Source organism: Erpetoichthys calabaricus, chromosome 3 (genome assembly GCF_900747795.2).
Source record: "Erpetoichthys calabaricus chromosome 3, fErpCal1.3, whole genome shotgun sequence".
NCBI classification, from domain to species: Eukaryota; Metazoa; Chordata; class Cladistia; order Polypteriformes; family Polypteridae; genus Erpetoichthys; species Erpetoichthys calabaricus.
This window is the reverse complement of record NC_041396.2, coordinates 308666916-308811094: the sequence shown is the minus strand read 5'-3', so window position 1 is coordinate 308811094 and position 144179 is coordinate 308666916. Positions and strand designations below refer to the sequence as shown.

The 144179-nt window shown below is 41.4% G+C and overlaps 1 protein-coding gene across 2 annotated transcripts; it reads left to right on the top strand.

Annotated features, from left to right (window-relative positions):
• The first annotated feature begins 33713 nt into the window (after window positions 1-33713).
• On the top strand, window positions 33714-115794 carry LOC127527309 (trace amine-associated receptor 13c-like). 2 transcript variants are annotated; one of them, XM_051925646.1, is made up of 2 exons: window positions 33714-34248; window positions 115087-115794. In XM_051925646.1, exons 1-2 carry the CDS (start codon window positions 33931-33933, stop codon window positions 115759-115761), a joined length of 993 nt encoding a protein of 330 aa, XP_051781606.1. In that variant the 5' UTR covers window positions 33714-33930; the 3' UTR covers window positions 115762-115794. The 2 variants fall into 2 exon arrangements, with proteins under 2 accessions (XP_051781606.1, XP_051781605.1); XM_051925645.1 differs by lacking the exon at window positions 33714-34248 and adding an exon at window positions 42021-42286 and having other exon boundaries at window positions 115004-115794.
• Window positions 115795-144179: the final 28385 nt, after the last annotated feature.

The following is a 144179-nucleotide window of genomic DNA, read 5'->3' as shown; positions in this document are numbered from 1 at the left end:
TTCATACTAACCTGGTTTATGGCTTATGGCTCCAGGGCGATCACGCCTGAAATTACCAAGAGTTACTGTTTATGGCTGTGTATTGGAACATCCAAATCCTGCTTCCTCCTCCTGCTGTGCTTTCTGCTGCTTGCTATCACCGCTCACCTACGCTACCACACCCGCCTGTCCTACCGGCTGCGTTGTGCTGTGCTGCTTCTACACTGCTATCAGCTAAGTATCACTCACTATTTTAGCGCTTTGAGTACTGAGAAAAGCACTATATAAATGTAATGAATTATTATTATTTATTATTAAACACTAAAGTACAAAAACGAAGTAGAAAGTAACACTAAACCGCAACACCGCCGGGAACACCGGCACACCGCGTCTACTAAACACTAAGAAACACTAAGTAGAAACACTAAAAGAAAAATACTATTCAGTAAGTACCGCGTCTACTAAACAGTAAATCAGTAAAGGAGAAAGGACGGCAAGACCGCGTCAGCTGCGGAGCTCAGCTCGGAGCGAAATGAAGTGAAGGAAATCAGGTGAATGGGAGGGGAGATGATCACGTGACTCCAACACCCGCCTTAACTCTCCGTCCCTCCACAAACACACAAACACAGCCACACGGATCCCAACTCTCCTTTATATATATAGATATAGATTATTTAAATGATGTTAACATTTTATCTGTATAATATAATAAACATATTTTGCTGCATTTCATCTTAAAAAAGATATCGTCATCATATGTAAATACGCGCTTTATAAAGTGGCTCAGGTTGTGCAACATTATAACTGTATCGCAAGTTTACAGTGAGGTAATTGTACTATAAGTACAAACAGTTCTACAAGGAGTACTTGATGGACTGATTGAGTGCGTTTACAGTTCTTGGGATGAAACTGTTTGTGAACTGCGAGGTCTGGCCAGGAAAGGCTCTGAAGCATTTGTCGTATGGGAGCAGTTCATTAGACAGCATGGCTGAGGCAGTGTGTGCTTGATGCTGTACCAATAATTCTGTTTCCAATCAGTTGCTGTAAAGCTGTGATTCCACACTCAGATACAGTGGGATAAATACTCTGAGTGTTGCAGTGAGAGTAATATGGAAAAAGATGATCCGCTGTGGCAACCCCTAACGGGAGCAGCTGAAAGAAGAACAAGAAAAAGGTGCAGTGAGAGTAACAACGCTAAAGCAGCTATGGTATTTGTAATAGTTTGGCCATTCCATGGACCATTATATTGTTACAGGTTAATTACAGTCAGATGCCTTAAACTAGTAAACAATTTGTGGTTAATTTCAGTGTATATGATAAAGCTGAAACCACAATGGAACAAAAGCACTGCTTTGTTGCTGGGTGCCACCAATTTGCAAAACCGAGCGGAGAACTTGCATATACCAGGGTTTTAGCTAGCGTGAAAATGTGCAAGGCTTTACGCCAAGTTTAGGTTTTATACATTGCGATTTGAGCATGGAAACAGGCGTACGCAACATTTTTGTGCGTGTGCACTGTTTATACATGAGGCCCCAGGTGGTTTCTTAACCTACACCCTTACAAGTTTTTGCTTTTTCATCAACTAAGATCCCTACACAACAGCGCTGATTCTCTTTCTCGGGTTCAGAACCTCTCAGTCAGGAACGCCCAATTGAGGGGGAGGGCCTTGTCACACACGTGCATATAGGATGCAGCTAAAGGGTACAAATGAGGGCAATTCCACTCCAGACCATGAAGTGGAGGAGTGCACTAATCCTTTCTCTCTTTCCTCTGCAGACCAGTTACGGGAAATTCCACCTGACACCGATGACATCACTTCTGGTCCCGACCCCAATGATGTCACTTCCTCTGCCTTGCCATTAAACCACCATCTTTACCTCCTTCAAATCAGTTCTGTTTTGGACTTGGACTGAATATGTACACCATTGTGCAAAACATTTTTAGTATTTTGCAGCCAGGTGTCAAGTATATGGGAGGCTGCCCTAAACCCTTTTGGACTCTTGTCTATTCATTTGATAATAAAAAGTCATATGAAAAAGTTTGGGAAACCCTCTTAATTCTTTGTATTTTTGTTTCTCATTGGCTGACCTTTCAAAGTAGCGACTTCCTTTTAATATATGACATGCCTTATGGAAACAGTAGTATTTCAGCAGTGACATTAAGTTTATTGGATTAATAGAAAAAAAGCAATATGCATCATAACAAAATTAGACAGGTGCATAAATGTGGGCACCCCAACAGAGATATGACATCAATACTTAGTTGAGCCTCCTTTTGCAAATCTAACAGCCCTAGACGCTGTCCTCCTATAGCCTTTGATGAGTGTCTGGATTCTGGATGGAGGTATTGTTGACCATTCTTCCATACAAAATCACTCCAGTTCAGTTCAATTTGATGGCTGCCCAGTATGGACAGCCTGCTTCAAATCATCCCATAGATTTTCGATGATATTCATGTCAGGGGACTGTGACGGCCATTCCAGAACATTGTATTTCTCCCTCTGCATGAATGCTTTTGTACATTTCGAATTGTGTTTTGGGTCATTGTCTTGTTGGAATATCCAACCCCTGCGTAACTTCAACTGTGTGACTGATGCTTGAACATTATCCTGAAGAATTTGTTGATATTGGGTTGAATTAATCGGACCCTCGACTTTAACAAGGGCCCCAGTCCCTGAACTAGCCACACAGCCCCACAGCATGATGGAACCTCCACCAAATTTGACAGTAGGTAGCAGGTGTTTTTCTTGGAATGCGGTGTTCTTCTTCCGCCATGCAAAGCGCTTTTTGTTATGACCAAGTAACTCCATTTTTGTCTCATCAGTCTAGAGCACTTTGTTCCAAAATTAATCTGGCTTGTCTAAATGAGCATATGCATATAACAAGCGACTCTGTTTGTGGCGTGAGTGCAGAAAGGGCTTCATTCTCATCACCCTGCCATACAGATGTTCTTTGTGCAAATTGCGCTGAATTGTAGAACGATGTACAGATACACCATTTGCAGCAAGATGTTCTTGCAGGTCTTTGAAGGTGATCTGTGGGTTGTCTGTAATGATTTTCACAATCCTGCGCATATGACGCTCCTGTATTTTTCTTGGCCTGCCAAACCTGCTGGGTTTAACAGCAACTGTGCCTGTGACCTTCTATTTCCTGATTCCATTCCTTCCAGTTGAAACTGACAGTTTAACACTAGAATTACCAGAGCCTACGAAAAAACTTGTAGATCCGTCCCACCTTAAATCGCTTCTTAAATCCGTTCACACCTCTCCGCCATCGTCTTTTGTTCTCTAAACGTGCAGATAAAGACAAGCTGCAAACAGCCGACTATTCCATCCCCCCATCGACTTAGAACGTGCACGAACTTCTCCCAGCTCATGCCTTGATTGATTATCTGGGAGTGAAGTGGAGTTTTAGAGTGGAAATAATAGATCTTTATTGGGAACACACGCATTTCATGTGTGTTCCGTTTTCTACAGTAATCTGTGTAAACACATTTTTAAAACAGAAACGTTTTTCATATTCTAGTAGTAAATGACAAAATGTAGGCATAAACTATATAATGTGTGAAACCTGAAGTCCAAATATCAAAGAAACACTTTCACAAAAGGTACAAATATAACAGAACAAGTGCGCTTTTATTCAAAAATATAACTGCAGAAAAAAAAAAAACGCCGCCTTAGTGTGCAACATTGACACACATTTACTATGACTGCTGTCGTGGCGCAACAGTATCACTTGCTGACTGGGAATCAACTGCTCTTATTTTTACTATTTTAAAATAAAAAGATGCATTTGATTTCAGTCTGTAACAGCCGGTGTAATTTATGATATTTGTAAAGGTTAGCTTTGTTTTTGGGTTTTTTTATTCATTTTCCATTCTCTACGTCGCGTTCAGGATCCTTCCCTACCCCATCTGACACTGCTGTTTTCACATAAAGACATCATGATACATACGACCGCGTGTTTTTTTCCCCCCAATATTGCCAGTCCCCACATGTTGCTGTATGCTGTTTCTTTTGTACTCCAGGACATGCAGAGGAAAGCATAGTAAAGAGCAGTAACTTCAGCGCTATATGCAATCATCAGACACTCCCCATCTGACACTGCTGTTTTCACATAAAGACGCGCTATAGCTCACCCAAGGAGCGCCCTTACTACATTTACGACATGTGTACTTGTTGCAGTGTACACACCTCTCTGTGCTAGGGTTCCTATTACACTGAACAAGCACCTGTAATTTGCAGCTCTATTCATTATCTCAAAACAAATATACCCTGTATGTGATGTTTTGAACAAATCATTTTATGACGCGAATAGTACCAATCAGAAAACATCATCGAAGTAATGCAATATTATTTGAAAATGAACAGCGTCAGATTGAGTGTGATTTATACTGGCGCTGTTACTTAGAGTCAGATCAGAAGCTGAATAAGCTGAATAAGCTCCTGTTCTGACTCTAAGTAAAAAAGCATGAATTAATCAACAGAAATAACCGCGATCGCCATTTTAAACTTAACGATTTACAGTGCATACCAATTTATAAATTTTATGCCCGTTTCAGGCTACAAAGAAAAAAAAAAAATTTCCTCCCCGGTGGGGAATCGAACTCGGTTGCCATGCTCTGAGTCAGCAAATCTCAGCGTTACTCCACAGAAGGTGTTGTGACATACTTGAACCTTTTGTGAAAGTGTTCATTTGATGATTGGCCGTTAGGCTTCACACATTCTACAGTTTATGCCTACATTTTGTAACATTTATTACTAAAATATGAAAAAGTTTCTATTTTAACAATGTGTTTACACAGATTACTGTAGAAACGGAACATGCATGAAATGTGTGTGTTCCAAATAATGATCTATTATTTCCACTCTAAAACTCCAGTTCAGTCACTCCCAGATAATCAAACAAGGCATGAGCTGGGAAAACTTAGTGAATGTTCTGCGATGGTGGGGGATGGAATAGCCGGCTTTTTGCTGCTCATCTTAATCGGCACATTTAGAAGACAAAAGAGAGCTGAGAACAGTTTTAAGGTGGGCCGGATCTATGAGTTTTTTCGTAGACTCTGGTAATTCTAGTGTTAAACTAGAGATAGCTTTTTGTAGCCTTCCCCTAAACCATGAGACTGAACCATCTTTGTTTTCAGATCTTTTGAGAGTTGCTTTGAGGATCCCATGCTGTCACTCTTCAGTGGAGAGTCAAAGGGAAGCACAACTTGCAATTGACCACCTTGAATACCTTTATATCTGATGATGGGACACACCTGTCTATGAAGTTCAATGCTTACCGAGCTAATCCAACCAATTTGGTGTTGCAAGTAATCAGTACTGAGCAGTGACAGGCATTCAAATCAACACAATGACAAGGGGATCCACATTTGTGCACAGCCAGTTTTTCACATTTGATTTAATTTCATACAACTAAATACTGCTTCACTAAAAATCTTTCTTCTGAAAACACCGCAGTACTCAGATGTTCATGGAAATGAAAGACATACCACTGTTATCTTTTTTGTTGAAAGGAGAGTCAATTATTACGTAGGCTGAGAGAGGTTCCCAAACTTTTTCATATGACTGTTTGTATATATATATATATATATATATATATATATATATATATATATATATATATATATATATATATATATATATATAATATATATATATATATAATATACTCACATATAATTCAGGTCTTGAAACCCGAAAAATCGATCATAAAATTAGACCCTGACTTATATGCCCATTCAAAAATACAACACTTAATTTATTTTTTTTACATCTTCTTGCTTCCTCCAATCTCACAGCACTTTCTCAGACACATTGTCTTTTGTTGCAGTAGTGCAGTTACCAATTTCTTTCATCACATATTTTCTTCTGATTGGACACTCCATTATAGATAAGGGATACTTTTACGATAAAGGTGTATGAGGGTGTGAGATACAAAAAACACAAAACAGTGCAAACGTTACTTCGGAATAGTTCAGGTATTACTGTGTGGTCACGTAGGCACAATACTTAGAAAAAAAAGGACAGTGTGCTCTGTGGTTACTCCCTGAGGTCAGCGTTAGCATATCGTAATCTCTTGGACCAATAGCATCAATTTTCCGCATTTGACTTATACGACCGATTATAAAATACCTGAAATTATACGGTAAAAGCAAACCCTGACTTATCTGCGGGAGAACTTAAACGCGAGTATATATGGTAGTTGTGTATTTTAGTGGCGTGTGAAACTGTCTGAGCCTAACATTAAATTTCAAACAGTATTCCCTGCTTTGCTCTCTGTGAAGCTGAGATTGTGGTGATTGTCTGAATTAACGAAACTTTTTTTTTTTTATCAATCATCAAAAACATAACATGCGTTTCATTTAGGCATTGGCAGGTTCACTCTCAGAATTCAAATGCAGCAGCGCTAACCGATGCTTTTCAAATAAGATGAGATTTGCTGTATAACAACAACGACAACAATATTTGTGCTTTACACAATATAAAAGAAGAATTACAAGAGAAAAATAAAACAGCAAGTTAGAAATGGATAGTTATATGTACAGTAACTGAATAACTAATACAGTGCATCTGGAAAGTATTCCCAGCACATCACTGTTTCCACATTTTGTTATGTTACAGCCTTATTCCAAAATGGATTAAATTAATTTTTTTCCTCAGAATTCTACACACAACACCCCATAATGACAACGTGAAAAAAGTTTACTTGAGGTTTTTGCAAATTTATTAAAAATAAAAAAATTGAGAAAGCACATGTACATAAGTAGTCACAGCCTTTGCCATGAAGCTCCAAATTGAGCTCAGGTGCATCCTGTTTCCCCTGATCATCCTTGAGATGTTTCTGCAGCTTCATTGGAGTCCACCTGTGGTAAATTCAGTTGACTGGACATGATTTGGAAAGGCACACACCTGTCTATATAAGGTCCCACAGTTGACAGTTCATGTCAGAGCACAAACCAAGCATGAAGTCAAAGGAATTGTCTGTAGACCTCCGAGACAGGATTGTCTCAAGGCACACATCTGGGGAAGGTTACAGAAAAATTTCTGTTGCTTTGAAGGTCCCAATGAGCACAGTGGCCTCCATCATCCGTAAGTGGAAGAAATTCGAAACCACCAGGACTCTTCCTAGAGCTGGCCGGACATCTAAACTGAGCGATCGGGGGAGAAGGGCCTTAGTTAGGGAGGTGACCAAGAACCTGATGGTCACTCTGTCAGAGCTCCAGAGGTCCTCTGTGGAGAGAGGAGAAGCTTCCAGAAGGACAACCATCTCTGCAGCAATCCACCAATCAGGCCTGTATGGTAGAGTGGCCAGACGGGAGCCACTCCTTAGTAAAAGGCACATGGCAGCCCGCCTGGAGTTTGCCAAAAGGCACCTGAAGGACTCTCAGACCATGAGAAAGAAAATTCTCTGGTCTGATGAGACAAATATTGAACTCTTTGGTGTGAATGTCAGGCGTCACGTTTGGAGGAAACCAGGCACCGCTCATCACCAGGCCAATACCATCCCTACAGTGAAGCATGGTGGTGGCAGCATCATGCTGTGGGGAACTGGGAGACTAGTCAGGATAAAGGGAAAGATGACTGCAGCAATGTACAGAGACATCCTGGATGAAAACCTGCTCCAGAGCGCTCTTGACCTCAGACTGGGGCGACGGTTCATCTTTCAGCAGGACAACGACCCTAAGCACACAGCCAAGATATCAAAGGAGTGGCTTCAGGACAACTCTGTGAATGTCCTTGAGTGGCCCAGCCAGAGCCCAGACTTGAATCCGATTGAACATCTCTGGAGAGATCTTAAAATGGCTGTGCACCGACACTTCCCATCCAACCTGATGGAGCTTGAGAGGTGCTGCAAAGAGGAATGGGCGAAACTGGCCAAGGATAGGTGTGCCAAGCTTGTGGCATCAAATTCAAAAAGACTTGAGGCTGGAATTGCTGCCAAAGGGGCATCAACAAAGTATTGAGCAAAGGCTGTGAATACTTATGGACATGGGATTTCTCAGTTTTTTTATTTTTAATAAATTTGCAAAAACCTCAAGTAAACTTTTTTCACGTTGTCATTATGGAGTGTTGTGTGTAGAATTCTGAGGAAAAAAATGAATTGAATCCATTTTGGAATAAGGCTGTAACATAACAAAATGTGGAAAAAGTGATGTGCTGGGAATACTTTCTGGATGCACTGTATGTAAAAATGAATTGATAAAGAATCAAATGTGCTTATATAACACAGATATACAAGCAGTAGAATCCTAAGTTGAAGTTTATTTAAGTCTGATCCTATGATGACCGATGACCTGGGAGGATTGAAAAATATCAAACCAAAAAAAAATTCCAGGCAAGAAATGCTGAAAGAAAAAAAGAAGAAAAAAATCGGCAGGGGTTCAAGTGGGGGTGGGCAGAAGACCACCCATCTCCAGCTGGGCATTCTACTTAACATAAAGTGCCTCTTATTTTTCTTTATCTTCATATTACTCAATCTGATGATGGTGGGCAGTTCGAGTCTCTACTTTTATGTCATCATCACAAGCTGCTGCACAGGACTTTGATCAGGTGGTGGTGGTGACATAAAATGGCACCACAGTGAAACCGGATAGGAAAACACACAGAAAGAGTAGGGATGAATAATAATAGCACATCCATGAAGTGTATGATATTGCAATGCATATGTAATCTATTAATTTTAGAACAGAAATGATATTAAGAAAAGGACAAATTGAAACAGTAGGTTTTTAATCATTTTTTACATTCATCAATGGTATTAGCCTGGCATATCTCTTTCATTAAAGTATTTCAGATTTTTGGTGTATAACAGCAAAAGGGCACCTCACCAGTTCTTTTATACTTAGCTCTCGGTATAACAAGCAAACCAGTTTTAGACGATCTGAAGTCACAACTAGGAATGTAAGGGGACAGTCACTCCAAACTTAATCCTAAGATTATATACCAGTATTTTAAAATTGATGTAATGACACTAAGACTGGTATGATGTGCTCAGATTTTCTTTTGCTGGTTAAGATTCTCGCTGCTGCATTTTAAACTCATTTCAACTGGTTGATGTCTTTCTTAGGTAGTCCTGTTAGGAGTGCATTACAGCAATCTAGTCTGCTAAAACAAAAGCGTGAATGAATTTTTCGAACTCTTGCAGTGTTACAAGAAGTCCTAGTGATTTAGTTAATGTACAATTTAAAGTTTAGATTAGTTCTATCAAGTATGGCACGTTTATTCAAGTAATTATTTAACTGGTTAAAAACTGCTTTTTCTAGAATTTTACATAAAAAGGCAGGTTAGAAATGGGTTTAAAATTGTCATTTTTCCTGAGCAGGGGGTTTAACTACCACTGTCTTGAGGAGTTCACTATGTCAAGTACAATATCAATGAGCACATCAGAAAAAGTGTGTTGAGTCTGGTCAAGGGACAAGTGGAAGGTTTTAACTGAGTAATTATTCGATGAAGTTCAGGTAAATCTATTTTAGTGAAGGAGTTTAGTTCACTATTGTGAGCTCATAAGGTTCTTTGAGGGTCTTATTTTATCACATCCAAAATCTTTTATTTTGTGATTAAAGAATACGGCAAAAGCTTTGCATGTTTTGCTTGAATATTTAGGTGTCAATTCACTGATTTAGTTGTGTTTAGTAGATGATCGATATTAGAAAATATTTTTTTGCCCTGGATAAACGAGGAGGTTCGTCATTTTTGCGGCTCATGTCCCAAGTGCCAGTTATGGGAAATTCCTAAAAAGGACCAAGCTCCTCTCGTACCTGTGCTTTTAATACACATACCTTTTGAGCAGATAAGTATAGATGTCATATATCCACTCAAACACTCTGCATGAGTACATAAATACATTCTGGTCCTCATGGATTCCATTATACAATATCCTGAGGCTATCCTTTTGGAGACACAGCAATTCACAAATCATCACCCAGGTGTTTGTGGGGTATTCGCACATGTCCGCCTCCCTAAAAAAGTCATTACCAACTAAGGGATGCCTTTCACCTTTGACATGTTCAGGAAAGTTACCAAATTACTGCACATAAAACACCTAACGTATACTATCCTGAAACTGATGGTCTGGTAGAGCAATTTAATAAGACACTCAAACAAATGTTATGCAAGGTAGTCAGCAAGGATGGGAGGAATTTGCTTATTGGGAGATCCCACAATCCTCCTTGGAGTTCTCACCATTTGAACAACTATATGGAAAACTTCTGGGTTGTTGTCTCCTGCCTCCACCCCGTCCAGTATGACTTCTTCTTAAGAGCCAGAGCTGCCATCTTTGTCAGTCATCATTCTGACTCCACTCTGAAAAGACCATAAAACCCTTTTTGCTCTTTCTTTTGTTTTGACCTGCAAATATACGGGGTTCATCTTCGAGGTGCCCCAACACATTTCTAACTGTTCACCACACTGTTTATTAGGCAAAACAATGCCTATGTAAAATGCCTGTGGAGAGAAGCAAATGTCTTCTCCAATGAAAGCCATACTCACAAAGCTTGACATAGTTTTCACTAAAAAATAGAGGCATAGCCGCATACATGATAAGAACATACAAATAAATAAGAGTCTCGTCTGACACAGTAGCAGGAAAATCAGAAAACACTGAGCTTGCAGATGACCAAAAAATATAAACTTTAAAATTCTAAAAACGAAAACTGAACCATCATGAATTTTTTCTTGATGTAACTTTGAGGTCTTTCTGTTTGCAGTTCCATTCCGTTTGCGTCTGTGTGAAACCTGTTACAAGTCACACATAAAATCATAAATGACTTCACTGTTTCCGCCCCCAGATCCTGAACTGGATTTAGCAGGTCTAAGCATGGATAAAAGGAAAGGACCTTTTGAATTGTCTACAGCCCTCTGAACGTTTCTAGTGTTCTGTGCCAGACATTGTAATAAGTTTACATTTATAGATTAATTTCTCTGCAACGTTCTTTATTACAAAATACGCCATGAAGGGCATTTTGAGAACAAAATTAAACCAATTTAAATGTGTACCCACCTCTAGAAACCTGCTGTATAACAGTAGGCCAATGGGACAGCACCTATATATTTTGCATTTTTCACTTATTGTAAAATGTTATTCGTTAAAAGGTTTTGTAAAACAGACCGTGATGTTAACATTTATAAATCAACACTAGTACATCTAAAAAGAACATGAGAGGAAATCAATTAAAGCCTAAGGAAAAAGAATTTTCAGTTTAAATATAGAATTATATTTTGGGCAATGTTATAAAAATAACATCGTTAACCCTCACCCTCAGCTAACGACACTTAATTCACTTCATTTCTTAACTTTTGTTAAAATTGATAAAACCAAAATATGTGAGGACATTGAACACAATGGCCAAATAGTTCTTTATCCAATGTCTTCCATAAACAGTAAAGAGGAATATTTCTACTGTAATTATACTTCATATGTCTTTACCCTGTCTTTACTCAGATTTCCAACAAATCATTAGTGCTGCGTGAGGTTGAGCAGCTGGCCCTTTGGTGTAGTCAGAACAATCTGGAGCTAAACACTATCAGAACGGTGGAGATGACAGTGGGCTTTAGGAGAGGTCCCACAATATTATTCCCCCTCTCCATGTTTCATACTGATACAATACAATTTATTTTTGTATAGCCCAAAATCACACAAGACGTGCCACAATGGGCTTTAACAGGGCCTGCCTCTTCACAGCCCCTCAGCCTTAACTCTCTAAGAAGACAAGGAATAACTCCTAAAAAAAACCTTGTTGGGAAAAAATGGAAGAAACCTCCGGAAAGGCAGTTCAAAGAGAGACCCCTTTCCAGGTAGGTGGGGCGTGCAGTGGGTGTCAAAAAGAAGGGGGTCAATACAATACAATACACAGAACAGAACACAAGTAACCCTCAATACAGTATAAAAATAAAAATATTACAAGTATGGATCAGAATTTAACAATAGATATCACAAAATATGATTTGGATTTGTTTAGAGTCCTGGAAACCTCAGCCATCAGGCTGGCTACCCCTATTGGCCATTCCACAGGTGAGTCAGCACTGGGCCAGCTAATCCAATGAAAGGACCCCTCTACCCAACGATTCCTGCGATCCTCCATCAGGGATGACTTTACCTTAGGCAAGCAAAACAACTTAGCAGGTGGGCCGTGGCACCAAGTAGCACATTTGAGTATCGAGAAGAGAAACAGAATAGGTGAGGGTTAGTAACAAATTCTAACTATCATGTTATTTATGTTTTAGTGCTAATGACTAATAACAGAGATGCAGTCTGTACAGTTAATCAGCAGCTCTAGTCAGGGTGTGCTAAACTGAAGTAGTGAGTCTTCAGCTGGGATTTGAAAGTTGAGACCGAAGGGGCATCTCTTATAGTAGCAGGCAGACCATTCCACAGTTTAGGGGGTCCTGTAACTAAAAGCTCGACCTCCCACTGTTATTTTATTAATTCTTGGAATCATAAGCAGACTGGCACCTTGAAAGTACGTTCTGGTTTGTAAGTCATGATAAGTTCAGATAAGTAAGCCAGACCTCGGTCATTTAAGGCTTTATATGTTAAAAGGAGGGTTTTGAAATCTGCCCTAAACTTAACTGGGAGCCAGTGTAAGGATTTAAGAACTGGAGTTATGTGTTCGTATTTTCTTGTTCTTATAATAATTCTTGCAGCCGCATTTTGGATTAACTGGAGGCTGTATAGAGAACAGTTTGAACATCCAGTGAACACTGCATTGCAGTAGTCAATTTTAATAGAAATAAATGCATGAATTAATTTCTCAGAATCCTGTTTATTTAGAAAACGCCTTAATTTCCAAGCATTTTTAAGATGGAAGAAACATGATTTGGACAACTTTGTAATGTACACTTTAAATGACATGCTAAAGAGAACTCCTAGATTGTGGGCTGATTCAGTAAAATTAATTGGGATTCCAACGGAGTTAAATGATGACAGAATATTGTTATGATCAGCGTCATTCCCTCCAATAATTAACATCTCTGTTTTATCTGTGTTTAAAGACAGGTGAGAGGGACCTACCAGGTAACGCATGTAATAAGGGCAAAACATGTGTCGCATACTCTTTGCAGTATTTGACAGTAAACTATGTAACATTCTATGATCTGCTTCTCACAGCTGAGAAGGGTGTGGCGAATGTTTGCCGACTTGTAGACCAACCACATGCATTACCTGGTAGGTAATCACCCATACAATCAGATTTTGTTTCAGACTACGAATGCTATGAATGTAATTAGTCTGATCTCCAGGCTGTCAAATAAACGAACCACACACCGTGGCGCAACGTAAAGGGGCTTCGCTGCTAACGTCCGAGGTTCGATCCCCGCAAGGGGAGCAGTGGAGTGTGAACGCCTGATGAACCCAAATAAGGGTGAAACACGTGTCATGTACTCTTTGCATTATTTGACAGTAAACTATGTTATAGATAGATAGATAGATAGATAGATAGATAGATAGATAGATAGATAGATAGATAGATAGATAGATAGATAGATAGATAGATAGATAGATAGATAGATAGATAGATAGATAGATAGAAACACACAATGTGCGGGACATTACCTGTGTATCTTCTAAACCAACTTTATCCTGAACAGGGTTCTGGGTGATCTAGAGACAGTCCTATAAAGCATGGGCTAAAAGGCAGGAATAAACTCTGAACAGAGCATCAATCCATTGCAGGGTGAACTTGCACACACATACACACACACGCACACACACACACGCAAGTATGTATACTATATACTGTATATGTGCATAGTATTGTGCTAAAGTCAAAGAATTTTTGAAACAAAATATGAACAGTTTCTGTAAGTATGTTGCAAATTCCCATATTTTATATCTGTATATGCATAAATACTATTCAAAATGTACACATATATGTATATACAGAGGGTCCTCGGGTTACGATACATTTCCGTTCCTACAACAGTGATATATCCCAAATTTTGGTGTAAGTCGAAACACACCCTAGCCTAAGTCACTTACCTATCCTAACACATTTGCAAAATCATAATCTAGAACATAAAAACACAACTAAGCCACAGAAAAAGGAAAAGGACCTAAATATACTGTACTGTACACTGTACTGTAGTAACAGAAAAAAACGACAAAAAATGAGTAAAAAAAATCCTTGCCTTTATCCCTTCTGATCTCTTCACAATGTCTAATTTTACTTATATCGTGATGGCTTTCCACTTCTTCGAAGCACTACCATCTGAAGACTCTGACTTTCGTTTAAGAGCCATGATAAGGGCCAAAAAAGTAGCCAAACAAAGCAACACAAACAGAACACTTCTTTCTCACACAACCAAACTAGTTCGCCAACTCCCTGACTCATATGCCGCGTTACTGTGTATTCTTCCACTGCACGCAACCAAACTAGTTTGCCCACATTGTCTGTAAGTACGACACTAACGATGTAAGCTGAAACACTCGTGTCTCAATTTTTTAAAGTTTTTATGAGAGTGAGCGCTGTAAACTCGAAACGTTGTATGTCGAAACGTTGTAACCCGAGGACCTCCTGTATACACAATATGCATATTAATAGACACACACACAAAAACATATTAAGAACCGCTATTCGGCTGCTCCTGTTAGGGGCTGCCACAGCAGATCATCTTCTTCCATTTCTTTCTGTCCTCTGCATCTTGTTTTGTTACACCCATCACCTGCATGTCCTCTCTCACCACATCCATAAACCTTTGCTTAGGCCTTCCTCTTTTCCTCTTCCCTGGCAGCTCCATTCTTAGCATCCTTCTCCCAATATACACCTCATCTCTCCTCTGCACATGTCCAAACCAACACAATCTCACCTTTCTGACTTTGTCTCCCATCTGTCCAAGTTGAGCTGACCCTCTAATGTACTCATTTCTACATTAGGTCTCACTACTGTCCCATAGACCTTCCCTTTCACTTTTGCTGATACCCATCTGTCACAAATCACCCCTGACACTCTTCTCTACCCATTTCACCCTGCCTGCACTCTCTTTTTCACTTCTCTTCCACAATCCCCATTACTCTATTCTGTTGATCCCAAGTATTTAAACTCCTCCACCTTCACCAACTCTACTCCCTTCATCCTCACCATTCCACTGACCTCCCTCTCATTTACACACATGTATTCTGTCTTGTTCCTACTGACCTTCATTCCTATCCTCTCTAAAACATATCTCCACCTCTCCAGGGTCTCCTCAACCTGCTCCCTACTATTGCTACAGATCACAATGTCATCAGCAAACACCACAGTCCATGGGGACTCCTGTCTAATCTTGCCTGTCAACCTGTCCATCACCATTGCAAATAATAAAAGGGCTCAGAGCTGATCCGTGATGTAATCTCACCTCTGTCATTCATACCGCAGACCTCACCACAGTCACACTTCCCCCGTACATATCCTGTACAACTCTTCCGTACTTCTCTGCCACTCCCGACTTCCTCATACAATACCACAGCTCCTCTCGAGGCACCCTGTCATATGCTATCTCCAGGTTCACAAAGACGCAATGCAACTCCTTCTGGCCTTCTCTTTACTTCTCCATCAACACCCTCACAGCAAACATTACATCTGTGGTGCTCTTTCTTGGCATGAAACCACACTGCTGCTGACTAATCAAGTATCTATCTATCTATCTATCTATCTATCTATCTATCTATCTATCTATCTATCTATCTATCTATCTATCTATCTATCTATCTATCTATCTATCTAATCATCACCTCACTTCTTAACTGAGCTTCCACTGCTCTTTCCTATAACTTCATGCTGTGGCTCATCAATTTTATCCCCCTGTAGTTACTGCAGTCCTGCAAATCCCCCTTATTCTTAAATATCGGCACCAGTACACTTCTTCTCCACTCCTCAGGCATCCTCTCACTTTCTAAGATTCCATTAAACAATCTGATTAAAAACTCCACTGCCATTTCTCCTAAACACCTCCATGCGTCCACAGGTACAGTATGTCATCTGGACCAATGGCCTTTCCATTCTTCATCCCTTCATCCTCTTCATCGCTGTCCCTACTTCCTCCTTGCTAATCCGTTGCACTTCCTGATTCACTATCTCCACATCATCCAACCTCTTCTCTCTCTCATTCTCTTCATTCATCAGCCTCTCAAAGTACTCTTTTCATCTGCTCAACACACTCTCCTTTTAAGAACTGCTATTAACCTCATGCAAAACAAAATTTGAACTCCATGCAAACTCTGAACCTTGAAAAGCGAACCTTGAACAGGTTCCAAACTAAATAAACTTAAGCAACCTGAAAAGTATCGACCATCTCCCAATCCATAAGGATTGGCTGAATCAAGAAAGAACATTTGCCTGTCTTTAGGCTTCATGACCTGTGAAACACAGTTTGAATGTAGAAATAAGCACTTCAGAGGGGAATAAACATTAATCTCCAGAAACTTAATTACACAATACATGAAGAAGTTAATGCATACACATATCATCCAATGACCAGGCTTCCAAGCAAGAAAAAGCAGATAATCCTTGAGCACAATATTATTCATGAAGTCATTTAAAACATGAAATTAATGATCTTGACAAGTTATTTGCTCATGCTTTATTGTTAATTGATGCAGAATGTTTTGTTAACTTACTGGAAATGATAAAAGAGGATCTTGATTAAGTGGTGGTAGCCATGTAACAATATTACCCAACATGGCCCGTCCATGGACATTCATCGCTATTTCAGGCCCAAAAGTCTTCTTTAGCCTGTTTAAAATCTTGTTGTCCCTGTTTTGATTGTAGTGATGAATTATGTTCCTCATTTGAAAGAGATGGGTTGATGACATTGTCATATTCAAGAAGTAGTTGTTTTTCCTCATCTTAGCAAACAGTTGTTCAGCAACCTGACTATTCACTCTCCCAGCTAGCTGTGGTACCACGGTGAGTTTCCTCAGGATATCCCTACGGTCTTTGGTATTGCTCTCATGAAATCTATCATACAGTGCATAATGATCAGAAGAACCTGTTGTGGGATGACCATCTGGATCTGCTATTACCTTTTTAGCATTCAGCCAAGGTAGGAACACTTTCAGCTTTCTGCGTGTGGCCAGTGCTACGCTGCTTTCAGTAGGTTCAGCTAAACGTCCTTCAAATGGAGAGAAGGGCAGCTTTTCTGGTACCCTGAGATTAGTATGTGTGGCAAGACCCCTGGCAAAGTCATAAATAATAATAATAATAATAATTCATTACATTTATTACCACATTCGGCATGTGTTTCCATGACAGCAGCAAATCAGCAAAATCACGAGGGCTCTCAGCTCACAGGTTACATTTAAGGCTGTAAACAATCCCACATGGACACATGATTACTGCCCATGCACCTAACAGAATGAAGTCATTTAGATTGTGTGATGGACGGCCGGTGATCCTGCCCGGAAGGGACGCCCTTTATAATCCTCATCAAGTCCTTCCATGAGAACCCTGAATACCATGAGGACTGATTGAGGTCATTTATGTTAGGCAGAATGCCTAGAGTGGGCTGGTCAGGCGGTCTCATGGCCTGGAACCCCTGCAGATTTTATTTTTTCTCCAGCCATCTGGAGTTTTTTTTTTTTTTTTTTTCCTGTCCTCCCTGGCCATCGGACCTTAGTTTTATTCTATGTTAATTATTAGTGTTCTCTTATTTTAATTCTTACTTTGTCTTTTTTCTCTTTCTTCATCAAGTAAAGCACTTTGAGCTACATTATTTGTATGAAAATGTGCTATAGAAATAAATGTTGTTGTTGTTGTATAAGAGAAGACCGGGGGAATGGGCGTACTACCAGGAGTACCTCCCCTGGGACATGAGAGAGTAGCCCCCTTGGTTTACATCAGGGCCATGGATTCGGAACTCAGAAGCTCAACCCACTGGGGGTCCGTGGCCATCACCAGGGGGCACCTGGATAGCTCCAGAGTCTGGGCATGCAATCAAGAGACACCTGGAGCACTTCCGGGTGCACTATAAAGGAGGCCACCTCACTCCATTCAGGAGCCAGAGTCGGGTGGAGGAGGACAAGGTTGCAAGTGAGGAGTGGAGGTGGCAGAAGAACGGACAGAGTATTGTGTTAATTGGAGCACTGTGTTGTGTGCGGGACATTTGTAAGAATAAAACGTGTGTTATTTTGGACATTTTGAATCTGTGTCTGTCTGTGTCCGGGCTGATCTTCTACAATTGTTACATTTTCAAATACTCAATAATAAAATATACTACAGTACACATTAACTTAGCTAAAGTTATTTTAAAGTAATTTATTTTGTTGAAATACATAAAAGACCACACTAGGTGTAATACTTACCAGCGACTGCAAAAAGGTTCTGAAATATTTTGTCATACATTTGCCTAGACTTCATTTCATTAGATAGTCTAAGTCAGGGGTCCTCAATCACGGTCCTAAAGGGCCGCAGTGGCTGCAGGTTTTTGCTCCAATCCAATTGCTTAATAAGAAGCACTTACTGCTCAAGTATCACTCCTGCTTCAATTTAGTTGTCTCACTTGTTAAGATTTTGAACTCTTATTGCTTATTTTAGTCTTAAACAACTCTATTCTTGATTTTTAATTGCTCCTAATTAGCAATAACATGCAAATGACAAAATAGACCAGCATTTCTCCATTTAGCTTGTTACCATTTACACCAGTGGGTGTTTATCATGCACTCTTGGGTTAAATTAAATACTTGGAAGGAAATTGAAGAGAGAAAAGTGAAGGACTGAGAATTACTCCTCCATTTTAGCCTTCAAATCATTTGGATGATATCCTTAGACAGGGGAAGAAACTCTAGGATATGAGAATGAGCTGACATAACAGAGTTAAAGCACAAACAAGCCATGAAATTAAATTATTGGCAAGAATTGCTTTCTAATTAAGCAACCGGGTTAGAACAAAAACCTGCAGCCACTGCGGCCCTCCAGGACTGTGATTGAGGACCCCTGGTCTAAGTAGTAGGTCACTACGTAATCCACTGGAATCCAGTCCACACTCTTTAAACAATTTTCTTATCACTTCAACCTATCACAGACAGTTTATTAGTGTGTAACCTGTGAGATTAAAACTTGGAATTTTTTTTTTCAGTGCTCAAAAAAAAAAACACCTTCTGCTTGAAAAGTTCATCTATAAGCCTGCCTTCTAAAACCAAAATTTCAGCAGCTTTGGAGGATGAATCTTTTCAAATTCAGTGTTCACCACCTATTCAAGGAGCCCAAAAGTGAAAACTTGGATGTACTACAAAGGGATTACATCTTCCACCTAAATCAAAAGTATTACAGATATCCAACAGGTAGGATAGCAAACAGGTGCCATGTGTAGTCTAGTATTTGTAATGAAATGGCTATGACAGCATACTTACTTACAACAAATCCACGACAAATCATCTCCTTAGACAATGCCTCCCAAAAAGTTTCCAAATCAACCTCTCCCCTGAAATTATCTATCTATCTATCTATCTATCTATCTATCTATCTATCTATCTATCTATCTATCTATCTATCTATCTATCTATCTATCTATCTATCTATGGTGAGTTCTGCCATTTCATTCAGTTTTACAAAATTAGCAAATGGGCACATTACTTGGGCCTTCATTCCTCTTTACTGTGCTACACTTACTTGCTTAAGTATTCATCATTATCAAACCAGACTCGCTTATTACCTTTTACAATCACGTGTTTTGGTCTCCTCTTCTGACGCTGCTTTTGAACTCTGCTGTCCTTTTTTGTTTTTGCTGGTTGGCTGACCAAATGATGGATGTCTGTGCTCAAAGTTTTTGATCTTCTTATGCATCTCTGTTTCACAAACCATAAAGCAACAAACACAGCCTCGGGCTTCAAAGCCCTTTCCTGGGGCCTCATGCACAACGCCGTGCGTAGAATTCACACTAAAACATGGCGTACAGACAAAAGCGGAAATGTTCGTACGCACAAAAAAATCCAGATGCATAAATCTGTGCAAACGCCAACTTCCACGTTCTTCCGCTCCATAAACCCCGGTCAGCGTGAGAAGTAACACACATGCATGCGACTGCTGCTCCTGCCAGACTCCTCCCAGAATTACGCCTCTTTGAATATGAAAATCAATATAAATAGCCCATAAGCTCAGCGTTCTGTGAAAAATGGAATGGCAAAAGTACGAGGGAAAATAGAAGAATTTCAATGAAAACCAAGTGGAAGCAAGGAAAAATGTACTATTTGTTGGTTTAAACAGCGATATAAGCAACAAAAGGAAGTTGATCGAGTGACATAGAATGTTGGAGAAACTTGAAAGCTCAAGTTCACAGAGTCGCACAGTGCCCGAAATAAAAAAGAAGTTATGAGTGTCATATGAAAGCTTATTAGGGTACAGAGAAAAGAAAATAGGCACGGAGTCGGATAAAAGCTCAAAATGTCAACTTTAATCTCAAAATTTCCACTTTAATCACATAGTTTATTTTGTCATTAAAGTACAACATCATAAACGTCATCTTAAAATCTTTTAATTTACTAGTTTCTGAAATCCCATTGTAACTACAGTAGCACGTTAAATGCTTTGTTTTTTATGTGTTCTTCTATGTGCTCTATGTGTGTGAATCACTATGTGCTTCTTAAATGGGCTTTCTCTTCCTCTGACAGGACACAGAATACATTACATTCGTGATATTACAGTTCTCTGAATAATTTAAATACTGAGATGTATACTTGATATCATATTCATATCATATCAATTAAAGCATGTATTAAACTTGGGAACACGGTGGCGCAGTGATAGTGTCGAGCTGGCACATGCTTGCTGCGCTGTGTGCGACCTTCGATGAAATACTTTATTGCAGCAGTACTGTCTCTTTCAAACGTACTAACCCCCAATTCCTGTCCTTCCTTTTCTTTCGCCAAATACACAATCACCACACAATCAGCTCTGTAACAGACGTAAAGCCATCTGTAAGCTGAGAACACCAGTTCTTCAAAACTTTTAAGGAACACTGAAATATCTTTGTAGTACATGTTTAATTATTCTAACCATCTATCCTTCCTGGAAGAAAATCACCGCTTTGACACTGGGTGCCGCCAGTTTGCAAAACAGAACGGAGAACTTGCGTACGCCAGGGTTTGAGCTACCGTGAACGTGTACGCGGCTTTACGCCAAGTTTAGGTTTTATACATCGCGATTTGAGTGTGGAAACGGAAATGCAACATTTTTGTACATACACACCATTTATACATGAGGCCCCTGGTCTTTTGCTTCATTTAAAAAGATGTTTTCAGGATATACTGTATATTACTAGTACAATTCAGGATGAGAAGATGCTTTTTTCCCATTTTATTAAATTTATTTAAAGCAAGTAACACTCCATACAAGCAAGTCAAACTTGAGAAAAATAAATTAATTTCAACTCTGACCCATGAGAAAGAAAGGAAGGCCAACAGCCCAAGTAAAACTTTAAGAGTAGAAAAAAGGGGGAGAGAGTCCTTTTCCCAAGTATAGATGCTTATTCTAAAATGTTATTCATTAGATCCTGCCAGGTTTTTAAAAAGTTCTGCAAAGGTCCTTTAAGTGATAATTTGATTTTTTCCAATTTCAAATAGTATACAACATCAGTTACCCACTGACTTAATATAGGTGGACTAGGATTCTTCCCGTTGAGCAAGATAAGTCTGTGTGCCAATAGTGAAGTAAAGGCAATCACAGTTTGCAGCATATGGAGCTCGAGTAAATTTGGTTCATGGCTACCTTCCACTCCTTTTCTGAAATGTTGAATAAGAAATCCTTTTCCCACTGTACTCTGGGATCTTTGAGAGGAAGACCTTTAAAATGTGTTTATATATTATAGAAATGCTATTTGAGTCCTCAAGACTGATCAATATTTCTTCCGGAATAGAAGTAGATGGGAGGTGAGAGAAATTGGACAGATATTGTTCAGCAAAATTTCTAATTTGGAAATAATGGAAAAATTGTGTTGATGGGAGTGTAATTGTTTGTAGGATGCAAAGGTATTATCCATCCATCTATCCATTATCCAACCCGCTATATCCTAACTACAGGGTCACGGGGGTCTGCTGGAGCCAATCCCAGCCAACACTGGGCGCAAGGCAAAAAACAAACCCCGGGCAGGGTGCCAGCCCACTGCAGACAAAGGCGTTATCTATGTACAAATTTCTAAGTGATTCAACTTTTTTAGGGCGGATGTCGCCTTTTGTCAACAGGAGGGGTTGAGGGCGACAATCAGCTGTTTAATAGTGACAAAACTCACTGTTACGTCAGAGGCATTCCCTCTCTGCTTGGAGGAATGTTAGACTCTTTGACTCGCCATCTAATCCTTGTGTGTGCGTGAGTTACGAAATGTAAACAAAGGCAAGATGGCATTGGCATCTCATGAGGGAGCGAAGCGAGTGCAGAAAAGAAAATAATCAGCAGACGATGTCAGACTCTGATTTTCAGAATCTGATTTTGTTGACAGTGATCAGGAGATCGGGCAAGAGAGTGAGAAACTGGCATCAACTGATCGGATACCAGCCGATGCCACGCCAGCTGATCAGCTGCCAGCTGAGCGCATTCGAGCAGCCAATGCACCTACGGCTAGGTTTGTGTGGGAGGAATACCCAAATATTGATCCGTGGGAGCCAAACTACCTACCGGACTTCACAAGACAGCATGGCTTGCTGTTTGACACGACAGATCACCAGCCGCTGGACTACTTCAGGCTGTTCTTTCCTGATGCTGATTTTCAGCTACTGTCAGACAAGACAGGCAGGTATGAAGAGCAATTTTTTGAATCGCGGGCTGCGCTTGCACCGCATTCTCATTTTTCAAAGTGGAAGTTCACAACAAAAGATGAGATGAAGGGCTTTGTGGCATTACAAATAGACATGGAACTAGATTTATAAATAACAATGCTAGTAATCCCAGAATCTTATTCTCTACGATTGATCATCTGCTAAACCAGGTAACTCAAAGGAATGCCTCCAAAATACTTCCAGTGAAACTTGTGAGGCTATTACTGTATTTTTCAATCAAAAAATTAATATTAGAAATAATATAGTATATCTCCCCAACACTGCGGATCCTCCTAAGCCCCAGTACTCCATTATGAACAAATTAAATTATTTCACTAGGATAGATTTACCTGATTTATATAAAATAATTTCTCAACTGAGACCCTCCACCTGTGTCCTTGACTCAATACCAACAAGTTTTTTCAAAGAAGTATTGGGCGTGCTAATTGATTGCTAATATTATTGGCATAGTAAACTCATCATTAGATACTTGGGTCTTCCCAGACTGTCTTAAGACTGCTGTAGTTAAACCCCTACTCAAGAAAAATAATCTCGACCCCTCTGCTTTTGAAAATTTTAGACCCATTTTTAACCTGCCTTTCTTAAGTAAAATCCTAGAGAAGGCCGTCATTATGGAGCTCAATGACCACCTCAATAAACCTGCTATTCTTGATAAGTTTCAGTCAGGTTTTAGAACAAATCACAGCACAGAAACTGCACTCATTAAAGTAGTAAATGATTTGTGGGTAAATGCAGACAGAGGCCATTTATCTGTTCTCATCCTCCTAGATCTGAGTGCCGTATTTGACACCATTGATCATAATATTCTTAGAAATCGCCTTAGTCAATGGGTGGGCCTCTCTGGCAGGGTCTTAAATTGGTTTGAATCCTACCTGGCAGGGAGAAAATTCTTTGTTAGTCGTGGTAATTACAACTCAAAGACACCTGATATCCTATATGGTGTTCCACAAGGCTCTATCCTGAGTCCGCTGCTCTTCTCAATCTACATGCTTCCATTAGGTCAGATAATCTCAGGACATAACGTGAGCTACCACAGCTATGCTGATGACACACAGCTGTATTTATCAATAGCACCGGATGACCCCGATTCTCTTGATTCACGAACACAATGTCTGACTTGTATTTCTGAATGGATGAATAGTAATTTTCTTAAGCTAAATAAAGAGAAAACAGAAATTTTTGTGATTGGCAATAATGGATATAATGATAATAATATTATTAGAAATAAACTTGATGCATTAGGATTAAAAGTCAAGACGGAGGTAAAGAATTTAGGGGTAACTGTTGACTGTAACCTGAATTTTAAATCACATATTAATCAGATCACTACGACAGCATTTTTTCACTTAAGAAACATAGCAAAAGTTAGACCTCTTATATCATTGAAGATGCTGAGAAATTAGTTCACACTTTTGTTTTCAGTCGGCTAGATTACTGTAATGCACTCCTCTCAGGACTAGCCAAAAAAGAAATAAATCGATTACAACGAGTGCAGAATGAAGCTGCTAGAATCCTTACCAGGAAAAGAAAATCCGAGCACATCTCTCCAGTTTTGATGTCACTACACTGGTTACCTGTGTCATTCAGAATTGACTTTAAAATACTGCTTATGGTTTATAAAGCCTTAAATAATCTCGCTCCATCTTATATATCGGAATGTCTGACACCTTATATTCCAAATCGTAACCTCAGATCCTCAACTGAGTGTCTGCTTAGAATTCCAACAGCAAAACTTAAAAGAAGTGGTGAGGCGGGTGGCCTTCTGCTGTTATGCACCTAAAATCTGGAATAGCCTGCCAATAGGAATTCGCCAGGCTAATACAGTGGAGCACTTTAAAACTCATTACTTTAACATGGCTTTCTCATAACTTCATTTTAGTTTAATCCTGATGCTCTGTATATTCAATTAATTATCATAACTATTCATGTTGGCTCTAAAATCCGTACTAATCCTCTTCTGTTTCTTTTTCTGGTTTTCTGTGGCGCTGACCTGCGCCACCACCACCTAATCAAAGCAACATGATGTTCCTACATTGATGGATTAAACGCCAGTCTACATGTCCATCATCATCAAGTCCTTACATGAAAACCCTAAATACAAAGAGGACTGTTCATTTATGTTAGGTAGAATGCCCAGAGGGGGCTGGGTGGTCTCGTGGTCTGGACCCCCTGCAGATTTTATTTTTCCTCTCCAGCCGTCTGGAGTTTTTTTTGTTTTTTCTGTCCTCCCTGACCATCGGACCTTACTCTTACTCTATGTTAATTAGTGTTGTCTTATTTTAATTCTTACTTTGTCTTTTTTCTCTTTTCTTCATCATGTAAAGCACTTTGAGCTACTTTATTTATATGAAAATGTGCTATAGAAATAAATGTTGTTGTTGTTGTTGTTGTAGACTGGTGATATAACTTCAGGGAGCACTGAATGTGCTTTGTGCCCTGGTGGCTTTGGACAGGTTATGCCACGTGATGATAGGTACGTGATGCTACAAAGTTTTATTCACTTCTGTGATAACCAGAAGCAAATCCCAAGGGGTGAGCCAGACTGTAACCCCATGTATAAAGTTCAGCCCCTGCTTGACATTGTGGAACCAACATAGAAACAATTTGATCAGCCTGGCTGTGATTTGTCTGTGCATGAATCTATGATAAAATAAAAGGGACACCTTTTTTTCTGCCAATATATGCCAGACAAGCCCACAAAGTATGGCATAAAGGATTTTGTACTGGCAGAAGCAAACACTGCTTTCTTCCTGAAAGTTATCACATATACAGGAAAGTATTTCTTTCAAAGAGAGAACTGTCTCTTGACAAGTCAGGTTGTGCTGGAGCTGCTTCAGGGCTATGAACATTTGGGTCATGTTGTGTACATTTGGACAATTTTTATACATGCCCAGAATTGTTCATGGAGCTACAGAGCAGGGGAATTGGAGCTTGTGGCACAGTGAGGGTGAACAGGAGACACAGGCCTTCACAGGCTGAAGATGAAAAGATGTGACAATACGGTTTTCATGTGGGCGGAAAACTTGGTGGCAGTGGCATGGCATGATGTCAAACGGGTGACTTGTCTCTCTACAGTACACACTAACAATATACGTGAGAAAGTGCAGCAACAGACAATTGAAAAGGAGGCACCAGTGCAACACGTATTGTAAGGAGTGCAATGTGGCAATGACTGAAATTGGCTGCTTTGAGCGAGATCAGACTTTACAGGACTTTGCTGTGTAACCTGTTTGTGATATGTATGTGAAATCATAGAGTATGCAGGCTCATACAACATTCAAGACAGTAACATTTGTCAAAAGTAAATATTTTTTGCTGATTTGATATGTTAAACCATTGCTTTGTGTTCTTTTTCAAAAAAAGTTTTCCAAACATTAAAAACTGCATACATTTGAGAGGGTGAAAAAAGGTGGTTCTCGGGCTGAGGTGCCACAAATAACACTTCTCTGTCTTGAAGTACTTTCTACATTGGTTCCATATTCTGAGTAAGTGAAGCACAATTGAGTTGTTAGTATATTGGTGATGACTTGTACTTATTGGGGTACAAGGCAAGGAATATAAAGAAGTACTTTAGAATTTTATTCTTAATGCAGAAAAAGTCTGTGTTTGTTCATCTATTTATGGCAATGGCCAGGTTTTTATAGCTTGTATATTTGCCGCCCAATTGAATTGAAAGTTTGGTAGAGCCATGGGTAGGTCACCCTTTGGATGCATGGATGTTTTGAATTCCAAATAAATAAGGTGTCACGCACGCGCGATTAGGGAGTTGCGGAACGACCTAAACTGTTGCGCGAAAGCATATACCAGACGGGAATGGCGGAGTACTAACCTTTCTCTCTTTATCTCCAACAGAAAGAAAGACACAACACCGCCATGAACCTGCTGAACATGGATTTTCAACACGCCACTTCCGCCTTCCCTCTGTCGCACCCCAATGACGTCAGCAGTCCCATCATCCATCTCGGTTCCTTCCCAGCAGCGCTTCATCCATTTCCGGTCCCTCCCTCATAAATGTTCCCCCCGTCCGCCATGATGGCGAACGGTGTTATGACAGTTGTATTGTTTAATTCGCTTGATTCCACTTTTCCCACAGTATATGGGGCCAGAAAACCCCAAACCTTTTTCTGACTTATTGTGTCTTTTTTACAGTGGCGTAGTCGGCAGGATAGAAAGATTGTCCGAACATGTCAGAAGGACAAGACCTAAACGAAGTGCTGTCCGGGATGGCTGCCCAAATCCAGAATCTCCGGATTGCACATGCAGAAACAACGCGGGAGCTTGAAGCAACCAAGGCAAGGCTGACAACAGCAGAAGCGGTAAGACCGGAGCCCTCCCGACCTCCGCCTCCTCCGATGGTACTGTTGTCCGAAGCAGACGATATAGAATCGTACCTCGGCATATTTGAGAGGACCGCCTCTCGCAACAAGTGGCCGCGGGCGGAGTGGGCGTCCATTTTGGCTCCGTACCTGAAGGGTGCTGCGCAGCGGGCCTATTACGATCTCCCCGAGGAGGAGGCCGCAGATTACGACCTCCTAAAGCCAGAGATCCTCAGTCGCTACGGCATCACTACGGACCAGCAGGCGAGTGAATGGCGAACCTGGCAATTCAACCCCGACCACCCTGCCCGAGCCCAGGCTTTCGAGTTCTGGAGCAAGATGGGGCGTTGGTTAAGACCAGAAGGTCCCCAGGCACGTAAAGTAGTAGAGCAGGTGGCTTGTGAGGGCTTAGTGAACGCTATGCCGGGATATCTCGCCCAGCAGGTCCGTAGACACCCCTACAAGGACATGAAAGGACTCTTGGAGGTCCTGGAGCGTCAACTTGCGGTACACCGAACCGGGGGATCGGAAAAGTCGGCTCGTGGCACCCGACAGGGACGGTCCAGTCACTCCGAGCCCACACGTCGGGCGGCGGAAGCGCCGCCAAAAGCCAAGGACAGACCCGGCCCACCTCGCTGTTTCAAGTGCGGGGACCTCGGTCACCTGTTGTCTGCCTGTCCTCTGTATCAGCCACTCCAGGAGCCAATGGACTGTACTTGGGCCACCACAGAAAGGTACTGTGCTCTGTCAAACCCTCTGGCTATTCCAAATACGGGAGTGGTTTTAGTTAATGGTCATTCTGTGCTTGCATTGTTTGATTCCGGCAGTAACATTACCATTGTTGCTCGCCGTTATGTTTTACCGCGACAATGGCGATACCAGTATGTCAGTGTAACTTGTGTACATGGGGAGACCAAGTCTTATAAGTCCGCAAAGTGTTTTTTATCATGGAATGGTGGCTTGTCTCGATTAACGGTCGCAGTTTTAACCGAGCCACCTTTTCCTGTCATTTTGGGACACGACTGGTCCGATAGCAACAGCGGGAAACAAATAACCACTCCTAGGGCTAAGTTGGGTCTTGTTATGGGTACACGAAGCACCACCCCCGCAGCTCCCAGGACGTGCACACGGGCGAATGCCGTAGACAACAGTGACCGGGGGGGAGAGTCTCTGGCGTCGGACCCCGACCCGGAAGAAGATCCGGGCGAGGGCACTAGCCAAGGAGTCTGCAGAGCTCCCGTACATGCGGACCCGATAGACTCTATGATCAATCAGTTCCGGTCTACTCCCGCGTCATTTAAAAGGGAACAGTGGAATGATGATTCCCTAAAAAACGCCCGGAATGCAATTGTTTCAGTAAATGACCATTTGTCCGACAGTTCCTTGCCACCGGAGCCCTACTTTGTATTAGAACATGATCTGTTGTATCGAGTCGCGAATCATGAAGGTGGAGCGCGGAAGTTATTGTTAGTGCCGCGAACCTTCCGGCGGGAGGTTTGCGAACTGGCACACTCCCACCTCCTAGGTGCCCATTTGGGAACCAAAAAACGCTGGAGAGAATTAAACAGCGGTTTTATTGGCCAGGAATAAATGAGGAGGTCCGACGTTTCTGTCAGTCCTGCCCGGAGTGTCAGATCCGTCAGATTCCTAGGAGGGACCGCGCTCCTTTAGTTCCTATTCCCCTTATTGATGTTCCCTTTGAGAGGATCGGTATTGATCTTGTAGGTCCCCTAGAACCTTCGACCCGTGGCCAAAAGTACATATTGATCATGGTAGATTACGCAACTTGATACCCAGAAGCGGTGCCCTTACGGTCCGCTACTTCTAAGAATATCGCATGGGAATTAGTCAGGTTCTTTGCCCGAGTGGGAATACCTAAAGAAGTCCTCACGGATCAAGGTACTCCCTTTACTTCGGATACGTTCAGGGAGGTTGCTAAGTTACTTAAAATCAAACATCTGAGGACGTCTGTTTATCACCCGCAAACTGATGGTTTAGTGGAGCGCTTCAATCAGACGCTTAAACAGATGTTACGTAAGGTAGTCAGCGCGGACAGTTGGAACTGGGACGAGCTTTTGCCCTTCGTGCTCTTTGCTTAACGGGAAGTCCCACAGGCCTCCACGGGTTTTTCCCCCTTTGAACTCTTATATGGACGTCAGCCCCGGGGGCTTTTAGATATATTAAAAGAAGGCTGGGAAGAGGAGGCTCTACCTGGCAGTAATGTTTTGGAGTACATCGCGCAAATACGCGATAGAATGAACAAAATCCGACCCATCCTAAAAGATCACATGACCCGTGCTCAAGCAACGCAAGCCCGGTCCTATAATAAAAATGCTGTCCTCAGGGAATTTCACCCCGGAGACCGCGTAATGGTGCTTGTACCCACATCCCACTCTAAATTACTGGCCCATTGGCAGGGTCCTTATGAGGTTAAGGAGCGGAAAGGGCTGGTGGATTATTTGGTGAAACAACCAAATCGTAGACCTGCCGAGAGAGTGTACCACGTGAACTTGTTAAAGCCGTGGAGAGATAGGGACGAGGCTCCACCCTCCGGTACCGCCCTCTCCTTTTGCGCAAGTAAACTCACACTTAACCTCGGACCGGACTTAACCCCATCACAACGGCTGGAGCTGGAACATGCTATCCATGCCGTCCCCGAAGTGGTTAGCGAGTTACCTGGCCGTACTTCGTTGATTGAGCACGATATTGTTACTGACCCAGGGGTGGTAGTCAGGGAGAGACCCTATCGCCTCCCGGAAGCAAAGAGGACGGAAGTGGAATTGGAGATCCAAAGGATGCTGGACATGAATATTATTGAGGAAAGCTATAGTCCCTGGTCCAGTCCTATCGTCCTCATCTCTAAGCCAGACGGGTCCTGGAGGTTCTGCAATGACTTCAGGCGTCTGAACCAAGTCTCTAAGTTCGATGCCTACCCTATGCCCCGAGTGGACGATCTGTTGGAGCGCCTAGGGAGGGCACAATACTTGACTACCTTGGACATGACAAAAGGGTACTGGCAAATTCCCTTAACGGCATCCACCAGGGAGAAAACAGCATTCAGTACCTCTAGTGGACATTGGCAGTATAAGGTTCTCCCATTCGGGTTGCACGGGGCACCTGCAACGTTCCAGCGTCTGGTGGACAGAGTGTTACGGCCCCATCAATCCTATTGTGCCGCCTACTTGGATGACGTAGTCATTTATTCCGGCACCTGGGAGGAACACATACTGCAGGTATATGCTGTTCTTGCCACACTAGCGAAGGCCGGCCTCCGCATTAATCCACGTAAGTGTTACTTTGGCTTAAGGGAGGCCAAATATTTAGGCTACCCAGTGGGGCGGGGACAGGTGAAACCCCAATGCTCCAAAATAAAAGACATCTTGGAATGGCCCCGTCCGATAACCAAGAAACAGGTGCAGGCTTTCTTAGGGTTAGCGGGGTATTACCGCCGGTTTGTTCCCTGTTTCTCTGAAAAGGCAGCACCCTTGACTGATCTGACAAAGAAAGGGTCTCCTGTCTATGTGGTATGGAACCAGAAAGCGGAACTGGCATTCAGTGACTTAAAAAAGGCCCTAACGTCGGCACCTATATTACACACCCCTAACTTCTCTTTACCTTTTCTTCTCCAGACCGACGCTTCGGACACAGGCCTGGGTGCAGTGTTGAGCCAAAGCGTCGACGGTGCCGAACACCCCGTGTTTTACCTGAGCCGGAAATTGTTGGACCGAGAGACCCGGTACACGGCGGTTGAGAGGGAGGCCTTGGCCATTAAGTGGGCGGTGACTCATCTGCGGTACTACCTGCTGGGTCGTGAGTTCACTCTGGTAACGGACCATGCCGCCCTACAGTGGATGGCCCTGCACAAGGAATCGAACCCTCGTGTCACCAGGTGGTTTTTGGACCTGCAGCCATACAAGTTTACCGTTACTTATCGCCGGGATCCCCTTCAGGCCAATGCAGATGCCCTCTCCCGGGTTCACGACCTCTCGGTTCGGTCCGCCCGACCCGATGGTTCTGGGCTGAGGGAGGGGTCATGTCACGCACGCGTGATTAGGGAGCCGCGGAACGACCTAAACTGTTGCGCGAAAGCATATACCAGACGGGAATGGCGGAGTACTAACCTTTCTCTTTTTATCTCCAACAGAACAGAAAGACACAACATCGCCATGAACCTGCTGAACATGGATTTTCAACACGCCACTTCCGCCTTCCCTCTGTCGCACCCCAATGACGTCAGCAGTCCCATCATCCATCTCGGTTCCTTCCCAGCAGCACTTCATCCATTTCCAGTCCCTCCCTCATAAATGTTCCCCCCGTCCGCCATGATGGCAAACGGTGTTATGACAGTTGTATTGTTTAATTCGCTTGATCGCACTTTTCCCACAGTATATGGGGCCGGAAAACCCCAAACCTTTTTCTGACTTATTGTGTCTTTTTTACAAAGGTTATGATTGAAGCTAATAACAAAAATAGATTTGTTAATGTATATGGGGATGCTTTGAAATAGAAAAATAAGCTTAGGAAGCACATTTATCTTGATAGTGTTAATTCTTCCAGCTAAAGTCAGATGGAGGGTACACGATCTTGCTTAAGTTTTTTCCATATAGACAGAAAAATTTTGTTGATATAGAGCTTTATCTTTCCTTATGATGTTTACCCCTCAGTATTTTAACTGATCTGCGATGATAAAAGGGAAGGTGTCTAACCTAATATTGTGTGCTAGAGAGTTCACTGGAAAGAAGACACTTACAACCCCAAATCAGAAAAAGTTGGGACAGTGTGGAAAATGTGAATAAAAAAAGAAAAAAGCAAGTTATAAATTCTCCTCAAATTTTATTTCATTGCAGACAGTATGAACACAAAATAATTCATGTTTTTTTTTTGTCAACATCATTTGATTTGTAAATAAATATCCATTCTTGCCATTCAGGCTTGCAACACATTTCAAAAAAAGTTGGGACAGTACAGCATTTACCACTTTGTACAGTTCCCCTGTCTTTTAACAACACTTAAAAGACGTTTAGGCATTGAAGAAATCAAGTGACTAAGTGTTGCAGGTGTTAGTTTGTCCCATTCTTCCTGCAAGCAACGTTTTAGGTGCGCAACAGTACGGGGTCTTCGTTGACGCATTTTTCGTTTCAAAATGCGCCACACATTCTCTATAGGAGACAAATCAGGGCTGCAGGCAGGCCAGTCAAGCATCCGCACCCTCTTCTTACGCAGCCATGCCTTTGTTATGCGCGCAGTATGTGGTTTGGCATTGTCTTGCTGAAATAAGCATGGGCGTCCCTGGAAAAGACGTCGTCTTGAAGGCAGCATTTGTTCCTCCAAAACTGAGATATACTTCTCAGCATTGATGGTGCCATCGCAGAAGTGCAAGTTACCTTTGCCGAAGGCCATACCATGACAGACCCTGACTTTTGGACTTGTATCTGGTAACAGTCTGGATGGTCCTTTTCCTCTTTGGTCCGCAGCACACGGCGTCCATTTCTTCCAAAAAAGATGTGAAAAACCGATTCGTCTGACCACAATACACGTTTCCACTGCACAATGGACCTTCCCAGATGCCTCCGAGCCCAGAGAAGTTGACGGCGCTTCTGGACACTATTTATGTAGGGCTTCCTTTTGGCACAGTACAGTTTTAGCTGGCATTTCCTAATGTAACTACGTACTGTAGTGCTTGAGAGTGACTTCCTGAGGTAGTCCTGAGCCCATGCAGTTGTATCATTTATTGATGAATGACGGTTTTTAATGCAGTGCCGTCTGAGGGCTCGGAGATCACGGCCATTCATTTTAGGCTTGCGCCCTTGGCCTTTGCGCACGATAATTTATACATATATATATATATTAAGATTAACTTTATTTTATATTGTGATGATTTACTTGTTGTGATGGATATGCTTTTAATTGAGTGGAATCCACAACAATGGCCAAACTAGATACAACAATACAGGATATTCTTTTATTCAGGGATCTGTTTTTTGAACACAGTGGTTACAATGGGTGGAAACTTCAGCATTGTGCTTACCAGCTTCAGAAATCATTTTTGACCATTAAAAACAAATTGCCTAAGAGACAAGCAGAGACTGGATAAAACAACCAACTGTTTATCTGTTTGGAATCCCTAAGTAAGTTTTAAAAATTACAGATGAAGTATTGCAATACTGAGTAATATGGAACAAAACTTTTAAGTCTTTACCCCTGCAGGTTCTTCCCAGCATGTTGTTTCTGACAGCACTTGAATCTGAACCTGGAGACTGAGCTGTGCTAAAGGTCTGCTGACAAACGAATCATCAGACTTCATGGAGAAGCAAGTCATACCAGAGAGGGGATCACGCTGTGGACCAGGCCATCGACCAACTAACTACTGGACAACATACTCAAAATTCCAGTCCAGGGGATCATGGATTCCTGCTGCTAACAACTCAGCTATGCAGCTGACCATTGATGTCAAAAGATCATCGTGGGTCCAGAATCATATGGGGCAGCCTGTATAGCATCCAGACCAGAACCTCATTCATTAGATCAGGAGATCCAGATATTGATATCCTATCTTTGTTATGTTGAAAAAAAAATCAGGCAAAAAAAAAACTGCAGACAGCTACTAGCTGGACCAGGGTTCAAATCCAAGTGTCTGGAGCTGTGAGGTGTGACCACCGCAGCCCTGAGCGGCTCCTGATAAACAAATATAATGAAGACATCTGTGATTTGATGAACTCATTAGTGAGTAAGAACTGAAATGAACAAACAAACATCCTGAGAGAATTTGTGAAGCACACACAGCAGAGAGACGCCTCATGTGAATTACGTCAGCAGAGAGAATATGGCAGTCGCAGGGCCTCAGTGTATAAACATCTCAGTGTGCAGGCAGGACGGCTCAGTCAGGGACAGACATGGAGTTGAATGCACTGAAAATTGGCCATTGCTTTCCTCAAAGTAATACATCTTGCTATAAACTGATTTATGAAACACAAGTCTATGGACCGTTTTATGTTTTTGCAGTTCTGTTACTTTTATCGACAGTCTTTGGAAATCTACTTGTCGTCATTTCTATTTCTCATTTTGTTCAGCTGCACACGCCGACTAATTTCCTGATCCTTTCACTTGCAGTGGCCGATTTCTTAACAGGTTTCTTTGTGATACCAATGACTTTAGTTCTCCTGATTGAAACTTGCTGGTACTTTGGAGTTATTTATTGTTATGTCTATGTTGTACTTGCAAATTATTTTAGCTTAGTTGTTGTATATAATGTGGTTTTAATATCCATTGATCGCTACATTGCTGTCTGCCATCCTTTCTTTTACAGCTCAAAAATCACTTTGACTGTCGCAAAGGTCAGCATTGCTGGAGTGTGGCTGTTTGCACTTTTCATTACACTCATACTTTTATGTCTTAGTGATATTGATGTAGAGCGATGTGTACACTTTTGTGCAGTATACACTCTTCATGAAATGGACATTTTTATGTTATTCATTGTTTTTTTTATCCCTTATTCACTGATGATTGGTTTTTATATCAGAATATTTGTAGTTGCAAGAAGCCATTCAAGAGCCATCAACTGTATGATAGAAAAGAGACAAACTGTGGAGGTGAGTGACAGTAAAATATCAAAACCGTCTGAACGAAAAGCCGCAAAAACATTAGGAGTAGTCGTGGGGGCTTTTATTATCTGCTGGATGCCTTTTTATGTCTTCAATCTGAGTGCTAATTATTATAATACTATCATATTTATCCTGCGCAATGTCTTTGTGTTGCTAAGTGAAGTGAGCTTTGGTGTTAATCCAATTCTTTACGCTTTTTTTTATTCCTGGTTCCGAAAAGCACTTAAAATAATCCTGACGTGTAAAATATTTAGCCCAGCTTCTTCTTTGGTCAATTTACTGTAAATGCTAAAACCTCAAATAAACAACATAAAAGTAATTTCCTCTGTTTACTTATTTTGATGTTTTTGTGCATTCTGCCTTTCTTCACTTTTCACGTTAGCAGTACAATTCCTGATTTCATTTATTAACAAAAAACTCTGTTTCTACTCTCTGTATTGCTGTTGATGTTTGGTTTTGTCAAAATTGTACTGGATTCAGGTAAAGTGTACATATTGCTTATTTCACCACAATTATTTTCTTACAATTTCACTTTATTACAGTATTAAATAAAGAGCACTGTAAATGTAGGAGACTCCTGGCAAACTGATTTCTATACTTCAGGGTTTCTTGGTGATGTTATATCTTTTTATGTAGTATATGATTACTATAGTTTTTCATTACTTTGGGACACAATCCACTATCTGTTTATAAATTGTTAAGTAATGTCTTGAATTTTACCCAAAATCAACAAATGTAAAGATCTTTTAATATCTGTAGTTACAGTTTGTGCCCAGCAGAGCTCAGACGATGGTAGAAATTCTATTCAGCTTTGGTTAGGCTGGTGGGGATTTGTTTAAGAATTAAATCCTATAAGATGCTTGTTCCTTTATTATTTAGTTTTGTCTCATGTTTAACTTTTCATTTTATTGTGAAGCCGATGTTTCCTCTTTCTGCACTTTAATCCGCACTCCTCCTCACTAAGGCAGCAGATGACAGACGAGTGCAGACGGAGCAGTCACTCCTCACACTGCTGGCTCACTAAATGACACAGGTGACTGAAGTGGATGACTGAGAAGGTCAAATGAAGTTTGATGTCTCAAGTTTAAGACATTAATAAAGGGAACACATTTTAATCTGAAAAACATGGTGTTTTAAAATATATATATTTTTAATTGTTCAAATGTTTTTCCATATTTTTAAAAGCACCCTTGAATGATTTTGAATGATCTTTATAATCCCCACTGCGGCCCCATCTAATAGGTTTGATGCAGTAAAGTGTTTTTGTACAAATGTAGCACACAATATACTGGGAGACATTATTTTTTTTGTGAATTTCATTTAGCTTGGCTCAGTTTGTCTCTTAAGCATTTTGTAAGAGAATGTCTTAGAGGTCCCACATTTCAGGACTGTGTAATGGGTGTGTGTGTAAAATTCACTGTTATTACATTCTCATTACATGCAAATAAAAAATGTTTACAAAAAAATTAGTTTGTTCATTTATGTTTGCATTTCAGGTTTCAGGTTTTAGTTCACCAGTAAACCTGACCCATAAATTGAGTTTTAAGGTATTCTGGTCTGCACTGTATAAGCCGATTCCTGATGGACCGTCAGCTCCTTTATTTCTGCTCTGCTCAGCTGATGCTTTACTTGTTCCACTTTAAGAGTTGCCCCCTCATTTCAGACCCCCTTGTGTGTTTATTCAGGAGGTATTATGATGTGGTGGTCCGCACTTCTGCCCTTTTGATTTAGTGTTCTTGTTCCAGTCCTTCGCCCGGTCACTGCTGGTGTTGAATCTCCATGTTCTCTCTTTGCATGTGTGGCTTTTACTCTTCAGGACAGCAGAAGACTTTTATTATCTCAGAGGGAAATTTGTGAGCAGCAGGAATGTGTGACACATAGGACATTGTTAAATAGGGACAAGAAAATAATAAAAGAGACCACACATGACAGCCATTGTGGTAATCAGCACACACACCATAAGACTTCTACAAATCAGAATAACGATTCATGAACAATAATAACGAAGAGCACACAATAATAATACTGTAAGCTACTATAATTCAGAAGGCTGATAGCTCTGAGATAAAAGAGGACTTCAGTCTGGGGGTCCTCACTCTTGAGACCCTAAATCAGCAGCACAAGTGACACTTTGGAGACAGAGGATGGCTGCTGTGTGACAGAATCAAATTGGCCTTCTTCACCACTTGTTTGTGATGGCGGTCAGTGAGAGGAAGCTGCTGCAGACCCCCACTTTCACTGCACATGTTGTTAGTCACACAGTTTTTGTTGTTTATACTGAGATTCATGAGACAACACTCGTTCATCCATCTTCTTAATCCAGTTATCCAGAGCAGGGTGACAGGGTAGTCAGTGTCAAATCCCAGCAAGCATTGGGCACAAGGCAGGAACAATCACTGGAGAACATGCCACTCCATCACAGGGTGAACACACACACCCACACACACACGCACGCACACACACACACACACACACACACACACACACTAATTTAGCATTACCAATCCTCTGCTGCACTCTTCCATATTTTTCAAAGAAGGGTAAAAAGTGTGAAATTGTATTGCTGACGTCTTCCAATATTCACACGAATGAACTGAAATGAAGCAAGGAATAGTAAATTATTATAAACATTTTAATTTCTGTTTTGTTCTGCATTCTGTGACTGAATAATTAATTTGCAGTCACACCAGAAATTGCATCATAGTTACAAAAGAAGGACACGCTCCTCAGGAGGCTGCAGACTGGCCAAGGGGCCGGGAATACCTGGAGAAGCCGGCATTAACAAGAGCTCCAGGAGTGAGTCGGGGTGTTGACTTGTGCAGCAGACAGAAATCGATATATGAAGGCAAACAGGAAACTTCAGGGAGATTCTGGAGCCACGTGGTGTCACCCACTGAATGGTTTCACTACAAACAGAGCAGGGTGCACATCCTCTCCATCCATCCAGCTGTCTGTGTCTGAGTTCAAATGGGCATTTAGCAAACAATTCAGATTGACCTCCCAGCTGTGATGCAAGGCACTGGTACATTGATGCCCAGGTCTTGGTTGGGTCATGGAGCAGGGAATAGTGTTGTATATGGGGTCACCTCTGACCCCAGTTAATGGAGTGAAGTGAAGCCGGGCAGCTGAAGTGAGCAGAAAGAGGTGTGTTGAGGTTTAGATGAAGGATCAATATTATTGGATTTAGAACTACTGACTATTAAAAAGTGTTGCTTGACATCTTTTTAAGTGGCGTACACAGTCACTATTATTTTACAGGCCACTCACTGCTTTTGTTTTCAATGTGGCCTGTTTGCTTGCTTTTCATTTGCCTTGTTTTTAAGGTCAAAGGACGCTGTGTTTTTGAGGGAACTGTAAGCATGGAAGGGGGTGCCTGGATCTTTAAAAGGGTCCTATTTGACAGCACTTCCGCCACACCCAGACGTGCTGCCGAGAGATGCTCTTTGGGCACCTTGAGCAATCTCCAAAACCTGTACAGTGGACACAGGTTAGTTATCTCAGCCGGTAGTGGGTAAGGGTTCCTGCCATCCGCCACACCCCGCAAACTTAAAGGAAACTTGCATGCTAGTGCATAAACACTTTAAACATATAAATATTTTAGCATTTAAATTTATATATTAAGGCTTATGAACATTTCAGATGATCAGGTTAAAAACAAACTGTATTGTGTTAGTTAGGATGAATTATAAAGAAGTTTTAAGAATTGATTATCAAGGTTTGCCCCTGTATTGGTAAGTCAGACCGTATATGGCTGCGTATCACTGGCTGATGACGCAACACATTTGTTCTCAGGCTGTAACACTGGCCTGTATACATACATTCTAGATGGCATTTAAGTTCTTATGTCAATGCTTCCTCATGAATCAATATCTTAATTAATTATGGTAAAACAACACAAATTATATCAGCTAGCTTTGAGCAATATAAAAATGTAAGGGTTCATTAATAAAGGCTTTAGCACTGTGCTTGCAGACTCAAGGCCACTTGCCTGCTTCCAGCTCCAGCAGCTTAGCCCTTATCAGTAAACCTACGTTGCGCTCACCAGAACAGCTGCCTGTGATTTTAGTCTTACAGGATGTTGGTGCAACAAGCAAGTATTCATTGAACAGTTCAGTTTTTCATATGTGTGTCATCCTGGTTCCAACTTAATGATGAGGGCTGATCAATTAAAAGACCTCCAATTTTTATGAGCTCAAGATTAGGAACGTGAGGAATGTAAAACATGATCAGATGATGATCATCTCCGGCCAGGTGGCAAGTACGACCTTCGAGTCCTAATGATTGTTATGAAAAGATTAATTATTATTAGGAGAAAGGAGTTTACAAGGTGAGGAAATTGTTATGAAAACAGGCACAGCACAAGGTCATTATTACGAAGATAACATCTAAAGTGGATGATGAGAAATATGTACAAAATAGGGATGTTTTGTGATTAGAACTGAAATAAAAACGCACTGCACCCAACCCACTGGGCTCACTTCATGAACTGAGATGGCTTTATGTGCTCTGCTATGCTGTGCAGTAAAGTCTACATTCTGACTGCTTTTCTGAAGACTCTGCTCATTTTTTACTGAAAATTTCTCCACCACCGGTGCAAAGCAGCTGAGAGTGTGTGCCACCGCACATCATCTGAACAACATGGCAGAAGCAGCTTTGAAATGCCAATGGTCCTTTGAAGGGTCTCTCTCCACCAATTGACTTTGATTGTTAGCTAGTATGCAAGTCCTAGGCAAGGCAAATAGTTACAAACACTGCAAGGAGCGAGTGTCTTGAACTTTTGTCCTTATTGTGCACTCTGTTTGTGCACCTGTCTGAACATCACCATCCACAGAATGGCTGGAGCTGTCCACCAACAGCTCTGAGTCAGCATTCGGCAATGGCATGCCTCAGAGATCTGCGCAAGGAGCAGCAATGAGAGATCATATGAGATTTCTCGTCCACTTCTCCATCTCCAAGGTAAACACATAGCAGGACTGAACTGAGAACAAAGCTGGACCTTAACATTAGGAGCTCCTAAAACAGACAAGTCATATTTGCTCAGTCTAGAAGCTATCAAGTGCCGAGTTGCTGCTGTAGTCAGGAGAGTAGCCATTGCATACACAACTAAGAATGTGACATGATGTCCCAGCAGCAAAGACTGTGCAGCATCTCAGGCCAGATGAGCTGCAGCTATGGCCCTAAGGCATGCTGGGAGGGCAGTTTCCACTGATCTAACGCTTTTGAAAAATAAGCAATCGGATGATACCTGGAGTTGTGTTCCCTTGGGCAGACCGGTGCGGAGGGCCATTTGAGACAGGGCCAGGGGAGCTGCCCAGATGAGCACCTGCTCCCTCTTCCTTTTTCGCACCAAACAGTTACAATACAATACAATACATTTTATTTTTGTATACTGTAGCCCAAAATCACACAAGAAGTGCCGCAATGGGCTAAACTCCAGTTATAGGAAGCCCGGTACTAAATCATTCGAAGACAACCTGATTTTGGGTCATACACAGCAGAGCAGCTGCCTCGCTGCGATCTATTGAACGTCAACCCTCGAACCAAGCTTTTGTCCCCCCCCCCCCCCCCAACCCCCAAGCCTCTTCAGGCTTCCTAACCCCAAAACCTTTCCCTCGCCATCTCTATCTTCTCTCACATGCCCAGAAGATGGTTGGGGACTTTCTGCATGTGTCCGGCCTCAGCAGGGTACATGACCAGATGTCTTTTTGCCACTGACCCGGGGATGTGAGGTCTCTGAACTCTGAATTATAGATGGTGTGTCAGTTTAATACTGAAAAAGACAGATGGTCTTCCAAAAAATATAAGAGACAGATCAGGTTCATAGGATGGGTACATGACCAGATGTCCATTTGCCCCTGGCCCGTGGCTGTGAGGACTCTGAATTCTGATTTAAAGGTGGTGATGTTTGGGGTTGCGGGGAGGAATAATATTGAAAAGGATGGAGGGGCATGTAACTTAAAAGAGGCAGGATTGGTATGGGCCTTAACAGAGTAGCAGAAGTCCGGTAGTTGGGGCAGGCATTAGGTCATGCTGGCTGGGAGGCAGAGGGTCATGTAGTTTACAAAGGGACTGGAAAAATGTCTAAGTCCCTTCAGGAGCAGAGGGTCATGCCAGCTCAGAGGCAGGGGATCATGTAGGATGTGAGGCAGATGTTAACCTACTTTTACCCACCTGTCCCAGCTACATGACCCTCTTCCTCTGAGTTCACCTTACCCTGTATGGGTCGGCAAAAGTAGGTTTACAGTTGTTTGTAAAGAAAAAGACATGCAAGGGTATGATTATTCCAGCAAACTCATTACTGTAACCCTTCTTTTGCACACCCCTGGATATCAAAATATTTCCTTTAAAGCACTGTATGCAATGGCGTGATGCACTAGCTGCCACAAGAGCATTTTTAAATAAAAAATAGATTTTAAATTATGAGGCATTTGATAGTGAGAGATGTTGATTTCTTTTCCCATCACTCCTTGTTCACAAATGATTTGAAAATCAGAAATGTGAAGTAGAATTTTGTTGTTTGAATGACTACATAGCTGATAGAAGGGTTAGCTTTATTTTCTATAATTTGGCAAGAGGCAAGCAGAGCTCAGATAAAATGAAAGCAGGCCGAACACCTCATGAGACACTATTTTGGGATCCATGAGTAACTTTTAAAAATTACAGATGAAGTATTGCAATGCTGACTAATGTGGAACAAAGCTTTGAAGTCTTTACACCTGCAGGCTCTTCCCAGAACGTTGTTTCTGACAGCACTTGAATCTGAACCTGAAGATTGAACTGTGCTAAAGGTCTGCAGACAAACGAATCATCTGACTTCAAGGAGAAGCAAGCCATACCAGAGAGTGGATCAAGCCGTGGACCAGGCCATCGACCAACTGATTACTGGACAACGTCCCCATTCCACTTCAAGAGATCACGGGTTCTTGCTGCTAACTATTCAACTGTGCTGGTGAACGTTGATGTCAAAAGATCTGGAATCGGAGCGGACGGCCTGCATGGCATTAAGACCACAGCCTCATTCATGAGATCAGGAGTTCCAGATATTGATATCCTATCTTTGTTATGTTAAAAAAAAATCAGGAGGTAGAGGGAGAAAAAGGCAAACTGCAGAGAGCCAGCAGCTGGACCACTGTGGAGCTGTGAGGAGAGACCACCGCAGCCCTGAACGGCTCCGGACAAACAAATATAATGAAGACATCTGAGATTTGATGAACTCATTAGTGAATAGCAACTGAAATCAACAAACAAACATCCTGAGAGAATTTGTGAAGCACACACAGCAGAGAGACGCCTCATGTGAATTACGTCAGCAGAGAGAATATGGCAGTCGCAGGGCCTCAGTGTATAAACATCTCGCTGTTTGTGTGCAGGCAGGACGGCTCCTCTTAGGATGGCATCACTGCAGTGACAGACATGGACATGAATGGACTGAAAATTGGCCTTTGCTTTCCTCACAGTAATGCATCTTGTTATAAACTGATATTTGAAACCCAAGTCTATGCACCGTTTTATGCTTTTGCATTTCTGTTGCTTTTATCAACAATCTTTGGAAATCTTCTTGTCATCATTTCTATTTCTCATTTTGTTCAGCTGCACACGCCGACTAATCTTCTGATCCTTTCACTTGCAGCGGCCGATTTCTTAACAGGTTTCTTTGTGTTGCCCATCAGTTTCATTGTTATGATAGAAACTTGCTGGTACTTTGGAGTTATTTATTGTTATGTCTATCTTGTACTTGTAAATTATTTTAGCTTAGTTGTTGTATATAATGTGGTTTTAATATCCATTGATCGCTACATTGCTGTCTGCCATCCTTTCTTTTACAGCTCAAAAATAACTTTGACTGTCGCAAAGATCAGCATTGCTGGAGTGTGGCTGTTTGCACTTCTAATTACAGTCATACTTTTATGTTTTAGTGATATTGATGTAAAGATATGTGAACAATTTTGTGGAGTATACACTCGTCATGAAATGAACATTTTTATGTTACTCATTGTGTTTATTATTCCTTATTCACTGATGATTGGTTTTTATATCAGAATATTTGTAGTTGCAAGAAGCCATTCAAGAGCCATCAACTGTATGATAGAAAAGAGGGAAACTGTGGAGTTGAGTGACAGAAAAATATCAAAACCATCTGAAAGAAAAGCCGCAAAAACATTAGGAGTAGTCGTGGGGGCTTTTATTATGTGCTGGATGCCTTTTTATGTCTTCAATCTGAGTGCTAATTATTATAATGCTATCATATTTATCCTGCGCAATGTCTTAGTGCTGATAAGTGAAGTGAACTTTGGAGTTAATCCGATTCTTTATGCCTTTTTTTATTCCTGGTTCCGAAAAGCACTTAAAATAATCCTGACATTGAAAATATTTAGCCCAGCTTCTTCTTTGGTCAATTTACTGTAAATGCTAAAACCTCAAATAAACAACATAAAAGTAATTTCCTCTGTTTACTTATTTTGATGTTTTTATGCATTCTGCCTTCCTCATTTTTCACATTAGCAGTACAATTCCTGATCTCATTTATTAACAATAACATCTGTTTCTACTCGCTGTGTTGCTGGTATTATTTGGTTTTGTCAAAATTGTACTGGATTCAGGTAAAGTGCACATATTGTTTAATTCACCACAGTTGTTTTCATAACACTTCTCTTTATTACAGTATTAAGTAAAGAGAACAGCAAATGTAGGAGACTCCTGGCAACTGATTTCTATACTTCAGGGTTTCTTGGTGATGCTATTTTTTTTTAAGTAGTATATGATTATTATATTTTTCATTACTTTGGGACACAATCATTATCTGTTTATAAATTGTTAAGTAATTTGTTGAATTTTACCCAAAATCTAGAAATGTAAAAATCTTTTAATATCTGCAGTTACAGTTTGTGCACAGCAGAGCTCAGTGACAGCCGAAATTCTGTTCAGCGACAAAGCTTTGGTCAGGCAGGTGGGGATTATACAAAGAATCAAATCACACAGCGTACTTCTTCCTTTCTTATTTTACTTTTGTGTCAATATTAACATTTAATTTTAATCTTAAAGCGGATGTTTCCTATTCCTGCACTTTAATCTGCACTCCTCCTCACTAAGGCAGCAGATGACAGACGAGTGCAGACGGAGCAGTCGGCCTTCACTCCTCACACTGCTGGCTCACTAAATGACACTGAGGTGACTGTGAGGAACTGAAATGGATGACTGAGAAGGTCAAATGAGGTTTGATGTCCACAATTAAACGTAGGATTTGCTCCTTTAGACTGACATTTGTTAATATTACGGTTTAAAAATATTTTATATAACTGTTAAAAAGCTTCACTTGTTTTTAATACCACCCTTGACATATTTTGAATTATTTTTATAATCCTCACTGCTATGCCATCTAGTAGGGCTGCTGCAGTATAGTATTTGTGTACAATTTTAACACACAGTAAACATGGAGACTTTTTTTCTGTATTATATTGACATTTTGTCATTGTCAGTAAATAATAAAAACTATTATGAGATATAACAATACAAGCGGAGGGCAACCAGTGCTTTGGTGGAGGTTTTGGGCTCTGGACTGTCCACTCCATGTCTGCTTCATCCCTTTATGTTGGACCAGAGGAGACAAAGTAGTCCTCCGGGGTGATGTGAACAGCAAGAAAGTGAAATATTTGTGAAATAACACAGTATGTTTTGTAAAATAAAACAACCATTCAATGAAGACATTAGTTTATTTCTTTATTTTAGTAAACATGACCCATAAATTGAGTTTTAAGGTATTATGGTCTGCACTGTTTAAGACAATTCCTGACGGACTCTTAGCTCATTTCTGCTCTGCTCAGCTGATGCTTTACTTGTTCCACTTTAAGAGTTGCCCCCTCATTTCAGACCCCCTTGTGTGTTTATTCAGGAGGTATTATGATGTGGTGGTCCGCACTTCTGCCCTTTTGATTTAGAGTTCTTGTTCCAGTCCTTCGCCCGGTCACTGCCGGTGTGGAATCTCCACGTTCTCTCTTTGCATGTGTGGCTTTTACTCTTCAGGACGGCAGAAGACTTTTATTATCACAGAGGGAAATTTGTGAGCAGCAGTAATGTGTGACACGTAGGACATTGTTAAATAGGGACAAGAAAATAATAAAAGAGACCACATATGACATTGTGTTAATCAGCACACACACCATAAGACTTGTACAAATCAGAATAGATAGATAGATAGATAGATAGATAGATAGATAGATAGATAGATAGATAGATAGATAGATAGATAGATAGATAGATAGATAGATAGATAGATAGATAGATAGATAGATAGATAGATACTTTATTAATCCCAATGAGAAATTCACATTAATGAATAACGATTCTTGATCAATAATAATGAAGAGCACACAATAATAATTCAGAACTCCGCAGGACTCCTGCAGCTATTAGAATTCAGAAGGCTGATAGCTCTGAGATAAAAGAGGACTTCAGTCTGGGGGTCTTCACCCTTGAAACCCTAAATCAGCAGCTTGATGGACACAAGTGACACTTTGGAGACAGAGGATGGCTGCTGTGTGACAGAATCAAGTTGGCCTTCTTTACTACCTGTTTGTGATGGTGGTCATTTAGAGAAGGCTGTTGCGGATCCCCACTTTCACTGCTCATGTTGTTAGTCACACAGTTTTTGTTCTTTATACTAAGATTCATGAAACAACATTCATCATCCATCTTCTTAATTCACTTATATAGAGCAGGGTGACAAGGTAGCTGGCATCAAATCGCTGAAAACATCGGAAACAAAGATGGAACAATCCCTGGACAGGGCGCCACTCCATCACAGGGTGAACACACACACACACACACACACACACACACACACACACACACACACACAAACACACACACACACACACTCAGAGACCAATTTAGCTTTGCCAATCCTTGGCTGCACTTTTCCATATTTTTCAATGAAGGGTAAAAAGTGTGACATTCTGTTGCTGAAATCTTCTAATATTCACATGAATGAAACAAGGAATGGTAAATTATTATAAACATTTGAACTTCTGGTTTGTTCTACATTCTGTGACTGAATACTTAATTTGCAATCCCACCAGACTGGCCGAGGGGCCGGGAATACCTGGAAAAGCCGGCATTAACAGCAGCTCCAGGAGTGAGTCGGGGTGTTGACTTGTGCGGCAGGCAGAAATCGATATGTGAAGGCAAACAGAAACATTCAGGGAGATTCTGGAGCCACGCAGTGTCACCCACTGAACGGTTTCACTACAAACAGAGCAGGGCGCACATCCTCTCCATCCATCCATCCAGCTGTCTGCACTCGAGTTCAAGCAGGCATTTAGCAAACAACTCAGATTGACCTCCCTGCTGTGATGCGTGGCACTGCTGCCCTGATGCCCAGGTCTTGGGTCAGATCACAGAGAGCAGAATAGTGTTGTATATGGGGTCACCAGTGACCCCCAGTTAATTGAATGAGCAGACAAAGTTGCAAAGTGGCTTGGAGCAGCTGAGAGTGTGTGCCACCGCACATCATCTGAATGGCACGACAGAAGCAGCTTTGAAATGCCAATGGTCCTTTGAAGGGTCTCTCTCCACCAATTGACATTTGATCTTTAGGTACTATCCAATTCTTAGGCAAGTCTAGAAGTTTAGTCTTTATTGTGCACTCTGTCCGTGCACATGATGCCTAACTTGTCTGAATATCACCATCCACAGAATGGCTGGAGGAGCCGTCCACAAACAGCTCTAAGTCAGCATTCGGCAATGGTGTGTCTCAGAGATCTGCACGAGGAGCAGCAATGAGATCAATCACTTGGTCACTATCATGAGATTTCTCGTCCTCTTCTCCATCAAGTGATGAAGGTAAACACATAGCAGGACTGAACTGAGAACAACGCTGAGCCTTAACATCAGGAGCTCCTGAAACAGACAAGTCACATTTGTTCAGTCTACATGCTGCCAAGTACTGAGTTGTTGCTGTAGTCAGGAGAGTAGCCATTGCATTGAAAACTAAGAGTGTGACGTGAGGTCCTAGCAGGAAAGGCCATGCAGCCTCTCAGGCCAGGTGAGCTGCAGCTATGGTGTGGTAAGAAGCACTTCTGGGGAGCTTTTCTGCCCATTGCTATCAGGCAATTCAGTGCTTCCGGAGCAGTCAAGTTCATTTTGAAGTACAATTTTGAAATATCTGCATAATAAAAATTTATTTATTTATTCTTATCGATTGATAGATTAATAGAGTGGCTATATTTTTTGTCCTGTAAGTCTGTGTCCTTGGTTTTATGTTTCTGCTGCTGTGTGCATCTAAATTTCCCCATGGGATTATTAAAATGTATCCAATCTAATCTAATCTAATAATCCACACTTCCATCCTGTATGTCATCGACTGACTCCACGCTAAATATTCCCTACACTCCCCTTCGACCAAGGCCAGCACCTGCTCATTCATAACACTCACATCGGTATGTTTTGGGCATAGAATTCTTCTATCTGAGAAACCGGCCACATCTTCTACAGCAAGATGCTCAACAAATATCTCCTGAACTAATCCCATTGAGGATAACATAGTCTTCGGTATATCAATAACCCGATCCTGTCCATCCTCCATTGAACCTACTGTTATCCCACTGCTACCCAATTATAACAGCCACTGACAAGCAGTACCACTTTTTCCCTAAATGGATATTCATTACCCATCACTTCTTTCAGAAGCTTATCAACAACAATCAATGTCTGTCCAGGCACCACAGTGTCTTCGTTCAACATAATCAACTTGGCATGGCGAAGCATGTCGTCTTCAGGTGATGTCATACAAAACTGTAAATGGTAGCTTCTTCCAACTTCCATCACATTGTTCGCTATTCCAGTTAAACCCACAGGTGAGACGACCACTTCATCACTCCTAATTGTGCTCAAAAGTGCTTTGTGCCGGTAAGTCTTCCCCAATCCACCAAGCCCAGCTAAGAAATAACATTTTGATGTACAATCTTATATCATGCACAGCTGCCATAATCTCCTCATATACATCCCACTGAAGAGTATTCATAACCAATACAATTGCTGGGTCGTGTTCATGAACTGCATTATAATTGTCTTCAGGATTTGTATATCCCATGACAATATCCCATGTGTCAATCTGCACTCAGTTTTTACACAATTTCAGCCATCTGCATGCCCTTGATACGGACGTGCAACCATCTCGCACAACCTTCTCTTATATTTCACAAGCAATTCTTCTGAGTTAATTGGTGTAGCAAAAACACAAATGAAGGCAAAGAGTTTAAGCAGCTGTGGCAGCATACTAAATAGTACAGACTCCTCCAACGACCTGTCCTGTGAATAGGACCCTCGCTCTTGCAGCCTCTGTGAATATCCGTAGATCACACTTTTGATTGATCTAAGGTCCTCAAGTCCCTTTAAAATGCAGTAAAAGCAGCCTTAGACAATATTGTTATCTGTATTATCGTAGTCTTTCCCTCTACTTACCCTTTACCTGTTTTCCCTCAAGGGTAAGTGTTTTCGTCAAGTTCGTTATCAGGTTGGTCTACTGTTGCACTTTAAGATGAACACACACATACATAGCTATACGCATACACACAGACCCTCACCACAACAGTGCCCCATGAATGACACACAACACACACACTGAGTAACCTCTAGCACTTTAAACCACACAAGTGCTTTAGGCATAACACAGCCTGTCACTCAGCACTTCAGGAGACTTACTTATTATTGGCACGAACAACATACAATGTTTTAATGATATCTCAGACCTAAATATTACTTTTGGTCTACAAGAATACATTTAAATATACAAAGACTCAGCACTCTTGACTATCGGCCATTAATCAGCCAAGAATACCCTCTTTAGGTCCTGTTCCTACTATTGAGTGGAGCTCTCACCCTCAGCCTTAATAAACCTCGCAGCACAGAGAGTAAAGGCAATCCTCCGGCTGCACCAGGTGCTCAAAGAAATCTAACTTATTATTTCAATCACTCTATAGACATTAAGACAAAGCATAGAAAGTTAAAAGCAGCATGGTATTTATTACAAGAATAATAATAATACCACTGGAACAAAGAATAATAGAAAATAGGACTGATAGAAAAGTATGGATATATATAGTCTTTAGAAAAAGATTATGAAAAAGTTACATATGACAAGGATGAATGTTCCGGGCGGCATTTGATTTAGCAATCGATGTTCATGAAAACGCTGTTAACTGATGATCGGATGAAAACTGGTCATACATGTCTTTGTTTCTTCTCTGACATCGCTCTTCTGTCATCGCTGTTTCTCTTCTTCTTCTGACATTGTTTTCAAGTGAGGCATATTTATTATAAAGTTTCATGCCATAGTTTCACAACACATGAATGTTGCATGCACCTGATTGGCTGGCTGTCAATATGATGGATGAATTATGCTAGAACTCTTTAATTTATCTTTTCCCAGACTGTAAACCAAATTGTTGTCCCAGAAGTCCATCCATAAATTAATCAATATCCTGAGGCATCGGCTCAGTCTTCCTTTCCAAGGCTGTAAAACCATTTTAGCACCATGCTGTGAACAACTGTTATAAAAGTGAGGTGTAAGGGAAGAGGATATGCCTTTTTATTATAATAAAATTCATCTTGTTGGGATTGAGCAAAATATAATAATAAAAATATAGAGAATAATTTGTAGATTTTATACACCATAATAGTATCTTCATCTGCCTTCTCACTTGTATCGTCAGACTGGTAATGTTCAGGCAATTCCCAGTAAAAAATAATCCCTCACTCCAGGTATGTCCATGTTCAAATTAAACCAGACTGTTAGGGTGGTATCTCTTTCCCTACCCCTATTCAATGTGCATCCTTCATTTCTTTCTCTAAAAACAATTCTATGCTCCCCGGGCAAATCAACCGCTAACCACACAAATGTCCGTGAAAGCTCACAGACATCAGATCAAAATGAACACCACACTTGATGTCTTGATGTCCAAAATAGGTATCGGAGAAAGGGGAGCCCTAAGTGGTCTATGAGTAGAAACAACTTGACAGTTGGGGGAAGACTGGCAAAACTATGCTCCACATTTTCACCCATATTTAGCCAATAAAAACTTTTCGAAATGCTATCTCTCGTCTTCTCCTCACTGAGATAACCCTTCAAGACATGGGTGTGAGCAATTTTCAAAACTGTCTCTCAGTCACCACTTGGGACCACCATCCATCCTCTTCCGCTTATCCGAGGTCGGGTCGTGGGGGCAGCAGCTTGAGCAGAGATGCCCAGACATCCCTCTCCCTGGTCACTTCTTCTAGCTCTTCCGGGGGAATCCCAAGGCATTCCCAGGGTAGCTGAGAGACACCCTCCTGCGTGTCCTGGGTCTTCCCTGTGGCCTCCTCACGGTTAGACATGCCCGGAACACCCCACCAGGGAGGTGTCCAGAAGGCATCCTGATCAGATGTCCGAGCCACCTCATCTGACTCCTCTCGATGCGGAGGAGCAGCGGCCCTACTCTGAGCCCCTCCCGGATGACTGAGCTTCTCACCCTATCTTTAAGGGAGAGCCCAGACACCCTGCGGAGGAAACTCATTTCAGCCGCTTGTATTCGCGATCCCATTCTTTCGGTCAATGCACACAGCTCATGACCATAGGTGAGGGTAGGAACGTAGATTGACTGGTAAATTGAGAGCTTTGCCTTACGGCTCAGCTCCTTTTTCACCACGACAGACCGATGCAGAGCCCCTATCACTGCGGATGCTGCACCGATCCGCCTGTCGATCTCACGCGCCATTCTTCCCTCACTCGTGAACAAGAGCCTGAGATACTTGAACTCCTCCACTTGGGGCAGGATCTCGCTCCCAACTCTGAGAGGGCACTCCACCCTTTTCCAGCTGAGGACCATGGTCTCGGATTTGGAGGTGCTGATTCCCATCCCAGCCGCTTAACACTCAGCTGCAAACCGATCCAGAGAGAACTGAAGATCACAGCCTGATGAAGCAAACAGGACAACATCATCTGCAAAAAGTAGTAACCAAATCCTGAGCCCACCAAACCGGACCATCTCAACGCCCTGGCTGCGCCTAGAAATTCTGTCCATAAAAGTTATGAACAGAATCGGTGACAAAGGGCAACCCTGGCGGTGTCCCACTCTCACTGGAAATGAGTTCGACTTACTGCCGGCAATTCAGGCAAAGCTCTGACACTGGTTGTACAGGGACCAAACAGTCCTTATCAGGGGGTCCGGTACCCCATACTCTCAGAGCACCCACCACAGGATTCCCCGAGGGACACGGTCGAAGGCCTTTTCCAAGTCCACAAAACACATGTAGACTGGTTGGGCCAACTCCCATGCACCCTCCAGGACCCTGCCAAGGCTGTAGAGCTGGTCCACTGTTCCGCAACCAGGACGAAAACCACACTGTTCCTCCTGAATCCGAGGTTTGAGTATCTGATGGACCCTCCTCTCCAGGACCCCCGAATAGACTTTTCCAGGGAGACTGAGGAGTGTGATCCCTCTGTAGTTGGAACACACCCTCCGGTTCCCCTTCTTAAAGAGTGGGACCACCACACCGGTCTGCCAATCCAGAGGCACTGTCCCTGATGTCCATGCGATTTTGCAGAGGCGTGTCAACCAAGACAGTCCTACAACATCCAGAGCCTTGAGGAACTCCGGGCGTATCTCATCCTCCCCCTCAGTCCCAGAGATGGGGGAGCCCACCTCCAAGTCCCCAGGCTCTGCTTCCTCATTGGAAGGCATGTTAGTGGGATTGAGGAGGTCTTCGAAGTACTCCCCCACAGACCCACAACGTCCCGAGTCGAGGTCAGTAGCGCACCATCCCCACTATATACAGTGTTGACACTGCCCTGCTTCCCCATCCTGAGACGCCAGATGGTGGACCAGAATCTCCTCAAAGCCGTCCGAAAGTCGTTCTCCATGGCCTCCCCAAACTCCTCCCACACCCAAGTTTTTGCTTCAGCAACCACCGAAGCCACATTCCACTTGGCCTGCCGGTACCTATTAGCTGCCTCCAGAGTCCCACAGGACAAAAGGGTCCTGTAGGACTCTTTCTTCTGCTTGATGGCATCCCTCACCCCCGGTGTCCACCAACAGGTTCGGAGATTGCCACCATGACAGGCACCGACCACCTTATGGCCAGAGCTCCGGTAAGCCGCCTCAACAACAGAGGCACGGAACATGGTCCATCCGGACTCAATATCCCCCACCTCCCTCGGGACGTGACCGAAGTTCTAACGGAGGTGAGGTTTGAAGCTACTTCTGACAGGGGACTCTGCCAGACGTTCATAGCAGACCCTCACAACATGTTTGGGCCTACCAGGTCTAACCAGCATTCTCCCCCACCATCGAAGCCAACCCACCACCAGGTGGTGATCAGTTGACAGCTCCACCCCTCTCTTCATCCTAATGTCCAAGCAGTTGGGACCACCAACTGCTCAATTAGTTTGTCCTCAATGTGGTCGGAAATCACCCGATACAAGAAGTCATTCTTAATTTGAACCTAGGGTCCTCCCGCTCCTCATAGTAACAATTATCTGCAACATGTGCTTGTTCAATACAAAATCTAAATGGAGGTTACAAACATAGAAACTCCATCTGTGGGACCACCCCTGCATCCTCAGAGCCCGACGCACCAGCACCCAAAGAGTGCCATATTTGCATTCTCTGCCTCTGCCCTAAAGTAGAGCACTCCAGAGATGGACCCCTTCTGGGTGCTCAAACAAGACAGCTACCTCATTTGTCCTTGCAGTTGTAAGACGCTAGAGGTCACTGTTACCTCTTTCAATCCAGCAGACAGACACACTGAACACAGGGTAAAATCACCAAGTTTAAGTATTGTTTAATACTTTTCTTCTTGTAATAGTGCCCTGAAGCACCTCCACCACCATAAACAGGCAACACAATAACAACAACACTAACAATAATAATACAAACAAATTTCTTCTCCACACCTCCCAGCAAGCTCTGTCCACTACCTCCCAACTCCGGCTCACTTGCTGGGTCTCCACCAGTCTTTCTTCTAGTCCTTGACCTGGGTCAGATGGAGAATTGCATTTTTCTTCAGCCCGGAAGTACTTCTGTGTTTCCATCCCCGTGACTTGGGAGTATTTCCTGGCTTTTCGGAAAATGAAGATTTTCAGGTCTCCCTGCAGCATCTCCTGGCGGCACCCATGGTACCCAGCAGGGCTGTGAAGCCAAACTCCAAATCCCATGGTGCCCTGCGGGAATCTGGGATACCGCTATGCTGCAGGGACATGTCCATCTGTGATCCCTCAGAAGTTTCTTTCCCCCATCTTTCTCCTCTATGGGCATCCCGGCCTGGTTGAGCAGCTGGCCAGCGGCCACACAGCATTATCTCTCTGTGGTTCACTATTCCCCTGCTGGAGTATGTGAATTTCTCATTGGGATTAATAAAGTATCTATCTATCTATCTATCTATCTATCTATCTATCTATCTATCTATCTATCTATCTATCTATCTATCTATCTATCTATCTATCTATCTATCTATCTATCTATCTATCTAGTGCAATTGCCATTGTAACAGTAGTCGGTCGAGCACCAGTTCCTCTATGTATTCCTGTACAAATTCAAACATTATTCAACACACTCGTGTGAAACGATTAATTTCACTCATCCATCAACTTAACTAAGTCATCAGTGTGGGACAGCACCTTGAATTTTCCTTACAACTCATTCTTCTGTTGGCAGCCTTGGATCGAGTATATACAGTTGAGTGTTTTGCCTCTTCTCATTATTTTCTGGGTGTAACACACACTCCTTATAATAATAATAATAATTTATTACATTTCTATAGCGCTTTTCTCAGTACTCAAAGCGCTATCCACACAGGAAGTGAACCCACAATCTTCCACAGTCTCCTTACTGCAAAGCTGCAGCACTACCACTGCGCCACCTGTGAGGTAACTGTAATCATTTATCTGGAAACAATAGAGCCTTCTACCAAGTGAAGGGATAATATTCACAGAAAGAGCAATTAGGATACCTGCTGTTTTCCATGGAATTCACAGAATCTACTCCTTGACCTGTCATTACCTCTCTTAGCATATCTGGACCTGGAACCAAAGACAAGTCACTCTTCACCTTGTGCACTCGCATATCTCTTTGCTAGTTTGCTTCTCCTCAATAAATCTTTAACTATAATATTTGCACTGACTGCCCAATCTACTGCTATAATGCGCCCCTACAATCCCTGCTTCATAATTTAAGGCACTCTTGTCATTTGTAGTAAGAGTTGGGGTTCCCCTGTTAAATAATAACAGTAATAATAATGCATTTTATTTATATAGCATCTTTCCCATACTCAAGGCTCTTAAAACTAAATGATACAAATAGTTTCTGCATAGAACAATAAACAAATACTGCGGTGGGCTGGCGCCCTGCCCGGGATTTGTTCCTGCCTTGTGCCCTGTGCTGGCTGGGATTGGCCCCAGCAGACCCCTGTGTTAGGATACAGTGGGTTAGAAAATGACTGACTGACTGACAATAAACAAATAAACACAGGATATGCAAAAGCATTAAATAAAATAAAAGACAGAATAAACCAGAGTATAATACTAAATCCAATACTAAAAGAAATGCCTGAACAAATCCCATAATTTATGATATAACACACACACACATTATCCTGATCATCTGGACAGAGAGGTAAAGTGAAAGAAGGGACAGAGAGTTAGGTGAAGGTAAAAACCTTCCTGAACAGATGAGTTTGAAGTTGTGAAGTCAGCTGATCTCATTAATGTCAGGAGGTCATTCCCAAGTCTATGTGCTCTACAACTGAAGGCCCTGCTGTCACCCACAGAGTGCAGGTTAGTGTGGGGCACAACAAGATGGCCAGACTCAGAGGACATTAGTGGGCGAACAGGAGCAGAGTGACGGAGAAGGTCACTGCTGTAGCCTGGTGTGCGGCCATTTAAAGCTTTGTAGGTCATTAATAGAATTTGATATTCAATCCTGTAAGACACTGGGAACCAGTGAAGGAGAAGCAGGATGGGTGTGAGTTGCTTGCTGTTGCTGGTTTGTGTCAGGACTCTTGCAGAAGAGTTTTGAATCCACTGGAGCTGTGATATAAGATTAGAAGGTACCAGTAAAAAATTACAATAATCGATGTGGGATGTGATAAAAACAGAACCATTAGAAAAGGAGAGGGATGAGCGAACACGGGATATGTTGTAGAAGTGAAAGTAAGAAAGTTTCTTAATGTGGCTTATGTGGGCGGAATAAGAAAGGGAGGAATCAAAAATGCCTTCCTGTACCTTCACACTCTCCGACATTGAACATCACACTTTAGTCTGCCTCTTCTGTTAGCCTTCTTAAAGTCTTCTGAACACTTTCAGCAAATCAGTAGTGATGACTCCATTATAACACCCACGTCTTTCTAACAAGCACTACTTTCAACTTTCAGACCTCTCATTGTGTATTCAAACCTAACATTTTTACTTCATGTGAAGATATGCAAGTGTCCGACATTGGGTGGGCTACCTCTACAGAGTTGGTTTACAACCTAAAGCCTGCTGACCTGCTGTCACCCAAAATGCATTGCACTATGTGGACTAATGACATGGATATGTGAGTAGTGACGATATAAGGAGAGACCATGAAGTTTGCATAAACAGACCACCTGTGTATCACGTATGAACTCTTGTGTGGTGAAGAACACTTCAATGCCTGTGTCGTTTAGGAGGGAAATGACAACGACATGACGCATACAAACTCCTGCAAAGCCGTACGTCTGCCATCATTGAGCAGCTGCTGTTAATGGTTTACCCAAAATTGTACATTGGATATGGCAGTCCTCTCATGTTTTTTTTTGTACGATTCAGAGTTTGTGTAAAAACATCACTCGCTGTTACTGTAAAAAAGTATGAATTTAATACAATTGTAATAACCCAGTAGACATGGAAATGGGACTTGTCATCGCTATTGGGAAAATGGAGGATGATTGGCTGGATTGCGACAATTGTAGGGGGATACCACTGCTGTCGGTGACAGATAGGATCCTTGCTAGGGTTTTCCACAATAGGATCTGTGATCACTTGCTCACCTACCAGTGGCCAGAGCAGTCTGTGTTTTTAATACCTTAGAAGTCTACCATCGACCACATCCTGGCACTAAAGGTTCTCATCGAACGCAAATGCAAATATCAGCAGGGCTTCTTTTTAGCCTTTGTCACTTTTCATAAAGCGTTCAACACAGTTGATTGAGTTACCCTGTGGGACATCATGAAAGTTCCTGGATATCAGAGTGGAGGCAGAACCTCTGAGTTTTTTCCCAGTTGATTCTCGTCAGCAGTGTATTCTGCTCCTATTCTGTTCAATGCATGCATGGACTAGTTGTTGGGCAAGGTCGTGGGGTCCAGCAGCTGTGGGGCATCTGTTGGTGAAGAAAGATTTACTGATCTTGACTCTGTTGACGATGCTGCGATCTTTGCACAGTCAATGGAGGGTCTGATGGGGGCTTTTAACTGACTGAGTGAGGAGTCTGAGTGTCTGGGCTTGCGATTGTCCTGAAAAAAAACAAGATTAGGCCTATAATGACCTCTTGGGCAAAGCCATCAGCAGTGTGTCTGTCTGCGGAGAGAGTGTTGACCTCATCTAGAGGTTTACTTACCTTGGGGGTGACATTCATGTCTCTGGTGACTCTTCCTATGAAGTCAGTAGACAGATTGGGAGAGCACTGGGGCAGATAGAGGCTCATTTCTGGAGGGCTGGGCTGGACCGCATGTCTGCCTGGAGGTTTGCCAACTGGGATCCCGAGCTGTTTCATCGTGTGGTGGGATGCAGCAACATGCTGTACCAGTGCAAGCTCCCTAACCTGACCTGTAATATTATAGAATAGTGAATCTAAGAATTAAAATATAATCAGAAGTTCTGGAGATATTCTGACATCATTTCAATCTTGTTGAGACAATCAGCACAAAGTCAGACTGACAGAGAGCAATGGGGGGAATACTGTATGGAATTTAATGTGAGGGTACCCAGCAAAAAATCAGCCAAATATGGCATAGTATAAAAAATTATCAATAAATAATGTGTGGCCTTTGTTCAAGTGTGGCTGCAAAAGAGTGATGGGAATTTTTTTCTGTTGCTAGAAAATCTGGCAGAGCACTTTACTTGAATTTCCATGATAAGTCATGAAATCTAAAAGGATGCCACTGTTCGTATAAAGTTGATAAATTTTAATCTAAACCTAGCACTGTTTGTTTGAATAAACTGATGGAAATGCAAGCGACCCTTGAATAACACCAGAGATTCATCGACACAAAAGTCGGCGGAAGGAGAGTAGACTTCATGACATCTCTGCTTCACAAAAATCAACAATCGGTCGAATCTTATGTAATCGGTCATGAGCAGGATCTGACACATCACAAGCTGATTTGTCAGCAAAATGCAAAAAAACGCACCAAAATCAAAAATCAATCCCGTGGCATAACAGAAGAAAACAGTGGTGTTTGGAGTAATTCGCCTGTTGACCAGTGCATGATAAGTCGTGGCTCATAAATCAGACCCGTATGCAACATTAGTCTCAGTAAAAAGGCAATCTCGTCTCTGTTGGTAGCTTTCCACTTATGAACTAGTGAGTGTTGTTTCAGGGAGCCTATGTTATTGGTTATGTACTGAGCTCCATAACTGTTTCTAAAACAATTATATCAAGTAATTTATCAGTAATATACAGTTTGAAAAAGTCATATTGACAAGGATTTGTTCTTTCTTCATGTCAGTGAGCTGCCGAGGTTGAATCCGTTCCTTTTAACGCCTCTTCCACATCCAACTGCAGTCAAATTGAGGCGCTTTCATCTGCAGCTGACCAGCATTTATGTTATTATCACTGCGTTCACCATCATCGGGCTGCTGTCAACATCTGTATTGTCTGGTTCAACATCAGATATGTGGTCTTCATGGGCGTCAACAGTTACTGTGTCTTCATCACCTTCATCATCTCCAACGGCAACGTAGGAATCATCGATATCAGAGTCTTGAAAAATATGTTCTAACACCTCCAATTCAGTCATATGTTGACTCCTTTTAGTCATATTTCAAAAATTTTGTGTTCTATTTCAAAGTCTCTTTTCACAAAAACAACATAAACTTGAGCATCAGTCAACAAATGTGAACTGCGTTTGCCGGTCACGTACTGTAGGTTCCTTCCTGTAATATCCACAACAGTCTGGTGCTGCCGCCTACCAACTACAAATGAATAAAATAACAAGGGACCATCAAGCAGTACTAGTAGATACGTCTCCCATATACTGGGCTGCCATACGGTTCCCTGCTATGTAACCCTCTGGGCCGAAGGGTTACGTACTGCAGCATGGTTGCAGAACACTTTGGCCAGAACGGTCATATTGTGAAAGGGTTAAGAGCTTTGCTTTTACGCAATTGGAAAGTGCAGAAAATGACAACTCGAACTTTGACCTTCTAATCCTTCTAAAGGTGTCTGTCTCTCAGTGTCAAATGGCCCTCTGTCTGTAGTAGCACATCCTCCTTCTATGTGTAGACAAGCTGCTCCATGGAAAGCATGCTTACAGTTAAAGCATACAGCAAAAATAATGTAAAAAATAAAATTGTCTGTAATCCTTTGAACAATTTAAAGAACATAGTATAAAACATAATAAAATTGCTTTAAAATGTATCATACTTGATCTTTTCATTTCTTGTGCTCTCCTTGTATGTTCCATTAATTCTACAAAGACAAACTCCCAGTCAACATTACTGCACCCGGTCAATAAAGAGAATTCTGGGAAGGTTGGCACTTTCAATAACTTCATAAGTAGAACGGATTGTGTAACCTGCAACTCGTCAGCCTGTGGTTTGGGGAAAGGAAGAGATGTCAAGGGAATAAATTAAATTAAGCTCAGTGCAAACTGGAGAAACCCGAGACGAGAAAACCTGACACCAGAGAGCAAAGTCAAGGAATTTAACCACAAAATGACTTCAGTTGTGTGTATTCATATAACGGCATTTCACTTGAACAGACATCACAATCAGGACATACTATGCACTGAATCAAATTTAGGATCTGCGTGGACAGTCACAGCATTGTTTGGGATTATTGACATGACTTGACACAAAGAATTTTCACAACTTTGAAATCAACATGCTGAAGTTTATCTAAACACACAGATATCAAGCATCAGGTCTTTGTTAATGATCTTCATGGAAGTCAGCTCCAAGGTGGAAGGTTCCTGCCTATTACTGTCGACAGGCATTTTGACACATTGTGAATCATTAAGTCCTAGGAGAACTGCTATCAGTGACCTTCTCATGGAAGTCTTAAAGAGTTGAGTGGGAACTCCTTATGCCAGGTGGCAAACTCAAGAACCTGAGCAAATCCCAGGACACCCTAAGGACCCATCTCATGGAACAAGTTCTTAGAGGGTTGATTGGGAAGAATTATTATGTCTAAATCAACAATAAAATGATCTTTTTCACATCACTAGAGCAACACCTCTGGGACCTAAATTAGATTTTCCTTCAACTAAAACAGGCGTGGCTGACCCTAAACATCATAAACCACAACTTACCTTCCTCAGATATGTAGTGTTAGTAAAAGGGAACAGTGTAGATCCTGAGAAGATCACCTGAATAACATTCTGTTTTCTGGATTTGTGGACTGGGACTTTGTTTGCCTTTTAGGCAACTCCTTTGCCAGTTTTTGCTCTTTTGACTATTTTGCTTGTTCTTATCTATTCTTTATAATACATTCCTTTTTTGCTTGCCTTATTTATTCTAGTTAAAGGTGTTGGGTTATCCTTCTTCTAGAAGGGCTTTTGCTACATTTTTGGGCATTTCTAATGATTTTACTAGCTTCCAATTTTTGCATTCTTTTAGGCCCTAAGCCCATAATTAGCAGCTTAGAGGATAACTGGATTTTGGATGGGTTTCTTTGGGCAGGCTAATAATTTTAGGTTCTTTGTGGTCCTTTAAGGAGGTCTCTCACCGATTGTGCTGTGTTTGGGACTCATAATCACAAACACACTCTAGTTTTTGGCATTCGACTTCAACATTGCAAGTGCTCTCATGATACCAGAGAGAGTTTACTTGTGCTTTAATCACTATTGTTTACTGGCAAGATACTGTATCGAAAGACTCTTTCAAGGATACAAAAAGTCTAAAAGTTTTGAGGCTGAGTTATTATTTAGTTATAACATTGCCCTTATTTATAAACTACAATTGTTCTGGTAGGGACAAAAATGAGTCAAACATAATTAAGTACTGATCAGATATAACATCATTTGTAGAATAATTCTTACATTTTATATGTCACCTCCATTAGTAAATGTGTGATCATGACAGTGATTTTGTCCATTAACAGCTTGGCAAAACTCTGCTGACGTCAGGAAATGAGTAAAGTCATTTGATAAAGGTGCCAGTTTGCACATCAATGTGAAAATTAAAATCCCCCATCAATACAACATGACCATAAATAATAACTAAGTCAGATACAAAGCATCCAAATTCACTCCTGATTATGGCCTAGGTACACTGTAATTTAGTACTACAATTCTTTTGCAATCTCTTTAATGTCCAACATGAGCATCACACATGATGTAAATGTGCCTAAAATTTCACCAGTGCTATAAAATATGCAATTACTCCATGGTACACTCCTCGACCAGCATTCCCTTGGTTTGTGAAAGAATGTAAAACCACGTGCTGCTGCCTCATCTAAGGGAAGAGTGCAAGATGCAAATGTAATAGTAATAATTGAATAAAAATTGAAAAAAAAATTGAATAAGTATCAAACTGTGACTTTCCTAGCAGAAACCACTTTAGTACTTTCGAGTTTAGACCTCCAATTGTGTACTCAAAGCTAGCATTTCTACATCCCACGTGTAATACTTTAAAGTGACTGACATTATATTTCATCTGCCACAACTCTACTCAGGCCTGTTTGCTATTCAAGTCCCTCTGTAATTTGCCAAACTACTTAACTTGGTATCATCTGTAAACTTAACTAGCTTGTCATTTATAATCCAATCTAAATCATTTAAATATATAAAAAATAGCAGCGACCCTAGCACTGACCCCTGCTGGATACCACTTCACCCAATTCTGTTAAAGTAACTCACACCATTATTAACGGCTTCCTGTTTTTCAGCCAATTCTGTTCCCCTTTCTAAACACCACACTCTGACATTCCACTTCTTATAGTTTGATGCCCAATCTCTCATGTGAAAATTAAATAAGTCATATACAGTAATTTCAACCAGTCACCCAGAGGGTGATCCAGCTCGAAGGATCCTCATTGTTGGGGACCTGAGTGACTGGACCAGGCCAAGGGGTCGCCCACGTAACACCTGGCTGCAGCAGATAGAAGGTCATTTCCGGTGGGTGGGACTGGACGGCGTGTCTGCTTGGGGGGGGGGGTTGCCGACCGGGATCCCGAGCTGTTTTGTCATGTAGTAGGTGCAGCAATGCACTGTAACAGTGCATGCTCCCCAACTTGACTTGAGTCTGATTGTATCCTTTTGTCCAAACTCATGCTGACTAAAACTCCTGTTCTTGCCATGCATTGCTCAGTCCTGTCTTTTATAATTCATTCCATTAATTTAGCAGTGATGCACGTTAACCTTACTGGCCTATAGTTGCTCGGCTCTGCCATGTCACCCTTTTTATAAAACAGGATAATATTTACCATTTTCCAGTTCTTTAGAATTTCCCCATTGCACTGTGACTTCCTACAAATATTTGTAAAAGTTTTTCTATCTGTACTCGTTAGCCTCCTTAAGAACTCGAGGATAAATATTATCTGGTCCAGGTGATTTGTTTGATTTCATCCTGTTTGATCTGAGCAGTATTTCTCCTTCTACAATTTCTGTATCGCTCAGTACTACCTTAGTAGTCCCTGTTACTGCTGGGAGGTTGTCCATTTTCTCACATGTGAAGTCATCAGAAAAATGCAAGTTTAGAGGATTTGTCATTTCACTGCCTCTTTTAATTCCCATTTACTATTACTGATGCACTTCATCTTCTCCTTGACTGTTCTTTTACTACTATAATATTGAAAGAATCTCTTTGGGTTGTCCTTCGCCTTATCTGCAATATTTCACTCTAGCTGCCGTTTAGCTTCTCTAATATCCTTTTTAACGGTTGTCTTCACAAGCCCTGTTGTTAGCATTAGATTTATCTGCTCATATATGTCTTACATAGTAGTTGTTTCCTTTTCAGTTTCTTTTTCATCTCTTTATTTACGTACTACAGAGTTGTTTTTTTTAATAATTCCAAAGTTTTGGATAAGCTTGTCCTACATTGTATGTAAAACATTTTTAAAACTGTTCTGCTACTCCATGATTGTCTCCACACCTAAAAACTTTTCACCTGTTCAAAATTTGCCCTACCAAAGTTAACAGTTTTAGTTTTTGCAGTCTTTCTCTTTCAACATGCCTAGATGTGTCCTATATTATGCTCACTTGACCCTAGTGGCTCAATCACCGCTACACCTTCAATTGAATCCTGATTATTACAAAATACTGAATCTAGACAGGCTTTCCATTGGTGGTTTAATATGCTGTGTTAAAAAGCAGTCACTGATTATGTCTAAAAACTCCTGCTCTTGTACTTTGCTATTATTTGCAGGGTTAACACAGTTAATGCTCGGGTAATTAAAGTCCCCTATGACTATAATGTTCCCTCTAAACTTGCCTTTTTAATATTACAATAAAGGTGAACATTGAACGTAATGTATGTATCCGAGGATCCATCACTTAATCATAAAATAAATCATCTATCCCTAATACTTTCTTGTCAAATTCAGACGTCCTGACTAAGGTGTTCTTCATTGTTCAACTGAAGAAGACATGCATTTAAATTCTGTTTTACATTTTTGTCTATCTTTCCTAAAAAAATGTATACCCATCTCTGTTCTATTCATCTCCATCGCTGCTATGTAGCCATGTTTCTGTTATTTCTATGTCATAATTATGCTCTGCTACATGCAACTCCAGCTCAGTTTCTTCGTTTTTTGGCAGTCCTAACATTCAATCAAGCAATGTCTACTGTATTACTTCTTTTAATTTGCCACTTAAGTTACTATGCATATCTGTTATTTTATTACAGTTTGTCCCTTCATGTTCAGTTCTAAACCTGTCATATTCTTTAATCGCAGCGTTGTGGTTCGCATAGCTTCATTACTAATAGAAGATGACTGGATGTACTAGAGCATGTTCTTTAATTCTTTTTTAGTGCGTTACAGAATATCACTTTGGATTTGTTACTCCAGATGTGGTTCATTGAAAATATGTCACCCTGTATTTGAATTATGCAGTTTAAAATGGATTATTGCAAAGAGAACAGACATACAATAGAATATGTAGATAATGTTCTTCATTCATCATGTATGCAGCTTTTTATACATAATACTCTATTGCATGTATGATCAACATTTGCACCATAATGGTGCAGCAAAAAGATATTTTGGTACAACGTCTGTGGACACTTGAAATTTGTAAGCAAGTTCTACAGAAAAAGTCCACTTCTGGCAGCATTCTCTTACTTCTTAGAAGAAATTAATTCTTAGATACATGTGTATGCTTTGTAATGTATTCTGTGTGTACTTGTAGAGAGACACAGCAACTAAAGGAACAATTAGACTCCTTTTAAGTTTTAATTATATACTAAATGAATAGCAGTCACTGGTGCTGAAGGTACGAGGGGTGATTGAGTTGTTTTGAGCAGGTCCTATTAAAACCTTTTACACGCTGAGGGCTTTTTTCAGCAATTTCTGCCCATAGGGAGAACACCATAATAAAGCCTTATTATGCAATACATAAAGGAAGGACAGTCATATTTTCACTAAAACTTGACATATAACTTCTCAAAGTGATAAAAATTGTGTTTGTTTCAAATTTAAACATTCCTTTACTCAAAAACTCATGCTAAAATAGCAAAAAATACAGTATAACAATATAAATAATTTCTCACATATATACACACACACACCCATATGTTTATCATATACGCACACACACACACACACACCAAAAAAAAATCATACATTTTGTCTCATCTTTGGCACTATCCTTTTTTCAAACATGGGCATGTTATATATTGTTGGAAATTTCTCAGTCCCAGGTATGAAATGGCATAAAGCATGTGATGGCACGACCCACCAAGCCAGAGGTACCTGACTGTAAATGCCAGATTGCTGGTGCCACCCTGGCATACCTACCTCCTGTTTAACAGTGAATATCTTACTAACGCTTCATCCCATGGGGATGCTACTGGCTAGTTTTATTCAGCAGTGGCTGCTGTAAATTTTGATATATAGCATATCTATATTCACTGTTGCTTTCTGAAGTTATACGTGACAACACACGAAAATTCATGCTTGACCGCCACACAAACTATGCAATGTCAGAGCCAGCCCATTGTCCAAATTTGGCCATGTCATGTGTCGAAGTAAATGTCACAGTCTCAGCTCTCAATGGTGTGAGCTTTGCAACAGCCACCCCCTTACTTGTACATTTTTGCTGTTGCTTTGTGGAATTATATGCAAGCGCACATAAAAATGCAGACACGAGGTGTGCCTGTTTTTCCAGTTGGTGGCATGCATTTGCTGTTTTCTCACGGTCATAGCAGGGGACCAGGGTATCATTTGAAATCTACTGCTTGAGACCTTTCGATTGATGTATAATGCTTGAATATTGCTTGTACGGAAAAATTACTAGGCTGGTTTTAATTTTTTTGGATGATGTTTTATGATGCAGCACACAGATGATTTCATGCAAGATTAAATGTCAACTGTACATATGGTAACAATGTAATCACTACGGGTGTGTAGTAGGCATCTGTGTTTTTCAAACAAGGTATTGTTTGTGTTGGTGTGTGGCGTAGTTCATCTGTATGATGCAGCGAAAGATGTTTTAAAATATTTTTGGAATTCTCATCGGTCCGGTTCTGGGCTGCTCAGGGTTTAAGAGAACAATTCACACATTCATCCATCCTTTTGTCCACTGTTTATCTGAAGCCGGGTTGTGGGGGCAACAGTGTTAGCATCCATCCATCCATCCATCCATCCATCCATCCATCCATCCATCCATCCATCCATCCATCCATCCATCCTCTTCCGCTTATCCGAGGTCGGGTTGCGGTGGCAGCAGATTGAGCAGAGATGCCCAGACTTCCCTCTCCCCGGCCACTTCTTCTAGCTCTTCTGGGAGAATCCCAAGGCGTTCCCAGGCCAGTCGGGAGACATAGTCCCTCCAGCGTGTCCTGGGTCTTCCCCGGGGCCTCCTCCCGGTTGGATGTGCCCGGAACACCTCACCAGGGAGGCGTCCAGGAGGCATCCTGATCAGATGCACGAGCCACCTCATCTGACTCCTCTCGATGCGGAGGAGCAGCGGCTCTACTCTGAGCTTCTCACCCTGTCTTTAAGGGAGAGCCCAGACACCCTGCGGAGGAAACTCATTTCAGCCGCTTGTATTCGCGATCTCATTCTTTCGGTCACTACCCATAGCTCATGACCATAGGTGAGGGTAGGAACGTAGATCGACTGGTAAATGGAGAGCTTTGCCTTACGGCTCAGCTCCTTTTTCACCACGACAGACCAATGCAGAGCCCGCATCACTGTGGACGCCGCACCGATCCGCCTGTCGATCTCACGCTCCATTCTTCCCTCACTCGTGAACAAGACCCCGAGATACTTGAACTCCTCCACTTGAGGCAGGATCTCGCTCCCAACCCTAAGAGGGCACTCCACCCTTTTCTGGCTGAGGACCATGGTCTCGGATTTGGAGGTGCTGATTCCCATCCCAGCCGCTTCACACTCAGCTGCGAACCGATCCAGAGAGAACTGAAGATCACGGCCTGATGAAGCAAACAGGACAACATCATCTTCAAAAAGCAGTGACCCAAGCCGGACCCCCTCAATACCCTGGCTGCACCTAGAAATTCTGTCTATAAAAGTTATGAACAGAATCGGTGACAAAGGGCAGCCCTGGCGGAGTCCAACTCTCACTGGAAACGGGTTCGACTTACTGCCTGCAATGCGGACCAAGCTCTGACACCGGTTGTACAGGGACCGAACAGCCCTTATCAGGGTTAACAGTGAGGCTTAAGTGTCCTTTTCCCAACCAGACTTCCCAAGGAGTCCTCATGCCATCTGGGAGATATAATCCTCCCAGTGGGCCCTGGGTCTTCCCTGGGGTCTCCTCTCAGCTGGTTATGCCTGTATAACCTCCACAGAGGGATGTCCAGGAGGCATCTGTATCAAATGCCTGAACCACCTGAGCTGGCTCCTCTCGATGCACAGTGTCATTGGTTCTACTCCAAGCCTTTCCCAGATGTCAGCGCTTCTCACTCTATCTCTAAGGAAGAGCCCAGCCACCCTATCTAGAAAGCTCATTGTGGCCGCTTGTACTCGCAATCTCATTCTTTCAGTCATTACCGAAAGCTCATTACCATAGGTGAGCATAGGGACGTAGATCGACCAGTACATTAAGAGTGGCCTCTATACCAATCTGTAGTGGTGAAGAAAGAGCTGAGTCAGAAGAGGAAGCTCTTAACTTACCAGTCATTCTACAGTACATCCTACCTTCATTGCCCCAAATCCGTCTGTCAACCTCACCATCCCATTTTCCCTCACGCGTGAACAAGACCCCGAACTTATCCACTTGAAGCAGTAACTCACCTCCAACTCGAAAAGGTCAGTCCACCTTTTTCCTACAAAGGACCTGGGCCTCAGATTTGGAGGTGCTGATCCTCATCCCTACCACTTCACACTCGGTTGCAAACCTCCTCAATGTGTGTTGGCGGTCACAGCCCGATGAACCTAACAGGACCATGTCATCTATAAAAAAAGCAGTGCTGCAATTCTAAGCCCACCAAACTGGACCCCCTCCCCTCCTGGGCTGCGCCTCAATATCTTGTCCATGAAAATCACAAACCGGATAGGAGACAAAGCTACATTCAAAGGGCTACCGTTGAAAAAGTCCATAGTGATATTTCTCACAAATCAGAAAATGTTGTGGCACACGTGAGTTTTTATATCCCAGTGTCATCTTTGTGTGACAATCCGAAAGAGAAAAGATAAGCCAAGAGTAATGGATAAGAATTTGTCAGTTTACAACTTTTAAATGTAGTACATTCAAAAGTAAGTTTTCAGTTTTCAGTGACATCTACTGACTAAATACGTAGTTTTTAGTGAAATCTAACCTGACTGGAGATTTTTAAACTGGTGAAGGCAATGGTGGGTTGGCTCAATGTGCAGAGCTGGTTTAAGACCTGATTGCGTGCTGTCCCCAAAATGAATTGTATTACGCAGACTAATGACATGAACGTGTGACTAATGACACTACAAAGTGCTTCATTGAAACAAGGAAAGACGAGGGGACTCTGCATTCAGCTTACATTAACAGACTACCTATGTAGCAGGTATGATGTCCTTTAAGGAAAGGCACAATTCCTCATTTGTGTCAATTAAGATGGAAATGACAACAACACAAAGCTCACAAACTCCTGCAAAGTCATACTTATGACATCAATAAGTAGCCGCTGATAATATTTTAATCAGAACTTAACTTGTACATAAGAAATGGCAGTCCTCCCATTTTTCTTATACCATGCTGTTCAGATTTTCCATGTAGAACACCATTTGCTGCGATTGAATACAGGAAACAGTTTTGGAGAGATTTTGACGTCATTTTCTCTTTATTAAGCACTTTTATCATCCTCATAGTCTTGGTGTGAACAGAGTAATGTAGTGTGGAGCTCCTCGCTGGTCAAAAACCAACAGAAACATTCATTTATTATAAATCTATAAATCAGATATACAGCAAATATCTTCTAAAATAAAAAGCATATCATTTAACACAAGTACCAATGGAGTGCTTATCAGATCACCTAGGAAGAGTGTATCCGCCAAGTTTTCAGTTCTTTAAACGTGATATGCTGTTCACTAAGATGGCACTTTAACCCCAATTTCTGAATACCAGCACTGCGTGAGGCCCAACGTGGCCTTCAAATGCCTTACGTTTTCATAGAACTCTGAACTCTCACAACATGTCGAAATTCACATGTTAGAAAAAACTAAAGTAAATCGCATTGTCCTTGACGTGAATGATATTAATGATCTGCTTATTCACTAAAAAGAATTGCGGTCATCAAGGTACATTGTCATGTATGAGAACCGAATGTCATTACAAGTTAAAGTGTTGGTTCTAACATTAAAATTCACTGAACATGTTAGTTAGTTAGTAAAGGTGACAGAAGACTTAGCTACAGTCAGTGTGGTGAGGTGCACCACGTAATAAGGATTAGAAGCCCGTCACAGTTAAACTTGTTTATAGCTTGATTAATGTTTTAAATAGCTTTTAGGAAAGCGACACACTTACCTTGACAGAACTGGATGTGCGTTGTATCTCCGGAGTGGAGGCAGCTCCATGGTGGCATGGAAGCGATCTGCCTGCGGTGCGCACGTATGATTTTCGGAGGACTGAGAAAGATGGACTAAGTGCCACAATGAACAATGTCAGCTGCTCGTCACACGTTGCTGCTGTGGAAAAAGGAGAAATGGCAAAGGAGTGCGGAGAGTTGACAACTTAGATAAGAGGCTGTATGGGTTTAGAGAAGTCCCAGGAGAAGAGTGTTAAAAACTTGAACCACTTACCGGAGAGAGTGAGAGGGAGAGAAGCCGCTTTAGGAGATGCACTCCGGCTGATGCTGCACCTAGCAAGCTTGTTCCAGTAGGTGGGGAAGCGCAGTGTGAGCGGCATCACTGTGTGCCCGAGTGGAGGAATGATGGGACGTCGACGTGGATCGGGCGCCACAATCCCCAAACTGAGTGGATGGACCCTGGAGGAGGTCTTTGTTGTGAAAGGGGAAAGGTGAGGAAAAAGGCAAAGCCCAAGATAAGAGAAGAGGGGTCTTTGATTGTGTTTGTTTCTTATTGATGTAAACAGTCTTCTGATTTACTCTTGCTACCGGAATAACTTTTTTTTTTTGCAAGGGAAGTAGAATGTTCTTTTTGGCTTTTGTATATAGTATTTATTCATTTTTACATGTACAATTGTATGTTTTCTCCCTTATTTGACTTTGTTACTGTTTACATTTCTTGTCAGCCATTTTGCTTATTTTGTTTTCCATTCTGTGTGTTGCTTATTGTTGACTGAATTTGATTTAGTGACACGCTGTTGATTTGGATTTTGGAATTTTGTTTTTGCACTTTTCTTGTGTTTTTGTATAAAGAACACTTGTTTTTTTTCACCAGTTATATTTTGATGTCAATGTCTTCCAAACCTCTTAATGTCAAGCCAGTCTGTTCATGAAGTACAAGACTCCCACTACACGGGGTACCACAGTCAGAAACACACAAATAGTAGGTTCAAACACTGAACAGAAAGTACAGACAGGTATGGAGTCTGTGAGCAGGCTGGCTGAGCACGAGCAAGAAACACACTGACGAGGTCATGAAAACCTGAACTTTACACACACACACACCTATATACATTGTGGTACCCGGATGGGGGTGGTAACCTACTGGGACACCCGAGAACAACAACAACAACAACAACATTTATTTATATAGCACATTTTCATACAAAAAGTAGCTCAAAGTGCTTTACATAATGAAGAAAAGAAAAATAACAGACAAAATACAAAATTAAAATAAGACAACATTAGTTAACATAGAAAGGAGTAAGGTCCGATGGCCAGGGTGGACAGAAAAAACAAAAAAAAAACTCCAGACAGCTTTAGAAAAAAATAAAATCTGTAGGGGTTCCAGGCCACGAGACCACCCAGTCCCCTTTGGGCATTCTACCTAACATAAATGAAATAGTCCTCTTTGTAGTTAGGGTTCTCACGGAGTCACTTGATGGTGAAGGTCATACAGAATTCTGGCTTTTAATCCATCCATCATTGTTGGAACATCATGGTGCTTTGGGTAGATGGTGGTGGCGCAAGCCACCACCAAAAGGACACCGGAAAAGGAAACAGAAGAGAGAGTAGGGGTTAGTACAGATTCTGAATGAATAGTTATTATAATGAATTGGATATACAGAGTATCAGGATTAAATTACAGTGAAGTTATGAGAAGGCCATGTTAAAATAATGTGTTTTCAGTAGTTTTTTAAAGTGCTCCACTGTATTAGCCTGGCGAATTCCTACTGGCAGGCTATTCCAGATTTTAGGTGCATAACAGCAGAAGGCTGCCTCACCACTTCTTTTAAGTTTTGCTCTTGGAATTCTAAGGAGACACTCAGTTGAGGATCTGAGGTTGTGATTTGGAATATAAGACGTCAGACATTCCGATATATAAGATGGAGCGAGATTATATAAGGCTTTATAAACCATAAACAGAATTTTAAAGTCAATTCTGAAAGACACAGGTAACCAGTGTAGTGACATCAAAACTGGAGAGATGTGTTCGGATTTTCTTTTCCTGGTAAGGATTCTAGCAGCTGCATTCTGCACTCGTTGCAAACGATTTATGTCTTTTTTGGGTAGTCCTGAGAAGAGTGCGTTACAGTAATTTAGCCGACTGAAAACAAACGCGTGAACTAATTTCTCTGCATCTTTCGATGATATAAGAGGTCTAACTTTTGGTATGTTTCTTAAGTGGAAAAATGCTGTCCTAGTGATCTGATTAATATGTGATTTAAAACTCAGATTACAGTCAATGGTTACCCCTAAGCTTTTTACCTCCTTTGTATCCATTATTGCCAATCACTAAGATTTCGGTTTTCTCTTTATTTAATTTGAGAAAGTTACTATTCATCCATTCTGAGATACAAGTTAGACATTGTGTTAGCGAATCAAAAGATTTGGGGTCATCAGGTGCTATTGATAAATACAGCTGTGTGTCATCAGCATAGCTGTGGTAGCTCACGTTATGTCCCGAGATAATCTGACCTAATGGAAGCATGTAGATTGAGAAGAGCAGCGGACCCAGGATAGAGCCTTGTGGAACACCATATAGGATATCATGTGTCTTTGAGTTATAATTACCACAACTAACAAAGAATTTTCTCCCTGCCAGGTAGGATTCAAACCAGTTTAAGACACTGCCAGAGAGGCCCACCCATTGACTAAGGCGATTCTTAAGAATATTATGATCAATGGTGTCAAATGCGGCACTCAGATCTAAGAGGATGAGAACAGATAAATGGCCTCTGTCTGCATTTACCCGCAAGTCATTTACTACTTTAACGAGTGCAGTTTCTGTGCTGTGATTTGTTCTAAAACCTGACTGAAATTTATCAAGAATAGCAAGTTTATTGAGGTGCTCATTTAACTGCATAATGACTGCCTTCTCTAGGGCTTGTGCCTCCTCCAGACTTCAAGGGGGCGACCGCCCTGGGGGCCACGGGTACAGAGCTGCGAAGCTCGACCCTGTAGGGTAGGGGCCCATGGTCACTGCCATGGGGCACCCCAATACCTGGAGGACCCTGGACCTCAGCACTTCCGCCATACCAGGAAGTGCTGGGGGGAAGAGGAACAGGGACACCCGGAGTGCTTCCGGTGATACAGCCGGCACTTCCACCACACTGGGGCGTGTCGGTGGGAGATTGCCAAGGACACACCTGGAGCACATCCGGGTGCTTATTTAAAAGTGCTGCCTCCCTTCAGAGGATGACTTGAATTGGGAGAGTAGAGTGGAAAAAGTCTCTGAATGGGAGAAGGAGGCGGTCTGAAGACAGAGAAGACAAAGGCATTGTGTATTGGCCTGGACTGTGGGGTATTGGGGCTGTTGAGTACTGAGTATTGTGGAAAACCTCAATAAATGTGTGTGGGGTAAATCTAACGTGTCTGCCTGTCTGTGTCCGGAGCAAGTTCCACAACATGTGCGTGTGTCTATATTGGAAAAATGTCTAATGTCTGTTTGTAATTGCAGCATGTTACATAACCCGGAACTATAAAGATATATAAAAAGGCGATACCCCTCCCTTAGTGGTACAGCAGTAAGAAATGACATAGGAGAAATAACTTAATTTTCTTTAATGATAGCTAGTGAGGGGACGCTGGCGCACGCATGTTGTTGCCGCTCCTCCCTGTAAACAACACTTCTCACAAAATTCGCCTAATTCTACACTTTCTTACGTTTGTTTTATTTCTTTTATTGTACGTATAGTTCGTGGATACAGCTGACTCGAATTGTATGGATTTGGCTTATATTTACAGATTTTATGGACTCTACTTTGACTGGGAATAGCTGAGTCTGTGGATCACGGGACGAGAACCTTCAAGCATTTCTTTGTGCCTGGCAATCTAGGACCTCGGGATGATCTGTCTCCGTGATTATATTTAATTCGCTCTGCTGATCTGCTCCCGTTTCATCTTATAGTACTATACGACTGGGAACTGATCTGATGTTCTTATTAACCTGGCTTTTGGCTCCGGGGCGATCACGCCTGAAATTACCAAGCGTTACATTTTGTGACTGTGTATTGGAACCTCCAACTCCTGCTACCTCCTCTTGCTATGCTTTCTGCTGATTGCTATGGCTGCTCACCTACGCTACCACACCCGCCTGTCCTACCGGTTCCACTCTGCTTTGCTGCTTCTCCACTGCTATTCAGATAAGTATTACTCAGCATCATGCTAAAATACTCTCATGACAAACTCCTTCTTATTAAACAGTTTGTCCAGAGCAAATGGTCTGACTGCAACATCCTAAAGGACGCCGGTATTTTGCAGCGCCCGAAATATATACATCGCGGGTCAGGTCGCCGCCACCGCTGGGCTGCGAATGAAAAGACCACCGGTAGCATTTGCTCAGGAATACGCCGTCCTTCTCATGACCCTGGAAATAGAATTGTCGGTGTGCCAAATTTGCATTATGTGGGAATAAACCCTGATTGCGGCTCTGTGCAGAAAGAAGCCTCATTATCTAATATTGCACTGTTTAACTCGAGGTCTCTTAATGGCAAAGCGTTGGTGTTGTCAGAACTCATCACTGACACCAAACTTGATATTCTGTGTCTAACGGAGACTTGGCAAAAACCAAACGAATTTGCGTCTCTCACAGAGGCGACTCCAATTGGTTTCACTTTCCACTCAGAGCCTCGCAGCTCAAGACAAGGCGACGGGCTGGCAGTAATTATCAGAGAAGACTTAAACGTTAAAAGAACCCCAATTGACTGCCCATTGTCTTTTGAGTGCCTGGCTCTTAAACTAACAACGGAATCAGGTCCTGTCTCACTCATTGTTCTTTATCATCCCCCAAAATACAATGCATCCTTCTTATCCGATCTGATTGAACTTTTGACCCACCTAAGCTCTTACTCTCAGAGAATTATCCTTCTTGGTGATTTCAACATCCATATTGACACCCCCACATCTAAACTGAGAAATGAATTCCTGTCCTTACTGGACTGTTTTGACTTGACACAACATGTTGATTTTCCAACCCATTGTGGCGGTCATATATTGGACCTGATCTGCACTTCTGGACTATCTGTTGCCAACATTTACAGCACTGATTTGGGACTCTCTGACCATAAAGCAGTATTTTTCACTGTCTCATTACCTCTCCCACCTCTTACCTGTAAATGACAAATTTCTTACAGAAACCTTAAAAATATCTGTCCCTCTATCCTTTCTGGATCCATTTCTGATCTTTTACTGTCTGCACCTATTCCATCAACACTAGATAGTTTTGTTCACCACTATAACACAGCCCTTCATTCAGCATTAGATAAAACAGCTCCTTTAAAACATAAGGAGGTTTCCTTTAAACGTTCAGCTCCTTGGTATAACTCAGAATTGCGATCTATGAAAGCAGCTGGCCGACGCCTTGAGAGAATGTCACGTAAGACTGGCCTCACCATGCACATCCAGGCTTTCTCTGACCACCAAAGAGCTTACAGAGAAGCACTAACTTCTGCCAAGAACACCCATTATGGCAGAATAATAGAAAGTGGCCATGATAACCCAAGGGTTCTGTTCTCTGTAGTTAATAAACTACTCGAACCCGCATCTGGTCCAACTACCTCTTCTACTGAAGTCTGTGAGGAATTCCTCCACTTTTTCCGTAACAAAATTAAAGATCTAAATAATTCAACTAACATAAATACATCATCTGTTTATATCTCTCCCTGTTTTCCCACTCCATCCAGCTCCTTCTCTAAGTTCTCACCAGTCACCTCTGCGTTTGTTAATGACCTGCTTTATAAGATGAGGCTGACTACTTGTATGCTGGACCCCATCCCCACCACACTACTTAAATCCTGCCTTCATGCCATAATCCCGACTGTTACAACAATAATAAACTCATCCCTTGACACTGGCTCTGTGCCGCTCACTTTTAAAATTGCTTCTGTAACCCCAACGTTAAAAAAGTCTGGTCTTGATGCTGACAATCTTAACAATTTCCGGCCTATTTCCCACTTACCTTTCCTGTCAAAAGTTCTTGAGCGTGTTGTAGCTTCCCAACTCACCAATTACCTAACCTCTAATAATTTGATGTTACCCTTTGTCTGGTTTCAGGGCGCGGCACAGCTGTGAAACTGCTCTGCTACGGGTAACCAATGATTTGCTTATGGCAGCAGACTCTGGACAAACCAGCATATTAATTCTGTTAGACCTCAGTGCAGCATTTGACACTGTCAGACATGACATCCTACTGTTCAGAATGGAGAACATGCTGGGTATCTCTGGCACTGCCCTCCAGTGGTTCAAGTCCTATCTGACTGATAGGCAAGAGTTTGTTAGTCTTGGCAACAGTAGATCCAGCTCAGCGCCAGTCACACAAGGAGTCCCTCAGGGCTCTGTCCTCGGTCCTCTGCTTTTCTGTATTTATATGCTTCCCCTTGGCCATATTATCCGTAGTTATGGATTGGGTTATCATTTTTATGCAGATGATACTCAGCTCTACTTCAATGTTAAAAGTGGAACTTCATCAGAGCTTTCTCAGCTCACAACCTGCCTTAGTGAAATTAAAACCTGGATGGAGCAGAACTCTTTAAAATTAAATTGCAATAAAACTGAACTCCTGCAAATTGGGACTAAAATGCAACTTAATAAAATGAGCTCCTTCCCAGTCCATCTTGGCAGTGATCTCATCAGACCTGCCTCTACTGTAAAAAATCTTGGTGTCATTTTTGACTCCTCCCTCTCTTATTCCACTCACATAAATCACATTAAGAAACTTTCTTACTTTCACCTCCGTAACATATCCCGTGTTCGCTCCTTCCTCTCCTTCTCTAATGCTGAGAAACTTGTCCATGCTTTTATCACATTCCGCATCGATTATTGTAATTCCCTACTGGCCGGTGCCCCTTCTAATCTTATATCACAGCTCCAGCTTATTCAAAACTCAGCTGTAAGAGTCCTTACTCGAACCAGCAGCAGCGAGCACATCACACCATCCTGCTCCGTCTTTACTGGCTCCCTGTGTCTTACAGAATCGAATATAAAATCCTACTAATAACCTACAAAGCTTTAAATAACCTCGCGCCAAACTACATCAGTGACCTTCTCCATCACTATGTGCCTGCCCGCCCACTAAGGTCCTCTGATTCTGGTAATCTTGTTGTGCCCGTCACTAATCTACACTCCATGGGTGACAGGGCCTTCAGCTGTATAGCGCCCAGACTCTGGAATGACCTACCAAAATTAATCAGGTCAGCTGACTCCATGAATTCTTTTAAAAAACAACTCAAAACTCATCTGTTCAGGAAGGCTTTTAGCTCTACTTGACTTTATTACCTTTCTCTCAGTTTACTTCTCTGTCAAGATGTCATGTAACCTGTATGTGTGTGCGAGACCATTAATTATGTTGTCTGTTTTTTTTTTTCAGAATTTACTGTCTTAATCTTCTTTGTTTATTTATCTGGTTTGTACAATGCTATATACTGTATATTCTGCCGTTCTTTATTTATTCTGTAAGTGCCTTGAGCATGGGAAAGGCGCTATATAAATAAAATGTATTATTATTATTATTATTAATGCGGAAAAACAGACGAGGAAGCCATGAGAAGACCATTACCGAAGTGGGAGCTTGATGTATACAGTCTGCCATTTTCATCACTGCACTGGAAGGATTTTCAGGATCGGATGACGGTATCTCCCATTCGTCCGTCGGCTTCAAAGGTGTGCTGGGCAATGTTCCAAGGTTTTATGCAGGCCCCCACTTAGATAAATCATGACATTCCAAACAAGGAAAAGATTCAATGTCATGCTGACTTTGACACACAGAAATAGTACAATGCCTATTTCACAGTTTGTCCTTAATGTGTCTTGTCTTAAAAAGCTAACCTAGCAGTTCTTATATGGTGAACTCCTGTGTGCTAAATCTGGCCTTGTGTTAGCTGTACATGTGAGTGGATTTATAAAATATTTTTTGAACAGAGCACAGTGACATATTAATCTTATATTCTGATTACAGTCATGAGCACAGGGTGGTCCAGTACACTCCATACAGGTTTAAGTCACAGGTTTCAGAGGGGCTCTGAGCAGCACTGGGCACAGGACAGGATGGAGTGTCAGACCACCACTGGGCACAACCTCAGCTCACCTGAACCTGCTGATTTAATGTGCTGCTTGCTGTGATCATGAAAGAAAGTCAAAGTGACTGAGAACAAAAAAACAAAAACAGCAGACAGAGGGAGAAGAAGGAAACTGCAGAGAGCCAGCAGCTGGACCACTGTGGAGCTGTGAGGAGAGACCACCACAGCCCTGAGCGGCTCCTGATAAACAAATATAATGAAGATGAATGAGATTTGATGAACTCATTAGTGAGTAAGAACTGAAATGAACAAACAAACATCCTGAGAGAATTTGTGAAGCAAACACAGCAGAGAGACGCCTCATGTGAATTACATCAGCAGAGAGAATATGGCAGTCGCAGGGCCTCAGTGTATAAACATCTCAGTGTGCAGGCAGGACGGCTCAGTCAGGGGACACATATGGAGCTGAAACAAGTGAAAGTTGGCCGTTGTTATCCTCACAGTAATACATCTTGTTATAAACTGATTCATGAAACTGAAGTTTATGGACTTTATTACACTTTCTCGTGTCTTTTGCTTTTATCAACAGTCTTTGGAAATCTTCTTGTCATCGTTTCTATTTCTCATTTTCTTCAGTTGCACACGCCGACTAATCTTCTGATCCTTTCACTTGCAGCGGCCGATTTCTTAGTGGGTTTCTTTGTGATGCCCATCACTTTGATTGGTATGATTGAAACTTGCTGGTACTTTGGAGTTCTTTATTGTTATTTGTATCAGGCACTTGCAAATATTCTTAGCATATCTGTGATATATAATGTGGTTTTAATATCTATTGATCGCTACATTGCTGTCTGCCATCCTTTCTTTTACAGCTCAAATATAACTTTGACTGTTGCAAACATCAGCATTGCTGTAGTGTGGCTGTTTGCACTTTTATTTACAGTCGTACTGTTATGTTTGAGTTATATTGACATAGAACTATGTGAACAATCTTGTATACTATTCACTTTTCCTGAAATGAGCATTTTTATTTTACTCATATCTTTTATTTTACCTTATTTCCTAATGTTTGTTTTTTATATCAGAATATTTGTGGTTGCAAGAAGCCATTCAAGAGCCATCAACTGTATGCTAGAAAAGAGGCAAACTGAGGAGTTGAGCGACAGTAAAATATCAAAACCGTCTGAAATAAAAGCTGCAAAAACATTAGGAGTAGTCGTGGGGGCTTTTATTATGAGCTGGCTGCCTTTTAATATATTCAATGTGAGTACTGATTATAATGATGATATGATGCGTATCCTGCACAATGTCTTCGTGTTGTTAAGTGAACTGAACTTTGGAGTTAATCCAATTCTTTATGCCTTTTTATACTCCTGGTTCCAAAAAGCACTTAAAATAATCCTGACATGTAAAATATTTAGCCCAGCTTCTTCACTTGTCAATTTACAGTAAATTTTATAACTTCAAGAAAATAAAGGATGTAAAAGCAATGTTTGTGCTTAGTTATTTAGTATTTTGTGTGCATTTCACCTTTGCTCATTTTTGATATTAGCAGCACAATTTGACTGCATTTATTACCAATATAAAATGTTATTTAACTCACTGTATTGCTGTAGATGGTTGTTGTTGTCAAATTTCTACTCCATTAATGAAGTATGTAATGAGTGTGGACAGTTCATGAATATTGCTTATTTTACCACAATTATTTTCATTAAGCCTACCCTAATTAGAATCTAAAGTCAAGAATACAGTAAATGTAGGAGACCCTTGGCAACTAATGTAAATACTTTGGGATTTCATGGTGACTTTATTTCTTTTTGTATTGTAAATTTAGTATTCTGATTTCCTTTATTTTGACACAAAACTAATTATCTGATCATAAATTATTAAATATTGTGTTTAATGTTACCCAAAAAAAAAGTGAAAAATGTAAACATCTTTTCACATCTGGAGTTACAGTTGGCACAGACACTCAGATTTCACAACTAAAAACTCCACAGCAGAGCTCAGATGAAATTCTGTTAGTGACAAAGCTTTGGTCAGGTTGGTGGGTGTTTGTTTAATAATCAAATCCTACAAAATGCTTATTCCTTTATTATTTTACTTTTGTGTCAATATTAACATTTCATTTTCATCTTGAAGTTAATGTTTCCTCTTTCTGCACTTTAATCCGCACTCCTCCTCACTAAGGCAGCAGATAACAGACGAGTGCAGACGGAGCAGTCACTCCTCACACTGCTGGCTCACTAAATGACACTGAGGTGACTGTGAGGAACTGAAATGGACGACTGAGAAGGTCAAATGAGGTTTGATGTCCACAATTAAACGTAGAATTTGCTCCTTTAGAGTGACATTTGTTAATATTTGTGAAGTCTCATTAGCCGCAGCTACACACCTCATACAGAACACAATTAATACTTCAGAGAGCAGCATTGTGCTCAATTCTATAAAAACAGAGAAACTTAAACCTTTAATAAAGGAATCACATTGGGACTGAAGAATTCTCTCTCTCTGTTATCACTCTTTGAAAATATTCTTCATAACTGTAGTTTTCACTTGTTTTCAAACAACCCTTAAATGATTTTGAATCATCTTCATAAGCCTCAGGTGCAGTAAAGTGTTCTTTTACAAATTTAATACACAGTATACATGGAGACTTTTTCTGTATATTTCATTAACATTAACACGGCTCAAGTTGTCTTTTTAGCAGTTTTTGAGGATTGTACAATGCCTGGATGCAAGACTCACTGTTATTACATTGTCATTATCAGTAAATGATAAAAACTATTGTGATATCTAACAGTCCACGGCACACAATAAAACACATCAATAATCCATGAAGACGTAAAGCCAGGGCTGAGAATCCAAAGGCCGCTGAGCGACTGCCCATTCAATGTGTCCATGCAGAGCCTTCATGGCGGCCTCTCCGTTCCAAAGCAGCCTGATAAATGTCTGCAGTTCTCGTGTTCTCCCCGTGGCCTGTGATGGACGAGCACCCAGTGCTTTGGTGGAGGTTTGGGGCTCTGGATTGTCCACTCCATGTCTGCTTAGTCCCTTTATGCTGCACCTGAGGAGACAAAATCTTCCTGTGTGTGAGGGAAACGGCAAGAAGCTGAAATGTTTGTGAAATAACACATTATATTATGCAAAATAAAACAATCCTTTCATGAAAACATGAGTTTGTTTCTTTATTTTTTCATGTGAGGTATGAGTACACCAGTAAACCTGACCCATAAATTGTGTTTGAAGGTATTATGGTCTGCACTGTAGAAGACGATTCCTGACGGACTCTCAGCTCCTTTATTTCTGCTCTGCTCAGCTGATGCTTTACTTGTTCCACTTTAAGAGTTGCCCCCTCATTTCAGACCCACTTGTGTGTTTATTCAGGAGGTATTATGATGTGGTGGTCCGCACTTCTGCCCTTTTCATTTAGTGTTCTTGTTCCAGTCCTTCGCCCGGTCACTGCCGGTGTTGAATTTCCATGTTCTCTCTTTGCATGTGTGGCTTTTACTCTTCAGGATGGCAGAAGACTTTTATTATCCCAGAGGGAAATTTGTGAGCAGCAGGAATGTGTGACATGTAGGACATTGTTAAATAGGGACAAGAAAATAATAAAAGAGACCACACATGACAGCCATTGTGGTAATCAACACACACACCATAAGACTTCTACAAATCAGAATAACGATTCATGAACAATAATAGCGAGGACCACACAATAATAATTCAGAACTCTGCAGGACTCCTGCAGCTACTAGAATTCAGAAGGCTTATAGCTCTGAGATAAAAGAGGACTTCAGTCTGGGGGTCTTCACCCTTGAGACCCTAAATCATCAGCTTGATGGCCACAAGTGACACTTTGGAGACAGAGGATGGCTGCTGTGTGACAGAATCGAATTGTCCTTTTTTACGACTTGTTTGTGATGGCGGTCAGTGAGAGAAGGCTGCTGCAGACCCCCACTTTCACTGCTCATTTTTGTTATTTTTTTATACTAAGATTCACTAAACAGCATTCACCCATTTATCTTCTTAACCCACTGATCCAGTGCAGTTCTCAAGGTAGCTGGAGCCAATCCCAGCAAGCAGTGGGCACAAGGCAGGAACAATCCCTGGACTGGACCCCCCTTGATCACAGGGTGAACACACACACACACGCACACACACATATGCAAGGCAGTCATGGGCCACTGAACTGATTTGATGAGATGTGTCTTGATTCCCATTTTCAGAGCCCAATTTCTGTCTCCACACAGAGGATGTCACCTCAGTTGACGAGGTTTCAAAGCCCCTCTGTTCACAGGTCACCATCCAGGACACACAGTTTTGCTCAGCAGAATTCACTAAAATATCTTTTGCCACTAAAGGGTGACAAGTGGACTGAGTGGTGACATTAGATATTAATTTTTCCTACTGTGGCTTCAGGAGACAAAACTCACAAGAAATGAAATGCCAGTCAAATATCTAAAGTGTTGTCAAGCCCTTCTAGCCCCCATAATTGGCCTGTAATTTATTTATATGCATTTATGACAAACATGTTCGAAATTTTTCTGATAAAGAAAACATTAAGATAATGGAGAGTAGCAGCATGTCAATTGGCTCATGTAAGTTACAATTTCACTGTATTTTGTTTGTGTAATAAAGACAGAAAGATCAGATAAAGATTTAGGGCACCGTGGTGAACCCATAGATTTGGCAGTTTAAAAAAAAAACCAATGAAATAGCATTTGTCATCTTTTCAGACGCGAGTCTCTATTTGACTGATTCTAAGAATGTAGTGGAACTGTTTTCCAATTCAGAGGACAGGAAGAGGTGGGATCATGTGGCCACGAACTGGAAGTGACATCATTCGGGATGCAACTGTCAATCACTGCCTCTGCAGAGAGAGGAACAGAAAAGGCTTTCGACAACAGCAGCAGCCCCTGGTTGGGTTGAGTGGGGCAGCCTGAACAGTGAGGTCATGTCTGAATGCATCAGTGTTGGTGTGGAGGAAACCATGAAGATGTAGGACTTTGAATTTAAACAGATGGTGGGTTTGACTCTTTGTGCAGCGCCATCCACTGCAAAGGTGCATGGTCAGTGACTAGAGTGAATTCACAACCAAGAAGGTATTCCTTTAGTTGTTGGATGGTCTGTTTCATCACCAATGCTTCCTTTTCCACAGCCACATACCTGGTTTCCTGGTCCAATAGTTTCAGGCTCATCTGTTCTTTATCATCGAAGCTCTGGCTCAACATGGCACCAAGACCTTTGTCCAAAGCACTGATTTGGACAATAAAAGTCACAGAACAATAAGGAGCCAATAAGACAGGGGCAGGTGTAAGTGCCGGTTTTAAGTCACAACATGCATTTTCTGTTTTTTCTTCCCAAACCACCATGTTAGGAGCCCTCTTCTTTGTTAGGTCAGTCAAGGGCACAGCCCTCTGGGAAAAACAAGGTACAAACCCACGGTAGTACCCCACAAGTGCCAGGAAGGGCCAGTTGAGTATGGCATTAACTTTGGTACACTATGGTTGGACCGTACTACCTCCCACCATGTAGCCCAAATATTTGGCCTCAGTTAATCCAAAATAACAAAGGCCACCATTACATAGTTTGAGGAGCACCTTCTTAGCATGCTGCATGTGTTCCTCCCTTGTGCCTAAATAGATGACCATGTCATCCAGGTAGGCGGCACTGTATGATTTGCAGTACCATAGCACTCCACACCAGACATTTCAAGATGGCCGGTGCCTTGTTTAACCTAAATGGAAAGACAAAAAACTGCTAGTGACCACTAAGGGTGCTAAATTCATTTTTTTCCTTGGTGGATTCCATTAAGGGAATTTGCCAATACCATTTTCCCATGTCAAGGGTCCCCAAATAATGTGCTTTTCTGAGTCACTCAAGGCATTTGTCCACTTGTGGCATCAGATATGCATTGAAACGAGAAACCTGATTAAGCGGATGAAAGTCATTCTAAAAGTGTCAAATGCCGTCAGGCTTTGGGACCAATATGATAGGACTGGACCAGGGACTAAAACGTTCCTCAGTCACTCCTAGATCCAGCATTCATTTGACCTCAGGTATTACTTCTGCTCATTTTGCTTCCCAGAGTCTATACAGGCATTCTCGGATGAGTAATCCTGGATAGATTATGATGTCATGCTTAATCAGAACAGTGTTATAGCAGACAGCAATAATAATATAAAAATAAAATTGTCTACAATTCTTTGAGCAATTTGAAGAACATGATAAACATAATAAAATCACTTTTCACTATATCATATTTGATCTTTTTAAATTTTGTGCTCTCCTTTGATATTTCATTAGTTCAATCAAGATAAACTCTGTTTCCTTAAGAGGCACTAGCACTTTGGAAATATGATCTTTTTAAATTGCGGCGTTTTAAGTAACTAGAAACTATATAGATATAATTGCAAACGACGATATCCCTCCCATAGTGGTACGGCGGTACAAAATCACATGAGAAAAATAATATACCTTAGCTTTCTTTACTGACGGTTTTACGTGGCATTACAGACGGGAAGCTTATGACAAACTCTATCAAGGCGGGAATCTTGATCTACGCAGTCTGCCATCTTTCGTCACCACGCTGAAAGGATTTTCCGGACGGATGACATAATCTTCCGTCCGTCAGCTTCAAAGTGTATTGGCAGCAGTTCAAGCCTTATATACTGGTTTCTCCACTTGCAGGCTCTCTCTCTGGTCTCCAAACAAGGACAGGAAAGGACTCAACCCCACCTCTAAAAATACAAGAATAGCACAATGCCTACTTGCAGTTTTCATTCTCCAAACTGTACACTAGCCCCTGTGTACCATACTTGGTCTGCATGTATGAATGAATCCATAACAGTGTGCACAGAGACAGTGACATTAAACTTAATATTATAACAAACTTATTATAACAAACTCCTAGTCCACATTAGTGCACCTGGCCAATAAGGAGAATTCTAGGAAGGGAGACACTTTCAACTACTTAATTACACAATGATTGTGTTATCTGCAACTCATCTGCCTCTGGTTAGGGGAGAGGAAGAGCCGTCAAGGGAATAAATTAACTAAAGCTCAGTGCCAACTAGAGAAACCGAAGACGAGAACTGACACCAGACAGCAAAGTCAAGGAATTTAACCACAAAATGACTTCAGCTGTGTGTATTTCTATAATGGCATTTCACTTGAACAGACATCACAATCAGGAAATATGATGCACTGAATCAAATTTAGGATCTGAGTGGAGAGTCACAGCGTTGTTTCTGTTGTGAAGTGTTGCTTTCATTTCCTATCAATGCTCACCACTGTTTGTTTTTTTTTGGCAAGGAAGCTGTGTCATATTCTGAGCCCATTAGTACATTTGAAGTAATAGGTTAAATTAATTTTACCTATTAGTCGAAATTTTATTTTCTTTATTTTTAGCTTTTTTTGAGTGTTTCAATTGAGTTTTAATTTTTTACTTATTTTCAAATGTCTGGTGTGACAATATAATGTGTTCCACCATTGAAATAAGTTGGACTGATGTTCCTATTATCAACAGTCTGGTTTCTGACGCTGCAGAGGAGTCTAACAAAGAACTACTTTAAACTAAGTGCTTTGGAAAACACTTGCGAACGTCACCCATTCTTGACTTTGTCATTTGGTATATCGTTCATTATTCACTAAGTTTGAGTGTTTTCGGGAAATGCACCCTGGGCATTGCAAAACTAAAAGCTCAATCACCCAGTGATTTCTATTTAGTATGTGTGGAACAACAAGAAGTTCAACATTGAATGACCTTAAATTGTGACAGGGTGTGTACTTGTTTAACATGTCATGAAGAGCCTTATATGCTAACAGAAAAATTGTGCACAAGATGCGACATTTCACAGGCAGCCAGTGCAAGGAAATCAGTGAAGACGTTTTCCATTCTCAAGGTTAATTTTATCAGTTGGTGGGAACAATTGCAGAGTCCCTGGAACTAAAGCCTGTCTTGGTGAGTGTTGGGGAAACGGGACTGATAATATGGACTTTCAGGGGTAGTCTTTTAGGAGCAGCTACAGAACTGGTAACAAAGATATGTAATGGAGGAGCAGCAGAACTGGACTTTGGGGAGGGAGGCCTTGAGGCCCTTTTCTGCTAAGGCAATAAGTAGTGAGACAGAGTCAGTGTGGCAGGCCTGCTCAAAAGCGAAACAAAGGAGTAAAACATCCACACACCGAATGAGAACTAAATTGAAAAACTGAACATCAGACAGATCAGATTTCAATGCATGGCTGACAGCAAGTGGACTCTCACAACAACACATTGAGCATTGATCAGGTATATTGTGTGCCATCAAAGGTGAAAATTTGAAATCAGGATGAATTGAAATAGAAAAGAAGACGATGCAAATGTCCACAACTGTATAGTAAGATCTGGAGGAAGGGATTGATCATAAATGGTGAGGGGGTCTGTGACAGTGGGTGTGAAGGGAACTATTATGAAGGTAAATGCACAGAGAGGCTTATAACAGAGAAGATGGGTGTTGTTGCGTGCACTGGAGACAGGTTAAGGGCTTTGGTGGTGATAATTTTCTGCTGCTCCGGAGGATGGCACTATGTGATAGTATTCTCTTTTTTCCTCCCACTGCAGACCAGAAATTGATAGCTCTCCACCACCAACATCACTTTCAGTTTCCATCCGCCTAGTCCTGACTCTTCCTGCCCAGTTACCATCTTGGGCAATCACGATAGGACTCACGTTTGCAAAGACTCGTTTTATGCATTTTCATAAGTTTTGTTTTTTTAATTTTAATCATTCAGTCTTATGGGGTGTCCCAAAACACTGACTCTCTCTGTTCTTATTACACTGTAAAATTATGTATTATTATGTAGTATGGAGTATTATGTACTATGTGGATTATGTATCTTATATATAATTTGCCAGTCTCCTCACTCACTCACTCACTCACTCACTCACTCACTCACGTCCGTTCGAAGCCGAATGCGCAATCGCCTTCTGCGCAGCTGCCCGAAAAACTTTACGAGACCGTCATCGCGTTAGCCGGCGGATTTACGGCCGTGAAAATTCAACAACAACATTTATTTATATAGCACATTTTCATACAAAAAGTAGCTCAAAGTGCTTTACATAATGAAGAGAAGAAAAATAAAAGACAAAATAAGAAATTAAAATAAGACAACATTAGTTAACATAGAAAGGAGTAAGGTCCGATGGCCAGGGTGGACAGAAAAAACAAAAAAAAACTCCAGAAGGCTGAAGAAAAAAATAAAATCTGTAGGGGTTCCAGGCCACGAGACCGCCCAGTCCCCTTTGGGCATTCTACCTAACATAAATGAAATTCAAAGAGAAAGGCTACTTCGACCAACATCGCAGCAGGCGGCGGATTTACGGCTGCGAAAATTCAAAGAGAAAGGCGACTTCGACTAACATCGCGGCAGGGTCCGTCCGAAGCCGAATGCGCAGTCGCCTTCTGCGCATGTCCGAAGCCGAATGCGCAGTCGCCTTCTGCGGAGCTGCCCGAAAAACCTTACGAGACCGACATCGCGGCAGGCGGCGGATTTACGGCCACAAAAATTCAAACAGAAAGGCAACTTCGACCATTATCGTGGCAGGCAGCGGATTTACGATGCAAAAATTCAAAGAGAAAGGCAACTTCGACCATTATCGTGGCAGGCAGCGGATTTACGATGCAAAAATTCAAAGAGAAAGGCGACTTCGATTAAAGCTCTAGAGGCCTGAAAGGCGATTTCGACTACAGCTCCAGGCCTAATTACGCATTCATTCAATACACCTATATCAGGCTTGTGGTGCTTATACTTACTACTTACTATTCCACTCGTGCCCGTTTCATCTTACATTGTGGAAACGGGCTCTTTGTCTAGTTATTAATATTTCGTACTATGTCTTAGTAACTTTCTTCACAAAAAGGGTTATAATGAAAATCTTTCAAAATAGGTGGCAGGTTAAGAACAAGCAGAAAATAGGAAATATTTTCACGGTCGGGCAACATTCCTATCTCATACATACAACATAATATTTCATATGTACATCAAACTATCTCGCAGGTACAGGATAATGGGCCAGTCTCTCAAAGGCCTTTAACTGGTAGAAGAGCTTGCAAGACTCTCACTGGCTTTCTTTAAATGAGCGACACTCCTGAATGTGCGTGAGAATTGGTGTAACTTATCTCCAAGCAGGTGGTGAAGTGACTAAATCGATACCATTCTCAGGCAGGTGGAAAACTTCCATTTACTATTCTAGTTCAGACATCAAAATATTCCTTAACAGAGACAAAGACACACCACAGAAGTGAATGAAAGGCAAAGACGTATAACATTATGTTCAAAGAGTAAGGAGGAACTGCGGTGGGTTGGCACCCTGCCCAGGATTGGTTCCTGCCTTGTGCCCTGTGTTGGCTGGGATTGGCTCCAGCAGACCCCCGTGACCCTGTGTTCGGATTCAGCGGGTTGGAAAATGGATGGATGGATGGAGTAAGGAGGAAATAGTAAAAAAGTTTTGTTTAAAAAAAGGGGAACATTTACATTCCAAACTTCTGCTAAAATGTAATCCAGATCGCAGGGTGTCCTGCCCCATTCATTTTAGAATATTATGGCAGATACACAAGGAGTATTTCTCTGTAAATATTTGACAGCACTGCTGCAGTCGGTCCATTTTATTTTCCAGATATCAACTAATTGTTCTGCCAATAATGGCTGATCCGTGACTTTTACTCACTGCCACTGTCTCATTGAAATCTCCTCGATTCCCTTACTTCCCATTGTACATTGTAAGGTACAGTATCCCAGCACTCCTCTATTTTTCCAGTTTGATCACTGCAGTGTTCTTATTTGACCTCATTAAGATTTGCATCTGGAGAATGGACTTTAATTTCCTTGTGCATTTCATGTCTACACCATTTACTACAATTTCCCTGAATTTATATTTTGAGTGCCCTCATCACTTTATAATTTAATTTTCATTGTTTCTCATCAGATCCTTGTTTGAAACTGCTACTTTCACCAAATCTTTAGATGATCAGTATTCAGATGTCTACCACCTCATAGACCATACACACTCGGTCTGTTTATGTGAACTTTATATGAAGTGACGGTGTATCTGTCTGTTTTAATGGGGACACATTTATTTACCAATTCAATGTGGGGACAGCAACAGGGGTCATCCCTCGACAGGAAGCAAGCTGAATGCTTGTATTTCAGACACATTCATAAGCAATCTGTTTAAAGTCACCAGTCAGGTTAAATGGCATCTTCAGTAAAGGAGAAGAAATCAAAGAAAGTCCACAAAGAGAACAACAACATTTATTTATATAGCACATTTTCATACAAAAAGTAGCTCAAAGTGCTTTACATAATGAAGAAAAAAAAAAAGAATAAAAGACAAAAAAGAAATTAAAATAAGACAACCTTAGTTAACATAATAAGGAGTAAGGTCCGATGGCCAGGGTGGACAGAAAAAACAAAAAAAAACTCCAGAAAGCTGGAGAAAAAAATAAAATCTGTAGGGGTTCCAGGCCACGAGACCGCCCAGTCCCCTTTGGGCATTCTACCTAATATAAATGAAATAGTCCTCTTTGTAGTTAGGGTTGCACCTGTGCCACTTCAGTTTAAAATGAAGGAATGTGGAAAAAACGAGATAGCAGAGCTAAACATGTCCAAAAGGAATGCGGCTCTAAACTGGTTCAGTATGTGTGCGTAGCGAGTGATAGACTTCAGTATTTCTGGGAAAAACTTGCACCCTACCAGGCACATAGACACTTTTGTTGGCATAGCAATGGGTGGAGTTTAAGGGGAGACCATGGGGGTCTGGCCTTCCCACCGAATGCTCAATGTTACTAAAAGAAATCTCCAAGAAATGCTAGTTTTTCATTAATGTTTTCTAATTTTATTTTACACAGCTAATTTAAATATGTTAACAATCAATTAACACGATAATTAAATCAAACCTACCTAATGAACTTTTCCTTGAATGTTGTCTACTCATAAAGCAAACAAAGAGACATTCAGTACGACTTTAGCTTACGGATTAGCATGCCTGAGAGGTCACCTCAACTTGTATCTTTTGCATACAGAAAACTGCTGCTGTCGGCAAACAGACCCTCTAGCTGCAGTCCTAAAATTCTTCAGATCCTAAACTCTCAAATTGCATCATCTTCTGAAAATTGAATAGCAATTCCTGAATATATAAAATATATATAACATTTCAAACAAAGCTATGTATTGAGTAAAGAGAATTGCACACATGTAGAGTTGGGCAAAAGTAGGTTTGCAGTTGTTCATATGGTAAAACACATGCAAGTTATGATTATTCCAAGTGCTTTATTAACACAATCGATTTATTAATCTTATTAACTCAAAAGAATGTCACAATGGCACAGTGCCCTTAGTTCCAATCTTGTAAGTGCTCAAATTGTTGGCCTTCATCATTTACACATTCTTGTAGTCTACTTGCTACATTCAAGCACACTTTGGCACAGAGTTCTTTATTGTCATCGATTTCTTGACATGCATTTCTTATTTAGCCAATCATTTCATCCACAGTACGTGGTTGCCGTGAAAAGACGTTATCTTTGACAACACCCCAAAAGAAGAAGTCCACTGGAGTGAGGTCTGGTGATCATGCTGGCCATTCCACTGGCCCTCATTGACCTATCCACCTATTGGATAATCGTTCATCAAGAAACTCACGCACTTTCATGGCATAGTGTGGAGGAGCTCCGTCTTGTTGAAGGAAGAAGTCTTAATTATCATGCTGTCTGTGTAATTATGTTAAAACAGCGTCCTTCAGCATGTTAAGATACAGGTCAAGTGTAGGAGTTGTATGGAAAAAAAGCAGGTCCAAGTACCCCTTTACACAAAAGACCTGCCCAAACTGTAACCCCCAGCTAATTCAACTGTTCTTCTATCGTTACATGAGGATTTTCTGTGCAGTAGTAGACACAGTTGTGGTGATTTACAGCACCTGAAAGTTTAAATTGAGCTTTGTCGGACCATATAATTTTATCAATGATGCCATTGCCTTGTCTTTCTTCATTCAGAACCACTTCATAGAATTGTAAACTGTGATCTGGATCATCCTCTAATAACCCAATAATAACTTGACCAATACAATTTCAAATGTAACTGTTTTATAAGACAACTCAAAGATCTACGGAGAATGCCCAACTCAATAGAAGCTCTTTGTTTTTGGGGCTCTCCATAAGTGCCTGACTCATTAACATGTCATTTTCCTAGGTGGTAACAGTAACCAGTCAACCACTTATTGGAGCATAACAGATGGACCCTGTTTCATTACAAGTATTGCATATTCGATAAGTTTTTTGTCTACTTGGTGGATATTTCTGTTGAACCTTTTTGGCATCTCTGTCTTCCAGTATTGTTTAGGTTTCCAGTTTCACTGGTTGTTGATTAAAGTACCAGCTATTATCACCTAAAAGAAGATTCATAAGTAAGGATACAAAATAATAACAAGAAGAAGAAGACAAATAATACAAACCTTCCCCTTGACTGGGGGTTACAACCTAAACCCCTATTCCCCTCCCTTTCCTCCCATCACTAACCCTAACACCAGACCCACCCTCAAATCCTGACAGGCCAACGGTTCCTCTAAGGGAGACTGATTAAGGCCATGGCAGAATATGAAGGAGAAGCTAAAGTCTGCTGAAACACAGTCTGGGCTGATGGCAATGACGAGCACTGGCTACATGACCCTCTGTCATTCAGGCTCAGACGTTCCTCAAAGGGAGGCTTATCAGGCCATCGCAGCAGATGGAAGAGAGACTCAAGAATGCTGAAAAGCTGCCGGCACCAGTGACCCTCTGCCTTTCAGAGCTGCTGGATCATCTCAGGGAAGCCTATGGTGTCCTGGCAATAGGCCTTTGCCACACCGTGTATATTAATGCCATTTGATGTCAACAGATGCAAGGCGAAACTTCAGAGGGACTGAGGACTTCGCTGAGGGGAAAGCTGAAAGACCTAACGATATCTTATCCCAGCCATCATCTTGGAACCCAGGATTGAGCCAAACTGGGGACTTCAAAGTCTCATGTCGGTGCACAGACAATGAGTCTGGAGAGACTGAAACAGGACCTTTCATGACCTGGGGAGAACTAGGGGATCTAGAAAAATTCCAGGTTGCCCCAGTACACTTCCTGAAGGTACCTCCGGGGTAAGGACTTAGAAAGTTTTTTTGGCTACCACCACTGGAGACTGACTGGTCCCAAAAACATTGACCCCATCTTGAAAGTCGCATTCTGCAGAGCCACAGAGCAACCAGAATCACACCCCACCCCACCCCACCCCACCCTCTTCTGGCCGAGTAAAGGACCATTGATCCAGCCTGTTTTCCACTTGTGGCCGGTGCCCTTCCAGAGCTTCCCACCGTGTGACCATGAGTATTAACTTTGAGACTGTCCGCCAGTGGTCCCAAAGAACCAAAACTGAACCAGCCATCACTTTGTCCATTGTCTGTCAAGAGTGGCTCATGGGATGACCCACTTTTGGAAAGTCTAGCTTCCACCAAAGGATCGCCGGCACGCATCTCCTGGGGGCCTCGATCCATCATCCCAGGCTGGTTCCAGGGGTCAGCCCAGTACCCTGCCTTGTGCCCTGTGTTGGCTGGCATTAGCTCCAGCAGACCCCCGTGACCCTGTGTTCGGATTCAGCGGGTTGGAAAATGGATGGATGGATGATATCACATAATAAGATTTAGATAATTTTAGACTCCTGGAGACTTCATCCATCAAGCTGCCTCCCCCATTTGGCCATTTCACAGCTGAAACAGTGCTGGACCAGCCAATCCGATGAAAGGACCCCTCTTTCTCATGATTCCTGCGATCGTCCATCAGGGATGACTTTACCTTAGGCAGGCAAAACAACTTGGCAGGTGGGCCGTGGCACCAAGTGCCACATTTGAGTACCAAGAAGAGAAACAGAATAGGGTTAGTATCCAATTCTAACTATCATGTTACTTATGTTTTAGTGCTAATGACTAACAACAGAGATGCAGTCTGTACAGTTAATCAGCAGCTCTAGTCAGGATATGCTTAACTGAAGTAGCGAGTCTTCAGCCGGGATTTAAAAGCTGAGACCAAAGGGGCATCTCTTATAGTAGCAGGCAGACCACTCCACAGTTTAGGGGCCCTGTAACTAAAAGCTCGACCTCCCACTGTTATTTTATTAATCCTTGGAACCATAAGCAGACCAGCATCTTGAGATCTTAATGTGCGCTCTGGTTTGTAAGTCATGATAAGTTCAGACAAGTAAGCTGGACCTTGTCCATTTAATGCTTTATATGTTAAAAGAAGGATTTTGAAATCTGCCCTAAACTTAACCGGGAGCCAGTGTAAGGATTTAAGAACTGGAGTTATTTGTTCGTATTTTCTTGTTCTTGTAATAATTCTTGCAGCCGCATTTTGTATTAACTGGAGGCTGTATAAAGAACAGTTTGAACATCCAGTGAACACTGCATCACAGTAGTCAATCCTACTAGAAATAAATGCATGAATTAATTTCTCAGAATCCTGTTTATTTAGAAAGCGCCTTGGAAGAAACATGTTTTGGACAACTTTGTAATATGCGCTTTAAATGACATGCTAGAGTCAAAGATAACTCCTAGATTGCGGGCTGATTCAGTAAAATTAATTGGGATTCCAACTGAGTTAAATGATGACAAAATATTGTTGTGATCAGCGTCATTCCCTCCAACAATTAACATCTCTGTTTTATCTGTATTTAAAGATAAGTAGTTCTTATTCATCCACTCCTTTAATTCGCTAACACAACTAATTAAAGACAACATCAGAGAAACTTCATCTGATTTAAATGAAAGGTATAACTGGGTGTCATCTGCATACGAGTGAAAATTAACATTATGTGTCCTAATGAGAGATCCCAGTGGAAGCATGTAAAGTGAAAACAGTAAAGGTCCAAGTACTGAGCCCTGCGGGACACCATATTGAACTTCTGTGTATAATGATTGTGACCTGTCAGCACATTTCTGTACATATTGGAATCGATTTGATAAGTAAGAACTAAACCAAGCGAGCACGGTGCCTGTAAGCCCAACATCATTTTCTAGCCTGTGTAGTAAAATAGAATGGTCGATGGTGTCAAATGCTGCACTTAAGTCCAACATAATTACAGTGGAGTTTCCTTCATCAGAGGATATCAGAATGTTGTTTACAACCCGTGTTAGTGCCGTTTCTGTACTATGACCAGTGCGAAAACCAGACTGGAATTTCTCAAATAAATTGTAATGCGTAAGGTGTGACTGAAGCTGACTGGCGACTACTTTTTCTAGTATTTTAGAGAGAAACGGTAGATTTGAAATAGGCCTATAATTATTTAGTATGTGTGGGTCTAGGTCTGACTTTTTAAGTAATGGTTTAATGACTGACACTTTTAGTGCATCAGGTACTGTGCCATGCAATAATGAACTACTGATAATGTTTAGGATAGGCGCTGCAAGAACATCCATTGCACTTTTTACTAGTTTTGTTGGCACTGGATCTAGGGAACAAGTAGTGGGCTTCATTTTAGAAATTAAAGTTAAGACTTCCTGCTCAGTTACAGGATTAAAATTACTAAAGTGCTGAATGCAATGTGAGACAGGGTCTGCTAAGCCAGTATTTGGTTTGTACTGTGATGCAGAGATCTGGGATCTTATATTTTTAATTTTCTCATTGAAGAGGTTCATAAAGTCTGTACTGCTAATATCTGTTGGTATTTTGCACTGTAGATCTGAATTCACATTTGTTAACTTAGCAACTGTTCTAAACAGTACCCGAGGATTTTTATTATTGTTGTCTATTATTGTAGAATAGTATTCTGACCGAGCTTTAAAGAGGGCTTTTTTATATTTATGAACACTCTCTGTCCATGCAGTTTGAAAGACATGTAGCTTTGTTGTTCTCCATCTGCGCTCCAGTTTTCGACACTCTAGTTTAAGAGCTCGAGTGTTTTCATTAAACCAGGGAGAGAGTCTATGTGCTTTGATCACATTTGTTTTAAAGGGAGCCCAACACAGGGCACAAGGCAGGAACCAATCCCGGGCAGGGTGCCAGCCCACTGCGGGACACACACAAACACACCCACACACCAAGCACACAGCAGGGCCAATTTAGAATCACCAATCCACCTAACCTGCATGTCTTTGGACTGTGAGAGGAAACCGGAGCGCTCAGAGGAAACCCACACAGACATGGGGAGAACATGCAAACTCCACACAGGGAGGACCCGGGAAGCGAACCCGAGTCTCCTAACTGCGAGGCAGCAGCGCTACCACTACACCACCATGCCGCCCATTAAAATTGCCTACTGAATCCAATTAGTAAATTATTAAATTATTTAATTGTACAGTTATATAAGAGGTAAAAATAAATGTCATTGTGTTTCACACATAAATACAAAGACATTCCAGACCTCATAGTGTCTGAAGTGCTTGGATCAGTCAGAGGCCTAAAACTGTCCTGACTGCAGCTGGATACTTCTTGGTAAGGAAGTGCTCCATCCAGTGCCTCACCCCGACCCGTGATGGCTCTCCTGCTGTCCGTCAGAGGTGTACCCACCATGGGGAACTGCCCTGACAAAACTGATTTGTCCTGCCGGTAACATATGCTTGTCTCAGATTAAGCCATGCATGTCTAAGTATACATGGAAGTGACAGTGAAACTGCGAATGGCTCATTACATCAGTTACAGTTTAGAAAGGTGACATGCAGTGAGATTTGCACCCACCTAAGGATAAGTTCAAGTCAGTTATTTCTTCACAAACATATGCATTTCCCACATGAGATTGTGTTCTAAAGCTATGCTCTTTCTATAAATTGTTCATTTTTCAAGCCGAGACAGTTGTTAAATATTGATTTGCATCTTGCAATTAAACACACATTGTAAAATAGTTTACATGTCATCTTTGAATAAAAGTTATGTGATTTGGCCATTTTAAAGAAAATCACTTTGTCTTCCTGCACAACAACCTTTCACCTTTCAACCTTTTCAAAACATTCTCCACGAGCAACTTTTCCCAACCATCCAAGAACAGTTTGGTGACCAACATGATGGAGCACTGGGCCTTAAGGCAAAAGTGAGAACAAAGTGGCTCGGGGAACAAAACATCAAATGTTTGGGTCCATGGCCAGGAAGCTCCCACAGACCTTAATCCCATTGAGAACTTGTGCTCAATCCTCAAGAGGCAGGTGGACAAACAAAAAACCCCAAATTCTGATAAACTCCAAGCATTGATTATGCAAGAATTGGCAGCTGCCATCAGTCAGGATTTGGCTCAGAAGTTACACACTCTTCAGGCTGTGCCCAGCCAAGCCCCATGGGTGCAGGCCCGGCCACCAGGCGCTCGCCATCGAGCCCCACCTCCAGGCCTGGCTCCAGAGGGGGGCCCTGGTGACCCGCATCCGGGCAAGGGAAAACGTTGTCCAAAGGTTTGATTCATCATTGGATGTTTGATGAACCGCTCTTTGTCTCATCCCTCACCTAGGCCCAGTTTGCCTTGAGTGGCACTACCAGTGGCATAAAGCCCCAGACAACAGACCTCCTAGGATCATTGGGACACTCAAACCCCTCCACCACGATAAGGCAGCAGTTCAAGGAGGGGACTCACAACGTGTTGGGAGTGTCTGCTGGGAACGTCTGGCAGAGTCCCCTGTCAGAAGTAGCTTCAACTCCCACCTCCAGCAGAACTTCGACCACGTCCCGAGGGAGGTGGGGGACATTGAGTCCGAATGGGCCATGTTCCATGCCTCTATTGTTGAGGCAGCTGACCAGAGCTGTGGCTGTAAGGTGGTCGGTGCCTGTTGTGGCAGCAATCCCCGAACCAGCCAATCTGATGAAACTGCACGGTCAGTTTATCTTTTTAAAAATAAGTAAATATTAGTTTGTATGTTTGGAACATTTAAGGTTATTTTATTAAGCATGCGTAAAATACATTTTGTCTCCCACTTCATACATTTTTAAAGGAAGGGAAGTTGTTTACCATTGAAATATGATCAGCTTTCTTTTTATCACAGTTGAGCAATTTTCAAGCTTCAGTGTTATACATTTCATTATTTTTAAAATTTAAAAAATCTGTCATATATTGTATTATCTGTGCATATAACTTCAACCCCTATTGAATATATCAGTTAAAATGGTTGAAACAAATAAGTCTAAACCACCACCACCCCCCCGCCCCCACCTTAAAGCCAACAGCAGATCTTAAAGAATACATTTTTAAATTGCAAGCACAATTACAATGTAAGCTTGATGTGATGGCACTTCTCAGACACAAGCAAGAGATTATATTTGAAAATAATCTTATTTGTATTTTCCCCGACTTCTCACCTTTAACAGCTGCAAAACACGAAGCCTACTTTAGCATTAAAAAGCTGTTACAGAAAGCCGATATCAAATACTGCCTCTTGTATCCCACCAAACTGAAAGTGGAAGTTCAAGACCAATATTATGTATTTTCAAGCAAGGAGGAAGATGAAAAGGAATTAAAGAAGCTGTTCCCGACACTCTTTTGAAAGTTAATAAGGAGCCATATTCTGTCATGGCATGGCAAGGAGCTATCATCTGCTGTCGGATCCACTTTTAAAGAGACTGGTATTATAATTATACATCCTTTTCTTTACTTGGACACTATATGTTTATATCTTAATTACAGTTACAGACGTGAGTGTGTGGAAGTGTGGAAGTAATTAAAGTAGGGTTTGTTTTTTATTTTGTTTTTTTTTTGTTTTTTTTTTACTACCTTAAAGTAGACTGTTTAATATCATACCCTTGGTTTATAGCTATTTCTACTATTGCATTAGGATCTACTAAGCTTATCCTAGACCACTTTTTAAAATCATTCCCAGGGTTCATTATTTTATTATCCTAATATCTTAAAATTGCTGAAGATTATTTTAAGCTTAAAGATTGTTAATGATTATACTTTTGGCAGATAGTATTTAGACTTCAGCTGCAATAGATATCTCTACTTTGTTTTAATTCTCTAAGGCCGCTGCAGGGTGGTGTTTGTTTTGTTTTGGACGTGCTCTGTCTCTTTGTATGTCAGAGGACTGGGACATTGCAAAGTGGGATCAGGCCTGATGCGGGGAGGCAAAATGGGGTGGGGGGATAAAGGGGGGAGAGAAGGAGAGTAGGCTATATCTAATCTATTCTTCTAATCCTTATAACTATAAATATCATTGTAACAATAAGCTATATGGCAATAACCATCCATCCATCCATCCATTGTCTCCCGCTTATCCGAGGTCGGGTCGCGGGGGCAGCAGCTTGAGCAGAGATGCCCAGACTTCCCTCTCCCTGGCCACTTCTTCTAGCTCTTCCGGGAGAATCCCAAGGTGTTCCCAGGCCAGTCGAGAGACATAGTCCCTCCAGCGTGTCCTGGGTCTTCCCCGGGGCCTCCTCCCGGTTAGACGTGCCCAGAACACCTCACCAGGGAGACGTCCAGGAGGCATCCTGATCAGATGCCTGATCCACCTCATCTGACTCCTCTCAATGCGGAGGAGCAGCGGCTCTACTCTGAGCCCCTCCCGGATGACTGAGCTTCTCACCCTATCTTTAAGGGAAAGCCCAGACACCCTGCGGAGGAAACTCATTTCAGCCGCTTGTATTCGCGATCTCATTCTTTCGGTCACTACCCATAGCTCATGACCATAGGTGAGGGTAGGAACATAGATCGACTGGTAAATTGAGAGCTGAGCCTTGTGGCTCAGCTCCTTTTTCACCATGACAGACCGATGCAGCGCCCGCATTACTGCGGATGCCGCACCGATCCGCCTGTCGATCTCATGCTCCATTCTTCCCTCACTCGTGAACAAGACCCCGAGATACTTGAACTCCTCCACTTGGGGCAGGATCTCGCTACCAACCCTGAGAGGGCACTCCACCCTTTTCCGGCTGAGGACCATGATCTCGGATTTGGAGGTGCTGATTCTCATCCCAGCTGCTTCACACTCGGCTGCGAACCGATCCAGAGAGAGCTGAAGATCATGGCCTGATGAAGCAAACAGGACAACATCATCTGCAAAAAGCAGTGACCCAATCCTGAGCCCACCAAACCGGACCCCCTCAACGCCCTGGCTGCGCCTAGAAATTCTGTCCATAAAAGTTATGAACAGAATCGGTGACAAAGGGCAGCCATGGCGGAGTCCAACTCTCACTGGAAACGGGTTCGACTTACTGCCGGCAATGTGGACCAAACTCTGACACCGATCGTACAGGGACCGAACAGCCCTTATCAGGGGGTCCGGTACCCCATACTCTCGGATTACCCCCCACAGGATTCCCCAAGGGACATGGTTGAAGGCCTTTTCCAAGTCCACAAAACACATGTAGACTGGTTGGGCAAACTCCCATGCACCCTCCAGGACCCTGCTAAGGGTATAGAGCTGGTCCACTGTTCCGCGACCAGGACAAAAACCACACTGTTCCTCCTGAATCCGAGGCTCGACTATCCGATGGACCCTCCTCTCCAGGACCCCTGAATAGACTTTTCCAGGGAGGCTGAGGAGTGTGATCCCTCTGTAGTTGGAACACACCCTCCGGTCCCCTTTCTTAAAGAGGGGGACCACCACCCCGGTCTGCCAATCCAGAGGCACTGTCCCTGATGTCCATGCGATGTTGCAGAGGCGTGTCAGCCAAGACAATAACTCGTGGGGAAATTTGAAATTAAGATTAAAACTGCCTCACTACCAGTTAAGACTATAAAATGACATTAAAAACTCAGAATCAATGTCTCTATGATGGGACAGTTAAATATGTGAGCTGGAATGTTAAAGGTTTGAATCACAAATTAAAGAGAAAGAAAGTATGCTCTCACCTAACAGGCTTAAACACTAAAATAGTATTTTTACAGAAGACCCACTTACTAAACAAGGATCAGTCCAGACTACAAAAAGACTGGACTGAACAAATGTTCCATTCTAGCTTTACAAAGAAAACTAGAGGTGTCGGAATTCTCATACACAGAACAGTCCCATTTGTAGCATCAGATGTAGTATCGGACCCTGAAGGGAGATATGTGATGGTCATGGGCAACTTATTTAACAGTAAAATGATTTTGATAAATGTTTATGCACCCAATGTCGATGATAAGGAATTCATGCAAAATCTATTTGCATCCATCCCCAATGTGAACACTCATAAAATTATAATGGCTGGGGACTTTAATTGTGTTTTAAATCCACTCTTAGATGTCGTCCCCCCTGTCACAGGAGTCCTATCTAACACTGCAAAGACAATTACACAGTTTGTAACTGACCACAACTTATCAGACCCCTGGAAGTTTCTTAACCCAAACTCAAGAACATATTCGTTCTACTCACCAGTGCATCATAGTTACTCAAGAATTGATTATTTTTTATAGATAATAATTTCTTGCCTATGATTAAATTGTGCAAATACAACACAATTGTTATCTCTGACCATGCCCCTCTAGTCTTGAAGCTAAAATCATTAAGCCCCTCACACTCACCTCGCAGATGGCATCTTAATCCTCTTCTATTGGCAGACGAGAACTGCACAGAATTTATATCCAAAAAATCAGCTTCTTCCTAGAGACAAACACGCCTACAAAGGTTTCTGCTGGAACATTCTGGGAAACTCTAAAGGCCTTCTTAAGAGGACAGATTATTTCATATCTTTTCTTACAGAAATAAATTAGAAACCAAGAAAGCGTCAGAGCTAAGAAGCAAAATTACTAGAATAGATGAAGAACAAGCCAGGCGTCCAAGTGAAGCTCTTCATAGGAAAAGGCAGGCTCTGCATGCAGAACTCAACATCTTGAAAACTAAAGAAACTGAACAACTTATTTATAAGTCAAGACATCATTACTATGAACACGGAGAAGAAGCTGATAAGCTTTTAGCTCAACAAATCCACAAGCAAGAAGTTCGCAATGCAATCCCAGTAATCACCAACACGAATGGAGAATAAATCATTGACCATACAAATATAATGCACACATTTAGAGATTATTATAAATCCTTATATTCTACTGAGTTCAAAGAAAACAACACACAATCTAATGCATTTCTGGATACATTACAGACACCACAAATAGATGCTTTAGGTGCTGAGGAACTGGATAAACCTCTGACCCTATCAGAATTACTAGATGCTATAAAGTCTCAAAGCGGGAAATCAGCAGGCCCTGATAGTTACCCCATAGAATTTTATAAGAAATTCTCCACTCAGCTAGCTCCCCTCTTATTGGCAACATTTACAGAAGCTAGAGACAATCAAATTCTACCTCAAACTTTTCGTCAAGCATTAATCACCGTCTTTCCTAAACAAAATAAGGACTTGTTACAATGTGCATCATACAGACCAATTTCACTCCTGAATAATGATGTTAAGATACTCTCAAAAATCATAGCTAGAAGGATGGAGAAAGTGCTGCCCTCGGTAATATCACAGGATCAAACTGGATTTATTAACGTGGTCGAAGTTCTGCCGGAGGTGGGAGTTGAAGCTACTTCTGACAGGGGGCTCTGCCAGACGTTCCCAGCAGACCCTCACAATACATTTGGGCCTGCCAGGCCTGACCGGCATCCTCCCCCACCATCGGAGCCAACTCAACACCAGGTGGTGATCAGTTGACAGCTCCGCCCCTCTCTTCACCCGAGTGTCCAAGACATGTGGCCGCAGGTCCGACGACACGACCACAAAGTCAATCATCGAACTGAGGCCTAGGGTGTCCTGGTGCCAAGTGCACATATGAACACCCCTATGCTTGAACATGGTGTTTGTTATGGACAATCCGTGACGAGCACAGAAGTCCAATAACAAAACACCACTCGGGACAATAAACAAAGCAATAATGGGCAATAAAGGTCTTCAGAGGCTTCACTTTCTGAGGAGCCTGAAGAAGGCACAGCTCCCACAACAGCTGCTGGTAAACTTCTACAGGTGCACCATAGATTATGTCATCACGTACAGCATAGTACTCTCTGGCTGCACCTCTGAGAACAGGAAGACCCTCTAGTGTATCACCAAAATGGATCAGAGATTGACAGGCGCTCAGCAACCATCACTGAAAGACATCTTCACCATCTGCTGCAGCAGAAAAGCAAAGAACATTTGTAGAGATCCAACCCTCCCTGGCCATAGCATTTTTACTCCTCTGCTCTCTGGCAGATGTTTCAGAGCCTTGCGTGCCCGCACTACCAGGTTGAAGGACAGCTTTTACCCCAAAGCAGTCAGTCTATTAACTGCACAGTGATCACTGCTCCTTCATATAACTGAGCCACCACTCATTGAATTGAATTTCTGCATCAACCACACATAGTCCCACACTTAGACATGACCCATGTGGAACTCATGACCATTACATTGACTTTGGCTCCATTTATTATTTATCTATTTATGCTTACATATTTACCTTTACTTTTACACTATGTATGTTTGGAAATGTTACTAGTATCTATCCTTCTCATAGTTTAATCTTTACTGTTATATTTGTGCTTCTTGTACTTTAATGTCCACTCTTATAGACCTTTATCTAAGGCATCTATAGGCTTGCTCCAAGTGATATTTCATTGTATTCTACAGTGACAATAAACGTATCTTGAATCTTATATCTATCTTGAATGATCTGTATAGTCAATAATAGCAGAGACCACCTTGGCCTGCCCTCCGCACATCAGGCCTGTCCCTCTGTCACCTGCCCTGTATCTTTCATGGTTTCCGTTCTTCTCCTACTCACAGTGACCAAAGTTGTTTAAACCAATTCTCCAGTATAGTTTAAGCAGATTGTCATTTTTTAAAATACGTTTGTTGACCATGAGAAATCACTGATTGGAGATTTTAGTTTCCACTGCTAAAAGAGATTCCCCCCTCCTGTGAATTCCTCGTTTTTGACTGCAAAGTCAAAAAAGTGAAAATTTATTGGTTTCAACATTAAAAATTTTATTTTATTTTTTCATAAATTTAAAATATATTTTTTCTTTTTTACTTATCTAACTTTTTCCAATATATTAAATGTTACTTGTTAAGTTTTAATGTTGTTATTGTCTGTCTGTAGTCTTAATGCCATCCATTGGAATGTATGTTGTTTTTTATGGACAATACTAATGCAATTTATTCATTTTTATACCAAAAACTGATGTGGTTCAAACTTCAACAATGGTCCTGAGATTCTAATATAAAAAATCCTGATAAAGTTTTTATAATTATATTATTTAAATCTTGCACTAGAAGCGGCACCAGTATGTGAGCCCATTCCACACCCTCCGAGTGATGTCTTCATGCTGTTCTTTCTAAAATCAATAATTAAATTTCAATGTTACCAACAAAATTAATCCAAAGTAAATGCTGGTAGTACAAAATAACAACAGTAATAATAAAATTATTTTAAATTATTTTTTTCAAGGGCACAATACAAGATAAAACAATAAATAACACAGTCATAGATGATAATAATAATAATAACAATAAGACCAACTGTACGGAACAGTATTCCATACTTTTTTTATTAAACTTATATGTAGATTCTATAAAGATTAAGCTGCTGTTTAATCTGATATCATCCTAACAACTTGTACCATACTTCTTAACAAGTTACAGTGGAATCTTCTAGGTTTTTCTAAGAATACATAATGTGCTAAGTACTATAGAGTTTTTGAACTTCTTCTTCTTCTTTCGTCTGCTCTCGTTAGGGGTTGACACAGCGAATCATTTTGTTCCATATCTTCCTGTCCTCTACATCTTGTTCTGTTAAACCCATCACCTGCATGTCTTCTCTCTCCACATCCATAAACCTTCGCTTAGGCCTTCCTCTTTTTCTCTTTCCTGGCATCTCTATCCTTAGCATCCTTCTCCCAATATACCCAGCATCTCTCCTCTGCACATGTCCAAACCAATGCATTTTCGCCTCTCTGACTTTGTCTCCCAACCGTCCAACTTGAGCTGACCCTCTAATGTCCTCATTTCTAATCTTCTCCATCATCGTCACACCCAATGCAAATCTTAGCATCTTTAACTCTGCTACCTCCAGCTCTGTCTCCTGCTTTCTGGTCAATGCCACCGTCTCCAACCGATATAACATAACTGGTCTCAAAACCGTCCTGTAGACCTTCCCTTTCACTTTTGCTGATAACCTTCTGTCACAAACAACTTCTGACGCTCTTCTCCACCAATTCCACCCTGCCTGCACTCTTTTTTTCACTTCTCTTCCACAATCCCTATTACTCTGTACTGTTGATCCCAAGTATTTAAACTCATCCTCCTTCACCAACTCTACTCCCTGCATCCTCACCATTCCGCTGACCTCCATCTCATTCACACATGTGTATTCTGTCTTGTTCCTACTGACCTTCATTCCTCTCCACTGTAGAGCATATCTCCATCTCTCCAGGGTATCGTCAACTTGCTCCCTACTATCGCTACAGATCACAATGTCATCAGCAAACATCATAGTCCAAGGGGTTTCCTGTCTAATCTCGTTTGTCAACCTGTCCATCACCACTGCAAATAAGTAAGGGCTAAGAGCCGATCCCTGATGTAATCCCACCTCCACCTTGAATGCATCCATCACTCCTACCACAGACCTCATCACTGTCACACTTCCCTCGTACGTATCCTGAACAACTCTTATATACTTCTCTGCCACTCCTGACTTCTTCATACAATACCACAGCTCCTCTCTCCTCACCCTGTCATATGATTTCTCCAGGTCCTCAAAGACACAATGCAACTCCTTCTGGCCTTCTCTGTACTTCTCCATCAACACCCTCAGAGCAAACATTGCATCTGTGGTGCTCTTTCTTGGCATGAAACCATACTGCTGCTCACTAATCATCACCTCCCTTCTTAACCTAGCTTCCACTACTCATTCCCATAACTTCATGCTATGGCTCATAAATTGTATCCCCCTGTAGTTACTACACCTCTACACATTCTCTTTATTCTTAAATATTGGCACCAGTACATCTGGACCAACGGCCTTTCTATTCTTCATTCTCTTCATCACTGTCCTTACTTCCTCCTTTCTAATCCAGTGTACTTCCTGATTCACTATCTCCACATCATCCAACGTTCTCTCCCTCTCATTCTCTTCTTTCATCAGTCTCTCAAAGTACTCTTTCCATCTTCGCAACACACCCTCCTTGAGTGTATGTTTTCATCTTTATCCTTTATCACCCTAACCTGATGCACATCTTTCCCAGCTCAGTCCCTCTGTGTAGCCCACCGGTCCTTTAATCCCTCCTTAGTCTCTAACCTCTCATACAACTCATCATACGCCTTTTCTTTAGCCTTCACCACCTCTCTCTTCACCTTGCGCCTTATCTCCTTGTACTCTTGTTTACTTTCTGAATCTTTCTGACTACCCCACTTCTTCTTTGCCATCCTCTTCTTCTGTATACTCTCCTGTACTTCCCCATTCCACCACCAGGTTTCCTTTTCCTTCTTCCTCTTTCCAGATGTTACGCCAAGCACCCTTCTTGCTGTCACCCTTAACACTTCTGCTGTAGTTCCCTAACTGTCTGGTGACTCTTCACTGCCACCCAGTGCCTGTCGCACCTCCTTCCTAAACTCATCCTTGCAGTTTTCATTTTTCAACTTCCACCATTTGATCCTTGGCTCTGCCCTCACTCTCTTCCTCTTCTTGATCTCTAACGTCATCCTACAAACCACCATTCTATTCACTTTTCCCTGCCACTACTTTCCAGTCTTTAATCTCCGTCTGATTGACTCTTATGCATAGGATGTAATCTGCCTGTGTACATCTTCCTCCACTCTTGCACATCACCCTATGTTCATCCCTCTTCTTAAAATACGTATTCACCACAGCCATCCTTTTCGCAAAATCCACTATCCTTTGACCTTCTTCATTCCTCTCCTTGACATCATACCTATCCATCACCTCCTTGTCTCCTCTGCTACCTTCACCAACATGTCCATGGAAATCTGCTCCAATCACCACTTTCTGTCCCTTGGGTACACTGTTCATCACTTCATCCAACTCACTCCAAAAATCTTCTTTCTCATCCATCGCACACCCAGCTTGCGGGGCATATGCACTAACAACATTCATCATCACACCTCCAATTTCTAGCTTCGTAATCATCAATCTGTCTGACACTCTTTTCACTTCCAAAACACTCTTGACATTCTGTTCCTTCAGGATAACACCTACTCCATTTCTCCTCCCATCCACACCATGATAGAACAATTTGATTCCCCCTCCGATCCACCTGGCCTTACTCCCCTTCCATTTAGTCTCTTGCACGCACAATATATCAACCTTCCTTCTCTCTATCATATCAGCTAACTCTCTTCCCTTACCAGTCATACTGCCAACATTCAAAGTTCCTACCCTCAGTTCCACTCTCTTTATCTTCTTCCTTTCCTCTTTCCTCCAGATATGTCTCCCCCCTCTTCTTCTCCTTTTTCAGCCAACAGTAGCCCAATTTCCACCAGCACCTTGTTGGCTAACAGTAAAAATTAGCCAAATTTGCCAAATTGGCAAAATTTTACACCAGATGTCCCTCCTGAGGTAACCTTCCCCATTTATCCGGGCTTGGGACTGGCACGAAGAAACACACTGGTTTGTGCATCCCCTGTGGCTGGGTTCTCTGAATGGAGTCTCTGAACTGCACGGTGAAAAAAATGCACGTCTCTGAAAGTATCCCCATACGTAAGAGAGTCTTTCTCATTTATACTGTATATGAAACTATGTGAAATGATGCAGCAAGCTCAACACTCCGTCTAGATATACAGGTTAGGGTGACTGGCAATTGTGAGGCAGAGAATGATGTACATATGCACATGCACTGTATTGACCTAGCTGATTTTGAAAATTTCACAAGATTCCTGGATCATTATGTTTGGGAAATGAGTTCTAAATGGTCCTAAATGTTGTTTGGCTGTAATGAGAAGAAAAGCAGAGAAGTAAAGGACACACAGAGAGAATTTTACCCCAGTGAGTGAAAAAATATTCCAATCTGTTGTACAAGAATTACTTAATTGGTCTACAAATCCCAGCAGCCCCGGTAGTACTTTGCCTTTGGGTTGCTATGAATTTGCACAGAAATAATTAGGCTCTAAGTTTAAAAAGGAGCCGAAAGACTGTAATCATCTGTGTTTATTTGTTTCTATGCTTCACCCGCAACTGGATTATGAATACAACCACCTGCGATTACAGTTTATTTGGTTTCACCTTCACTGGAAAATGCCTTTGGGGAGCGCTCCCAACCACTACAAATCTGCATGTAAAATCTGAAGCACGGAAAGAGAAAACTTTTCATGACATTCAGGAAGTTGTTCACTTGGGTTATCAGTTTATTTTCATCATCAGTACTGGACTGTGTTTGGACTGACACCGTGAGTGCTTACCATTATGTGCTTAGTGCCTTGTTGGATGTCATTTATCTAGTATTTGTAAAATCGCCGTTGGGAAAATTTGGGTGGGCTCAAGCATTTTTTGTTTAATGTTTTTTTTATCTTCTTAATTTGTTTAATATGCTCTATTATCAATTCATTTGCACCGCTGTTTTTCATGTCTTTGTGCGAGCCGTGCCTGGTCAGGGCTGGGTGTGTGTTTGGTGTCCAAAAATAAATAAAATAAGCAATAAACCTTTTTGGGATGGTGTCAATCTTAATGTCACACAACCACTACTCTGTCAGCAAAGGAAAAGTACAACTGGTGTAAAATCCAACATCTGTAGAGGAAAAGAAATCAATAGGGCAAAGTAGATCGCCAGAGAGTGGGGAAACCCTGAATGCAAGGCTCTCCCAGCGAACCAGCTGAACTCGGAAGGCACCAAAGTTGCTGCAAACAATGATGAAGATAAACTTAGCACTTAACATAATTTCAGTCTGTTCTCTGGCTGTTGATGGCATCTTTATATGTTGTGTGTCCAGCAGTATATGTACAGTTCAGGTTTTCTGGCCGACAATACAGACAGCTTTACTTGCCAAAAATGCATAGTTATTTCAGAATTAGGCAGCGAAATACACACATTGGACCACATGGGGAACCTGATAGCAATTAGGTAAACCCAAAACTGGATTAGACAATTCAGCCATTTCTGATTTACCTTTAGTTTCTCTGGGCCTCACTGTAGTCAGTGCATGATTAAAATCAACGGCGCCAATTCAGCTACAGGGACAGTGGGTAACAGTGAGACGAGATCTTAGAAATGAAAACTTTGTTCCTCCACACCCAGGTCACCAATTCTGACTGCTTTTTTACTTAGAGTCAGAACAGGAGCTTGTTCAGCATATTCAGCTTCTGATCTGACTCAAACAGCGCCAGTATAACTTCACACCCGATCTGACGCTGTTCGTTTTCAAATAATATTGCATTACTTCGACGATGTTTTCTGATTGGTACTATTCGCGTCATAAAATGATTTCTTCAAAACGTCACATATATTTGTCTCTTTCTTTTTTTAAAATGTGCGTTGTAGCCCTCAGCAACTGGCCACCTGCATGTTCTTGCGCACACTAAATCAGACAGCGCTATATGCAATCATCAGATTCAAATGTTAACAGTTATATAGCACAGAATGGAAATCAGCAGTTTTTAGCATTCCACCACGCAAGCTGTCATATCAACCGCCTACTGTAACTTGCTTTCTTTTTTCTTCGGTTATAGTCTTGAATAAAAGTGCACGTGTTTTGTTATACTTTTACATCAACATATGTTCCTGTGTTTGAGCTACATGGGCATGCTCAAAAAATACACGTATAATGCCACGAAAAGTGCATGCAGACACTTCAGTTCGCAAGCATTGGTACGACAATGCAGTCACAAGTACACTGCAGAGCTTTAGCGCGTCTTTATGTGAAAACAGCAGTGTCAGATGGGGAGTGTCTGATGATTGCATATAGCGCTGAAGTTACTGCTCTTTACTATGCTTTCCTCTGCATGTCCTGGAGTACAAAAGAAACAGCATACAGCAACATGTGGGGACTGGCAATATTGAGGGAAAAAAACACGCGGTCGTATGTATCGTGATACACTGCAGAACTATAGCGCGTCTTTATGTGAAAACAGCAGTGTCAGGTGGGGGGCGGTAGGGATGGATCCTGAACGCGACTGAGACAATGAAAAGTGAATTTTAAAAAAATAAAGCTAACCTTTACAAATATCATAAATTACACCAGCTGTTACAGACTGAAATCAAATGTATCTTTTTATTCTAAAATAGTGAAAATAAGAACACTTCTCAAATGGGAGTTGTGCAGGATCAAACTCATAACCTTCTGATTCCCAGTCAGCGACTGATACTGTTGCGCCACGGAAGCAGTGATAGTTAATTCATATCAATGTCTCACACTAAGGTGGGTTTTTTTGGCGGTGGCTTTTTTTTGTACCTTTTGTGAAAGTGTTTCTTTGATATTTGGACTTCAGGCTTCATACATTATATAGTTTATGCCTACATTTTGTCAATTGCTACTAGAATATTGTAAACCGTTTCTGTTTTAACAATGTGTTTACACAGATTACTGTAGAAATGCAACACATATGAAATGCATGTGTTTCAAATAACAATCTTATTATTTCTACTCTAAAACTCCATTTCACTCCCAGGTAATCAATCAAGGCAAGAGCTGGGAAAAGCCTGTTTACGTTCTAAGTCATTGGGAGGGATGGAATAGCCGGCTGCTGGCAGCTTGTCTTTATCAGTACATTTAGATGACAAAAGACGCTGGCGGAGAGGTGAGAAAGGTTTTAAGAAGCGATTTAAGGTGGGCCGGATATACAAGTTTTTTCGTAGGCTCTGGTAATTCTAGTGTTAAAGAGGATCTTCTTATCTTTATGCACCAAAGCTGAAAGAAAATGGTGGAATTTAATTGTGTTTGGCCTCTTCGCAAGATTTCATGGAGGGAATGTGGTTTATAGCAGATTGTGTTCCCTTCACCGCTGGTTAAAAACTTGCTGTGCCGATGAAAGCATAGCCTTTGTGAATAACTGGGATGATTTTTGGGAAAGGCCTGGATTTTTAAGCGAGATGGTCTACTTCATAACTTGAGGGGATCTTTGATTTATCCCAAAATAATTAAGCAGACCTGACTGGCTGACTGATGAGAGCACAATCCATGTCACGGCCTTGTGATCTTAAATTGTAGGCTGTTTTTTATTCCCATCTGTTACTACTGTGCAGCTGTCATCCAGAATCCCTGTTGTGGGGCATCTTATAAAATTAGTATTGAACCAAACTCTAAATCACTTGTTAATCAAAGAGTAAAGAACATTATTAGGCCAAGAGATAAAAAGAAAATCTTCCACTAGGGATGTCTGTATATGTAATTTAATTCAAGTTCAAAGAAAAAATATGACAGCAGTACAGAAACATCCCTGCAGTTTAAAATGTTGTTTGCCAACTGTCTTGGAAATAAAGCTGCATTCATAAATGATGATATATTAAGTACAAAATCTGAACCTGAATTAGTAAATCTGATATTATTCTCTTAGCCGAGGCAGCACCAAATGGTTACACATTCCTTCATAAATCAGGAGATACTAACAGGTTGAGGAGGTGGCTTTGAAATAATTTTGTGTGATGCAATGCAAACCATCTCTAAAAATGTTAGCAAGTTTGCATCCTTTGAAGCCCTTATTAGATGTTAAAACAGGTTCCAGCACAATTATAGCCCTAGTCTACAGACCACCAGGGCCATATTCATTGTCCATGTCATTGTTCATGACTGAACTTGGCAGCTTTTTAATTGATTTAACCATAAATTGTGTTCATGAAGTTTTGATGGGGGATTTTAAAATACACATTGATGTGGAAAATCTTTTGCTTACCACACAAACATATTGTTCATTGGTTTGCATGAAAACTGTAAATTCGTTTACAAATGGAAGGATTCAGTTCAGCCTTTAGAAGTTTACTTAACAGCAGTTCAGGGACAATGGTGTTAAAAGTTGAACTGAAGTCAACAAACAGTATTCTTTGCTCCAGTACAAAGTGAAGCTCCATGCTGATGGCATCGTCCGCAGATCTATTTGCTTGATATGCAAACTGAAGAGGGTTGAGATCAGTAGCAGTAACAGACTTCAGGTGGATTAAGAACAAGCCGTTCAAATATTGTCATTAGAACTGATGTAAGGGCAATAGGCCTGTCATTATTGAGGCAGCTTATTTGATCACATTTGGGAACAGGAACAATAACAGAAGATTTAAAGCAATCAGGTACAGTACACTGAGCAAGAAACTAGTTAACACTAGAATTACCAGAGCCTACGAAAAAACTCATAAATCCGTCCCACCTTAAATTGCTTCTCACCTCTCCGTCAGCGTCTTTTGTCCTGTAAATGTGTGGATAAGCAGCAAAGAGCAAGCAGTCTGCTATCATATCCCCCCACCCCACACAGTTTTCTCAGCTCAAGTTTGTTTACCTGCGTGTCAGTTGCTTAGAGTTGTATAGAGTGAGAAGTCAAGCAAAATGACACCTTTTATAAATACTATATCATTATTTGGAACACATGCATTTCATGTGTGTTCTGTGTCTACAACGATCTATGGAAACACATCGTTAAAACAGAAATGTTTTTCATGTTTTAGTAATAATTGACAAAATGTAGACATGAAGTGTATAATGTGTGAAGCCTGAATTCCAAATATCAAACAAAACACTTTCACAAAAGGTACAAGTATAAAAGAACAAGTGCGCTTCTATTCAAGAATATAACTGCAGAAGATAGATAGATAGATAGATAGATAGATAGATAGATAGATAGATAGATAGATAGATAGATAGATAGATAGATAGATAGATAGATAGATAGATAGATAGATAGATAGATAGATAGATAGATAGATAGATAGATAGATAGATCTTTATTGTCATTGTCACTTTTACAAAGGAACAACGAAATTGAAGGTGCAATCGACTCAGTGTGAGGAATAAGAGTTAAAAAGACAAAAAGACAAGAAGACAGAATATAATAACAAACCGAATAGTAATAAATATACAAATTGCACTTGTTGACTTAAGGTCTATATTGCACATTGGAAGAATAATATGGAGCAGTTTTATTCTGAGTTCAGGGCCATCATTGCTTTCGGATAAAAGCTGTTTTTAAGGCGGTCTGTCCTAGTTTTCATAGCTCTGTATCTCTTGCCCGATGGCAAAAGCTGGAAGAGGCAATGACCGGGATGTGATGAGTCCTGTGAAATGTCTATTGCTTTTTTGCGTCTTCGGGAGGTGTAGATTTGTTCCAGAGTGGGGAGGGTACAACCAGTTGTTCTCTCCACTGTCCTGATGACCCTGTGGAGAGCTTTCTTTTCTGAGGAAGTGCCACTGCCGTACCACACACACAGTCCGTACGTGAGCACACTCTCGATGGAACAATGATAAAAAGCAAGGAGCAGATTTTTTGGGAGGTGGTTCTTTCTGAGAATTCTCAGAAAATACAGTCTCTGCTGTGCCTTCTTTAGCAGCTCCTTGGTGTTGGCACTCCAGGTCAGGTCATCCTCCAGCTCCATACCCAGAAACCTGAACACCGGGACCCTCTCCACACATGCCCCGCCAATGATGAGTGGCTGAATGTCAGTTTTGTTTTTCCTAAAGTCAATAACAAGCTCCTTTGTTTTTTTGTTGTTGAGGAGCAGGTTATTGACTGTGCACCACTCTGACAGTCGCTCCACCTCGTCCCTGTATGCCAGCTCACCCTCCTTGCCCGAGATGAGTCCGACCACCGTCGTGTCATCCACAAACTTTATAATCTTGTTGCTATGGTGAGTGGGGACACAGTCATATGTGTAGAGGGTGTAGAGGAGCGGGCTGAGCACACAACCCTGCGGCGTCCTAGTGTTGAGGCTGAGAGCAGTGGATGTGTGGAGACCCAGCCTGACCCTTTGGGAGTGACCCGACAGGAAGTCCAGTATCCAACTGCAGGTGAGTGATGGAAGTCCCAGATCTGCCAGTTTGGACACCAGTCGTTGTGGGAGGATGGTGTTAAACGCCGAGCTGAAGTCTACAAAGAGCAGTCTGGCGTAACTCCCCTGCTGCTCCAGGTGGGTTCAGGGCAGCATGAAGGGCTGTGGCCACAGCATCCTCTGTGGATCACTTTGCTTTGTAAGCAAATTGGAATGGGTCCAGGTCTGCTGGCAGGCAGGCGATGATATGACTCCGCACCAGTTTCTCAAAACACTTCATGATGACAGATGTGAGTGCCACTGGGCGGAAATCATTCACACTGTTCGTGTTGGATTTTTTCGGCAGCGGAACAATGATTGAGGACTTGAGGCAGGATGGGACAGTGGCCTGGGACAGGGACTGGTTGAAAATCATGGTGAAGATTCCGGCCAGTCGATCTGCACAGTCTTTCAGCCCCCGTCCAGCCACACCGTCGGGTCCTGCAGCCTTCCTCGGGTTCACTTTCCTCATCACCCGCCTCACCTCACACTCTTTCACTGTGAGTATATTGCTGTTGTGAACAGGCTGTTGTGATGGAGCTGCTGTTGGTGTCGCCTCAAAGCGGGCAAAGAAGATGTTCAGCTCCTCTGCCAGAGAAGCGTCTCCCTCAGCGGCCAAGGAGTTGCTGGATTTGTAGCCGGTGATGTGCTGGACACCCTGCCACACCTGCCTGGTGTTGTTACTCCTCAGATGATCTTCTATCCTCCTTCTGTATGCTGCCTTGGCCTCTCGGATGCCTCTCTTCAGGTTCGCTCTGGCTACACTGTAAAGAGCCCCATCCCCAGACCTGAAAGCAGTATTCCTAGCTTTCAGCAGACTCTGGACATCCCTCGTCATCCAGGGCTTCCTGTTAGGAAGATGTCTGTGTAGAGAGAAGTGAGCTGCCTAGGACAGGGTTTGATTGTTGCAGGTGAGACAGAGTCAGGGCCGACTGACTTTTTGCAGTTCTGTGTTGAAAACAACTTCCAGACGTCATATTCTTTGATAGATCAGGAAGAAGAGGGGTGAGACTTTTGTGGAGAAGTGGCTGGTGCTAAAACCACTTCAGACCTGGAGGAGCAGAGACACCGTACATACTCAGCACCTTGTTGATAACATCTCCCATAAAACTTGTTAGGTGTGTCAGGGGGAGATGAACCTGAGTTAGCATTGGGAAATGTCTTTTTGTAATTCGTAACAGACTGAAGGCTTCTACATACAGAGGTGCGATTGTTTTCTGAGAACTGAATGGTCAGCCTTTACTGAATAGCGCACACTTAGGGATTCACAGTGTAAGAGGACAGCTAGTTACCCTCCAAAAGGAATGTAATTGGGAAAATATATATGGTGACAGCCTTAGCTTTGGGTTTTTCATGCTGTCTCATTATATGTTTATGCATTTGATCCCTTTCCCTAATGGAAGCTTATTGCTTTTGAGATACAGCTGCCTGTTTTTGTCCATCTGGCATTTACTCTTAGTTTGACATATTTGGTGTTAACATTTGCAGTGCACCATCTATTGAAATGTGTTTTTGTAATTCAGGTATCAAGAACGTGCACAGCATTTTTCATTTCAACAGATGGTGCATCACAAACATTAACACTACATTTACTAATCTCATACCAAATGTCTTATAACAGAGATACAGAAACTTGACAGACACAGTGATACACAGAAACAGAAACAGACACTTCATATGTCTCTGTTATATGCCATTTGGTAGAACCTTCTGTTGGAATGACAAACATGAAGCACTGTATGTTGGAATGACAGAGACATGGCTACCAGACAGACACACAGATATGCAGACATGCAGACTATTGTCCTTTTATTAAGGCGGATAAGCTGATTTCTGTCCATCTGGCAGTTACTATCTGCTGGATGTATTCAGTGTTAATGTTAGCAGTGCTGTGTGTCTGCCCCATTGCTATGTCTCTGTGATATGCCATTTAGTACAGGATTTGTCAAAGAAGTGTTAATGTTTGTTGTATGCCATCTATTGGAATGACAAATTCAATGCATTTTAAGACTAAAAATGTTTGTGAAGCACCATATGTTGGAATGACAGAGACAAAGCAAGTGGAAGAACAGAACACACAGAAAGTTTAATTAAGGTGGATTTAATAAGTTGGTCTGCTGTTTTGTGGACAGGAAAAATGTCCAATAATCTGGCACTGATCTGAGAACTGACAGTTGGGAAATCTGCTGTACACATCAGGGCGCTATATTACCTGACATTCTCTTAACTGTGTTAATGTCTTCTGAATGGATCCATTATAACACCCAAGACTTTCTCATAATCAGTACTTTCAAGTTTCAGACCTGCCATTGTCTATTCAAACCTAACATTTTTACTTCTTGTGAAGATGTCTGAGTGACCGACGATGGGTGGGCTCCCTGTGTAGAGCTGGTTTATGACCTAAAGCCTGCTGACCTGCTGTCCCCTAAAATGTATTGCACTATGTGGACTAATGACATAAATATGTGACAAGTGACACTACAAGGTGCTTCAATGACTCAAGTAGAGACGAGGGGGCCTCACATGAAGTTTGTATTAGCAGACCACCGATGTGTCACGTATGAACTCTTGTGTGGTGAGGACCACTTCACTGTCTGTGTCGATGAGGAGGGAATGACAACAACACGACACACAAACTCCTGTAAAGTTGTACGTCTGCCATCACTGAACAGCTGCTGCTAATTGCTTCATCAAAACTGAACTCGTATGATGGAGATGGCGGTCCTCTCGTATTGTTTATTGTACGGTTCTGTAAAAAACATCACTTGCTGCTACTCTAATACAGTAAGAATTTAACACAAGTGTAATATTAATATAAAATAGTGAATCTATGTATTAAAATATATTAGAAGATTGTTTTGGAGAGATCTTGATATCATTTCTATCTTTATTAAGAACTTTAATTGTCCTTATAGTGATGACAACTAGCAGACTCATTCAGTGCGGTGCTCCTCGGTGCTTCAAAACCGACAGACACAGTCATTTAGTTTAGTTTGATACAAAGTTACAAATCAGTGACACAGCAAATATCTTCAAAATAAAAAGCACATCAGTTAGCGCTGCTGCATTGGAATTCTGAGAGTTTACCTGCCACTGCCACAGAGAAATGCATGTTGTGTGTTTGATGATTTAAGAAAAGAAAGACGTCCAGTAAATCAGACAAAGACAATCAGCACAACATCAGACTGACAGAGAGCAACGGGGGGAATACTGTTTGGAATTTAATGTGAGGGTCCGGAAAAGACAAAAACACACAGCTGTTACTGTACAATGTGTGTGTGTGTGTGTGTGTGTGTGCGGGTGTGTGTATGTGTGTGTGTGTGTGTGTGTGTGTGTGTATGTGTGTGTGTGTGTGTGTGGGCCTCTCATGAGCACAGGGTGGTCCAGCACACTCCATGCAGGTTCAGCTCACAGGAGTCAGAGGGGCTCTGAGCAGCACAGGACAGCATGGAGTGTCAGACCACCACTGGGCACAACCTCAGCTCATCTGAACCTGCTGATTTAATGTGCTGCTCGCTGTGATGAGGAAAGAAAGTCAAAGTGACTGAGAACAAAAAAACAAAAACAGCAGACAGAGGAGAAGAAGGAAACTGCAGAGAGCCAGCAGCTGGACCACTGTGGAGCTGTGAGGAGAGACCACCGCAGCCCTGAGCGGCTCCTGACAAACAAATATAATGAAGACATCTGAGATTTGATGAACACATTAGTGAGTAGCAACTGAAATCAACAAACAAACATCCTGAGAGAATTTGTGAAGCACACACATCAGAGAGACGCCTCATGTGAATTACGTCAGCAGAGAGAATATGGCAGTCGCAGGGCCTCAGTGTATAAACATCTCAGTGTGCAGGCAGGACAGCTCAGTCAGGGGACAGACATGGAGTTTAAACAACTGAAACTTGGCCGTTGCTTTCCTCAAAGTAATACAACTTGTCGTAAACTGATTTATGAAACTGAAGTTTATGGAGTTTATTACACTTTCTCGTGTCTTTGTTTTTATTGACAGTCTTTGGAAATCTTCTTATCATCATTTCTATTTCTCATTTTGTTCAGCTGCACACGCCGACTAATCTTCTGATCCTTTCACTTGCAGCGGCCGATTTCTTAGCAGGTTTCTTTGTGTTGCCCTTTACTTTGGCTGGCCTGCTTGATGTTTGCTGGTACTTTGGAGTTATTTGCTGTTATTTGTATCAGGCACTTGCAAATATTCTTACTACAGTAGTTGTATATAATGTGGTTTTAATATCCATTGATCGCTACATTGCTGTCTGCCATCCTTTCCTTTACAGCTCAAAAATAACTTTAAATGTTGCAAAGATCAGCATTACTGCAGTCTGGCTGTTTGCACTTTTCATTACACTCATACTTTTATGTCTTAGTGATATTATAACAGAGCTATGTGAAGGAGCTTGTACAGTATTCAGTTCTAATGAAATGATGATTTTTATTTTACTTGTAACTTTTTTTATTCCTTATTCACTAATGATTGGTTTTTATATCAGAATATTTGTCGTTGCAAGAAGCCATTCAAGAGCCATCAACTGTATGATAGAAAAGAGACAAACTGAGGAGGTGAGTGACAGAAAAATATCAAAATCGTCTGAAAGAAAAGCCGCAAAAACATTAGGAGTAGTCGTGGGGGCTTTTATTATCTGCTGGTTCCCTATTTACTTTTATAGTCTTTTTACTGATATTAATAACCTAATCGCAGTTATCATCAGGAATGTCTTTGTGTTTGTAAGTGAAGTGAACTTTGGTGTTAATCCAATTCTTTACGCTTTTCTTTATTCCTGGTTCAGAAAAGCACTGAAAATCATCCTGACGTGTAAAATATTTAGTCCAGCTTCTTCAGTGCTCAATTTACTGTAAATGGTAAAGAAAATAAAAATGTAATTTTCTGAACTTAGATGTTTTAAATTATTTGTTAATTATGCCTTTGCTCATTTTTCATATTAGCAGTGTAATACCTGGACGTATTTCTTAACAATACAATCATTTCATATTCACTGTATTGTTGTGAAGGCTGTTTTTGTTAAAATTGTACTTTATTCATGTAGAGTGTACACTGTTTATGATTATTACTTATTTCACCACAGTTATTTTCATAAATCTTCTCCTTATTTGAATGTGTAATAAACAGCACTGAAAATTTTGGAGACTCCTGGCAATTCATAGAAACACTTCAGAATTTCTTGGTGACTTTTTATTTTTTTTAACATTGTATAATGATTATTGCTATTTCCATTATTTTGGGCGAGAATTATTGATTTCAATATGAATTAAGTAATGTGCTGAATTTTTCCTAATATCTGGAAATATAAAAATCTTTTAACATCTGCAGTTATAATTTACAGACTTTCAGATTTCACAACTAAAAACTCCACAGCTGAGCTCAGACGACGGCTGACATTCTGTTCAGCTTTGATCAGACGGTGGACATTTGTTTAAGAGTCAAACTCTGTGAAATGTTCCTTTATTGTTTTAGTTTTGTATCATAGTCAACGTTTCATTTTAATCTTGAAGTTAATGTTAATCTGCACTCCTTGTAACCGCAGGAGTGTAAGGCGAGTTCTAACACGGGTAAAACACGAGCCGAATGAAATCTCTCAGTCCAAAAGTTCATTTTAAAATATTTAGTGAAAATTCAAAGCAAACAATCCACAGAAAAATAAAGAAAAAAGTTGTTACACATGTAGAATAAAACACAAAAAAAAGATAAATGTACCTTCTCTAAACTTAGCTTTTCTTGTAAAACTTTAGTTGTTTTTATACTTAAAGATTCTTAACTTCTTCTTCTGTAAACTTTAAACGTACAGCGCAGCTCATTCAATTAAGTGCTTTGTCTTACATGTCACACAAAATACGCACACAAGACATGAAAGGCACAAGAGGCGCAGTTTAAAACCACACGCCTTCTACGCCTTAAACATGACAAGGCTGATCACTAACGGAGAATAATGTTTAGTCAGAGAAGTGAGAAATAGTTAGAATATAACAATTCAATTCAACTTATGGGGTTACAGGAACCTCCCATAGATTATGCACTAACATTTAGTAAAACATTTATGTATCTTATGTAACTTGGAAATGGCTCTTACACTCCTCACTAAGGCAGCAGATGACAGACGAGTGCAGACGGAGCAGTCGGCCTTCACTCCTCACACTGCTGGCTCACTAAATGACACTGAGGTGACTGTGAGGAACTGAAATGGACGACTGAGAAGGTCAAATGAGGTTTGATGTCCACAATTAAACGTGTGATTTGCTGCTTTAGACTGACGTTTGTTAATATTTCTGAAGTCTCATTAGCCGAAGCTGCTCACCTCATAGAGAACACAATTAATACTTCAGAGAACAGCATTGTGCTCAACTCTATAAAAACAAGAGAAACTTAAACCTTTAATAAAGGAATCACATTTGTATGTCAGTAATTGTCTGCTTATCACCACATTTATTCCTTTTGATAGTCACATCACAAATTGTTCAGGTTTTCTCTCTCTTTCATTTGTGAAATGGCTGCTGGTTATTGTAGAGCACAATGGCTCCTGCTACTTCATACACAGAAAGTGTTCAGTTATATTGGTAAGACATTTAAAAATCTAACAACACAATACAGAGGTGTGCGCTCATTCATGTGTATTGCTATGTATATCTTTGAAATTAATGCTTCAGTGAGGATTTGAACACAAGTGTCTTTTTCAGTGATCATTAACCTGATGTTTTATATCTGTGTGTTTAGATAAACCTCAGCATGTTGATTTCAAACATGTGAAAGTTCTTTGTGTCAAGTCGTGTCACAAATCCCAAACAATGCTGTGACTGTCCACTCAGATCCTAAATTTGATTCAGCTCATCGTATTTCCTGATTGTGATGTCTGTTCAGGTGAGATGCCATTATATAAACACACACAGCTGAAGTCATTTTGTGGTTAAATTCCTTGACTTTGCTCTCTGGTGTCAGTTCTCGTCTCAGGTTTCTCCAGTTTGCACTGAGCTTTATTTTATTTATTCCCTTGACGTCTCTTCCTTTCCCCTAACCACAGGCTGACGAGTTGCAGGTTACAAAATCCATTACACTGATGAAGTTGTTAAAAGTGTCTCCCTTCCCAGCATTCTATTTATTGGCCAGATGCACTAATGTGGACGAGTAATGTTTTTTGGATGTATTGATGCAACACACAAGGAGAGCACAAAATAAAAAACATCAAACATGACTCATTGTATTGTGATTTTATTATGTTTTATATCATGTACTTGCTATCGAGGCCACAAGCAAACCGACGTTGGCAATAACTACACCCAGGGAGGTCATGCCTGATTTGCTCTCGGAACTTCAATGTTAATTTCAACAAACATCAGCATCTTTTAAAAGAGAACTTAAGCTACCTGACAGTGCACAACCCGCCACATGCCACCAGAACCCTACTTTGTACTTTAAAATGATTTATTATGTCATTTGTCAGAACATGAGGGCGAGTTAGCACACACCCACTTCTTGGGTGGCCATCTCGTCACTGACAAAACACTCAAAAGGGGAAAACTTTGCTTTTACTGTCAGGGAATTAATGAGGAGATCTGTCGCTTTTGTGTTTCGTCTCTGACATGTCAGCTGCGACAGATTCCCAGAAAAGGCCATGCTCCTCTTGTTCCATTCCATAGATATACGAACTTCTGAACATATCAGGATGGACATAGTAGATCTACAAATCTACATAGTAGATCCTCTCGAACCCTCGGCCCGAGGACGTAAATTGGATTATGCTACATGGTATCCAGAGGCTACCCCCTTAAAACAAGACAAGTCCAGAAGCATCACATGGGAACTGGTAGGGGTCATCGCACATATCCCAAAGGGGAATCAAGGGATGCTATTTACCTCAGAGATGTTCAGGGAGGTTGCCAAATTGCTCCAAATCAAGCACCTTAGACTTCAGTGTACCATTTTCAGCCTGATGGTCTAGTCGAACGGCTTAATAAGATGCAGAAGCAAATGCTTCTCAAGGTGGGTTTGTACCTCATTTTTCTGAGAGGGCTGTGCCCTTGACTGACCTGACAAGGAAGGGGGCTCCTAACTGGGAACAGGTACTTACCCCTCTTGCTATCTGCATATCAAGAGGTCCCACAAGCCTCTACAGTTTTTTCACCTTATGAATTTTTATATGGGCAACAAACTCAGGGATTACTGGATATATTAAAAAATCGATAAACAACTTGAGCTGCCCCATTCCAAAAATATCTTCAAATATGTCACACAATTATGCAATATATTTGGTAAAATCAGATCAATACTAAAAGCTTATATGGATAAAGTGCAATCAGCCCAGTTTGCTCCCAGAGATTAAGTCAAGCCTCCTCCACTTCCTATTCCAAATTATTGGTTCATTATCAAGGGTGCTATGAAATTAAGGAAATGAAGGGGCTGGTTGTCTATTTGGGCAAACAACCCAAACAATGACAAGAGTGCAAAGTAGATATCCTATCTGTCTGAGAAGTGATAAATGAAAGACCTGGTTGGACCTCTCTGATTGAACAACATCATAACTGACCGAGAAGTATTTGTCCAAGAATGCCCAGACGTGGAACTTAAGGTCAAACAAATGCTGGATCTGGGAGCGATTGGGGAGAGTTTTAATCCCTGGTCCAGTCTTATTGTATTGGTCCCAAAGACCGATGGCAGTTAGCACTTTTGCAATGACTTATATCAGCAAGTTTCCTGTTTTGATGCATATCTGATGTTTTGAATGCACAAACTCCTCAAGCAACTCAGAAAAAAGCATGATATTTGACCACCCTTGACATGACAAAAGGGTATTGGCAAATTCCCATCAAGGAAAAAAACATATTTAGCATCCTTAGTGGTCACTGGCAGTATTGAGTTCTCCCATTTTACACAGGACACCGGCCACCTTCCAATGTCTGGTGAACAGACTGCTATGGCCCACAACTCTTATAGTGCTGCCTACCAGAATGACATGGTCATCTGTTCCGACACATGTAAAGAACACAAGCAGAAGGTCCTTACACTATATAACAGTGGCATTAACATTATTTTGGATCAATTGGGGCCAAATAATTGCACTATAGGGTGGGAGGTAGTAGAATTCAACCACAGTGTACCATAGTTAATGCTGTAATCAACTGGCCCTGTCCACAAAGCAGGTGGCAAGTACAATCATTCCTGGCATTTTTGGGGTACTACCGCAGGTGTGTACCTCACATTTCCAAGAGGGCTATGCCCTTGACTGACCTGACAAGCAAGAGAGCTCCTAATATAGTGGTTTGGGGCGAGAAAATGGAAACAGGCTCTTACATCTGTACAATGCATTCGGAAAGTATTCCAGGCGCATCACTTTTTCCACATTTTGTTATGTTACAGCCTTATTCCAAAATGGATTAAATTCATTTTTTTCCTCAGAATTCTACACACAACACCCCATAATGACAACGTGAAAAAAGTTTACTTGAGGTTTTTGCAAATTTATTAAAAATTAAAAAATTGAGAAATCACATGTCCATAAGTATTCACAGCCTTTGCCATGAAGCTCAAAACTGAGCTCAGGTGCATCCTGTTTCCCCTGATCATCCTTGAGATGTTTCTGCAGCTTCATTGGAGTCCACCTGTGGTAAATTCAGTTGACTGGACATGATTTGGAAAGGCACACACCTGTCTATATAAGATCCCACAGTTGACAGTTCATGTCAGAGCACAAACCAAGCATGAAGTCAAAAGAATTGTCTGTAGACCTCCGAGACAGGATTGTCTCGAGGCACAAATCTGGGGAAGGTTACAGAAAAAGTTCTGCTGCTTTGAAGGTCCCAATGAGCACAGTGGCCTCCACTGGAAGAAGTTCGAAACCACCAGGACTCTTCCTAGAGCTGGCCGGCCATCTAAACTGAGCGATCGGGGGAGAAGGGCCTTAGTCAGGGAGGTGACCAAGAACCCGATGGTCACTCTGTCAGAGCTCCAGAGGTCCTCTTTGGAGAGAGGAGAACCTTCCAGAAGGACAACCATCTCTGCAGCAATCCACCAATCAGGCCTGTATGGTAGAGTGGCCAGACGGAAGCCTCTCCTTATTAAAGGCACATGGCAGCCCGCCTGGAGTTTGCCAAAAGGCACCTGAAGGACTTTCAGACCATGAGAAAGAAAATTCTCTGATATGATGAGACAAAGATTGAACTCTTTGGTGTGAATGCCAGGCGTCACGTTTGGAGGAAACCAGGCACCGCTCATCACCAGGCCAATACCATCCCTACAGTGAAGCATGGTGGTGGCAGCATCATGCTGTGGGGACTGGGAGACTAGTCAGGATAAAGGGAAAGATGACTGCAGCAATGTACAGAGACATCCTGGATGAAAACCTGCTCCAGAGCGCTCTTGACCTCAGACTGGGGTGACGGTTCATCTGTCAGCAGGACAACGACCCTAAGCACACAGCCAAGATATCAAAGGAGTGGCTTCAGGACAACTCTGTGAATGTCCTTGAGTGGCCCAGCCTGAGCCCAGACTTGAATCCGATTGAACATCTCTGGAGAGATCTTAAAATGGCTGTGCACTGACGCTTCCCATCCAACCTGATGGAGCATGAGAGGTGCTGCAAAGAGGAATGGGCGAAACTGGCCAAGGATAGGTGTGCCAAGCTTGTGGCATCATATTCAAAAAGACTTGAGGCTGGAATTGCTGCAAAAGGTGCATCGACAAAGTATTGAGCAAAGGCTGTGAATACTTATGGACATGGGATTTCTCAGTTTGTTTATTTTTAATAAATTTGTAAAAACCTCAAGTAAACTTTTTTCACGTTGTCATTATGGGGTGTTGTGTGTAGAATTCTGAGGAAAAAAATGAATTTAATCCATTTTGGAATAAGGCTGTGACATAACAAAATGTGGATAAAGTGATGCGCTGGGAATACTTTCCAGATGCACTGTTCCTGTATTATTGGATTTTCTCTGCCTTTTATTGCCCAGGCTGACATTTTGGACACAAATCTCTGTGCAGTGTTCAACAAGAGTGCTGTTTGTGTAGAACGCCACATTATGTTGCTAAGCCAGAGACTATTGGACCTGGAAACCAGGTATGCGGCTATGGAAAAGGAAATATTGGTGAATAAGTGAGCTATTCTTCAACTGAGGTACTACCTGCATGGTCATGAATTCACTCTAGTCATCGACCATGCAACTTTATAGTGGATTGCACTGCACAAATAGTCAAACCAACATGTCACTTGATGTTTCTTGGACCTTCAGTGATTTAAATTCAAAGTTGTAGATCGCCATGGTTCCCTTCATGTCAATGCTGATGCGCTTTCTCTCTCGGTTCGGGCTGCCTGACCCAATATGTTCTGGGCTGGCGGGGGGGGGAGGATATGTCACACACATGTGCTTAGGAGACAACTTCAAGGGTCATATAAATGTAATTACGCTCCCAACCAGGGGTTGGTGCTGTTGCCTAATGCTTTTTCTCTTCCTGCAGAAGCAGTGATTGAGCGTTGCATCCTGAATAATGTCATGTCAAGTACCCAGCAACCTGAACCCACTTCTTCCTGCCCTGGCTGATGATATGTAAACACTGGCACTTGTCATTTGTGGGACACTCCTCTAAAAGTGTGTATTTTTACAAGGAATTCACTTTAATTCTTTTAAAAAATGCTAAAGAGACAACTTGTACTGCATTAATGAAATACAGAAAAAATGTCTACATGTGTATTGTGTGTTCAGTTTGTACAAAATATTTCACTGCAGCAACCCTATTAGATGGAATAACACGAGGATGATAAAGATGATTCAAAATCAGTCAAGGGTGCTTTTAACAATAAGTAAAACTTTTTAACATTTCTAAAAAATCTTTTAAACGGTAATGACAGGAAGAGAGTGTTCTCATCCAAATGTAATTCCTTTGTTAAAGGTTTAAGTTTCGCTGTTTCTCTAGAATTGTGCACAATGCTGTTCTTTGAATTATTAAATTTATTTGTTGATTTCAGTTCCTAATTCTCTAATGAGTTCATCAAATCTCAGATGTCTTCATTATATTTGTTTGTCAGGAGCCGCTCAGGGCCTTCAGTGGCTTCTCCTCACATCTCCAGACACTTGGATTTGAACCCTGGTCCAGCTGCTGGCTCTCTGCAGTTTGCTTGTTCTTCCTGTAACTGCTGTTTTTGGTTTTTTTTTTGTTCTCAGTCACTTTGACTTTCTCTCATAATAACAGCGAGCAGCACATTAAATCAGTGGTTTCAAATGAGCTGAGGTTGTGCCCAGTGGTGGTCTGAGCCCTTCTGACACCTGTGAGCTGAACCTTCAGGGATTGTGCTGGATCTAGGCACATATCGGTTATGGAGAGAGTGGCGTATGGGTTGTTGCTTTACATTGCAGGAAGGAAGATTCTAACTCAGAGGCTAAAATGTTAAAAAAAAAGCTATTTTCAAATAGAAATAGAAATTTGATCTGTTCCTAAAGATTCATAAGGCACCAGACTCATGGGCCACACCTTACGAGATACCGCCTGGGAGACTAATCATTTCCGCTTGCTCCTTGGAATCTTATCGCATCTCTGAATACATTAATTACTTCTTAAACTCGCTTTCACAACTGCATAACAGCCACATTAAAGATACTTATCATTTTTTTTACAATTCATTAAAATACACCAGATTCCTCTGGATGCATTTTTGTTTACTATGTACATTGAGTCCTTATATACCAATATTGACACCTCATTGGGTTTACGGGCAGTAGCTGACAAATTCAAGAGATCTCCTGATCCAGAAAGACCAGGGGCCACATGTATAAATGGTGTATATGCACAAAAATGTTTCGTACTCCCATTTCCACTCTCAAATCGCGATGTATAAACCTAAACTTGGCATAAAGACACGCACATTTTCAAGGTAGTTCAAACCATAACGTACGCAAGTTCTCCGCTCGGTTTTGCAAACTGGTGGCACCCAGCGTCAAAGCAGTGCTACTGTTCCTGTGTGGTTTCCTTTTCTTTTTTAGTTACACATCCCTGACACAGCTTTATCAAATACACTGAAATTAACTGCATATTGTTTATTAGATTAAGGCATCTGATTGTAATTAACCAGTAACTATATAATGGCCCATGGAATAGTCAAACTATTCCAAATACCACAGCTGCTTTAGCGTTGTTCCTCTCAATGCACCTTCTTGTTCTTCTTTCAGCTGCTCCCGTTAGGTGTTGCCACAGCAGATCATCTTTTTCCATATTACTCTCACTGCACCACTCGGAGTATTTATATCACTGTACCTGAATAGGGAATCACAGATCTACAGCAGCTGATCAGAAAGAGAATTATCGGTGTACAGCATCAAGCACACGCTGCCTCAGCCATGTGCACAGTCTATTGAACTTCTCTCATACGACACATGCTTCAGAGCATTTCCTTTACGGACCTCGCGGTTCAGAAACAGTTTCATCCCAAGATCTACAAACGCACTCAATCGGTCCATCAAGTGCTCCTTGTAGAACTGTTATAAGTACAATCACCTCACTGTAAACTTGCGATACAGTTATAATATTACACAACCTGAGCCACTTTAGCGTGTGTTTACATATGATGACGATATCATTTTAAGATGAAATGCAGCAAAATATGTTTATTATATTATACAAATAAAACTTTAACTTCATTTAAATAATCTATATTGTTAATGATTAAACATGCGAGGACACAGTGTCGCAGAGCTAGCTAGTTCAGGGATTGTTCCTACCTCGTGTTGTATACGATATTTCAATGTTCCTTAAAAATTTTGAAGAATCGGTGTTCTAAGCTTACAGATGGCTTTACATCTGTTACAGAGTTGATTGTGTGGTGATTGGGTATTTGGAGAAAGAAAAGTAAGGACAGGAATTGGGGCTAGTACATCTGAAAGAGATAGTACTGCTGCAATAAGTTATTTCATCGAAGGCCACACACGGCGCTGCAAGCATCTTGCGGGAGGCAGGAACAATCTCTGGATTGGGCACCAACTCGTCACTATCACTGCGCCACCGTGTTCCCATGTTTAATAACATACTTTAACTCCTATCATCATGAAAATGATATCAAGTATACATCTGAGTATTTTAATTATTTAGAGAGCTGTAATATCATGAATGTAATGGATTCTGTGTCCAGTCGTTTAAGAAGCACGTAGTGATCAACAACTCCCACCACGTCAACTAGAATGGCCAATGACAAGTCCAATTCTGACCATCAGTGTGGAGCGTCCAGAACTGAACATGAAGTCAGGAGGCGACTAAGGAAGCTACACACTGGAAAAGCTGCAGGACCAGATGGAGTCAGTCTTCATGTTCTTAAATAGGCCTATGCTAACCAGCTTTGTGGTGTCCTCTATCACTTGTTCAGTCTGTCCCTAAGGCTTCAGAAAGTGACACTGCTGTGGAAAACATCCTGCATTGTGGCTGTTCCACTGAAAGCAGGAGCCTCTTCACCTAAAGACTACAGGCCAGTGGCACTTATGTATGTCTCACACGATGGAGACCTCTGAGAGGCTGGTCCTGGACTATATGTGTCTTCTTGTGGCAGATCACCTGGGCCCACTGCAGTTTGCCTATTGGATAAAGACTGAAGTGGAGGATACAATTATCAGTCTGGCTTATTCCCACCTGGACGAAGCTGGCAGCACTGTGAGGGTCATGTTTTTTGATTTCTTCAGCATCTTCAGTACCATCCAGCCATGTCCATTATGGGGGTAAACTCAGAGATATGCAGACAGATGAGCCTGAGGTGTCCTGATGATGGACTTTCAGTCTGACAGGCCACAGTTTGGCAGACTCAAGGGCTGTGTGAGCAACACTGGAGCACCACATGAACAGGCCTGTCTCCATTACTAGACACTCTGTACAACTCAGAGTAATGATAATAACAGTAATGTATTTTATTTATATAGCGCCTTAGAAATATAACAGCAGGTCATGTCACTTTCTGCAATTCTCTGATGTTTCTGCACTTATGGGGGTATTGATAAGGGAGATGAGACAGAGGAGAGGGGTCAGGGGAGAAGTTTGAGAATTGTCTGCATCTTAACATCAGCAAAACCAAGGAACTGGGGATTGACTTTCACCAAACAGTCACTATGTCCGGTAGCTATTCAATGAGTGGATGTAGAGGTGGTCCACTCCTACAGGTACTTGGGGGTCCACATGGGCTGGTCATGGAATACAGAGAAACTATATAAGAAAGGAGACCACTTTCGTTTATTCTGGGAAGTGATATTCTTCACATCTTCCATAACTCTGTGGTGGCCAGTGTGATTTTCTATGCTGTGGTGTGCTGGGCTGGTAACATCACATCAAGAGAGGCCCACCGAATCAACAAGCTCATTGAAAGGGCAAACTCAGTTATAGGACACACTCTGGACCTTCTGGAGGTCATAGAGAATTAAAACAAAACTGAGTGACATTATGAACAATGCCGCACATCCCCTCTCTGACACTCCAACATTGAGGACTTTCAGCTAACAAATTATGTCAAGAAACGTGACTGGGGGGTCTTTTATACCAACAGCAATATGCCTGCATAAAGCCTCAGTGGGACTGTGACAGCCAAGTCAGAACTTATCTCTCATTTGAATTGTTTTACTTTAATGTAATTCGAGTGTGTGCTGAGGCCAAAGTGAGTGTGTGTAATTATTTATTTACTTATGTATTTCTTTATGTAAAGAGCTTCTGTAAAAAGCCACATTTCCTACCTGGGGACAAGTAAAGTTCTATCTATCTATTCAGCTTCTCTGCCGGAGAGGTGTCAGCCCTGACCTGTTGCTCTGTAGTCTTATTGTCTGTACACTTTGTCACACATGTCTAGGATCGCACTGCTCAAATTGTCATTTCTCTTCTTCTCCATTTGCCCCTTAGCGTCTTTCACTGATCTCCTTAGGTTGTATGAGGTGTCTTTGTAATCCTCCGTACTTCCAGATACAAGGCCTGAGTTGGATGCAGCAGTACGTGTGTTTAGGTATCAGGAGTCGTGTTTCTGATCTGGGTGAGTCCTGATGATGACTTTGAGAGCCATATTGTCCATACGTTATCCAATGAAGCCCATCACTGCTTCTGTAAAGATATTGATGTCTTCATCAGAGCTGCACCTGGACATGTCATTCAGTGTCACTCATCACATCCTGGGGATAAACCTCTGATTGGTCCGTTAGGTGTGACTGAAGCTTCCTGTTTTACATAGTGGTGAGGTCAGATTTCCCCAATGGAGGAAAGTGTCCAGTCTTTAGAGCCCAATTTATGTGATGCAGAGCAGCGTCTCCTCTCATAGCACAAGCAGTGTGCTGTTAAACGTTCCCCATTACCCTTCTGAGACTTGCCTGGTTGAAGTGACAGCCACGATGAGGGCTGCATCCATGTTGTCTCTGGTGGGGACTGAGTGTCTCATTCAGCTCCGTCTGAGCCATGTCAGTGCCCCCCGAGGTGATAAAGGTTAGCAATTAAAAGTACAGTAGGATGCTGCAGGACCCCGTCGATGACACAAGTCTCTCAGTTATCCTTCATGATACTGTATGTGTCTGTTATTCATATTCTCAAATTATTCTATAAGTTCTGTAATGCCACTTAAAACTGTTTACTGTTTGTATTACAAAATCAGAAATTCTTCACGGTGGATAGTATGATATACTGTGACCAATGAGAGTCATGTGAGCAGTAAGGCCTACACACAGAAGGTAGACATGTTGTCATTTACCAAAGCGTTTGATTTAAAGTGCTGGAAAGGTAAAGAAATGTGTGCAAATAAAAATGAAGGATGTTACTTAGGGGGTCCTGAACATTGTGCTTCTCTGCCTTTGGAATGAATGCTTAGAGCTGCTGATCACAATTTAGTTCCTTAATGGTGTTTGTCAGCTGGCTTTTGGATGTCGCCTGTTCTCTTGCCTTTTGAACATTTTACCCAGAGTGCTTGTGTTTTTCTCTGGACTCAACCCAGGAGACATTGAGTTAAACATTTTGTTTTAACTCTAATATCTGTGCTGGAATGTTAGCCAAGAGAATGGAGAATAAAGCCACAGGTGACAACTGAGGCCACTTCTGTCCACCTCCTGGAACTCCTGCACCTTCAGGTCTGGACCCGATTTAACTGAAGCTGCCAGTGTAAGTCGGGCTTCATTAACAAACCTATTTTAGAGCAAGATGGACATCTGGTATTTGAAGCTTTAGATCTCTCTAAAAGAGAAACCTGCTTTTCTAGGACTGGATTGGCTTACTTCCTTCTGATATTTTTAACACAGATATCTGCTTTATATTAATGACGATCCCACCCTGCACCCCGATACCTCACCTCCTCTCTGCTCATTTTGTTACAGCAGATACATTCTCATGTTATGTTTACTGTAGGAAGTATTATAATAAAAGCAACTGTGTTTGAAAAGTCCACCTTGGAGTGTCACTCCTTTGTAGTTGACCTGGGACAACAGACCTGAAGAAGTGAGTCTCACCGCAGAGCAGCACAGCTAAAGGCCTGGAAGAAGAATCCCCCCTCTCTGAAGACAGATGGTGAAGGTGACACCTGGCTTTGGACCTCTGCTGACAATGACTTTCCAAAGAAAGACGAGGCCCAGATGGCTTCCTGAAGACCACTTGCCACTTGTCAGACTGTCTACGCCTGCTGATGCTTGTGTAATATTCCCTGTAAAAGCTTCCTGCCGCAGACCCCCTGGTGACCACCAGGTTTTCATTTCTTATAAACCTAACATTCATCAGTTTTCACACTTAATCCAATTACCAAAAAGCTTGACGTTGGAACCTGAGGGATCAAAACCGCATCTACCACTAAGTGTGACCCCAGGGATCTGCTGATTGTTTAAATACCCACCAGTTCTTAGAGACGCATATGTGGTTGTAACAGGGAAACCACCTTTGAACTAAGATCCTTTTCTCTCCCAACCAGTTGGTAACTTTTTAAAATTATTTTCTAATTAGTGACACGAGGAAAAAGAAGGAAAAGAAATGCGGTAATAGTTATTTCTCTTATCTGCGGTGGGTTGGCACCCTGCCCAGGATTGGTTCCTGCCTTGTGCCCTGTGTTGGCTGGGATTGGCTCCAGCAGACCCCCGTGACCCTGTGTTTGGATTCAGCAGGTTGGAAAATGGATGTATGGATTATTTCTCTTATTCTAAAATATTATTGATATAAACTGTAGACATGAAGTGTATAATGTGTGAAGACAGAAGTCCAAATTTCAAATAGACACTTTCGCAAAAGGTACAGGGTGGCACGGTGGCGCAGTGGTGGCGCTGCTGCCTCGCAGTAAGGAGACTTGAGTTCGCTTCCTGGGTCCTTCCTGCGTGGAGTTTGCATGTTCTCCCCGTGTCTGCGTGGGTTTCCTCCGGGCGCTCCGGTTTCCTCCCACAGTCCAAAGACTTGCAGGTTAGATGCATTGGTGATCCTAAATTGTCCCTAGTGTGTGTGCGCCCTGCAGTTGGCTGGCGCCCTGCCCAGGGTTTGTTTCCTGCCTTGTGCCCTGTGTTGGCTGGGATTAGCTCCAGCAGACCCCCGTGACCCTGTAGTTGGGATATAGCGGGTTGGATAATGACCGCATGACTTACAAAAGGTACAAGTATAACAAAACAAGTGTGCTTTTATTCAAGAATATAACCAAAGGAAAAGAAATTGGGTTAAGGTACAACACTGACACGACCGCTTGGGTGGTGCAGCGGTAAGAACTGCTGACTCATAATCACGAAGTTGCAGGTTACCGTTTTGAGTAGTGAGCTGCTCTTATTGTTACTATTATAGAATAAAAACATCCATTTGATTGGAGTCAGTAACAGCCGGTGTACATTAGATAGATAGATAGATAGATAGATAGATAGATAGATAGATAGATAGATAGATAGATAGATAGATAGATAGATAGATAGATAGATAGATAGATAGATAGATAGATAGATAGATAGATAGATAGATAGTGCATAGTCCATAGTGCGGAATGTTAGAATTCCAAACTGTGTTAAACCAGCAGTTCATGTTACGTGCCTCGCAGGGGCCAAGATTTCTGGCATAGAGGCCGCATTGGACCGTGTCGCCGACGATGAAGTATCTACCTTATTGCTGCATGTCGGCACTAATGATATTTATTCACAGCAATCTGAGGTATTAAAGAGGAACTTCATCTCTCTTTGCATCAAAGCTAAAAGAAAATGTCGGAATTTAGTTGTATCTGGCCCCTTACCAAGATTATATAGAGGGGATGTGATTTATAGCAGATTGCATTCCCTTCACTGCTGGCTAGAAACCTGGTGTGCAAACAAAAGCATAGCGTTTGTGAACAATTGGGATGATTTTTGGGAAAGGCCTGGATTTTTCAGAAGAGATGGTCTTCATCCTAACTGGAGGGGATCTTATGTATTATCCCTAAATATGGCAGCAAAACTGCCTGGTTGACTGATTAGAGCACCATCCAGGCCACAGTCATGTGATCTTAAATCACAGGCTGTTCTTTATCCCACCTGTTACTTTCCTGAAGCTGTTACCCATAATCCTTGTCTTGGGGCATCCAGTAAATTTAGTCTTGATACAAACCTTAAATTAATTGATAACCAAAAAATAAGGTGTATAATTAGACCAAGGGATAAAACCAGACCCTCCACCAGGGGCATCTGTAATAGAAATTTACTACAAATTAAAACAAAAAGTATATCACCAATTCAGAAAGAAGCATACAGTTTTAAATGCTGCTTATTGAACATTCGCTCTCTTGGCACTAAAGCTGTTTTGGTAAATGATATTATATTAAGTACAAAATCTGATCTGTGTCTTCTCACTGAAACCTGGCTTAGTAAATGTGACACTGTCCCCCTAGCTGAGGCGTCACTAGATGGCTACTCATTCCTTCATAAGTCTAGAGATTCAGGTCGAGGAGGGGGCCTTGGAATAATTCATTGTAACAAAATGCAAATCACTTCTAAAAATTTAGGCAACTTTACATCCTTTGAGGCATTCATTTTAAATATTAAAACAGATTCCAACACAATTATAGTGCTAGTCTATAGACCACCAGGGCCGTATTCATTGTTCATGTCTGAATTTAGCAACCTTTTATGTGACTTGGCTATAAATTATGATCACGTAGTACTGATGGGAGATTTTAATGTACACATTGATGTGGAAACTGACACTTTTAGCAAATGTTTTACTTATTTGTTAAATTCAGTAGGATTTTGTCAGAATGTCAAAGGTCCAACTCATAATCATAACCACACATTAGATTTAATTATAACTTACAAAGTTGAAATTCAAAATTTAATTATTACTCCATTAAATGAAGTTATTTCTGATCACTACTTAATTACATTTGATTTGGTCCTGCCCTTGCGAACACACTCCCAGATTAAAACAAAGACAGTGCGGCATCTAGATTGTAATTCTGCTTCAAAATTTATAGATACTTTGAGTAAGTCGAGTGTAATTGTGGAAAACCATTTAGATCAGTTAACATCAAATGTAAACACAGAAAACAATTTAGATGAGCTAACATCACATTATAATGTGACCTTGAGAGATGCTCTGGACACAGTGTCTCCCCTTAAAACAAAAGTGATCAAAGCACATAGAAACTCTCCCTGGTTTAATGAAAACACTCGAGCTCTTAAATTAGAGTGTCGAAAACTGGAGCGCAGATGGAGAACAACAAAGCTACATGTCTTTCAAATTGCATGGACAGAGAGTGTTAATAAATATAAAAAAGCCCTCTTTAAAGCTCGGTCAGAATATTATTCTACATTAATAGATAGCAATAATAAAAATCCTCAGGCACTGTTTAGAACAGTGGCTAAATTAACAAATGGAAATTCAGATCAACAGTGCAAAATACCAACAGACATTAGCAGTACAGACTTTATTAACTTCTTCAATGAGAAAATTAAAAATATAAGATCCCAGATCTCTGCATCACAGTACAAACCAAATACTAGCTTAGCAGACCCTGTCTCACATTGCACTCAGCACTTTAGAAATTTTAATCCTGTAACTGAGCAGGAAGTCTTAAGTTTAATTTCTAAAATGAAGCCCACTACTTGTTCCCTGATCCAGTGCCAACAAAACTAGTAAAAAGTGCAATGGATGTTCTTGCAGCGCCTATTCTAAACATTATCAATAGTTCATTTTTGTATGGCACAGTACCAGATGCACTAAAAGTGTCAGTCATTAAACCATTACTTAAAAAGTCAGACCTTGACCCACATATACTAAATAATTATAGGCCTATTTCAAATATACCGTTTCTCTCTAAAATACTAGAAAAAGTAGTCGCCAGTCAGCTTCAGACACACCTTATGCATTACAATTTATTTGAGAAATTCCAGTCTGGTTTTCGCACTGGTCATAGTACAGAAACGGCACTAACACGGGTTGTAAATGACATTCTGATATCCTCTGATGAAGGAAACTCAACTGTAATTATGTTGTTGGACTTAAGTGCAGCATTTGACACCATCGACCATTCTATTTTACTGCACAGGCTAGAAAATGATGTTGGGCTTACAGGCACCGTGCTCACTTGGTTTAGTTCTTACTTATCAAATCGATTGCAATATGTACAGAAATGTGCTGACAGTACTCCATCATTATACACAGAAGTTCGATATGGTGTCCCACAGGGCTCAGTACTGGGACCTTTACTGTTTTCACTGTACATGCTTCCACTGGGATCTCTCATTAGGAAACATAATGTTAATTTTCACTCGTATGCAGATGACACCCAGTTATACCTTTCATTTAAATCAAATGAAGTTTCTCCAATGTTGTCTTTAATTAGTTGTGTTAGTGAATTAAAGGAGTGGATGAATAAGAACTACTTGTCTTTAAATACAGAAAAAACAGAGATGTTAATTGTTGGAGGGAATGACGCTGATCACAACAATATTTTGTCATCATTTAACTCAATAGGAATCCCAGTCAATTTTACTGAATCAGCCCGCAATCTAGGAGTTATCTTTGACTCTAGCATGTCATTTAAAGCGCATATTACAAAGTTGTCCAAAACATGTTTCTTCCATCTTAAAAATGTTAGGAAATTAAGGCGCTTTTTAAATAAACTAATTCTGATTCTGAGAAACTAATTCATGCATTTATCTCTAGTAGGATTGACTACTGCAATGCGGTGTTCACTGGATGTTCAAACTGTTCTTTATACAGCCTCCAGTTAATCCAAAATGCAGCTGCGAGAATTATTACAAGAACAAGAAAATACGAACACATAACTCCAGTTCTTAAATCCTTACACTGGCTCCCGGTTAAGTTTAGGGCAGATTTCAAAATCCTTCTTTTAACATATAAATCATTAAATGGTCGAGGTCCGGCTTACTTGTCTGAACTTATCATGACTTACAAACCAGAGCGCACATTAAGATCTCAAGATGCCGGTCTGCTTATGATTCCAAGGATTAATAAAATAACAGTGGGGGGTCGAGCTTTTAGTTACAGGGCCCCTAAACTGTGGAATGGTCTGCCTGCTACTATAAGAGATGCCCCTTCGGTCACAGCTTTTAAATCCCGGCTGAAGACTCACTACTTCAGTTTAGCACACCCTGACTAGAGCTGCTGATTAACTGTACAGACTGCATCTCTGTTGTTAGTCATTAGCACTTAAACATAAGTAACATGACAGTTATAATTGTATACTAACCCTCACTTACTCTGTTTTTCTTCTCGGTACTCAAATGTGGCACTTGGTGCCATGGCCCACCTGCCAAGTTGTTTTGCCTGCCTAAGGAAAAGTCATCCCAGATGGAGGATCGCAGGAATCGTGGGAGAGAGGGGTCCTTTCATCGGATTGGCTGGCCCAGCACTGTCTCAGCTGTGGAATGGCCAAATGGGGGAGGCAGCTTGAAGGATGAGGTCTCCAGGACTCTATACAAATACAAATCTTATTATGGGATATATCATCTACTGTTAAATTCTACTCTGTACTTCTAAAATTTATATATATATTTTTTTTTATTTCTTACTATATTGAGAAATTGTTCTGTGTACTGTACTGTATTGTATTGTATTGACCCCCTTCTTTTGACACCCACTGCACGCCCAATCTACCTGGAAAGGGGTCTCTCTTTGAACTGCCTTTCCTAAGGTTTCTTCCATTTTTCCCTACTAGGTTTTTTTTTGGGAGTTTTTCCTTGTCTTCTTAGAGAGTCAAGGCTGGGGGGCTGTCAAGAGGCAGGGCCTGTTAAAGCCATTGCGGCACTTCCTGTGTGATTTTGGGCTATACAAAAATAAACTGTATTGTAAACTGTATAGATAGATAGATAGATAGATAGATAGATAGATAGATAGATAGATAGATAGATAGATAGATAGATAGATAGATAGATAGATAGATAGATGGATGGATGTAAGGCACTATATGATAGATAGATAGATAGATAGATAGATAGATAGATAGATAGATAGATAGATAGATAGATAGATAGATAGATAGATAGATAGATAGATAGATAGATAGATAGATAGATAGATAGATAGATAGATAGATAGATAGATAGAGACTTTATTAATCCCAACGGGAAATTCACATACTCCAGCAGCAGCATACTGATAATAACAATATTAAATTGTAAAATTAAAGAGTGATAACAATGCAGGTATAACAGACAACTTTGCATAATGCTAACGTTTACCCCCTCGGGTGGAATTGAAGAGTCGGATGGTTTGGGGGAGGAATGATCTCCTCAGTCTGTCAGTGGAGCAGGACATTGACAGCAGTCTGTCGCTGAATCTGCTCCTCTGTCTGGAGATGATCCTGTTCAGTGGATGCAGTGGATTCTCCATGATTGACAGGAGTCTGCTCAGCGCCCGTCGCTCCACCACGGATGTCAAACTGTCCAGCTCCGCATCTACAATAGAGCCTGCCTTCCTCACCAGTTTGTCCAGGCGTGAGGCGTCCTTCTTCTTTATGCTGCCTCCCCAGCACAACACCGTGTAGAAGAGGGCGCTCGCCACAACCATCTGATAGAACATCTGCAGCATCTTATTGCAGATGTTGAAGGACGCCAGTCTTCTAAGGAAGTATAGTCGGCTCTGTCCTCTCTTGCACAGATCATCAGTATTGGCAGTCCAGTCAAATTTATCATCCAGCTGCACTCCCAGGTATTTACAGGTCTGCACCATCTGCACAGAGTCGCCTCTGATAATCACGGGGTCCATGAGGGGTCTGGGCATCCTAAAATCCACCACCAGCTCCTTGGTTTTGCTGGTGTTCAGGTGTAGGTGGTTTGAGTCGCACCATTTAACAAAGTCCTTTATTAGGTCCCTACACTCCTCCTCCTGCCCACTCCTGATGCAGCCCACGATAGCAGTGTCGTCAGCGAACTTTTGCACGTGGCAGGACTCCGAGTTGTATTGGAAGTCTGATGTATATCGGCTGAACAGGACCGGAGAAAGTACAGTCCCCTGCGGCGCTCCTGTGCTGCTGACCACAATGTCAGACCTGCAGTTCCTGAGACGCACATACTGAGGTCTGTCTTTAAGATAGTCCATGATCCATGCCACCAAGTATGAATCTACTCCCATCTCTGTCAGCTTGTCCCTAAGGAGCAGAGGTTGGATGGTGTTGAAGGCGCTAGAGAAGTCCAGAAACATAATTCCTACTGCACCACTGCCTCTGTCCAAGTGGGAGAAGGATCAGTTTAGCATATAGATGATGGTATCCTCCGCTCCCACCTTCTCCTGGTATGCGAACTGCAGAGGGTCGAGGGCGTGTTGGACCTGTGGCCTCAGGTGGTGAAGCAGCAGCCTCTCCATGGTCTTCATCACATGTGATGTCAGAGCGACAGGCCGGAAGTCGTTCAGCTCACTAGGACAATATACCTTTGGGACTGGGGTGATACAAGATGTTTTCCAAAGCCTCGGGACTCTCCCCTGTTCCAGGCTCAGAGATGCGCTGTAGAGGACTCCCCAGCTCCGACGCATAGACTTTCAGCAGTTGTGGCGATACTCCATCTGGACCCGCTGCTTTGCTGGCACAAAGTCTCCTCAGCTCTCTGCTCACTTGCGCTGCTGTAATTGTGGGTGGGGATGTCTCTCCTATGCTGGTATCAGCAGAAGGATGTGTGGAGGGTGCAATACTCCGAGGTGAGTGTGTGAGTGGGTTAGGGTGGTCAAACCTGTTAAAGAAGTTGTTCATCTGGTTTGCTCTCTTCACGTCTCTCTTGATGGTGGTACCCTGCTTCGAGCTGCAGCCAGTGATGATCTTCATCCCATCCCACACTTCCTTCATGCTGTTATTCTGCAACTTCTGCTCCAGTTTTCTCCTGTACTGCTCCTTCACCGCCCTGAGCTGGACTCTGAGTTCCTTCTGCACGCGCTTGAGCTCATGCTGATCACCACCTTTAAAAGCCATTTTCTTCTGGTTCAAAAGGCCCTTGATGTCACTTGTAATCCATGGCTTGTTGTTAGCATAGCAGCATAATGTTCTTACTGGAATTACAATGTCCATACAGAAGCTGATGTAGTCAGTAGTGCAGTCAACAACCTCCTCAATGTTCTCACTATGTGATCCCTGCAGGATATCCCAGTCCATAGTTCCAAAACATTCTCTCAGAGTATTCTCTGCCTCAAGGGACCACTTCCTGAATGAGCGTGTGGTTGTAGGTAGGACCCTCACTTTTGGTTTGTAGTGAGGCTGAAGCAGAACCAGGTTATGATCTGCTTTCCCAAGCGCAGGCAGCGGGGTGGCGCTGTATGCGTCTTTAACGTTTGCATACAGTAAGTCAATATTCTTATTTCCCCGGGTGTTACAGTCCACATACTGGGAGAAGGCAGGTAATGTTTTGTCCAGCGTCACATGGTTAAAGTCTCCAGCGATTAGCACAAGCGCCTCAGGGTGCTGCGTTTGTAACTTAGCAACAGCAGAATGGATGATGTCACTCGCTATCTCCACGTCCGCCCGAGGAGGGATGTAAACAATAACCACAATGATGTGTCCAAACTCTCTGGGCAAGTAGTAGGGACGCAAACTTACGGCCAACAGTTCGATGTCCCTGCAGCAAGTGGAGACTTTGACGTTAACATGTCCAGAGTTACACCATCGTGTATTAACATAGAGAGCGAGTCCTCCTCCTTTGTGTTTCCCGCAGGTACTTGCGTCTCTGTCCGCTCTAACTGTGCTAAACCTGGGTAGCTCCACGTTAGCATCTGGGATGGTGGTAGTTACCCACATTTTGCAAAAACACAACAAACTGCATTCTCTGTAGGTTCTGATATTTTTCACCAGCGCAGCTAGTTCATCGATCTTATTTGAGATTGAGTTCAGCAGATGACCGAATGAATACGTTCACTTTAAGCTGATGACTTTTTAAAACTTATCAGGACCAAGGTGAACCATATCAGTACATGTCCATGAGGTGAGCATGAACAAACATAACCAATGGTTCACGAGCTTTTCTTTTATACATGTGGAAAGTCCAGTCGAAATTGACCTTTATTAAAAATATAACTGTGCTGTTTAAAGTTTTGACTTTCTAAATCCTACTTGTCTGCAAAAGGTGTCTGTCTGCTCTTCTGACTGCAGAAAAAGTCCCCTCAGTGTGAAATGGCCCTCTGTCTGTAGCAGCACATCATCCTCCTATGTGTAGATGAGCTGCTCCATGGAAAGCAGACTTACAGTTAAATAATACAGCAATAATAACGTAAATAATTAGTCTAAAATTCTTTGAACAATTTAAAAATTTGATATAGAACATAATAAAAATCACTTTACATTGTGTCATATTTGATCTTTTTTAATTTGATTCTCTCTTCGTATGTTACATCAATACTACAAATACAAATTCATAATCAACATTTGTGCATCAGGCCAAAAAAGAGAATTCTGGGAAGGGAGACACTTCTACAACTTCATCAGTGCAACGGATTATGTAACCTGCAACTCGTCAGCCTGTGGTTAGGGGAAAAGAAAAGACGTCAAGGGAATAAATTAAAAAAAAGCTCAGTGCAAAATGGAGAAACCTAAGACAAGAACTGACACCAGAGAGCAAAGTCAAGGAATTTAACCACAAAATGACTTCAGCTGTGTGTATTTTTATAATGGCATTTCACTTAAACAGACATCACAATCAGGAAATACGATGAGCTGAATCAAATTTAGGATCTGAGTGGACAGTCACAGCATTGTTTGGGATCAGTGACATGACTTGACACAAAGAACTTTCACGTGTTTGAAATCAAAACCCTGAGGTTTATCTAAACACACAAATATAAAGCATCAGGTCTTTGTTAATAATCACTTAAAGACACTTGTGTTCAAATAAAGAAATAAAATATCAGAACACATGAATGAGCTCACACCTCTGTATTATGCTGTTGTATTTTTAAATGTCTTACCAAGATAACTGAACTCTTTCTGTGTGTTAAGTAGCAGGAGCCATTGTGCTCTACAACAACCACTCAGACATTTGATGAATTAAAAAGCCTGAACAATCTGTGGTGTGTTTATGTGTTTATGAAAGTCAGTGTTTAATTTCCAAGGAGGAAGTACAATTTTATCTTTAATGATTTCTATAATTTTCTTTCTTTTAATATTCCTCGTGTTATTATTATTTTTTTTAGTAGGTTAGCCTAACAGTAGATCATTTCCAGTAGGAGAAACAAAGGATCTCACGGTGCCGGTATCCATCTCATTCCTTCTCAGTGTAGTCCAGCCAGAGAACTGAAACCTGAAGAGTTCTGTGTGTCTGGGATGAGCTAAGGAGGCGGCCTATGAGGAAATTCCGCAAATCTCTGCAGCCACGTGAACCTGCCTCTTCTTGTGCTTTTTTTTTTGAACTGCCAATTTTATGGGGTTCATCACAATACCCCAAATCTTTATCTGCTTTTCTTGTCTTTATTACAACAGAATTCAGTGAAATTCTAACTTGAATGTGACAAACAACATGCTGCACCTCTCCGTTATCTTAATGTTTTCTTTATTTGTCATAAATGCAAACAATAAATTACACGTCAGTTATGGGGGCTAGGAGGGCTGTTATTGACGCCATTTTAGATGTTTGACTGACATTACATTTGTCGTGAGGTTTGTCTCCTGAAGTCACAGTAAGAGAAACAAATGTTTAAGGTCATGTCTTCACTGTTTTAACTGAAGGGGTCAGTGAGAGGGTTTGCTTCTAAGACCACTCAGTCCACTTCTCATCCCTTCAGAGGCAGAAGAAATTTTTGTGACTTCTGCTGCAAAAAACTGTGTCTCCTGGATGGTGACCTATGAACACGGGGGCTTTGAAACCTCATCAGCTGAGGGGGCATCCTCTGAAAGTGTAGGGACAGAAATTGAGCTCTGAAAGTGGGAGTCAGGACACATCTGATCAGGTCATTTCAAGGGTCCATGAGTGTGTGTGTATGTGTGTGTGTCTGTGTGTGTATGTGTGTACACGCTACAATGGTGTGGCATCCTGTCCTATAATTGTTTCTGCCTTGTACCCTAATGCTTTCTGGGATTGGCTCCAGCTACCCAGTGACCTGCTCTGGATAAGCAAGTAAAGAAGATGAATGGATGGATGTTGTTTAGTGATCTTAACATAAAGAACAAAAAATGAGCAGTGAAAGTGGGGGTCGGTAGCGGCCTTCTCTCACTGACCACCATGACAAACAAGTGGTAGTGAAGGCCAAAATGTCATTTATGGCCATCAAGCAGCTGATTTAGGGTCTCAAGGGTGATGACCCGCAGACTGAAGTCCTCTTTTATCTCAGAGATGTCAGCCTTCTGAATTCTAGTATGAATTCTAGCTGCTATTTCTCTAAGATTATAAATAACAATGCTAGTAATCCCAGAGTCTTATTTTCGATGATTGATCATCTGTTAAACCCAAGTAACTCAAAGGAATGCCTCCTAAGTACTTCCAGTAAAACCTGTGAGGCTATTGCTGTATTTTTCAATCAAAAAATTAATGATATTAGAAATAACATAGTATATCTCCCGAACACTAAGGATCCTCCTAAGCCCCAGTACTCCATAATAAACAAATTAAATTCTTTCACTAGGATAGATTTATTTGATTTACATAAAATAATTTCTCAACTGAGACCCTCCACCTGCATCTTTGACCCAATACCAACACATTTTTTCAAAGAAGTATCAGGTGTGCTTATTGATAATGTTCTTGACATAGTAAATTCGTCATTAGATATGGGGGCCTTCCCAGACTGTCTTAAGACTGCGGTAGTTAAACCCCTACTTAAGAAAAATAATCTCGACCCCTCTGCTCTTGAAAATTTTAGACCCATCTCTAACCTGCCTTTCTTAAGTAAAACTCTAGAGAAGTCAGTCATTATGCAGTTAAATGACCACCTCAATAAACCTTCTATTCTTGATAAATTTCAGTCAAGTTTTAGAACAAATCACAGCACAGAAACTGCACTCGTTAAAGTAGTAAATGACTTGCGGGTAAATGCAGACAGAGGCCATTTATCTGTTCTCATCCTCTTAGATCTGAGTGCCGTATTTGACACCATTGATCATAATATTCTTAGAAATCGCCTTAGTCAATGGGTGGGCCTCTCTGGCAGTGTCTTAAATTGGTTTGAATCCTACCTGGCAGGGAGGAAATTCTTTGTTAGTTGTGGTAATTACAACTCAAAGACACCTGATATCCTATATGGTGTTCCACAAGGCTCTATCCTGGGTCCGCTGCTCTTCTCAATCTACATGCTTCCATTAGGTCAGATTATCTCAGGGCACAACGTGAGCTACCACAGCTATGCTGATGACACACAGCTGTATTTATCAATAGCACCTGATGACCCCAACTCTCTTGATTCACTAACACAATGTCTGACTTGTATTTCTGAATGGATGAATAGTAACTTTCTCAAGCTAAATAAAGAGAAAACTGAAATCTTAGTGATTGACAATAATGGATACAATGAGGCTATTAGAAATAAACTGGATGCATTAGGATTAAAAGTCAAAACGGAGGTAAAAAGGGGTAACTGTTGACTATAATCTGAATTTTAAATCACATATTAATTAGATCACTAGGACAGCATTTTTTCACTTAAGAAACATAGCAAAAGTTAGACCTCTTATATCAGCGAAAGATGCTGAGAAATTAGTTCACGCGTTTGTTTTCAGTCAACTAGATTACTGTAACGCACTCCTCTCAGGACCACCCAAAAAAGACATAAATCATTTGCAACGAGTGCAGAATGCAGCTGCTAGAATCCTAACCAGGAAAAGAAAATCCGAGAACATCTCTCCAGTTTTGATGTCACTACACTGGTTACCTGTGTCATTCAGGATTGACTTTAAAATTCTGCTTATGGTTTATAAAGCCTTAAATAATCTCACTCCATCTTATATATCGGAATGTCTGACATCTTATATTCCAAATCGTAATCTCAGATCCTCAAATGAGTGTCTGTTTAGAATTCCAAGAGCAAAACTTAAAAGAAGTGGTGAGGCAGCCTTCTGCTGTTATGCACCTTTGAGTTACCTGGTTTCTAACTCAGGTCAGAGTCAATAATTACCCCTAAATTCTTTACCTCCATCTTGACTTTTAATCCTAATGCATCAAGTTTATTTCTAATAACCTCATTATATCCATTATTGCCAATCACTAAAATTTCAGTTTTCTCTTTATTTAGTTTGAGAAGATTACTACTCATCCATTCAGAAGCACAACTAAGACATTGTGTCAGTGAATCAAGAGAGTTGGGGTCATCAGGCGCTATTGATAAATACAGTTGTGTGTCGTCAGCATAGCTGTGGTACCTCACGTTATGCCCCGAGATAATCTGACCTAACGGAAGCATGTAAATCAAAAAGAGCAGCGGACCCAGGATAGAACCTTGTGGAACACCATATAGAATATCATGTGTCTCTGAAGTATAATCACCACAATTTACAAAGAATTTTTTCCCTGCCAGGTAGGATTCAAACCAATTTAAGACCCTGCTAGAGAGGCCCACCCATTGACTAAGGCGATTTCTAAGAATATTGTGAACAATGGTATCAAATGCAACACTCAGATCTAAGAGAATGAGAACAGATAAATGGCCTCTGTCTTCATTTACTCGCAAGTCATTTACTACTTTAATGAGTGCAGTTTCTGTACTGTGATTCGTTCTGAAACCCGACTGAAACTCGTCAAGAATAGCAGATTTATCTGCTATTATCTGCAGATTTATCACCTCGATCATCAAGCTGCATGATGACTGCCTTCTCTAGAATTATTAATATTATAGCAGTATTAATAAGAAGAAGAATCAAATGGAAGTCTATACTTTGATATTTCTACTCAGTTATTTAATATTACTGGTTACAATGACACCTGCTATCACTGGGATGTTTGTGTCCTGTGAAGGGGTGGTGTCCCATCCAGGGTTTGCTCCTGTCTTAATTTGCACTGCCTGAGTGTTGCTGTGTGAGTGTGGCATACCACTCACATATGTGAGTTCATTAAATGGATGTGTGGACTGTCTGGCACACATAGTGACATTCTAGTGTAGAAAAGAAAAGAACTGAACATGACAGTTGAATGAGCTGTGCCAGTTGGCCAAAATCTTAAACATGCCAAGTTCCGAGGGCCGCTGCAGTTCACTTTTGTGTAAATCAGCATATTTGTAGTGCAACATAAAGATGCTCCATATTTAAAATGTGACGGCTAACCTGACAGGAGACTTTTTAACGGGCGTCTTGAGAAGGCGTCTTACGATGGGTGGTCTGCTTGTACAGCATTGTGCAGACGAATAACATAAACGAGTGACTAAAGACTTTACAAGGTGCTTCACTGAAACAAGGAGAGAAGAGGGGACGTCATGTGAAGTCTGCAGTAACAGGTCACAAAATGAATGGAACACTTTGTGTCAGTTAGGGCAGCAACAGGAACGACACAAAGCACACAAACTCTTAGAAAGTCAGACGTATGACATCAATGAGTGGCCTCACTAACTGCTAAACTTGAAGAACACCATTCGTTGTTATTGTAAAAAAGTGCTGATTTAATATTAAATATTGTATCTAAGCACTAAAATATAATAGGAGACTGTTTTGGAAATGTCATGATCTCATTTTCTCTTTATTAAGAGGTTTTATTGTCCTTATAGATAGATAGATAGATAGATAGATAGATAGATAGATAGATAGATAGATAGATAGATAGATAGATAGATAGATAGATAGATAGATAGATAGATAGATAGATAGATAGATAGATAGATACTTTATTAATCCCAGGGGGAAATTCACACAGTGATAATGGCTAACAGACTAATGCAGTGCTGTGCTCCCCTGTGGCTCAAAATCTGACAGAAGCAGCTCTTAACTTTCATCATCAGTTATTCATATCATTATCACATTTAGTAATTAGAAGATTTGTGAAACAAACAGAGCAGAGAGATGCCTCATGTGAATTACATCAGCAGAGAGAATCTAGCAGTCCCGGTGCTTCAGTGTATAAACATCTCGGTGTTGGTGTGCAGGCAGTACGGCTCTTCTCAAGATGGCATCACAAGTGAGAGTCATGGACTCGAATGGACTGAAACTTGGGCGTTGCTATCCTGACAGTAATGCATCTCATCACTACTATAAAGTGATTTATGCAGCAGAAGTTTATCCACTTCATTACAGTTTCTCTTGTCTTTTGCTTTTCTCGACAGTCTTTGGAAATCTTCTTGTCATCATTTCTATTTCTCATTTTGTTCAGCTGCACACGCCGACTAATCTTCTGATCCTTTCACTCGCAGCGGCCGATTTCTTAGCAGGTGTCTTTGTGACTTTGATTTTACAGATTGAAACTTGCTGGTACTTTGGAGTTATTTATTGTTATATTTATGTTGTATTTGCAAATTTTCTTACTTTATTTGTCATATATAATGTGGTTTTAATATCCATTGATCACTACATTGCTGTCTGCCATCCTTTCTTTTACAGCTCAAAAATAACTTTGAGTGTTGCAGGGATCAGCATTGCTGCAGTGTGGCTGTTTGCACTTTTAATGACAGTCATAATAATATATTATAGTGATGTTGAAACAGAGCTATATGAACCAACTTGTACAGCGTTTATTTCTAATGAATTGGTTATTTTTCTTTTATTTATAAGTTTTATTATGCCTTATTCACTGATGATTGGTTTTTATATCAGAATATTTGTAGTTGCAAGAAGCCATTCAAGAGCCATCAACTGTATGATAGAAAAGAGGCAAACTGAGGAGGTGAGTGACAGAAAAATATCAAAACCGTCTGAAAGAAAAGCCGCAAAAACATTAGGAATAGTCGTGGGGGCTTTTATGATCTGCTGGCTGCCTTTTCATATTTACAATTTGGGTGCTGACATTAATAACTA

Excerpts from the sequence above, each read along its gene's own strand:
- LOC127527309 (XM_051925646.1), top strand. The coding sequence starts at position 33,931 with ATGGAGTTGAATGCACTGAAAATTGGCCATTGCTTTCCTCAAAGTAAT. Across the intron at positions 34,249-115,086 it reads TTTATTGTTATGTCTATGTT|GCACTTGCAAATATTCTTAC; the intron begins GTACTTGCAAAT and ends TATTTGTATCAG.